We start from the raw sequence: 120,135 nt of genomic DNA, 5'->3' as shown, positions 1-120,135 counted from the left end.
ATGCGCCGCAGTTTAAGAGGAAACAGACAGACTTAGAAAGTGTTTACTGCCAAAAAGCATTGTTGCAACAATGGCAACAGCCATTAAAAAAAAAAAAATCGATCGACCAAAATAACTTTCCTTACACACTCTCTGCTGAGTGCAAACTGGGCAACATCTCTTCTCTCGTAGCAGTCAGCTCGTCCTGGCACGACGACGGGAGGGCTTAGTCAAAGTATTAATGGTTATAATTCATTTGGTTGTGACAGCTGAGCCCACTGTAAGCATCCTGGCTCAGCTGGTGCACATCAAAGTGGCCAAGCCATTAATAATGCTATTAGTAACACCGGAGAAAGTCAAATATTCCTAATAGCCTTCTCAGGATGCTTCCTGCTGGGCTATATTCAGACACCTGCGGGGAGAGTGGAGTGTGCTTGTTAAAGCCATTGCAGATAAGCCGTTTCAATAGAAAGTGTGTCCGTTGGCGTCGGCTGATGACAAAAATGTTTGTTTCTGAGGGCTTTGCGCATGAAAATAATATGTACTGTATTTGATGGTACAGGAGCGTCGTGAGGAACGCATAAAATAACGATTTTTTCCCACTGTGTGTGAATATGCCTTAAGTCATTGTTTTAAATTGGGTTTTATTCATTTAGAATACTGATCATTTATTCTTTGATATTCCAGCGATTGTGAAATGAATTGCGTCGTTTCTTCATTTGGGATTTTGGTAGATAAAAACCGTCTTCTAGAGATTTTTACACCCTCCAAATTCACCATTTACTTTGTGCAGGAAGAGGATTTATAAACATTTCACTTTGTGTGCTGCGCTCTTGAACAAAGTAAAGAGTTTGCTTCACGTGCCGGTGATTCAAAATGCTAAAAAGAAGAAACAGGAGCTGGAGACCCTCCACCCCCCAAGAAAAAAAAAGACTCAAAGTGCATTTAAAACTGAAATAGGCCACAATCTTGAAAAGTCAAAATCTTCACATAAATCTGATGTCACAATTGCAAACTAATGCAGGCCTCCTGGCCTTTTAACATATCAGAATTATCGAGCCTTCTATTGCCATCTCCTCTGCAACTAAACACAAGGCATGAAAAAACAAAAAACAGCCACTCCCTCAAAACTGCTTTTGCAAGCCGGCGCTCAGAGAAAGAATGCACAGTGTGATTTATGTCACAGCAGTACATAAAACTGACATCTGCACTTCCCTGCACCGCTGGGTTCCCATGAGGTTAGCAAGAGCCGCGTTGCAAAACTGAAGAAATTCTTCAGCTTTCTCACCGAGGGTTGGGAAAATGGATCCAGCTTGGTTTTGAGGAAAGCACAAAGACATTAGGGCGGTATTGGATGTCTGACTGTCAATACTCTGCGAGATAACGAATAAAACCGTTCACCGGTTTAGGTGAAGGGGCCATGTGAAGGTTGAGTTGAAAATGGACCGACTAATACAGAAGCATCAGCAAAAATGCTGACTGCAGGCTGATGCAGAGAGGCGCACACTAAAACTGCGAGTTTGAATTGAGATAAGGAACCCAGAGGGTGCAACGCAAATGAACGTGTAGCACGTCGTGCAGCCTCTCAGGTGAGCGAAAACGGATGTAAAGAAGGCTGGAGGGGGAGCAGATAAAAGCATGGCTTTACTCTGAGCTACTGCAAGGTCACCGTAGCGATGGGAAGAGGGGGAAGGGAACGAGCGAAGGGACGTGGAAGAGAGGAGGACCGGGGCGATGCGAGCCAGGAGCGCTGCGAGGCTGTAGAATGGTCGAGAAACAGAGGGAGGGAAGGAGAGCTGGAGGTGTGTAGAGCCCGGAAGCCCCAAGGGTGATTTATCGGCTCTGCTGGGAACTGTCGCAGTGAAAGTCGACGTATGTGACAGAAATCTGAGAAATAAGGGGGCTCGGAACGAAAACATAGCATAACGTCAGAGACAGAAAAGTAGCAGAGCTTGTGTAAGCTTGAATCGGGCGAGTGCGTCCTCGTCGTGTGCGCGTGTCTGTGTGTGTGAGAGGGTTAGGAAAACAGTGAAATCTGAGTTTACACATCAGGGGGAGAGAAGAAGAATCCCAGAGGTGGATATCTGCTAAGTTTCAAGCCAAACAGTCGACGCTGTAGGCGCACGGCTGCATGTTTGTAGAGAAACTGCGCTGTGCTGGGTAAAAACTCGCAAGCCGAGTCCAATCGGTTGGAGAATGTCTGTGAACAGTAATGTTCTTGTCTTGCCTCAGATTCTGGAATTGGATCTGTATCTGGACTTTAACTGGGACATTCGAACACAAGTCCCATTGTAGCTTTGTCTGTATGTTTTAGGGTCAAATCTTCACGCCAGTCTCAAATGTTTTGCAACCTCAAACAGTTCATTTTTTTGCAGAGAAGACATGTATTCAGCGCTTCATTGTTCGTTGAGGAAGAAATGAATCCCTACAGCATAATGGTGCCACCGCCATGTTTCACCATGGGGTGGGGATGTGCAATGGAATGCAAATGAGCTGCACTGTAGTACATCTCCAGGAAAACGCAACTTTAAGGTTGTCGAATCACAAAATGTTCCGTGACTTTGGGAGTTTTATCCACACTTTGTTTTTGTTTTTTGAATGTAGGTAACGAGAGAGGGGGAAGACATGCTGTAAAGGTCATCAGGTCAGGACTCAAACCTGTGACCAGGACTGAAGCCTCCGTACATAGGTTGTGTTTTACCCCTGCACCACCGCAGCAACTCTATCCTCACTTGTTGTTGTTATGTTGCTTCTGTTACAACCTTAGATCAGGAAGATTATTTTTGAGGCTCCTTTTGTCCTGGGTTGTGGGAAACCTCTAACCCACTGACAGGAAGCAAAGCTCCAACAAGTTCATTTAGCAATCCGGAAGGTCTCGAGGTCTGAGGTGTTCCTTTAACTCTGGCTGTTAAAGCCAGAGTGATTCTTCCTGGTGAATCACTGGGAAGAAGCAGTCCGACTTCTGAGGTTGAGGCTTGACCGTAGGAAGGTCCACAAAGTATCGGTCAGTGAGGTGAACTGAATCCATGAGTGGTCTTACTGATGGAGGGAGGACAGGTGAGACTTTGGAAGTTGTCAGAACAACCAGAGTTTATTATAATACGCAAAAGTAGATTCAGTCAACTTTTGCGTATTACTTGTCTTTTTGATCAGCTTAGTTGGAGTATCGTCACATAACTTTGCACTCTGCACATTTTTACATTAACTGAACTTGCGTTAACTCTATAAAGTGAAGCCCACACTATATCAGTGTGAGCTTCATGAGCTTCTTGTGTTTTGAACGTTTGAATTGTGCAGTGGTTGCCCTGCGACTCTCCCCGTAGCTGGGGTGAATCTAAATGAGAGCGAAATGGGGCGTCCACCAAACACAAAGCGGACAGAGAGGAAGAAGAAAAGGAGGAAGGTGAGAAAGAGGAGCAACAGCTGCTTTTTGTTCTCATGTTTCTCAGTGGGGGATGTGGAGGTTAGCTTGTCTTCCTCCTCTCCATCTCTCTCACTCTTTGTAGCCTTTCAAACATGCTAGACCATTGTTGATTTACAGCTATCACGTCCTACAGCCTTGTTCTCAGTTTCAGCGACATTATGCTTCTTATTTTAACATCCCCTCCGCAGCCCTTTGCGTCTCAGCGCGCTCACTTTCTTTCATCGCTCCATCTTTTTTTCTCCCTGCGGGGCGATTGGAGAATGATCCGACTGTATCTGTGGATTAGGTGTGACCCTGGAGGTGTTTCTTCTCAGAGTTAATCTGCTCGGTACAGAGAAATCTGATGATACACTGTGACCCAATCATACGTACAAGTGTCTTTAACGCCGAATGAGCATCGTGTTGTCGTTTCAAAATTCTCTGCTCTAAGCGACATCGCTTCTCACAGGAACTGCTCAGATGGAACGTCAGGCTGTTTTCACAGCTGATAGTCTGGTAGACTCAGTTCGACAGAATGGACACATTTGTTACATTTTCACCAGGTGTGGTTCACTTTCACGTTGCACTGTGTCAAATTACAATAAGTAAGTGCTTCGAAAAACCTGTTTCACCCCCTCACCTGTGGTGGCGCTGCACCAAGAGCTGCTGAAGGAAACAATGACACCAAGCACAGCTTCCTTCTCCATTAAACGTAACCGAAAATTTTTATTTTAGCAGGATTGTAGGATTTCTCTTTAGTCGTTGACAAAAGACTACGAACAATTTCAAACCATCCAAATAAAATTCAATAAATAAATAAAATTTCTCCCGCAAGCGCTGGACACAAATGTTTGTTTCGGAGCGGTCTGCGGTCCGCGTGGCGCTCGAACCGCACCAGAGTTCACTTCAGTTGAACTGAGACCTAGGTTTTTAGTTGGACCAGAGTTATGGACCAGAGAAACTGGTCACTCAACTGGTGCACAAATTACATCATCGAAGTTTTGGCCACATATTAACGCCGACATTGAGGAACACGCCACCACCTTGGCTAGAACCGAACCAAACACTAACCGGCTGGAGTGAGACTTGAGAATGGAGAAGGAGCTTTTGCGTGCTAGAATGGCCCAAACTCAACTATGAATCTGTCTCAAGATTTGCAAACTGAAGTTTACAGAAACTTTCCATCTGCTTAGAAATACAGGAAAACATTTCAAACTCTAGAAGTGCAAAACTGGTAAAGAAACTTACACCTGTCCCTACAGATTAAGGTGATTCTTCATGGTATTGATTCATGGGCTTTATTTAAAAAAAAAAAAGATAGATAGATTGAAAATCATGTATCTTGTTCTTTTCACTTCACAATTAGGTACTGCTCTGTGCTGACCCGTATCACAAAGTCCCAATAAAATATCTCAAGTCTTGTGGCTGTAATGTGACAAAACTCAAAAAGGCTCAAGAGCTCCAGACAACTTAGTCCCACAGCCGTGGATTGTGTCCACACACAGTTGGCAGCGGCCTCGTGCAGCATGTGGTTCTTTTTCACCTACTTGTGCAACAGAACAGTGTTGCAGTCTAATATTAATTTGATACATATCCACTAAAAATAAACACAGCAGCACCGAGTCGCAGTGAGCGGCAGAGCGTCTCTGTCCATACGGTGGAAGCTTGCCTCCTCGTTTTGTAACATCTTTAGGCCCAGCGCCGCTTTCCAAGTTCCAGCGCATTAATATTCATCTGGATAGCTTTAATCTCTCGAAAGTGGGTTATTGGCAAGTGGTATATGTTTCTCCTCTATCCTCTCTGCCTCATTCCCCTGATTAACTCTGCTCCTGTGTCTCAGTGTGATTATAAAAAGGGGCGGGGGGAGAAAAAAAAGTGCATATTCATGTGAAAGATGGGAAGGGAGGCGTGCGTGTGTGTGTGTGTGTGTGTGTGTGTTGGGGGGAGAGAGTTGTATAAGAGATTTAAAGTGGGTGACAGCAAACAAGGGAGACAGAATAAAAGAGACAGCTCTGACGTCACGGGCGCTTTAACTAGGTCAGGCATGAAGTTGTGATGTCACTTACTCCGGAGCCATCCCACTGGGCCAATCATCTGCAGGGACACTCCTCCCTTTTGTTTCCCCCCCAGCCTCTGCACTGGTTTCCAACAGCTGCCTAGAATCAGACATACAGATGCACACACACATCTACACCGTCCTGCGGCTGTAAACATGGATACAGCCGGGGCTTCTGGGAGAACAGGAGAGGGGCTGATCCACAACGAAAGTTAAAAATGACACCAGTATCTCATCTGCGGATGCTTATAGAGAGCGTGGGGGGAAAAGATTCGATGCTATTCTCTCCTGCTTATCATGTATTTATTCATTTAAAACAGAGCGTCTGCTTTGCTTTCTGGTGATTATTAAACATTTCTATACATCTGCTGGGCTGTTCAGAGAGAATACAGCAGTTCGCCAACTCACAGCTCCACAATGTCTTTGCCCCAAACAAAGTTGTGAATGCTTAATGCCTAACTCAAATTCCTGCTTCTTCCCTGTAAAGTTTGCAAATTAGCTCAGAGTTTTTTGGGGGGGGTTTAGGTGGTAGAAAATTGTTCTACTTTTAGGACCAGGTTTAAAGCTGGTCTTTTTAACACTGTATTGCCTGAATTTATATCCAGTTTTACAATAACAAAAAATATGTAGTGTTTTTGCTGTCAATCAGATGTTTTAAAAATGGGCATTATAACCGACCAAGATCAGGTCACGATTTAGTGTCCCCAAACACAGGAAATTTGTCTCAGCAATGATTAATCAGAAAGTACTAAAGTACAGTTTGCAGAACAAGCAAAGTGCAAATGTAAGCAGATTTTTGACCAGACTTGAGTGAAAACGGGAAGAATCGATTTCTCAACAGTGGCCTAATGTGACCTTCACAATTTCTAGACCTCAACACCATCTGTGAATGAAAACTTTTCCAATTTTTTTCTGTTTTGTGACATAATGTTCCTAAGTACATTTGAACTCTATAGGATTTATGAAAACCGTGTCCAATCGGAACAACGTTCAGCAAGCCTTTATGAGTTTGACTGAGAAAAATCTGCAATTCCTTTTTTTTTTTTCAAGGTCTTCATTCTTCTTCCCTTCGCGCTCCTCCATCTCGTACATTTCAGCTCGCTAAGCCTCTTCACCGTCTCAGACGGCACCAAAGAGGACGTCTGCGGCGCGCACAGGGAGCTATTTCTGATGTTCTTTTGACTCCAAGCATCAAACAAATCCACTCTGCCTTCATCAGGACGCAGTGGTGAGGCATTCAAGCCTCCATTTGTGTGGAAGAGAGTGGCTGCGTCGCAGGGAAGGAGCGATTTCAACAGAGCTGCAAGCGGAAACCGACTCGCCTGTGTGTAGACTTCATTTGACGGGGACGTAAAGGGAATAAAAATACAAAAAACACGTGGGTTTGATGCCTTTAAGATCTTTTTTTAATGACCTGCCGAAGTATCTCACGGTAACAAAGAGGGAAATGAAACCCTGATACTGTCAATCTAATTATCACTACATGCAAATATCAGCTGAGCTGTTTCCTTTCTGTGCAAAAAGCTGTGCATGCTCTCACCTTATGTGTTGGCAGATCAAATTAGCCAGAAATTAGCAATTGCATGAAGTGCAACAAACACCGCAGTCCATTGTGTCAAGTTCACATCGTCTCAAAGGTGATTTGGAGTCCCAGATTTAGAACCAGAGGTGATTTTGACACTCCAGCCAAATCAAATAAATCCCCCTTCAAAATCTTTTTTTTTTTTTTGAATTCGAAACAATATGTAGCTACAAAAAAAAAAAGGTTCAGACCCCCAAATTTCCGAAGCAATGTGGATGACGATAGAGTAAGACAGAGAGGTACAGTATTCTGTTGAAAAAATAAAAATCAAAGTGAAGCGCATCCATAAAAAAGTCAAGTCCCAAGGTTTACTACAAATTATCAAAGGATGCTATGCAAACATACTATTAAGGTCAGCAGACTAGTAAAAGACACGGTTGCTCCAGACTGCTAAGATGGGGAACATAGAGGCATACTGAGTGTTTTATGGCAAGTTTCCAACTTATATGAAAGGCAACATTTATGACAGGTTAATTGTGAGTAATAACTGAAAGATGCACAATTTATTGTAATTTTGTGAACATCCAATCTACCCATCCATCTTCTATGTCTACCCTGAACAAGATGCCGACGTTTCGTCTTGTCATGGTGCTGGCAATGATCGATGCTAGCATCCTTGCTGAATTATAAATATCTCATGTTTGCATCCGTTGTTGCCATGATCTTTAAGGTTGTCGCATCACAAAATGTGCGTGAACAAGCTTATTCACTTGGGATTAAAATTTTATGTGTTATTTAATGAAATTGCGAAACTGTGGTTTTCAACATTATCAGAATGTAGACAAAGATTTGCACACATTTTTAATGGAAATGCAGCAATTGACAGACATCTTTATTTCCATTGAATGGTAATCTTTTATAGAAAAAAAAATTATATATATATATATATATATATATATATATATATATTTGCTAAAAATTGTCCCTCCTGTTGTTCAGCCCAAGTTTAATAAGCTAGTTAGCTAGTTTATTAGTCAGGCTAGCTGATTGGATAGCTAGTCTTCATTCAGCTGTTTAATAGACATGTCATCCTTTGGTAATTGTGGCTTTTTTTTCTGTTATGCTTTACGGGGTACCAGAAAAGCGCAGATACTGTTCCATCTGGAACCTTTGGATGTAAAAAAAGAAAAATGCTAGTAAATGTGTTAAAACTTTTAACCCGTTGAAATTAATGTTACTAATTAATCAAAATGAACATGTTAAAGCTCCAGCCTTAGTGGTAACAATGTTTGATTGCATAAAGGCAGTTCAATACTGGTTGTGAACCAGTAGTTAGCTTGTATAGCTTAGCTAGCTTGTATGGCTAACTGTAGCGTATTCGGTAATGTGCATATTTTCCTTTGAAATAGCTGAACAATAACAACAGCTTACCTTACTGTAATAATAATGATGGGGTTTGTTGATTTTCACACCTCGTTTTTCATGACCAGAAGTGTTTAAAGGTAGCCACATTTGTTCACCCTGTAAGAAGGTCAAATTGTTGTAGCATTTCTTCAGCGAGTCGGCCACCAAAGTGCAACATCAGGTTGGAGAGGGCCAATGCTGCTTTTGTGTCTCCCCCTAAAAAAAAACTACCTTTCTTCATTGGCCTTTCTCTGGCATCTAATTTAAAGAAGTTTACACCATAACAAGGCAGTTTTTAACTTTACTTTGGTGTTAGAAAATGGCCAATGCCTAATCATAGTGCATGAAGCTAAAAACAAACATTTTCCTAACACAGCAGAGGCCATGTTTCAAATCACTCTTGAAATAGTCAGTTGTGTTACATTACGGTGCCAGTACACAGTGTCTGTGCTATTTGCTCTCTTAAGCCATTTATCACAAATTACAGTAATACTCACAGGTCTGGCAATCATCCATTACTTTCAACTTCTTTCTTGTTGCCATAGATCCTTTTCCTGTCGGTTTTGTTGCTGCTGTGTTTTGTTCACTTAAGTTTGAATTACCCTCAAGTGTAGTATGTCTATCTACCGGCCGAAAAAGAGACCAGATGGTGTGATTAACATTCTAGGGCAGGGGTGGGCACTCCTGGTCCTCGAGGGCCGGTGTCCTGCAACTCTTAGATGTCTCCCTGGTCCAACACACCTGAATCCAACAGCTGAATCTCCTCCTAAGTGCAGTCAAGTTCTCCAGAGTCCTGTTAACGACCTCATTATTTGACTCAGGTGTGTTGAAGTAGAGATGCATCTAAAAGTTGCAGGACACCGGCCCTCGAGGACCAGGAGTGCCCACCCCTGTTCTAGGGTAATAAGACACGGCGGTGAGAAAAGAAAAGGGCCCCTCATGTGCATACAACCGTCCAATCTGAAAATAACCATTTCACAAGACAGAGCGCAGAACAGAACGACATGTCCATCAAAGGAATTTGTCCCGACTGTTCACGAAGGAACGAGCTGATAATTTACAAGAGTCGGCTCTTCTTTTTCTGATATAATCCTGAGGCAGGTGTGGCTCTGCATGATGTGATTCAGCATAACTCTTACATTTTTACATGGTCGTCTTTTTTTTTATTATTTTGTGATGCTGGCTTCTATACCCTGACAGTTCTAAGTATGTCCCAGTTTTGAGTAAATGTGAAAAAAAAAAAAAAACACATCAACAGCGTCATTCGCCAAATGCAAATATTCTCTGGCAATGACTGAGAATAACATCTTACTAACAGATCCACAGTGCTTTGCACATGAAGGTGTGGCCTCAGTTGGTAATTAAATTTGAAGGCTGTTAATTGCTCCGGATAACTGGGTTGCATGTAGGTAAAAGGTCAAAGGGAGTCACTGAAGCTAAATCAAAGAGTGACCTTCTAAAATAACTCGATTAAAGGGAGAACACACCCACCACAGGTCTGTGGGAAACTATTTGCCTCCTCACACATTTTGTTTTTGATTCATTGTCAAAAAAGCAACCTAGTTCAATACAAAAAAAATTTATTTCTAACAATGCCGTTCAATTTTAGGGGAATACATTGTCGAAACCGACCTGCCCGTATGAATAAGTAATTGTGCCCTAAGCCTAATAACTGGTTGCGTCGCTCTTTGCAGTAATGAATACTCCTGAGCGTATCCAATAATTTTGGTTGAACCTTGTGGAAGACATTTGTGCCACTTTCCTTACTATAATTTGTTTCATTTTGCAACACTGGAGGAGTATGAACTGTCACAATCCACAAGAGTTTGTTTTATTTGTCACATATGGTGTTCCGTACTCAATTCAATCTTAAGTTTCAATATGCCACAAGTTAATATTTGTTGTTTTCTCACTATTTTCCCCTCATTTCTCCTTTTCCTTCTCAATAATCCTTCCACAGCTGCAGTTCATTCATTTAATTTGGTAAACCAATGTTTCCATAATCACCTCCTCAGCGGCAGCTAACGTCTGTCCGATTAGGGTACGCCTTGTCAGATCCTCCCGTAGTCATTCTTTCCTCATTTGCGGTCTGGACCTTTATTTTTCTTTTTAATAAATGACTACAGAAAGAAGAAACAGATCAAATGTGTTTTGTCTTTTCATTAAGTGGCACAATTGAGACATGGAAAGAGAGCAAAATTGGGGATGACTCATGTCTCACAGTAACAAGGCATACGGTACTTGCAGACAGTTTAATTCAAACACTACGCATCTGAGCGATCAAAGGCCACTGCGTTGCAGATTATTCATTTATATTTCTTTCTCACAGACATCAAAGCGTTATCGGTAATGAAACTTGTCTGGAATCTGAAAAGAACCATGAGACACCGTTGAAGTTCGGATGATGAAGGTGACCGTCTCCCTCGAGCCAAACAGGAGTCAAACACAGGATCAGCATCCAGTCAGTTTAAAAGTAAGGGATCTTGTGGGCAAAAAGTGTGAAAATGGATATTTTAGAAAGTTGAATTTACATTCAAATGCTGGAAGGAATAACGCAAAGACAAACAGTCCTACCAGTGTTGTTTGTTGCACAGACAGAATAGGCAACGTAATGACTCCTTGCCATGTACACAGTAATGCTTCGCAGGTCTGCCTGGTCTTTCAAGTAAGCGTGTTGCCTTTGATGTGCTCTCAGTTTGAACCGTGTGTGTGAACTGGTTCGTGGGAGTGGAAGTCACAGTGCTCCGTTATGCTACTCTGTAAGAAAAATGTCAGGAAACAAACAAAACAAAACAAAAGAAATCCTGATAGAAAATCACCAGGATGTTTTCTGTTAATTGTAAGGACGTTTCCGTCAACTGTAACGCGCATTTTTTTATCGTGATTTAACAGTTTATCATGTTTAATTTATTCACATTTCTGTTAATCCAAAGCTGGACTTATTTGTGTTTTTGAAGATGTTTTATTATTATTTTTTTTGACATGATAACAATAGAGCAAAATCTTTCTCCAATCTGTAGACAGCTGAGCTTTTGTTGAAACGGAACAGGTGATGAATTCTTTTCCCCTGTACTGGAGTTGTTCATTTGGTGAAAAACTTGGACTTAGCTAAGGTTGCCCTTGGTTCACTTATGCTAAAATCTCATTTAACAGCATGCTGAGTTATAACACGCAGACTGGTATTTGATTGGCACAGTGGGCGAGCTTGATTATAATAGAAAGGTGGGCAGAGGCAGCCGTCTACCAAAAAGACAAACTGCTTTGCTAAGTTTAAAACGGACCCCGTTGTTACACAGACCTTTATAGATATTCTTGTTGAATATCTATAAAGATATAGATAGTCTTTACAGATATTCACAATGTGTGCGAATGCTTCTCTGCTTGCAGAGCTAATTTAGCACCGAGATGCAACGTCCAGCTCACTTTTCCATGTCGCTCAGCAGCCCAAAACAAGCAGCAGAAACCAAACAAGACTATTTTCACACCGATTGTTCTCCATTACTCATTCGTTTCATTATCCATAAAACTCTGTATTACGGTAAATTAAGAAGCCATAATTCATTGTGGTTTATGAGTAATGGATCTTGCTGCATCAGAGTGGTTGCATCCATAGTAAGCCTGGATTTGAAATTGAAATTTCAGGGTGATCAGATCAAACATCGGTCAAGACAAGATGGAAGTGAAGTCTGAAATATTACATTTTACTTATAGGGATCTCAGCCTGTCGGAAAGTGAAATAACCCTTTAAGGTTTTCAGACACGGGACTGGAAATGGAAGTCAAGAGATTCAAACGTTAAGGCTAGGAGGCTGGACTAAACAATTTGACAACAACAATAAGTAAGGCTTTGATTGAACTAATCCAGGTATCTTTGCAGGTCTGGTATTTCTTGGTGTTCAGTCAGGATCTCAAACTCAAACATGGCCGACCTGGAAAAACTGCTTACAGCTTATATACCGGATTTTCAACTGAATCCGCTGCACACTTAGTACAGTACGCTGTGTTTTGTGAACGTGTTGTGACACCCTTGAGTTAGCTTGCATTGCTAAGAGAAATTAGCTTAGTGATTTTCCAAAAAGGCCACGTTTTCCTATTTTTTTATTTGAAAAAAAATGATTACCTCAATAATTCAGCTTTTCCAATACATGTCACAACTTTTGTAGAGTAAGATAACACCTGCCTTGCACTGGAACTAAAGGGCCATTTTTTATGAACATCTTCTATTTGTAATTCAGTTTTCTCAGATTCACTCGAGCCAACAAAAGCATAAGAACCTACGCGTCCATCAAAACACACCGGACAATCGGACATCACCTACACATTTTAATATCGTGTTTTTGTTTTTTTTTATCTCTTCATCTCATTGAATTCTTCTGAAAAATCAATGGGTGCCAATAAGGAATGTCTGCAGACACCATTGAGTCGATGAGTGCAGTAAAACAACACTCCTCTGTTGTAGGACTATCCGTGGCTGCATGGATGCTGTGCCAGTCTGCGGGCGGTTCTTTACGTCCGTACACCATTTTAAGAGTTTAATCGTTCAGAAAGCAACCTGTTGGAAACAAACAAACAAAACTAAAGCTGTCAGCTAAACCGAGACTGGAGCATCACCGACACCTTCTACGTGTGTTTATGTAAGAAAAGCAGAGCAGGGCAGTCTCAAAAACAAACATGTTTTGCTTAGTGAATGAAAAAAATACCACACGCTTGACGGTGCACTGAAATAATTTGCAGTCACTAACACAAATTTGTGCCAAATCAGCTTCTTTAAACAGAGACACTCAATGCTTTCTCTGAAAGAACTTAATTATATCAACAGTCGCACATCAATATACACCAGTAAGCTTGTTTTGGGTACCGTTTCACCTCTTGTCACCATCACGCAGATGTTAACAGTGGAGAGTCTTACGTCACCCGGAAGCTCCTTAATCCACCCGGGCCGACCCAGCTGTGAGGCCAAGATAAGCAGTGACCACTGATATGTGATTGCACAAATTACAGCAGCCGTGCAGATCACCGCCTTGCTCTCACCAACGAAGCCCAGGCAAACAAAAAGAGCTGCTTTTTCCTTCACGTTCACCACCAAAACTCCTTCCCCTCCTTGCCTCTGAAACAGAGACGTGAAGTTTGAACATGTGACAACAGAAAATGCTGTATGGGCTGAATTCACGGCAGCACGTTTAAACGTGTTGCTGTGCCGTTAGTGTGTTTCTGGTGGAATATTTGGAGCGCCACAGTTTGACAGCAAGCACAGGCTTGAGGATCATTATGTAAGGCGGCTGCGGGGAGATTTAAAACGACCACAAAAATATTGGCTTGGCAGAAGCAACACGTCAGGGTTTCTACTCCAAGCTGGCCCGAAATAGTTAAAAAAAAAAAAGATTTTTATAGAATGATAAAACACAGAGTAAGGAATTCCATAAGAAGATCTTCTATTCACACAATCAGCACTGTTTGCCATCAGTCCTCACGGGACTGTTACATCATGTTTTCCTGTTCTCCAGCCGTAGCTGGCGAACACTTGTAGGAAACAACGTGGTCAGCTAATGGCAAGACAAATATGATTCTAAGCGTGTCGCTTTGGGGCGGAGAAAACTGTGACCCTGCTTACATAACCCTCAGAACCAATGAGTGATGCTCTGTTTTTCAGCAGCTCTGCTCCTGGATCCGGTCCGCGGCCAAACGCAGCCAGCGCAGGCAAGGCTCGGCCGGGGATTACACGTGTCGTGTTTATGTTTCCCGTCTTCCTCCTGCGTGAAAGAACTTCACTGTGGGGTTTTATACGGAAAACAGATTCAGCCTGGCGGTGTTCGCTGCGTCGCGGTTACATAACTAAAGGTTTCATGAGCAGCTGAAGGTGTGAGATCAGAATACACATTCAGGGCCAACTGCTTCTGATTGCCACTCCGCTTTTTACGTGGATTCTTGTGGTGTTGTTGTTTTGCTTGCCTTTCCATCTGCACTTTTAAGATTAACTTTCTTGAAAGTCAAACCGTGGACCGGGTCAACACAGGACCAATGATGACTTGCCTTTTTTTAACAAATATTCTCTCCCTGTTCAAATAATTCATTTTTTTATTCAAATTGGAATCTAAAGGAAGACCAGATTCATAGTGTAACCTTTTCACAAATTTTCCATTTTTACTGAACCTTTAGGGAGAAAAACTTATTGTCACCAGTGTTATTAATCATCGGTCCTTAAAAACCGAAGAGGAAAACGGGCCACCGATGGAAACCAGCTTGCTGACAGAGATAATCAGAGGCTCTGGCCCAGCAGAGATCATGTCAGACCAATCAGGTTGGCTCCGTCCCGAGGGGCCCCCGTATGCTCACCATATATCGTAAACATAGAGCCTGAAGGGAACGTGGAGCTTTTCTTATCTAATTCGGTTGAATCTTCTTACGGTCGACACCCACAAAATGATTTCAATATATGGACAATGGCACACTAAATATACACTGCTTTACTATTAACTCTGTAAATACATAAAACTCGAATCGAAAATGTTTAGCCACCTCTGATGAATCTACGCAGGTAAAAACATTTTAGTGGGAAAATATTGAAAAACGATAATGCTATTTGTTAGGAGAAAAAATATGAAGTTAAAAATTAAGACAAGGCACGGTATCAGTGAGGTCCGACTCATCTAGACCCAGTTTTACTGGACAAACAGAGCGACGTTCTGGCACATTCTAGTAAAGACGCCCAGCATAATATTCCACACAGCATCAAAGTTGATAAAACAAAAACCAATGCATTTTATCACAAGCGATGCAGCGGATTTGGAATCTAAGAGACCATAATAGTTTTTTTTTTGTTTGTTTTTTTTTTAAAGCTGGGACGAAAATATCCACAGTACTGTGACCGTGTCCTCGCTCTCTATTTCAATGTGAGCTTCAGTTGCCAAAAGTTCATGCCAAAATTGATCTGATGGCTGGAAACTGGCTGCGCAGCATGCTGTCGCACAAAAACGCAGACACTCAGGAACAGGTATTTCAACTCTGCCGACTTAAAAACACCTTGGACTTACTACCCGACTTTTAAAAAGCTCTGCAAATATGTTCATGGATGTGAAACCGGACCTTGATCTTTATGTCACGTTTCGGTTGCGTGTTTTGCTTAGGCTGTCAAACTTGAGCATGTTGGCTGTGTTTTTAAATGTTCGCCACTTGTGGGCCAATTTTAGGAAAGCAAAGTGGTTCATTTTAAATTGTTTTAGAACCTCTTTAAACGCCTTACCAGAATTTCAAGCTGCTGGTCTTTTTTTTTTTTTTTTTTCTGTCTAGGCTTCAGATTGCTCTTCCAGTTCCCCTCACTCTCACTGACAGGTCCAAATCAAACTAAATTATTTAGGGGCAAAATGGGCAAACCTTGCTCAAAATATTGAGTAATTATGTTCTGTGGGATTTTAGTCATGTTAAATTGGAATAAATGTGGGGGTGTTGTAATTTATTCCTCACCAGATATTACGTTTTTCATTTAAAAATTACAACAAAAAAAACTGATAAGGTAATCAGTCTTACCTGGAGCCCAATTGTTCAAGTTGATTTTAAATATCCACATGCCCAAATGTTATAAAAGCTTTTTTTTTTACTGTTGTATATTAACAAAGCTTATAAAATGTATATTCACAGAATCAAAGTCATGATAATATGACCGATAAATAAACTTCAGTACAGTTTCGTGTCGTTTTGCGGATTAGTACGTACTTATCTCATATTCTTAATGTTTTGATGGGGACATCTGTGGTGATATTGACACTATAGGGCGGCAGAAACGCAGCCGCTCGCGACACGTTACAGAGAAAGTGGGCTCGAAGTCGCGGCTGCCGTTTTGTCGGGCTCCTCCAAGTGCGGCCATTTTCCCCTCATCCTCCCCGAATCTTCAGCTCCAGGTGCGTTTGTTTACCTGCCTGCTCGGTCCCAGGCGGGAACGCTCGCGCGCTGGGGGGGCTCTGCTCCGCGAGCGCCACAAGGACGGGCTGTACCACCGCAGCGATGAAGAGGAGGGGGGGGGGGGGGGGAGTCAGCGAGTGAAACCAGGCTTTTTCTGGCGATATTAGCTAAACAGTAACTCTAGCCCCCGGGCGCAAACCGTAATACAAACAAAATAAGATTTCTAATGTTTCTAAAGAAGAATAATAAACTTAAAGGGGTTTTAGTCGTCAGCTGTTCCGTTTGTAAGTTTCTTTCTCCCCCCCCCGTTTTCAAACTCCGAGGCTCCATCTTGCCTTTTGATTGACCGCAACATATAGTTTTTTTTTTCTGGGTGCTGAATTTTTCCCCCTGCTGGAAAGAAATAAGGCAACAGTGGAAGGCTGGGAAAGAAAAAGGCACGGCGGAAAATAAAAAAAAAAAAAAAAAAAAAGCGGTGGAAGAGAAAGTATCATAACAGGAGCTTCGCGGAAAAAAGTGGAGGGGACAGGTTGGAAAAAGAGCAAGAAGAAACTGAGCAAGTGGGGAAGGAGACTTGCCATATAATTTTCTTTTTTGGAGTCCGTTCATTTTATTGACAGCGAGCTTCACGTTAAAAAGGTACGTCTCTGCTTATTTTTCTCTTACGCGCGCACCACATTATTGTGAAAGCCTCCGTTTGTTTCGTCGTTGCTCTTGTATTAAACTCTGTTGCAACAGTGAATAATTTAAACGTCGTCTGCTTAGCTGGAACGTGTTCAACTCGAACCGCTGCAAGTTTTTGGTGTCTGCTCGCACAATAAATTGTGTTTTTAATTAACGCGAGAGCTCGTGGCGGAGCGTGTTATTGATGCGCACATGTGGCACAGCCAGCGGGCTCTTTGTTGCTCCAGCCTCTTGCTACAGTAAGTGGCCGCGGCATGGCAGGATATAGGCCCATATTGACATTTTCATACCGCACGAACTTATGTGATATATGGAGCGCCCCCCTTGCCCCCTCCTCTGCTCTCCTTCCTCCATTTCTTTACTGCCTTTCAGCCGCATCCATGCTTGTCTTTGTGCAGTAAAACAGTCCACTCCACAGGGCTGCAGCTCGAGGCTGTTTTCATGCTCCGGTGCTTTTTATTTACGCGACTGCGAGGTTTTTTTTTTGTTTGTTTTTTTTTTTCTCCTCTAATTCTTTTCCTCCCAATGCGAAGTGCTGGGAGGGAGCTGCCACATTACCAAAAAATGTGTCAATGTCAAATGGAGGTGTGTCCCCTGAGTGTGGCTTTAGTGGCCCCCGTGTTGGCTCGGATATAAGCGCGAGAGAGACGACTGACATGAAATGTCACAATAAAGGTCCATTTTCACGAGGAAACCCGCGGGTAGCTTTTATATGTAGCCTCTTCTTGGGTGCTGTTTTGATTCGGTTTGTCGCGCTACCTAGAGGCGCACACGTTCACTCACACGGAAGCTCGCGCGCAGCTCCTGTGAGTCATACCGCATTTGGACGCTCGCGCTGCTTGAGCGAAGTGAGTGGAGAGCCCCTGCGTGCTGACAGCGTGCACGCGCACACTCAAATAGCCTCTTCGAAAGTAGGAATTGTGTTTCTCATTTGTTTTTAATTTAAATGCTCAAAGTTGTTGGTTTTTTTCTTGTTTTTTTTTTAAATGCGGGCGCACGAGGACACAGGAAACGCACCTGTACCTGCACGCGCTATGACAGAACTGATGAATGGGCGACGATGCAAACACAGCCACGTTCAGGAGAAAATGCCCCGGATTTTTTCTTGCTGGGGCGTGGTGTTTATTCAGCACCTAAATCTCCATGTTTATAACAAACATCAAAATGAATGACTACAGCAGGAAGTTCATTTCTAAAAATCAAATACAAATGAGACGATTTAAAGGGTTAGTTAGCAAATTTTCAAATAGGTAATTCCTGTTTCACTTCTTGCCCTGTACCACTTTTTTTTTTTTTACAAATCTCATTTTTGAGCTGTAGCCTCCTCTCTACATTTTGCCATTCAGGCTGGGAAGTTAGAGAATCCCAACTGAACGCAGCATTGCTTTTGATAAGGTCTGACCTTTGCCTGCAAATGCACTCACAAATGTCATTTTCAAAAGGCTTTTTAGTTTGATGTGTTCCAATCAGGCGTGGAAACTAGCACCTGCTACGGTGCGGCTGAATTCACAAAGTGGCTAGTAAATTTGATCAACCCCCAAGCTGAAGTGGTGGGTGTGCAATTTGAATATTTCGAGAGTATGTAACAATAACTATAACTGATGGACAATTGTGGCTAAATAATAATACATTTTATTTTTGTAGTGCTTTCCTAAAAACTCTAAATACATTATAGGAACCAAACAAAAATCACACTAATTCGTGTTAAAGTTAAGACTATTTGCTTGGAACTAGAAGCAACCATATGGCTGTAAGTTAGAGTCTAGCTCCCTCCTTATGTTGATGTGCCTTTGGGCAATGCACTTAATACCAAGTTTCCTACTGATTGGTGTTTGAATGTGTGGATTTTTGTTAGTGTGGCTGAATGAATATAGGAGATACATGGTGTAAAAAGCTTTGGGTGGTTGATCATATACAGCATCATATACTTTCAGTTCATTTACCATCTTTGGCACCAATGGGCCTCAGTAGACTCTACTGCATGCCAACATTTCTCAACAAGATCCAATGGATTAATATCTCGTTAGTTGGTCAGAGGTGTGTATTTCAAAAACTGTACAATTTCATAATAAGCACACCAAGATGAAAAAAAGTAAATTTCCAATACAGGCTTTCGCAAATATACAACATCTTTAAAATTCTTGCAAATCACTCAAACATTATTGCTTCTATATATATTGATCAACTGGGTCACTTGATGTAAGAGAGGCAATAAAGATTTAAATGAGATGGGGGGAAAATAGTAGTAATCAATGCCAGCCACACAAAGAAAATGTTTGTTAACTAATGATGATTTTGCTGATTTGGCAACTTTTAACAGTCTGACGTGGATTCTGATGCAGTTTTATTAAGTCTGACTCTGTTTCCCTAAGGACTGAAACTACAATTGAGGTTAGCATTACAAAATCAGACAGAGACACTGCTAAAGCTACCAGGGGTTTAACATTGAATATATGAGCCAGAATATGACTGGAGAGACGATGGCTGCTAATGTGGATGCTGAGGCTGAAGTTGAAGTTGTACTCCTGGTTGTAGTTTTGTATTTAACTACAGCTAGTAGTTGTAGTTAAATAGCCGTTTAAGTATAGGTATTCTACTTATACGGCCTGAAATGGATAAGTAACATGCCAGTGTAGTCACACTGTTACACAAAATAATACACAAATCCAATGTATTTTGCATTTAGCATTAGTGCCTAAGCCGAGTGGAGAGCTTTATTCTGTGACTAGACAGAATAAAAAACAATTAGAAATGTTTTTCTTGTTTACTTGCTATAACTGGTTTTCAGTTTTATCATTTGTTTTGTATCAGTACCACCCCTTGGATCAATGCTGGGGACTAACTGGTTCAATTAGACCCACTGCCAATGTTTGCTGTTCATTCTTGGCAGGTGTGGTGAATGGTGCAGTGGTTTCGCAAATCCCTTGAAAATAAACTCCTCATCACAAACCACTACCACAAGATTGTGTTGCCAAATTATCCAGTAATTTATCCAGTACTCTCACATACAACTCAGATTTCTTGCTGTCATCTTACAGAACACAAGCAAACTCCACTCAATAACAAATGTGCATAAAAACGTAAGCAGTTGCATTTAGGGATGGAAGATAAAAACCGAATTTTGATTCATTGACATGAACGATCACAAACATATGAACTGGATTACATGTAAGTTATGGTTAACGCATAGATTACATACACATCACATTTGCATCAAATCAAATGGATGAGTGTGACGCTATGAAAATATTTGAAACACAGCCATGAGAAGCTGTTATTTGGCTCCACTCAGACCACAACAGTGCCACAACAGTGCCACAACAAACCAGAAGAACATTGGACTGGTGATGATGAAGTGCTGCCTAACTCGGAGAATTCAAAGCTAATTACAGAGTTCATTGCAACGGTTGCCACGAAGGGTTATTGGAAAGCAATGGGAAGTTGTTTTGTTTTTGCTCTATGGAGAGTTCTTTGGACGTACCATACCACCTCAAAGATATTTCACTGAATCTGCTACAACAACACCAAAACAAAGTGATGGGATCACAAGCAGGTTTGCTGGCTCTAACTTTTGATGCAGAGCCCGGTTTTAATCAGCATGTCATTGTGATTTACCGGTACTTTGACACAAGGGCTTGGCTCTTGTCCAAGTCATCATTGCAACATTTTCAACATGACTGGAATTCTAAATAGTTGGTTTTTTTAATGTAGGTTTTCATTTTTAACCCTACAAGCTATCTTATCATGTTCCCTATCTCTATGTGCTTCAGTTAACATCATATTGTGATTCAACTTCTCTTGTGCTTGTGAGCTGATTGCATTAGTGGAAAGACATGACTGTACACTTCAAAGCATTTCTGCTCTTCTAATCTGCTACAAAGCATGGTTTATTTATTTAGGTCACGGTAACAAATGGTTCTGCAATGCTTCCTTTGTGTTCGTACGATTATTGAACAGATGCTGGGCTGTAGAAGAGGCACTTCCTCACCATTAAGGGTATTTCATTTTGAAAAACGATGACATTGATAGATGTCACAATGACTCTCCAGACTGGAGGATTACTAATTAGTTTCAACATTTCATCGATAGACCCAACAGTAACAACCAACCTTGGTGGCACCATGATGCTGGTTATCAACTCATAAAATTCATCAAGGTTTTCAAAATATGTATTTGTTCTTGTAAAATATGAACAATGAATGGCTTTTGATAAACGTCTTACATAAACACGCACCTTAAGAATCACTCAGGTCATTAATAATGAGCTGTTCAGTAGTTGCAAGATTTAATCCAGGCTTTGAAAATATAAATCATATTTCAGAAGCCAGTCAGGTGAAATGTTTAGACAAGTTCCAGTTACGTTCCGCCGCATCTATTATAAACATACATAAATATATAAGTGAAAGCTAGCTCAGTCTGAAACCAGGGTTAGCGCTGATTAAAATACTCTGCCACATGTGAATTACATCTGTAAATGTCAGAGTTGTAATAATATGTTCAGTTCAGAATAGGAGAAAAAACTATTTTCCTCTTGAAAACAAATCAAGCTCTTTATTTTATTTTTTTGGGGAAAAAAACTAAATAATTCTCCTTTTTTTGTTTTCAAAATAGCATGAAGGTTTCCGAAATAAAGGTTTATGTTTTAATAATCTGATATCAGTATAAAAAACCCAGTCTCATGATTTAACTGTATATTTAATGTTTTTTAAAATACATAAACCAAGTTTAGTTTAACTCTTTTGACATAAATTTACAACATAATTTCAAAGCAGTTGTACATCACAAATGGTCCCAAATCAACTAAGATTCCTCTAATGCCAAAACAGCCCCAACTAAAACTGGCTTATATGTGATTATTCTTTGTATCCTTTCAAATATTTTGATTCAAAGATACTTTGTTTATTCCAAGTAAAGTAATAACCCTTGTATCTCACATCATCCCATATTATCAGAGTCGTTATGAATGGTGATGCTGTGGGCAGGAATGGAATCTGGCAAGCTTGATTTGACTGTGGATTTTTCAGCACTGATGTGGGTTGTGAGAAAAGAAGCAATCTTATTTTAAAAAATGTTTGACAGTTCTAGTTGAGAACATGAATGATTTATAAGTTGGCTATTTCAGTTACAATGAGAAAACTTGCATTTTCAAAAACAGTACCAATTCCCCATATGTTTAAATAACATACGAGACGATCCTGTGAAGTGAAACGTTGACCAATCGCCCGCCATCAGACCAAGGATGCTGGCGACCAGTGTTTCACTTTCAATGAGCTTTCAATGAGCAATATTAACACTGTTGACGTGCGTATCTCGCTGTTGATTTCCCACTTTTCTTCTTGAGCCGAGTCATACACATCTGTCGGAGCCAAAAATAAACTCCTGAGCTGAAACACTTGCCCTTTGCTCTGATGCAGCGTCTCTTGAGTGTGTGCGGTCCGGGTCCATCAGTCATCCAAGGAGATAAAACTCGCTGACATCATTGCCGGGTGATAGGGAGGTGGCACGCATTTATGAACCCGCTGAGAAGGCCGTGAAGTGATCAGACAGCAGACAAAAACTGAAACATTTTGTCGGGTGCTAAAAGACGGTGACTGTATTTGTTAACCCCAATCAGCCATGTTCTATCGTCGCCACACTATTGAACTCAGTGGCGGCTATTGAACAAACCTGACCTCGTTATTGATTGTTGTGACATCACTGGACTTTCCCAATGTCCATTTTGCACTCAGATGGCAACCGTTCCACTCAGAGCAGACGGCAAATATTCCAAATAAATATTTATTTTGTTTGGCAAAGAACAAACGTACTTCCTCAGGTAGTCCTGAAAACCAGGGCAAATACAGACCGACACCTTGTCTGTTGACTCGACCAATATTAACATTTACTCACACAGTGTTTGCTGATCCGTCAGTGTTGTCTCCAGGGAAGCTTGATCTGTTAGGTGAGTAATGGCTCTACAGAAGCATAAGGCTGACAGTTCTGACACTGAATACTAAAGTGAGTTATACTGGGAAATTTATATGTAAAAGAAAAAAACAAAAAAAAAAAAACCATTGACAGTTTCATTTTGAATCAGAGATACTGATTCAGAGATTTTGTGTTGAGTTTCCAAGCTCTGCTTTTGTAACGTTCTAACAGGTTAAATATTTTTTACATTGTTTTCCAGTATAACTGTACAGGTGGAGAAAAGTTTGGAAATGTCACAATCCTGCAGGTTTGTGTTTTCATTTGTCTTTTGATCATTTCTTGGTGTATTTTTGTTAGTTCTTTCCATATTCAGTTGTCATTTTTGACATAAGGATTTTGCAGTACTCGTTCATTCCTTTGTGTTTAGGTCCTTATTTATTTTTGTAGTCCGTCCTTTGTGTATTTAAGGAGATGACATGAAAACCTCAGAAGACACTGACCGCAACTTCCTTCCTCACGACATGTAAACAAAAATGGAGTGGCCTCGGATTTTAGCGGTTGCATGATTTCTAGTTTGTCTTTGGTAAAAGACCACAAACCATTTCTCCCGCTAGCTCTAGATGCAAGTGTTTGTTTTGGTTGTATTTGCCCACAATGCCCTGCGCTACAGTCCGTTTCCTGCGTGTGAAGAGGTCTCCAGTTCGCTTGCTTTGAATATACTGTATGCATTCAAAACTTTGTGTTAATTAGTCTCCCTCCCTCACTTTCTCCCAGCCACAGCTGCAACTGATTGTGTCTGATTAGCCCATCTGGTTCTTCATTTCCCACCCCTTCCTCAGTACATAAGCTCACCGGTTTTCTTTGTTCATTGTTGGATTCTTCTGTTACATTCTGTCTTTCAGTTTTATCGGTTCCTTGCCTTCTTCCCTTTGGAGCCTTTTTGCCTCTGGCCCTGCCTGCATTTGGATCCAACTACAAACCAAACCATGACAGGAAATAAACTACCATGTCTCAAAGACCTGGAGTTTTAACAGGGGTGTACTCTTTTATTAGCCACAATATGTCAGGGATTAGCAGGGTTGGCAGAGTTAGCATTTTCAGCTGTAAACATCTGTGTACTGGCTGGGTAGCCTGCAGCTAACATCAGCTGAGGTCTTACCCTCTGCTTACATTGGAACCTGACTGGATAACCGATGTGATGTAGTAAAAATCATGAACTTTTTAGTTTTCTGCCTTCAGTAACAACTTCCACTCTGAAGATAGTTGTTGATAGAGCAACCTGGTAGCACTTAAGTAAGGTACACATCATTAAATCAATTCCCAGGTAACCTAATAGTGTAACTCTAAATTTAAACTGTTAGCAACAATGTGTTTAGCTAACCACGAGTGTTAAATTGAGTGTCACTGAAAAACTGACCAGTTTGGTCAATCAGCTGAGATTCTGTTTATGAAACTTCAGTCACTGTGAGCGCTATTAAAGGGTAGATAAATGTGTGGAGCTACGTTGAGGCGGTCCAGTAAACAGCTTTAATTGGATCCGTGTTGCTTCAGAGGTGGATTAAGTTCCCAGAATAAGAGCAGAGTCGATGTTGCTATCGTCTTGTCCGCCTTGAAATAGTGCTGGCCTTTCTGTGGAGGCGGTGACGACACCGATTCCATTTCCGCTGGACTGTGCAGAATGCCAGCTGTTGCATACGCGCCGCTGTTGTGATAACGTTCCGTGTTGTTGGGACGCCGGGCTCTGATTGAAAGGGGCAAGCACAAGTGGTCTGTGGAATTTCCTCGACAGACTCTTGAGTTTTGCTTTCATTTTCTCCAAAACCACTGAAGGCTCAGGAGTTTCTTCCCTTTTTGCTGGAAGTCTGAACAAAATCTGAACAAAGTGAGGATCAGTTCTGTTTCAATCAACAATAATAAAGTTGTCGTAGGTATCTTTAAAGATTTTAATCACAGCTGAACCATTGTGTATGCATTGTTTTCCACTGTTTGTCTTGAATGAATGTTTCCCTCTTTTACTAGACATTATTTGATATAGGCAGCGTTGTGAGACTTATTTGACTCATGTATAATTTATGGTACAGAGAGCCTTACTGTTCAATATTGTTTAACTGGTTGCAGGTTTTTCAGTCATTCTTTTTACTGAGTAGCTGCTGTATTGTGCCTACAAGTATGTTGCATGTTTACATTAATTAAGTGAATTTATTACCAGATCATTTTTAATTTTTGCCAGATCACATAGTATCATTTATAACTAACGCGAAAAATAAACAGGCAATCGACAAAGATCGGTGATTGGCAGAGATCGGCCTCCTGGGTGATCGGTATCAGAATCGGCAGCAATAAACCTGATCAGAACATCCCTACTAAAACCGATCATTTATGAAAACTTTGACCAATGTGAACATTTGACCAAACTCCATATTTGTGTTTGAGTGGGTAGGAAGATAAACTGAGATATAGGATCTCGCATATAAAAAGTCTGTGACAAGAAAATGCACCAATATATCCGCATACTTTCTTTGACATGATTCCCAATCGACATCAACTTGTGTTTCAGCTGAAACAAGTTGGGGGGGGAGGGAAGTAATTTCAGCTGAAAAGGAAAAGCTGTCTTAAAAATGCTCAACTTTGTGTGACCAGAGTTGGAGTCAAGTGCCAAAAAAAATTTAATCATCCTTAGCTCTATCCAAATAAATTATTACTGTATTTCAGATTGGATTTAGAGATACCAACATTTGTGGACATGTTGTAAACATGAAGTCGAACCGTTCCCGTCTCTCTTATTCACATGTCCCAGTTAAATCCTGTGCAGCCTGTGAAATTGCAGCTCCTACTAATAAAGACTGTTTAGTTTTATACTTCTGGCTCTTGGCTCAGAGTTAAACACAGGCGCTGCTCTGTTGATACAAGCACTCTGCACATTTTGGTGAAACCTGGCCGGCACCGCACGAGGAAGCGTCAAAAATGAAAATCAAAACATTTCCAGTTGTGCTCACACACTTTGATTTCAAGTAGCGCAATTAACAAACAAAAGGGGATAAAGAAAGTAGGGCTGAAACAATTAATCATGATTAATTAGTTATTGAAATAATTGTCAGCTAATGTAGCATCGATTACTCATTAACAGGAACTTCCAGTGAAAGATTATTTGCTGAAAGAACAACACACTCAGAGCAGTAATTCAGCCAAAACTGTACAAAACATTCCAATTAATCTACAAATGATCAAGCATACACTGAAGGAATGCTATGTTATTGGATTTCGGGCAATAGAGCGTTCCTATTTATAAAAAGAATTGAATTACTTACATCTTTTAATGCATATCTTAATAATTTATAAAAATGATTGAAATAAAAATTCTGCAGAATGGCAATTTCTTCTGATCGATTAATCATCTAAAGAATTGATTACTCAACTAGTCATGAGTTACAACCCTAAAAGAAAGTTGAACTTAAAAAGTTTTTGCAGTAAATCCAGTCTCACAGCACTGAAAAATGTGTAATTTAATACACCTTTAAGCTAGAAATACTTTGTGGAACCACATGAATTCATCCTCTGGTGAAAAATTAAATACACAGGGGGATTTAAAAGTGCTTCAACACTCCGCCTGTGCTACCAAACATCCTTACAGCCAATTACTCCGATAAGGCTCCTCATATTTCACTTGTACGGGCGGCTTCTGGAATACGAGCCCGGTTGTATTTTTACAGTCCGCACGGCGAAGAGGAGTACATTAGCTGATGACTGAAATGGCTTGGAAGGACGCTCGCTGCGTGGGAGTTCCAGATCAGTCTAGTCTGAATAAATTCTGGCCATGTGACTAGCACACAATATTCTCCTCAGGTTTTCTTTCTCTACCAGCCAATGGTAGTGTCTAGGATGTACCAGCTTGAGTAAGAATATGGATTTTTGTTATTTATATCCAGTGTAGGTGTAAGTGTGCGCAAGAGGCTCAGCAACTGGGTCAGTGTGTATGGATTTAAAGCTGAGTGTAGGTGTATAAGATTGCAGAGGTCTTTATATGTATCTGTGTGTGTGTGTGTGTGTGTGTGTGTGGGCGTGGGTTTGTTGGGGGACACATCAGTCCACTGGCTGATGGCCTAAGGCCAGATACAGATAGGCCGGGCAGCACAAAGCTCCGTCTGTTCCTACTAGTCCAAACGGCCCTTCACAACATCCTATTTATAGGCAAACGTTCAGATCCAACTCCATTCATACTTCTCAGGTTGGATCCAAGCGTCTTCTGGCGTTCCTCTCCCTCTAGGTTTTTGACGTTGTGTGTCCGAGTGCATGTCCAGTCTGTCAGAGCTGACGGTATGCCATGTGTGTGTTACACAACTAGGAGTGTTTCTCAATAAATCTTCAGGCTGATGGGAGAGAGGCGGGTTGGCCCAAAGACCAATCAGAGCAAATCAACACATGCAATATCCATATGAGGAGGGTTCATACCCAGCTGATTGTGTACATGTACATAACAAATCTCCTAGCAACAATGCATGAGCGCACTTATTGTATAACTGTTGGCCACTGATGGCCGGGTGTACAGTAATAAAAAAGATGGCTTTTAGAAACAGGCTGCTGTGGTGATGATGGAGTTCTGCTTGATGTTAGGTGCATCACTCTGTAAAAACATCAAGTGGTCATAAAGTTCTCCAGGCTTCCTGAAAGGTTTCCGTTGGACTTTGGCTACCTTTAACAAGGCCTATCCGGGTTTGAAATTCTGCCTTTATAATATCCTACAATATAACAACTCTTGGGAATACGGCCGTGTTTTCACTGTATTTACACAAGAAGTTTAGCTTACCACAAAAAAACAAGAGTTATGTCCAATCTTTGTGACAGCTAGTCTAACCCCCTTTGACTGAAATGGCCTTAGTGAGACGCCCTTACTTTCCCTAACATTGAACTGTGATGTTAGAGAGGTTTCTGAACAACCTGTTTTACGTTATCCCCTCTCCCCTCTATCTCTGACTGAGTCTTAGACTGCATTCACACCAGCCCTGTTTATTCCACTTCAGTCAAACTGTAGTTTGTTTGCCTAGAAAGTCCGGTTCAATTGGGGAGATGTTGATATCTGATGCAGACCAAAACAGTGAACTCTGGTCCGCCTAAAAACTGAGGTCTCTGTTCAGTTGACGTGAACTCTGGTACGGGTCGAATGCATATGTGGATTTCTAGCAGACCAGAGATGCAGGAAGAGGATAATACCCAGGGCATTCTGGGTAAATACAACCAAAACACAATAATTTGTGGTCTTTGGTCAAAGACAAATGAGAAATCTTACAACAGTTAAAATTTGATGCTACTTAATTTCTGTTTACATTCTGTGAAGAAGAAGGTTTCAGTCGGCGTCTTCTTCAGAGGTTTTTGTTTCGGTTCCTGCAGCGGCTCTTGGTGCAGCGCCACCAACGGCGAGTGTGGGAACAACTTTTTCAAAGGTTCGGTTCGTTTCACACAGTGCAGTGTGGAAGCGAACCGCAACGGCTGAAAATGTAACAAATGTTGCAATTTTGGCCCCCAATTGTACCGAGTCTACCGAACTATCAGCCGTGAAAACACAAGTACAATAAAGTACACACAAAATCTTCCTGCTGAATAAAACGCATGGATAAAACAAATTCTAAAAAGGTGGGAAAGCAGAGATAACTGTAGATGCTGATGGCTTTAGCCGAGCTGATAGAAAAGCCAAACAGTTTTAGGATGCACTCTGCTCTGTGTCCAGTTGTATTGCAAAGAGTGGGAAGCAGAAAAACTGTGGATAAATCATTACTCTGAATGTTTCAGCTCTAATCAGGATGAGTGTAACTCAGAACAATATCTAAAGCACATTAATGTCATTTGCTGCTTCCTCTGTTAGATCACTACCATCCAGCTGTCACCATAACTATGGAAAAAAAGAAATGATTATAGATTAGAATAGCTTGAATAACATTCTAGTTTCTTTTATAGATAACTTTAATCAGAGCAGGTCGGCTCCTGCTCCTCATTACTTCTCATTACACCAGAAGAGGAGATTTGTAAATCACTTACTTATAGAGGAAATGACACATTTTTTATGTAAAGAAATGAAACACCATTTCTCACATAGTTATGCTATTTATGTTAAGATATTTAACAGAAAGACAAACAAATCTATAGAGGGAATACCATGAAAAAATGAGAGGACAATAATCTGGTTGCTTTCAATGGAAACTCCTGTAACTCAACTTTGAAAAGTGACGTCAAAACAAACAGAAACCATCTGTAACTTTATTCTGCTATTAGGGACACCAAAGTTTCTCATGCAGGTGCAGTGGAGACTGGAACGAGGACTGAGCCACAACTTTTGCCAACATTGACCATAAATTTGTGCAGACTGGAATTGGGAAAATAAATGTGCTCATTGGAAATACACCAATTTTGAAAAGAACTCAGGTTTTTCAATCAAAAGTTATTGCACTAAGAGGAAGTGGTTTTTTGGCCATCTTGAAATTGGTGTGTTTCTCAAAGCAGCAATGGAAACACTTTTTCCCATCACGAGTCGATGATGACGCTTATCGCCTGAAACAACGTATTCACGTGTGAATTTTAATTGTGTTTTTCATTTAATGGAAACGCCGCGATGAGAAGTTGTGGTTTTTCAACATTAGCGGTATAACGACAAACTTTTGTGCACCCTTTTAATGGAAACGCAGCAGCAGTCTGATTTAAGCATTGATTGTATTCGAGCAGTTATATTTTTATATAATCAGTATATCCAGACATTGACTATAGCTGTTTTATATTCCTTTACTTTTTGTAAAACATGCCAACCAAATCTCCAGTAAGTGCTATACTTTCAACTTTAAGCTTTAGAATGTCATAAAATCAAATTAAAAATAGTTGACTAAATAAAAGCAAAAGTAACTGAACTGTTGTTTTTATTCATTAGTGGTTAATCATAACTGTAATTTAGTATGTATCAAATGAGGCATTGTGAAAACAAAGTGTGTTGTCACAACGAGACAGTGTATTTATCTCATTGTATCCACACTTGGACAACCAGGTTATTGCACTTGGTGTGTTTTCTTTGTTTCCCCTCCTAACAGATTTACCTTGCTTTCTGTTCAGTGGTACAGAATATCTCACACTTCAGTTGGAAAAGATTATAAATTATTCTTATTAAACATCAAAAATCTTGCTATTCTGAAAGGACTTTTGAAATCCACCGTATTTAATTTTCCCACTAAAAAATGTCATCCACTGGTTTCAGTTTCATACCCAGCATCATTGGATTTCCAGCTGCGTTCAGTGATGGCCACTGGATTTGGAGTAATGAAGTAACCGTCCTAATTATGTTTTCATGAAGCAGGACCTCACTTTCCTCTCACGCCGACATCGGCCACCGCGCCGACAGAGGATCTGTCAATGACGAATATCGGAACCGACTTGTGATGGCGCGTGACGCAGTCTCAAGTGCCCGTCTTTGGGGTGACTCATGTAACTCTCATCACGTGACTTGTGTGGTGGATGATGCACAGATGCCTTCAGGAATTTTGGCCGCGCTGTCACATTCGCTAAATATCATAGAAGAAGAGAACTTGAGAGGAGAGGTTTTGGCGTAAAAAGGGACAAAAGCATGTGGACATTCCTCGTCGTGTTGTCAGATTACATCCTTTTTTTTTTTTTGCCGACAAAAATACCAGGAACGCCACATGATAATGTTGCTTCTTGGTTTCTTTTTTTAAACCTAAATGAAACTGTACCGACTGGAACAACACTGTCCTGCGCTGGTGCAGATGGAAGCAGATGTTTGCAGTTTGCTTCCAAACAGGAAAAAAAGAAAATCTTGTAAAAAGCCTTCTCAGCCAATCAGAAGATGTGAAACATTCATGGTATTTCTTGTGGTTCTGGACGCAGATGATTGAAGTCGGAAGAAAGAGCAGAAGAGAATGTTTTGATCTCTACATTCACGTGGCCCGTCATTGCAATTGAACGTTTCTGGACACGCACTTGCTTTGTTATACTTTAAATGTGTAAATCATTCATTCCTTGTGGGCAGCCTGATGTTGTCAGATTTCATGATGTTTCTCTTCGTGTCTTCTTGAGATTTACTGAGCATGAAAAAAATTCTGTCGGGCTTTAATGTTTCTTTGAATTAAAATAATTGCAATGACTTTTCTTGGCACTTCTAGTGCTTTGCAACATTTTATATAATGATGTAGCCCTGCAATGGTTGTTTACTCAGAAGAGCAGCAGTGAGTTTGTTAACGCTCCACAGAAGGGCAGAAAAAAACCTCAGAGGGCAAATGAATGCCATAGCAGATGTTTAGACCTGTCACGATCATACATTTTGTCCAACAAGAAATTGTCCCAGAAATTATCATGATAAACAATAACATTTTCAAGTAACTTATTGATAATGGCATAATAATGCAAGTTTGCCCTCTCTCAGACCAATAACGCGTTGCTAAATAGGAAAGACGAGTATGGAACCCTGTCAAGAACTCGGATGGAAAGTCAGTGTTACGGTTTTCGGAACGCAGCTACAGGAAGAAAGACTTTTACAAATCTGCTTTCATGCAGCTCTTCTTAAGCTTCATCTTCTTTAGCTCCGTGTCAGAGTAAAATATATGAAATGTAGATTTTAGAAACGAGATTCTACCTCTAAGATCTGCCTTTATAGGATTTAGGAGTTTTTTTAGAATGAGTGTCTGACGAGAAGCTGCTGTATGTTGGGCTGTGGCAGAAAATCAGAGAGCCAGGCTGTTTATCTCTTTCATCTCCCAGCCAATGGCCTCACAATATCAAATTACCCTGGTTGGAAGGTCAATTAGTGGAAGCGTGTCTCTCCGTGTCTGTGTCCATGATCATGTGCTCGTCTATTGGGCTCATGACCCAGATTGAGAAGATCGATTCAGCTGTCCAAATCCCATTTTCTTTCTTGTTTTATTTTTTTAGCATCAGTGGAAAAAGCACATTCCAATCTGAGCAAGATGAGCCATCTCGTCATTTGCACCGCCGCAGCATCACTCGGGGGATTCACTGCTTCGGCTCATGCTTCGCTTTGATGAATGTTCTCGGCGACATTACGGAACGAGCCAACCGAAAACCTGGCAGTCGAGAGAGATTGTGAGTTTCATGGATGAACGGAGTCAAAGCAAGGAGCACATGCTCATCATCATCCGTGCTCCTGTTCAGCGGAGGAGACTTCTCGGAAGTTAATACTGCGGCTGCCGGTTGTTAAATGAACCCGAAGCGCTGACAGGTTCTTGTCACTCTGTCGGATTGTTTCTTTAGATTCTTAAGAGACAAAAACCAATTAGGGTCAGTCACAAGCTTTAACATTAAACATGGATGTACAATGTGTGTTTGGAAGGTATGTCAAGGTTATGATTGTAGGTCATCTGAAAGAAAAACTGGCAAATGAGGCTGAATATCTGCAGTTCACAACTTCAAACTAAATGTAATGATCTTATGACAGTTTATATTGTTATTGTCTGAATTGGCCATTCTTATGTTTACACCACCGCTTCAAGGCACCAAAGTATTCCTGAATTACCTTTAAAAAAGCCAAGCTTTTATGCTAACATAAGTGTTGTATAGGGATCCGATTGTTTGCGTGAGTTATTTTAGGGAAAGTGATACAATCCAGTTTGTATTCTGATCCAATTTGTATTTTGATCCAATTTTACCTCAGATGCTTGTTAGAGTATCACTGGACAAGCAGCATCATGACGACAAAGGAAGACAGCAGACAGGCCTTCTTGGAGAAGTTTAGGCCTTAAAGCAAAACAAAACATAAGAAAAAAAGACACCTGAATTGCCATACAAGTCAAGCATCATCAAAGAGCAACATGGCGATCTGTAGTGCTCTACAGCTCAGTTAGCAGAGTCTGAAGGCAACTATTAGTTGCACAATCTTGAATTCATGTAAAAATGGCAGGGAAGGTCAAAGATTTCCACAAGGCCTCAAGGGAACCCAGCAAACATGTGTAGGAAGGTCCTCTGGTCAAACAAGATACATGCTTTGGGCTACACATGAATTAGGGATGCACAATATATAACAAATATACTGTCGTCGCAATGTTAGTAGGCGCAATATTAATTTCATGATGAAGGAGGAGAAAATAGTTCAGGAAATGTGTCCTTCCCTTGTGGCACTGTATGAAAACTAAGCATTGTGCATTGGCCGCCCATAATTGATTAGATTAGGGTAATTTTGATAAACGACTCGAGGAGCCACTGATGAAACCCGATGATTCGCCGACGACTTCCCATCGACCCCGTTGAGGATCAAGTGACTCATGATCTGCTTTTGGACTTCTGTCAGAAGAGAGAGAGAGACAGACAGAGATTCTGCTCAGAGGTGAGGTCCTGATGGAGGAAATGAAAAACAACCTGATAAAGAAAAGAGAAGCGGTGTGGAGCCACTGAGTGATGGATCTCAGAGAATATTTAGGAGAGAAAACTCGGAGGACAACTCTGGGTCTCCATGGAGGCTGCTGTCATGTCTTCTCTCGACACATTTGTCGCCCATTTTTCACGTCTCGCGCTTTTCTCTGCCCAGCCAACTGCTCGCAAGAGATTGTGCGATTGTGTCGGAAGTGAGCAGAAAATGCCATAGTGCTACAGTGCCAGTGGGATTCATCTAGCGAAGCATTATCTTGATAAAAACAGCAAAGCCACGCAGGGACACAAAACTAAAAGTCCCTCTTAAATCAGTGTTTGTCGGCTGTAATCCTTCGCACAGGTTTGGCATTTAGATCAAACGTCACAGTCGTTTTCAGCCGCATGAATCTTTATTGTCATTGTGGCATTTACCTCTCCACATACCCAGCGGTGCATTAGCGAGCGCACAGTTGAAAAGCAGGACTCTTTTTTTTTTTTTTTCCTTCCTTCTGTTTGCCTTCCATCTACATTTGACTGTGCTGAATAGTAGAAGAAAAAAAAGAAGAAAGAAAGCATGACCTCAGCAGATAATCTGTGTGCGCGGCTACACGTCTCGCGGTGCCCGGCGCACATCTAAAACTGACACAGTGGTGGCCAGATGTGACAGCACTGAGGCCCAGCAGACTAACGGGATTCGCTTCAGGAGAGAGGGCAGATAAAGTCCTCAAAGTGGCTGTGTACTCAACACCTGGGGCTCTCCACTGTGACTGTGTGTGTAGGTGTGTGTGTGTGTGTGTGTTTGTGTCAGCACCGGGGTAAATCCGTAGTGCGCATTCCACTTTTGATAGGAAATCCTCTGAGGTATTACTGTGGATTGGCTATGGAGTGCCAAAAACATTTAATCCATGATATTTTTATTACATTGACAGTATTATGTCTAAATGCCACCCTTCCACTACATCAAACTCCTAAAATAATTTGCCAAAATCTCCTTATAAAATCTTGTTTGGCTCTGAGTTGCAGTTCTCATAACAAAATAAAACTGCTTTTTTGTTGTTTTTTTTCAAAACTGGAGTGTTTCTATTAAGCAAATGTATTTTTGTAATTCCAATTTACATTGAAACACATATGCAGAAAGGGAGCAAACAGCCCATGAAAAGAAGGTGCCAAAAATGTGGCACCTTCTATGTGGTTGATTAATTAGCACATGGTCTAACTATTTTTTAAGAAAGTAAATTTCCTAAACACAAAAGCATGGAATAGGGAATATACGGGCAGTACAAAAAGTACTAAAACTATACCATAACTCAAAGTCACGACTGCTGTCAACTTTAGAAACCAATAAAGTATTTAAGGCTGGTTTAGCCTGGCACAGTGAATACTCTTAAAACAACCGTCCATGTAAAATGTCAAGGACTTTGAAGAAGGTCCAAAAGCTTAAAGGACATGAACTATTAAGCTGCCTTCTTCTTTTGACCCTCAAAGGTTTTGCTACTCATCATCTTCAGTCTTAAACCTTCAAAGTAATGGCTCCACTTGTTGAAACAGCCGTGCTTGTCTCCCAAAATGCCACAGGTTCAACGTTTCGACATTTCAGCCTTCAGCTAGACTTTCTCTACATTGGTGACTTTACTGCGTAATTCTGACTTCAGACAACTTTACATCTGGTTGGGTTTGCTAACTGTATTTGAGGTCTAAAGGAGGCTTTTAACTTAGAGCTGGAGGCAGGGAAGGACCTAGTAAATGAGTCAATTCTGCATGTCTTAATGATTGCCCTTTTTTTGTTTTCACATGTTGTTGGGTGTGGAATAATAACAGACAGAAAGAAGGACAGTGAAAACAGATGGGAACTGAGAGTGACAAATAAAAAGTCAGGAGCGGAAAGAGCCGGGAACAATTTCAGAGGTGTGAGAAGCTCTAAGAAGGCGATTGAAATACCAAAGGAGCTGGAGGAATGACAAACTTATCTTGTCAAAGCGGCTGGCTCTGTCACATATTGGACTGTCAATGAAAGAAAGGGTTTTATTTAGTTGAAGTTGATAAAACTTTACAAAAGCCAAGAAGATGTGTGGAGTAAGATGTTCTGTTTAGTACAGCTGACTTCTCTTGGCAGAAATGCAAAAGGTCTTTAAGCTCCAACTTTTTTGTGCCCGGCGGCAAATTGCTGCGTTTTCATCATACTCTTACAGACATTACACAGACACTGCCCTTGGCTCACCTTCTCCAAAGAAAAGTCCACTTAGATCGGATTTTATGAGGTTTTCCACATATCTTCATTTCCCACATGTGACACATGTAACGGGTCACTGCAAACTGGTTTTAACACAGATAAGTGTTATACCTGTCCTGGGAGCAAGCCTTGAAAGAATGAATTGTTGTCACAGTATGCTGAGATGTCGGATTCAAATGCAACAGGAAGCAGCCATGTGGTGGACATGGTCAGATGTGCTGCGTGACTTTTATTTAAGCAATTATTTCATTCCCTAATTTGGAAACAATGGCGTGTGAGGCCAAAGGGCAGGTGCAACTGGTGGCAGTTCAACTATACGCCTACCTTAACCCATTTTTACTGTCACTGGTGCATAAAAAAACCATTTTCAAATAAACAACCGACTTAGCTGGGTGGTGAGGGGGAAGTAAAGCCTGGTGGCCCGCCATGGTTTGCAATACAGACCCTGAAATAAAACTCCTTGTATTGTATCGTAGAAACACAATGCAAAAAATTGTGTTCTACTGCGGTAGTTTTTTAAAAAAATGGTGTTGTAATGATTGGATTGTTTCTAGTAAAATTCAAATTCACTGCAGCAGCCGGAAGCCCAGTCCAGGGTTTGGCTGTGTGGTGACATTGCCCTGGAGGACAGGCACATGGAGTCAGCGTGACACAGCAGTGGAGATCAGGGCGAGCAGGGTGCAGCCTGACAGTGGGGATTGACAAAAACAGCTTGTGACAAGTTGGATTGTCACAAGCTAACGCAATGGAACAAACTAACATCTCTGGATTATGGATTATGAATGTGCGCAACACTAATTTGGAGGAATTATCGTCCGCAGCCCGACAGCTGATGGCCCCAACAACTGTTTCCTGACAGCTGAAACGTGGAAGTGCGGTCCAACAGGAAGTGAGACCGGCCTCTTTGTTTCAGCCAGCTACACGTTCTCCTCCTCGTATGTCGGCGTCCCTCTCCTCAGGCCACCTACAGAAATCCCAGTTTCTTTCCGTTCCTTTCTCCACGGTGACTGACGGTGCAGTTTAGCAGTTATTACACGCTCGGAAACACACGGACTCAGAGAGGCGGCCGAGATAAAGAATGATGGATGATAGAGGGAGTAAGCCTGATTACGTGTTACAACATCAGAAACTGTGTAGGGAAAGTGAGTGTTTGTGGAAGAGTGGAGAGGCAGAGTTACATGAGTCCCGTATCAGTTGTCTTGTCACGCCGTTCTCTGCTGCCTTTTCACAACGGTGATAACACACCTTGAACTGTTTGTAATGGAAAACTAGCACTGCATATCGAGTTCTGATCTCCAGTTTTGTAAAGCTCTGAACTGCAGAAACACATTTTAGCCAACTGAACTGTGAGCTGTCTTTTCTTTTAAAATAACTTTACACATTTCTATTCTTTCTGACTTCATTTAATCATCCAATACAAAAAACTTCTACCTTTGAGTGTGTTTTCTGAAGTAACACCCTCCTCACCATTACCTTAATAACCAACAAAGGATATCCACTAAACCATTCAAAGACAGATTTGCGGGTGGGATTCGAATTATTGCCTTGGTGTAACCTACCCTTTAGCTTAAAGCCTCCCATATCTTTGGATGCACTTCATTCCACCCAGTTCCGCCAAGGCATATGCAAAGCAGACACGTCCGTCCGCGTACTGAGTGTCACACAGAAAACTGCTCAGTGGGGAACAGTGTTTATTTCTAACGGTCTTGTATGTGACACCGAGCTGATAAGGTTGAGAGTCGGTGCAAGTAGTTGCAAAAACGTGGAGGGGTGCAGTAACTGGTGGAGAGAAAAAACGGGGGCTAGGCGCACAACTAGCTCATCAAACTTGCTGGTATCAGTTGGAGTTGTGGGAACTGAACTTATTTCAGAGAATTCTCGTCTCTCCAGCAAAACACAGCAAACATTGTTGTATGCTGTGATTTGCTTGAAATTCAGATTTTCCCAACTTGGAAAACTGACTTCTCGCCAACCGGGCCTCAATCCAACATGGCCGCCTCGCAAAAAAATGGAACGACAGCCCAGAGTAATAACTTTTTATATGCAAATCTGTCAATTTGTATCTCGTTGTCAAATTGATCAAATGTCACTACAGTTTTTAAGTGGCTAAAATGCTGAGCGACATTATCGGCTTGTAACGCAGATAGTAGATGACCTAGTCATGCTGTTGAGGGAAGAAATTACCACTTGGGTGAATCATAGCTGCTCTGACACCAGGACAAATCTGCAGAGCTCTTTATAAGCTGTTCGGCAGAACAAAGTTAAACTCTCTCCTGCCTGTTTTAATCCTCCCTTCATACTCTGTTAATTTTTTGTGTTTTATCTCCTTCTATTTTGATAGACTGTCCCATTCTTCAACCTGTTGTGCTGTTTAGTAAATCTGCTCCTCTGCTGCTGTTTCTGTAAATAGCAACCTTCCTGCGGGACAAAGGATTAACTATAGACTGTGCAGCTAGAGATCGGTTTATTTTGTAATTGGTATCTAATGACAAATTTTATTTTAATCAGATAAAGTCATTACGATGAGTAGATTAAGCATGACCGTACATTAGATCAGCCTTCGACTGGGATGACCAGACAGCTGGTCGCCATGGAAAATGAGTCGATTTGTTAATTCTCTTTGTAGAAAAAAAAAAACCTTCAGGAATTGAATTGCATTTAAGTGTTAAGATTGTTGTGACTTTTTAAAGATGGCATTCATGCAGCAGAGAGGCAGAGCTTGGGCTATGCAGTCTGATTTCAAATGTTTATGTGGGAGTGAACATAGCTGAGAGAATATCATAAAGAACATGTGACATTGAATAGATCTGCCATGCTCGGCCATCTACATGATGAAGAGAGTGGTAATAAAATTGATCTTTGTCTGTTGTTTCAAATCTGTTTTCCTGGTTTCCTTGCTTATTAATAGCTCCTATTATGTGTCAGTCCTACATTTTAGAGTAACAGCATGAAAGGGAAAGGCATTACAAAGACTTTCCCACTCGACGGCATTGACTCTAAGAAAACAAGTGACCAAGTAAATGCACAGAAAGACGAGGTTAAGGAATGTAAGGAGGGAACAGGAGAGCTACATGGAGAACAATGGAAGCAGTGAGTGTTTGGTGGTGTGTGCTGGCCTTCTTTGGTGACTAATCATTTCCGCTTGAGACCCAGTTTTTCCCCAAGGGGGGAAAGCTGTTCATTTCGTGCGTGATGCTCGTACGCACGCATCACACAAACTAACTGGCCTTCTTCATCCGCCTGATGTAATGCCAGACCTGCAGACAGAATGCAGTCATCGCTTTCTGAAAGCAGGACATGCAGTTAGTGTACTATAAACAGCAGTGCTTCTTCAATAATGCTGCGTTCTAAATCAATTTGAATATTTACTTCAGGCAATAACAACGATAGCTAAGCAATAGCTAAAATAGCAACAGCTATTAAATTGTATGTAGGATTAAATAACCTTGTGTTGCTTTCTTTTCATGGAATGCAGAAGACTGTGCAGCTACTTCTGACTTTTTTTTAGCAAACAACATATTTTATTTGTTCTGTCTTTAACATTACCTACGGTTCATTATGCCGTCATCTTATCAGTAATAGTCAGGCAAGTGTAATGTGAAAGATTAATATTTAGATAAACATTATTAACCTCTTTTGAAAAGACTCTTGGGTGGAGGAGAAGTGCTAAACTGGAAGCTAATGCTAAATGTTGCTTTACTGCTGAAAAACTTATTTAATTAGTGTTAATTTTGACATCTTGTCTTCAGCTTATCACTAATCATCAGGCAACTATGATATCAGAATTTCTGATGAACTTTGGACTATTTTGGTGCCAAATTTTTCCATGTCTTATAACAAGTTTCAGGCTTTGGAGAAGTGCTACATTAGAAGCTAATACTTGGTCTGGCTTCAGTTTTGGAGAACATTGTTGACTGTGTTTAGTGTAAAAATACAGTGGAATATGGGAGGTTTTAGTAACTATAAGCAAATGGAATACCTGTGTATTAGCTAAACTTTTGCACCATTTGCCAGTGATCAGAGAACAGTTACTTATTAGTTGCTTATTAAGAGTTTATCTTCCCATCACGTCGAAACGGTTCAACTGTTGAAGTGTGTACAAAATCCAAAAAACCTGGCTCTTAACAATGCCTTCAGGTTAGCTTAGCTCATGGCTGCTCTCACAGTAGCGCTCAGTATCACGCTGTGGCTGTGAAGGTGCTTTTCTCCTCCCTGCCAGAGGCTCTGGTTTCTCACCATCAACCGTCCTCTCAGGCTGCTGTCACTTCTTCAGCACAGGTTGCTGCATATTAGAGTAAATCCCAGTCACACATGTACTTTAGCCATCTGTTATGTATGTACCGTTATTTTGATGTGTCCATCTTCTCTGCAAGGCCCTCCCAATGGTTCCTTTTGCTCTGCGTTTTCTCCCCCACAATCCCTCCCTGCACATCTCTGCCGGCACTAATTACTAATTAACTTTGAAAAGGCCCCACAGACCATTTTAAGTCCCACGAGGACAACAGCTACATGCAGTATTTAATCACTTCCTGTGTACGTGCAGGCCACAATCTGTGTTTGTGTGCATCGAGATGCCTCAAAATGTAAGCCACAGAGTGTGTGATTTCAAAAGGAGGTATGAAATGTTTTTGTTATTCTTTTCCACCTTCAGGGGGAGCCACCATGACATCAGAAATGCAGGAAATTGCCATCACAGAGGACAAGCCTTTACTCACGGGTCAGGCTGATGCTGCCAAGGTTAGACATTCTGCATCTGACATTAAATATCATATACACTGCACAGGAAAATGCATATCTGTAACCATCACACTAAGTCCAAACCGAGCCAGGCTCAAATCAGAAGCATTTTGACTCCAGGCAGAACTTGGGTGTGTGTGTGTGTGTGTCCCAGCATCAGTGTTTGCACTCTTCAGTCTGAGCAAATCCTTCATCAGACGACTTGTCTTCCAAGCACATATGTGAAAAGTCTTGGCGCCCGCAGCATAAGCGGGTGTTTGTGTGTGAGCAGAGCTGCAGCGCTGGCTCCTATCTGCTGGGTTGACGTCAAACGACGAGGGAGCGAGAGCAGATCCTGCTCTCGCTCTGCAGGGCAACATCTGCATGGCAACATCAGGTGACTTGATGGTGACACCTGGTGGCCAACACGAGTATAGCATAAATGCATTAAATCGTAAAAAGTTTTTGCTTTTTCTTTTTTACATTTTGAGAGAATAGATGCACTCAAAAACTCGAGCAGGCAAATATTTGAATACTGCATTTAAACTAAAACAGTGTGATGACACAGACGATACAGAAGAAACCAAACAAGAATAGTGGTTCTACTTACTGCAGAATCCTGTTTAAGGTGATGAACTTGTTTGAGTTTAGGCGCAGTCTTCAATCATTTGCTACCTCTGTTGTTTCTGTTTCTTCGTTTTGCTCAGCTTACAACCTGGTTTGGATCCAGCAGCAGAAACTGTGAATATTTGTAGCATTTTTCCTGCGTCTTAAAATATTAATTAGGACTGTGCTACCACTAACATATAAAGGAGAGAAAATGTTACATAAATAGAAATCCACAACAATGTAAGCAATCTTAAAAGGACTTGATTATGAAAATATTTTGACTTCTGTAAGGTTGTTAAATGTGTTATTATTTTCAATTTGAGTTTTTTGTAAGAAGAGCAGCAAGGAAATTCTTTTTCTTGACTCCCTACCATGAGCGGCCGTTTATCATTTATATTAGAAGAGGAGGCGACGTCACACTGTGTGTATGAGAGAGAGCAGTATCTGTACAACATGGATTCATTCTTTTAAAATGAGGACAAAATGATCAGATTGACATTTTAAATGCATCACAAATTAGCAGTTAATACAATCAGCGTTAGCAAGAAAACTCCATCCTGCCTTCCTGTTATCTGCTGAAAGTCTTGCTCTCTCTCTTTTCCTCGCAGCCTGAATGAAACACAGACACGTCTCAGTATGTCGTGGAAAATACAGTTTTCTTTCAAACTGCTTAATTTTTTAAAAATGCCACCGATAGCTAAAATGTAATCGTCTTCAATCAGCAGCAGTATCCAGAACAAAGAGTGGTGTTGCTACAGCAAACTCACAGAACTTAGGTAATATGCATTCAGTATAAAAATAATAAAACTCACATCAGCACCTCCACTTCCAACCTGTTTTTACCAATAATTAAACATCTAGAAGTTTCTATTTATGTTTGTTACAACTAATAAATAAATAAATAAATTGTCTTTTCTTCCATATAGGATGTTGCTGAACTGGCTGCAAGGATACTCCTAGATCAAGGACAGGTAAGACCGTCACAAATGCATAAATCAGTTCAGTCGGGTTGAAAATAATTCTAACCCATGTTTAAAAGCAGATATCTTGAGAAATTACCTTTCATAACAAAGCAACACTTATAAAATATTGAAAACAAAGTGATAATTGAAGTGTGACCTTCAGACAGTTTCTTGATTAGAGTAATTGAGGTTGAGAGAAAAACACACCAGAGAATAAAACCTGCAAATTAACAGTAAAAATGACATGTTTGCCAATAAAACACTGGTTATTCTCAAAGCTATTTGCTGAGCTTCCTTGAAATAAACAACATCGGTGTCGGTTGGTGTTTTATGTTTAAATGATAATTTTATTGTTAATTAGACTCCATATAACTGGATCAGAATCTGACCATATTTGACTGGATTATGTCAAAATGAATTAAACTGATTTGACCTTTCTGGTTCTATACATATAAAGTTACAGTCTTTAATGCTAGGCTAAAGCTAGCATGTTTACTGTTTTTTTTTTTTGCTACGACTTAATAGTTGAAAAATTCTGTTTCTTAGGTATTTCAGTGCAGTTCCGGTTAATCGCGTGAAGACAAAACCGCTGTTGTACCTTGACGCTTTGCTTTGACCGTCATCAATTTGAATGACTAATGTTTCAGCTGCTCTCATCGTCACCGTCATCTGTCTGAACGCATCAAGCAAAGTAAATTACATGACTGTGTGAAATGAAATCGAACTGTCTTACGAAGAAAATAAAAAGCCCGATAAATAAATAGAGGATAGCCACGCTGGTGTGTTCTGTTCAGGAGGAATCCAGTAATATGTTATTTGTTAGACATGAGGTTCAGAAACATTATTGGCTTGACCCGGAGTTTGTGTTTATTCAACACTAAAATGACTCCAGCATGGTGGATAATTGCTGTGCATGCACTGTTACATTCACGCAGTAATGTTAGAGACTGAATTCAATTAAATGTGAATACTTTGATTGGCCGGGGTTAGTTCTGCTTCAGCACTGTAAAGCAGAAACAGAGTGGAGTGTGTGGCGTTGAGGCTGTTTGGATTAAAATGCAAAGAAAGGTTCTGCTTTATTTTGGGAAATGGGACTCACTGAAGCAGGCAAAGATTAAATACTCAGCAAAGAAGTTTCTTTTTTCCCCTCTCTGTCCAGTTACGGTGTGTACAGAAGTAAACCTTTGTAGCTGCCCTTTCAAAAGTTAATTTCATGCGTCGATATGTTGTGTTATACATGGCAAAAAGCAAAACAAGGCGATGTTTCTGTGGGATCATCAACACATTCAAGTAAAAATGTATTACATTGACAAAACACAAATAGAAACATAAAACATGAAAAATACTTTTTGTTTTAACTGCATTTCAACATTTTTACAGTCTGTGTAGAAAACTGGTCTTTCTATCTCACTGTTTTGTTTGTATTTTGATTGTTTTCCTGTTTGTATACTTCAGTTCAAGTTTTACCATTTTCTCTTCAGTCCACTACATTCATTTTTGTTTGAAAAGTCTTATTATATCAGTACCAGGCTGTCCTTAAAAAGTCTTAAAATTGACTTAAATTTGTGTGCTTTAAGACATCCTAAAATGCCTTTAGGCATTCTAAGAAATGAAGTTTGTACATTTCTTTGGCGATATACAGGTCTTAAATTCCATTCGTAGCAGTCTTAAAAAGTCTTATATTTGAAACCCTGAGTTCATTTCTTTGAATTTACTTTCTTTGTTTTACTCGTGCATTTTATTTTTCTCTTTGCATTTGAGTTTTGTTTCTTCGGTCTGCCTGTTTTGCTGTCTCCACCACCTGTTGTTCATCAGTAATCAGATACTTGAGACAAAATTTCACCTTCAAGCTTGAATAGGAGCCTAAACAACATCTGCTTAACATATTGACTCAGGGGGTTAAATACAAATGTACACTACACTTTTACAGACGTTTTTTTGTAAAAGTAAATTGACCACTCTGTAGCATTTTCCTTCCAAACGTTAGCTGGGTTTCCGTTACAAATGTGTACAAAACTTTGTCGACATTCCACTAATGTGGGAAAAACACAATTTTGTAACCATGGTGTTTCTATTAAATACGAAACACAATTAAAACCACACGGGAAAAAGTTTGTTCACGCAGCAAGTCGTTTCAACACATGATCCTCCAACTACTTCCTGTCTTCTTCTTCAGGCAACATCCGGCTGTCGGTCATGTGACGCAAAAATTGGTTTGAGAAACAAACACTTATATGACAAAAAACCCACTTCATTCTAACAGCAAAAGTTTTTCTCAAAATCAAGAGTGTTTTTTTTGTTTTTGTTTTTTTCAAAATTGGCGTGTTTCTATAAAGCAAATTTATTTTCAAAATGTCAAACTGCTCAAATGTATGATCAGTGGAAATGCAGCTCTCTGTGCTGGCCTACAACACCGAACTCCAAAGAAAAACGGTGGAGTTGTGGCTGTGATATGACTAAAAAAAAAATCTGAAGTGGAATAGACGCCTCACAGGTGATGATTAAGAATGTTAACATCCAAGACTTAATGCCACCACCTGTCTCTGCTCAGGAGCACAGCGTTGAGACCCCGCACGGCATCCTACGCGTGACCCTCCACGGGACGCGGACCACCCGCCGGCCCGCCATCCTGACCTGCCATGACGTGGGTCTGGACAGTGAGTAGAGCTCTCTCTCTCTCTCTATGCCTCGGCATCTTCGTTTCTCCTCCTCATCCTCCCGTTGCTCTCTTTCTCCGGCAGGTAAGAGCTGCTTCTCTCCTCTGTTTAAATTCGACGAGATGCAGGAGATCGTCAAGAACTTCACCCTGATTCACATCGACGCTCCGGGCCAAGAGGAGGGGGCCTCTGCCTACCCTCCGGGGTACGCTGATCTCCGTTTCCTAACACAACCGTTCGTTTTCTCAAAGTGTGAATAATCTTCTGTGCAGGCTTCAAAGTAATCCCCTCTAAAAATACTCAATGTTCCCATCTCTCACATCTCCCCGCTCCCATATCCGGTTGCTAAATGCGGTTTTGTCAGAGGCTAAAACAAAAATCCTGATGGCCTCGTTCCATTTCTTTTTGCTGTTGTAGCTACCAGTACCCCTCCATGGAGACCGTCGCCGAGATGATCCCTGCTGTGCTGCAGTTTTTCAAGTAAATACTATATTTGACTTGACTCACATATATATATATATGATGTGCTCCCACACAAAACGTCTTTAAATTAAGCTCTTTTTTTTTTGTTAATTCTCTCCGTCTGTCAGCTTCCGTACCGTCATTGGAGTGGGGGTGGGAGCGGGAGCGTACATCCTCTCCAAGTTCACAGTGAGTAGCTTCTATTGTTAGAGCTGTCATTTTTACCATCTGTGTCCTTTGCATAATCTAAAGTAGCTGTCAGAATCTGACACTGTTCTAGCAGTCAGGCAGATGAAGAACATGGTGCAGTCCCGTTGAAAGAGTGCAAATTAAGGAGTTCTGCTTAAAATAGATATTTTTTGAGTGGCAGCTATCAATAAAGCGGGGAGCAGTGTTACAGTTTTAAGCTGTCTTAGACTTTTTCAATTGTGTTTTTGCACCAAATTTAGGGAAAATACTGTAGAGACTGTGTACCTGGTACTTTTAGAGAGAGATGCACCGATATGACAATTTGGTCCGATATCGATATCCAATATTAATCTTCTGCTATGCTGAAAAACTGATATTTATTAAAAATACAAATATATATTTCCTACTGTTTCAAGGTTGTGTAAAAGCAACATCATGGGTTGTTCATATCAGCTCAGTTTTACGTATCAAACCGATACCAACATCTTAAAAAACAGCAAACATCAGCCGATGCCAATGTTGATCCAGATATATTGTTCATCCCCAGGTAAGGTAAGTATTAGGCATGCACGATATATAAACATCAACATCTATATAAACCAACGTCAGTCATTGTTTAATGTGTATGTATACGGCTGAAAAGTAAAACTGATCAAACTAATATATTTTTAAAAATGACAAACATCGGCCAATACTAGTGCAGATGCTGATATATATTGTTCAGCCCTTAGTAAGATAAATATTAAGGATGAAAGATATATTGGCAATAACATTGGTATTGGCCAATGTGAGTCACTTTTTTAACATATCGGTATTGGTCCAAACAGTAAAACCCATCGGGCCGATACCAATATATTAAAAAAGGCAAAAATCAGCCGATATTGATGTTGAAGCCGATACATTGTTCATCGCAATAGTTTATAAATATTAGAGATGTACAATGTGTCAGTGCTAATCTCAATATTAGCCATTGCTTTTTAGCACACCGATATTGGTTCAAAAAGTAAAAATGAGCCGAAATTAACATCTGGCATTTATTTCCACCTTGTTGTTGACTGGGCATGTGTTTCTGGAAGGGGTCAGCCATTTTGTATTTGTTTGGTCATGTAACACAACAAAAAATTAACACATAGGAATGAAGCGCAGGATTGTGGGGAGTTCACCTAAACTGAAGAATCAATGTCTATAGTTGGTTAAGATCGGTTATCGGACCAAATTTTCATATCGGTTCATCTTTAATAAATATTAGTAAAACCTCTAAGCAGAAAATCAAACGAAAATGACAATAATTATTCCTGCACCTTTATTGCTTTGCAGATATGTTCATTCCCTTTGAACCCACCTTTACACATTTGTCTTGTCACAAAGATAAACTTAAACGGATTTAAATTTTTGCCACATAAAGCATTTTGCATTGTGGGCCAAACAAGTTGAATTTTGAAACGTGAGAAAGTGTGAAAAAGTTCAAAGGGTACAAACTCATTTACAGACAGAATAAACAACACAGCAGTCTTTCAAATACACATCCAGCAAAAATAGATGTGTATTTGAAGGGCTGGGAAAATTTGATTTGAGAGAACAGAGTAAATATTACAACCATGAATTATTATTATTATCATTTTCCATCTCGGATAGAGTAAAGTCGAATGTACCAACAAAGAAAAGGAGTCAAACATGAAGCTACCTTGACCGCAGGCGGTCTGCTCGATTCTAAAGTCGAAGTTTTATTTGCTTTAAACTTGATTTCTGTCTGCAGCTCACTAACCCAGATTCAGTAGAGGGCCTGGTTCTGGTTAACATCGACACTAACGCTAAAGGATGGATGGACTGGGCCGCTCACAAGGTTTGTCGGCTGACCGTCTGACTTCTTGTCTTCCTGCTGACAGAAACTTGAGATTGTAACAAAGTTTGACCAGGGCTGTTATTCAGTTAAAGGATATAAAATTAGATGAGACGGTGTTATAGATTATGTTTCGGATATGAGGATTAGCTTAATCGATGTGTCCTCTTTGTCTCCTCTCTAGCTCAGTTCTGTGACTTCCTCCCTCACAGAGCAGATCCTATGTCACCTTTTCAGTCAGGTACGGCAAAACCTCTGGAAGAAAACACCTCAATTTACATCTTTTTCGTGTTCTATTTTTAAAAAAAGCTATCCTTTTTGTAGGAGGAACTTTCAGCAAACACAGACTTGGTGCAGTCTCACAGAGAGCGGATCTCCAAAGCTCCTAATCTGGCCAACATTGAGCTCTTCTGGAAGACGTACAACAGGTAAAACCGTCCTGCAGGGGGCAGCATACGCACCGGAACCCAACCGCGACTAACCCCGTCTTTCTCTCCGCCACAGCCGCAGAGATCTGAACCTGGACCGCAACTATACCTTCAAGTAACTGCACCTCTTCTGTCTTGAAAAAATAAAAATCTCCTAAACAGTTAAATGCAGCCCATCTGAGTTTGAAATGTGTCTTTGTCAGGTGTCCAGTGATGTTAGTAGTTGGGGATCAAGCTCCGTACGAAGATGCCGCTGTAAGTTCAAGGTCTTGTAACTTTGATAATCCTGTAAAGAACGTTGATTTTTTTTTCTCATGTTATTCTTCCTGTGTCCACCAGGTGGAGTGCAACAGCAAGCTGGACCCCACATCAACTTCCTTCCTGAAGGTGAAACATCAGCTTGTCTTTGCTTTAGCGTCTCGTCTTTGATTCTGTTGTGACTCTTGTCTCTCCCACAGATGGCCGACGCAGGCGGCCTCCCTCAGCTCACTCAGGTAACAGGAGCAGCTGAACGTTTTAGAAACGTCACAAACTGCATTTCAAATGCATGAGAAAGCGACCTAGTTGTTAAAATAAAAGTTGCATTTGTTTAAAAAAAGAGGAAACGTAAAAACCCTTCTGAAATGTTTCTGATTTTGCTTAACTGATTGATTTTATTGTTGTTTTTTTCTGTGTCTGCAGCCTGCTAAACTCACCGAGGCTTTCAAATATTTCATCCAAGGAATGGGTTATAGTAAGTTCACTTTTCTGAAAATTCATCTAACATTCCTCAGCTAAACATGATTCTTGATTATGGGTTCTTCCTGTTTGTACGTTTCTTGGTAAGGAAATATATATATATATATATACATAATATCAGTAAATATTGTTTATTGTTCACAACAGCAATACAATATCAGTATCCGCCCACATTTTCATATCTGTGCATCACTAAATGTTACATGAAATTCACAGTATTTCTAATAGGAATGCACAATATATTGGCCCCAACATTGGTATCTGCTGATACTAGTTTTATTTATATATATATATATATCATGTTAGTCCGATAACAAAACTGGGCCAATATTAACAACCAATATTTATCATGATCTTGTTGTCATTTGTTTCTGGAAGGAGTGGGGAGAAGGCTGGTAATGTGGCATTTGATTGGTCATGTGATGTAGTGCAGGAATGCAGGGAGTATTAATTGAAGTAGGGAAGAAGTGGTGCCGTCAGCGGTGTGGCAGTTTTTATTCCAAGGTGTCAAAAGGACACTGAAATACATGTACAATATATGCAGCATCAGTTATCTGCTGTAGCAGCAACATTAATATCAGATATCGGCCCAAATTATCACATCGATTCATCCCTAATTACTTGCATGTTTTTAGAATGCTTTGAAAAAGGCTGCGGCTCTTCTTTAGGACACCGGTCACATTAAGAAAAGTGATTTGTATCATCATTCTGAACGCAGTGACTGCACTTAATCATATTTCTAAATTTATTGTTGTTTAAGGATGCTCTCATTGGACAAACAGTGGAGGAAATAGTAAAACCAACTACAGTTTTCCAGGGTTTTAAACGTCATTGATTGGAATTTAATAGGAAAATGATGAATCAAAATTCTTATAAGAAATTTATCACGATACATGATAAACGATACGATAAATGCCCACGCCTATGCTTACATTAGGGATTTAAGATTCAAGCCCATACAATCTGATACTCGCTTTTTGGCTGATATCGAACCGATTTCCTGGACTAAAAATGAACGCCATAGTTATGGGAATGTTCTGCAGTGGGTTGTTTTCTTCACATTTACCGCCTTCTGAACATAAATAAACACAATCTTTCTCCCCAGTGGCTTCCTCTTGCATGACCCGCCTGTCCCGCTCCCGCACCACCTCGCTCTCCTCCTCCTACTCCATGGACGGGTCCCGCTCTCGCTCGCGCACCCTGTCCCAGGGCTCGCAGGGGGGCCAGATGCCGCCCAGCCCCTCCCAAACCATGGAGGTCTCCTGCTGAAGAAGACTCCGCCCCCCTTCCACCACCTCACGACGGCAAGAGCGGAGAGCGACAAAGGAAAGAAGGGAAAGAGGCGACGCGTGAGCGCAAAGAAAACGAGACGAACGAACGGCTTCCTCGATCGGTCAAAACACGACTCCCACCATCCCCTCCCCCCAAAAGCAGACAGAGAGAGAGAAAGAGAGAGAGAGAGAGGGCCTGTCCTCCATGTTGGTCCAGCACAGATGCAGTCTTTCAGCTAGAATAGATTAAAAGGAACCAGGAAGGAGCTGCAGAACAGGAAGCAGTTCTCTCTCCCTCTGTCAGCCTGTAGACCCCTTTAACCTAGATCCAGAGTGTGGCATGTAGAAGCTGCACTCATCACTTTAACCCGTAGAAACACGTCAGGAAGCAGAACTGATGATGATGATGATGATGATGCTGAAGCTAATGATGATGTAATAGGAAAAAAACTGCAACACTTTTCTCTTTATTACATGATTTTAATATAATATAGAATAAAAAAAAACATACTATAGCAGAGATACTTACTACAATGTGTGTGTCCACAACTTTTACTGCTAGTTTCTAATGTGTTTTTTTTTTTTTTTTCTGATTTGTAACCCGTCTCAACTAATGGCTGAAGCAGTCAGCAAGAGCCATTCTAGCGACTACATGTGCGTCTCAAAAGAAAAAAAAAAAGGTTAACATAATTAAAAACTTGATTTATTTCGGTTTTGTTCAAAAACTGAAACTCGCGTATTATATGTATTCAGTTTCAGTGATGTATTTCAAGCCCTTAATTCTGTTGGTGTTGATGTTTGTGGCTTACAGTTGATGAAAACACAAAATTCTATTTCTTAGAAAATAAAAGCTTTACACAAGACCAATGAAATAAAGATTTTTTTTAAATATAGATGAATATTAGCTCAGTGTTCTGTATGTACTGTTATACAAAATGAGCTTTTCTTTAAAATCCTCTCACTGCTTCACACATTTCTTTCTTTCCACACAACGTTCCATCAATTTGCATAGACACTACACTTTATTATTATTATTTTTTTAAGAATTACCTCTTTATGGATATCTCTGCGAAAACCTGGGCAGCTATCTTGTCAGCAACTGTCCACATGATTGGGTCTTTTTTCATCATATGGGTAAAATCCAACAATTCTGTATTCAAAATTGATTTTTATTGATCTTGTGTTCAAGTTTTCTGAGGAACATAATTTTGGGGTTTTCATTGGCTGTAGGCCTTAATCAACAGAAATAAAGATTTGAAATATATTACTATGTATGTAATGGAGTCTGTATGTTTAGTTTCAGTTTTTGAATTGAATAACAGAAATAAATTAACTTTTTAATGGTTTAAAGATTTTTTTTTTTGTTGAGATAAACATGTTTTTCCCTCCTTGGTGTTGCCAGGTTTTTTGTTTTTTTTTTGTCTTCCACTCGTCCCGTCCTCAACGTTTTACTTTTATCTTTTTTTTTATTTTTTTATTGGGTGTAAAGAGGTTGAAAGTTGTAATTTTTTTTTTCTTATTTATTCTCCCGAATCTGCATGCCTGGTCTCACCCCACGTGAATACTGACTGGATATTTTTCTTTCATATTCTGCTAATAACGTGTGTTTGTTTGTTTGTGTCGTTTTGAGTTTTGGAGCGACAGTCTGAAGGACCGGGCGGGTTGTTGTCTGCTTCAGCGAAAGCTTTGCTGTCGTGAACTCGAGTCGCACATTTCTAAACTAGTGCTTCCAACCTTTCTGGCCGCGCGTCGAACCACCCGTGACGTCTGCCGAGGCCAGAAGGGACCACTGTGTTCACCGTGTGGGTTGTGGATCTTGTTTCTCTCTCTCGCGCTCTTTTTTTTCCTTTCTTACCCTCCGTTCCAGTTTTATTCGGGAACTGGAGAATTACGAATTCCCAGTAGGAAAACTCAACCGGGCCGCCCTCCGTAAACCCCACGGGGAAACTGGAAGCAAGTCCGTCACGACTTGTAAGGTGGACTCAATATGGCGGCTCCTCCAATCAACAATGGAAACGTTCATTTTTAGGAAACGCACAGGTAAGACTGCGCCACCGCTTAGAGGTGCGTGTGCGACTCTAAACTGAGTGGTGAACAAATTAAAAGTGGCGTTTGATTGTAGAGCGTAAAACTTAAATTGATGTTTGTAGCTAATGCAAACCATGTTTACGGGCGTCGCCATCTTGAAATTCCAACTTCCTAACTCGAACGCCGTTAGCTCGGGTCTGACGTCAAAACCCAACACCAGTTTCAACTTCGCAGGTAACCTGAACGCAGCATTACATTGCCTGTACGTGGATACCTCGACACGGCTTACTTGAGGCGGGATAAAAATCCCACTCCTCAGTAATAGAAGCAGCTTTTATTGAAGTCGGGCAGTTGCTTGTGTGTTTGCTTGTCGCGCGGAAGCAGATGGGAAGTGTTAGCTTCCGGTTTGCAGATTTAACTTAGCTTAGTAGGAGGACGAAAATGGAAAACAGGAGGATGCTTTTTTTCTTTTTTTTTTTTTTTTAAATGAAAAAAAAAAAACCCTCAGTGAAACAGCCCCCCACTGCCAAAACAAGCGAAATAAAAACCGCCTGAACCTTGAATTGTCCTGTTACAGCCAGGAAGTGACAGCGAACTGCCAAATTTCAGCGCCTCGTTTATCTGGTGACTCGGATCTCCCTCTAAACGTTAATATTTCAACACAAAGCTGTTCACTGCCCCGTGACATGTTGCCAACAGCCTGACTATATTTCTAAAAAAAAAAAAAAAAAAAAACCTATATGTGGATGCAGCCATGAACGTTTTCACATTTTTAAACCGTAAGATTTCAATGAGTCGGGTGGAGACGGCCTGTTTCGTGTTTGTGTGATCCGGTTCTACTTATCCAAAAGCTTTTTTAAAAAGGAGGCCGAGCCGTGATCGGGGGAAGTCCATGGAAAGCTTTAAGATGGAGGTTATAATGGCAGGAAAAAATGTAACATGGATTCAGGGTGGTGTTGGTTTTGAGGCAGGTTCCGATTTCAGTCAGACACGGAGGAAAAAGTCCAGCGGTACTTCTGTCTTTCTAAAGAGTTGAGCAGGGATGTGTGATTGTAAATGCTTGTCCATGTTGTCTTCTGTCTGACTCTTAATTTTTATTTCAACCTGTTTTTTTCCTCTTCTACATCTCTTTTCTTTATATCTGTGTGAAGTGTTAGTTTGTTGTCCCAACGTGCTCACAAGTTAGTTAACCGTGTGCTAGTTCTTGTGTAACTTTTTTAGCATTAGCGCTTATAAGGGAGAGTAATATAATTAACAATTAAAAGATCGAAAGTAAAAAACAAAACATAAACTGACATTTACTTGTGTGACTCATTTCCCTGTGTAATACGATGAACATCCTTAAAAAGCAAACTTAAATATCAATAAAAGCTTAAAGAGGAACAACTTGTCCACTGTCTTTATTTTTCATGTTAACATTATGCAATTTCTTATTTGTACATTTCTCCTTGTATGTTCAAAAAGTTGAATAAAACAGCTGAATACAAACTGAAAACACATTGAAATATAAAATTGTAAAATTCAGCTTGATTTAAAGCGGAACTCACAATGTACTCAAGGGGGATCTGTCACAGAAATCAGGTAAAATATGTTACACCATTTAATTTGATAAGAAAATAAATATCCAACCACTCAATATGAAATTTGTAGATTTTTTTTTAGCAACAATGATTTATTAAAAAAAAAAAAATCACAATACTAAGAAATAATAATAGTTATTCTGATCAATAGATCAGCAACCAAAAATCCTTCCAAAAATAATTATAGGTTAGATTTCAATCACTCTGTTTATATCAGCAAAAAAAAAAACTAAATAATTAAATGTCCAAAATTTCCTGTTCTTTTTTTTTAAAGAGAATAATGTCCGCAAAGGAGTTCCACATCCTCAAAAGACAAAACAAATCCTGGAAGTATCTCTCTGTTTTAATCCAAAGTGAAAAATTCAAAATGTCAACGTCCCCCCCCCAAAAAGATAAGAAAAAAGAGTGGTACCACCAAGAACCCCCAAAAAGACAAGTAAAGTCCTGATCTCACCGGGAGCGTCTTGCTTCCCGTCCTCTCGCACAGGGTACAAGCTCCGATCCGGTTTCTAAATGCACGATTTGCGGCGCTGTGGCGAACTTTGATTGCTGTTTTATCTCTTTTCTTAGATTTTTTTTTTTAACTTGTCTTAAACGTCCAATCAAGTCAAATCTCCCGCTGCACAGATCTGACGGTGTGCGTCTTCCTCTCCGGTTCCGCCGCTGCGCGCCGACGCACATCGCCCCATTTTAATTCACTAATTTCAACCACACCCAAAACCAGCATGATGCTGCCCGAAATCAGTTTTAAACAGTGGAGATTCGGAATAATTGTAACAATGAAATAACAGCAACTGTTCCACAAAACAGTTTGATACATTTACTCTTTAATTTATTCAGACAAAAGCAACAAAAACAGTGGTTATGTTACAAAATCATATTTTTTACAAGCTTTTAGAACATGGCTGGAGATTTTTGAGAACCTTCCCAAGACAATCATTATGTCTAAAACACTTGAAAATCTTAGGGGTTTTTGCAAACCCTAAGATTTTCTTCTGCACCCTCAAGATGAACTGAAACAATCGTGCATCACCAAGTAATTTCTTCGTTTTCCTTACATTACCAAGCAGCTAAAGGAAAAATGCCCCTACTGTGTTTAACTGACATTCAATTCAAATTTACTTAATTTTGTTAAAGTTAATGCTCATGGGGAAATATTAGGCTTTGTTCAACTGCAAATTAACTTCAGTTCTGCATTTGTCTACCAGGTGGCAGCATGTTTCTCATTTCTGGGGCTGAAAATTATGTTAAAAACAAAAAAACCTGCTTCATTTTGAAAATGTGGCCTCTAAAACAGACTTTTTCCTCACTTTATTTGGAGTTTCACATGCATTTTTTTTTTTTAAATGAATCAGCACATTTATAGAAGATGAAATCACAAAAAACTAAATTACTGATTGCTGGTCATGTCTCTTAAAAGGGACATATAGGCAAAATACACTGCTTTTAGCCCTCAATTTTATTTACTTTGAATGTCTAGGAGTGCAAAAAATAACATTTATTCTCTCACATTGTTGTGCAGATATCTTTCTATTTTTGGGGGGTATATTTTTCAGTCTTCATTTTTCTCTGTTGCCTATAATGTTTTCTTGTCTATTACGTCACAGCATTTGCTGTGAGTGTTTAACAATAACCTATATGAGTATTGTAAAAACATCAGTTAGGGAAATTATTCTTTCTTTTTTTGTTAGTTTTTTACACATTATATACAATGTGTGGTTATGTTACAACATATATACAATATATATACATTGTATATACAGTATATATACAATGTATATACATTGCATATACATTATATGTGAGATGTGAGATCATTTTAATCTCACATTTAAAATTATTTAAATGTGAGATTAAATAATTTCACATTTAGATTCTTGGTTAACATCTGTGGTTAGCTATTTACAGATTCACTGTTATTTAACTCAATCAAACGCCTTACGCAATTTTGAACAGATCCTTGAAAAAAAGCCAGAGGACAATAACTCTAAGGTATAAATATGACTCAGCCCCATAGATTGTACACTCTTGATTTCCATAAAGATGTCAAAGATGGGATTACTGATAAACTGCTGTTTCTTCAGAGGGTCACTGGAATGAATTTCCTCTGATACCATCATGTAGAGCATCACAGTCAGAATGTGCTCTGGGGGAGCCAAGAAATACACTAGATTCTCTTCTACTTTAAGAAAACCATCCATCCTTCTTACCATTTTTATCTTTTCTACAGCTTGATGAATATTGGCTTTTAAGGACATGAGAACAGTTGCTCTGGCTTTTAGGTGCAAATCAAACCTGGTGATGTGACTGCTCCTAACGTTCACGATTTCTTGTCTGCCATATTTATGTGTGACCTTAAGTTGTTCACAGTAGTGGTCAAGAGATTTAAGTGCATTTTGCAAATCCTCCAGAGCCTGGCTGAGGCATGCAGGATCCTGGTTCCTGTTCTGACTGGTTAAAGATGCAAAAGCACGATTGTAATAGGCTACCGTTGCCCAACAGGGGTCCTGGTTTATGGCTTTAGTGAACATGCTGACACTCTCAGAAAGCTTTTTCTTTTCTTTTAGCTCACTGGCATAAGCAGTGTAGTAGTGGAGGTTTGATAAAGGAGATTCTTTCTGATTGAGTTTTTGCATTGCTTTTTCTAGGTCTTCTTTTAGGCTTTTTTTCAGTTCAGTGATGGGCTGTTCCATGTTAAGTTTTGTAAGAAGCCACATTCCCCAAAACTCATTGAGTGCAGACACATCTGATTCAGATGGCTTGTTGCCGTTGCTTTTGTAGAGCAGATCCAATGTTTCTAGGTACTGCCCAAAGAGTTCTTCCTTTTTCTTTATTTCTGGAAGATGGCACTCCACGTAGTTTGACAGTTCTTCAGCCACTGATGCATCTCTGATCTCTTTAACAATCATCATATCTGTGTTGGAGTTTTCAGCCAAAACATGGTTCAGCAGTGAGGAAATAACTTGACTTTCCTCCCAGGAGTGGCTTCTCTGATAATGCCTCAACTGCAGAAGAAACAGCTTTTGACAAGATGAAGAGAGAATGTTTTCAATAAAAGACAGAATGTTTGTTGTTAAAATAAGTAATTGTAGGGGCTTTGTGAGATGGCTGGAACTGATAATCAACTGAGCTGATCCTGGAGATCCTTGTCTCCCTGCTCGGCCAAAGGCTTGAGCCTCCACACGAGCATTTTTAGGCAGGAAAGTTTGGACAACAAATAGACCCCCAGCATCTTTTACTGATTCAGAAACCTGAAGGTCTGTTCCACGACCAGCAAGGTTTGTAGCTATGATGACGTCTCCTGCACCCAACTCCTTGGCAAAGATTGCACTGTTGTCCCTGTTGTTGTTTATGTAAAGCATTTTATTTTTGACTTTCTCTTTTAATGCTTGATCAATAGTATTTGCTAGTTTGATAGTCTCACAGACGACCAGTACAGCTCTTTGACCAACATGGGTTGTAGACTGACTTTGTTCAACAACAACTTCACAGATTTTCTCGATCCATCTTCTTTCATCCTTCATGATAACTCCTTGAACCTCAAACAGCTTCCTGCGCTTGTATGAAGGGATTTTGCAAGTGTTGATACCCTCATATATTTTCCTCATGCTCTCAATCTCTGCTTGTTGCCCAAGTGTTCCAGACAGTCCATAAATCTGACTTTTGTACTTTTGAAGCAAACCAACGTTGGACATGTAGTTGGTGATGATGGTCATATCACTCAACTTAAGCACATGTTCCATTTCCAGAAACTGCTGTAGACCATCACTCCATTTCATGAAGTTTTCCACAACCCCTGTACAGCTGTAGTCCACAGGTACAACTCCATGACTTTCTAAGATATATTCATGATCTTTTTCCATGCTTTGTGCTTGGAATGCATTTTCAATCCAGACCTTTAGTTTAGATTCTACAAGATCTGAAAGGAAACCTGGGATGTAGCAGCTTCCTTCAGACTTGTTCAGCTCACATGGAGTGAAATGCAGAAAACGCCTTACTTCCTTTTCTGTAGCTCTCACTACACTGTTTTTATCAAGATACATGTATTGACAGAAGCCACCATTCAAAAGCAGAGACACTCGTCTCTGACCACTTTCTCTTGGTGGTCTTCTATTTAGCTCTTCTACGGATCCGTCTTTGTTGATGCTGTGCAAAGCAAACTGGCATGATGGGAATCTGATCTCCACTGCCCTAAAGAACTCAACCAGCTTATCGGCTGGAACATTTGCAGTTTTCTCATTTAAAAGACTTGGTTTCCTCTGTATCTCCTCTACTCTGCCTTTGGCCAGTACACCTGTCTCCTCGGCTATTTGAAGAACAGTCAACTCATTCAATCCTTCCTGCTTGATCTGTTCTAATACAACTTGGTGAAAGGGGTATTTTTGTTCAACAATGTGACCTGACCCTACCTTGCTGTACTGGTTAGCAGTGGCCCATATTAATGCCAGGAGAGGGTTGAGATGCTGCAAAGCAGGCATGTCACTGCTCAGGTAGACAACATGATGGCCTTTGTCCAACATCAAGGAATCCACCTCATCCACAATTGCACACTGGAATGTCCTCTGGCCAAATATGTCTTTCCTATGAAAATGATGCCGCAGCCAGTCTCCTGCAAATTCATCAACCGTACCATAAACAATCTGGCTCTCATAGCACTTTTTTGAGTCTTCGTCTTGCTTGTTGATGTTGCAGTCCACGCTGATCTTTAAAACATCATAGAATTTCTTCCATTCTCTCATGTCTCTCTCTGCTAGAACAGATGAACTCGACATGATGTCGACTTTCTCTCCTCTCAGAGCTCGATAGGCTGCAAACATGGCCACAATGCAGGACTTCCCCTCTCCAGTGCCAACCTGAATGAGGCGTCCCGTCTTGGAAAGAACCATGAGACACCAACTCACCATCTGGGTCAGCCGTGGTCTGAAGTGAGTTTTTTCTGCAACTTTACAAAGAATCAGCAAGACTTTTCTCAGGCCAGTCAGCTGCGATCCTGAAATGGTTGAATTAAGATCTGCTTGAACTGATGAGACAATATCTCTGATCTCGGCCAACAGCTCATTATTAACTTGGTTAAAGTCTCCATCTCGGATTTCTTTAATGATCTCATCCAAGGTTTTGTCTTCATCATCTCCCAAACAGGCCTTGAGCGCTTCATTGGTCATTGCCGTGTCTCTGACCAACTCTAGAAGGCTTCTTCCTGAATTAGATCTCCAGGTGGGTGTGATGTAATTAACTTCAATGTAGTGCAACATTTGGAGCAACCATGTGAGGAGATGTGATCTGTCATTTCTACACACCGACTCAAATCTCTGCAGAAGGGCATTGAGCAATTCACTGACGTCTTCAGGTCTCCATTTAATACTCCTGACCAGTCCTTGCAGCAGCTTGACGAGACTCTTTTCATTTTCATTTGGAGAAAATAGATGAGGAGCAAGAAAATAATTTTCAACTTGGCTAATCTCTCTGAGATCTGGGTTCATATCCTCCATGCTGCTCAAATCTGGCTAAAACAGAAGAAGGTAAATTGCTTAGGGCAAGGGTTGGGTTAGTGTTTTATAGAAACATTTTTAACAGGTAAGTGTGCAACTGCATTTAACATTAACAATTTGCTAGAGCTCTACAAAAAAGCTTTGAGGTATATTTGTACAGAGCTGCAATGCATCTGGAAAGTATTTACCATGCTTTTTTTCCCCCCACATTTTTTGTTACAACTTTATTCCAAGTTATGTTAAATTTAATCTCTTTCTTCAACGATGTTCAGTTTGTTTGTTGTTGTTTTTTTTTTTTTTTTTTTTCAAATTTAAGACTCATAAATAAAATCACATTTCTGTAAGTATTCACAGCCTTTGACAAGAGGCTAAAAAAATTTGGCTGTTTTCAATGATCACTCTTAACTGTACACCTTAGCTAAAACTAAACCTTAGGTAAAACTGAATTTACCTAAGGTCCACTTGATGGTCAATCAAAACAAAATAACTCCGGACTACAAGTGGTCCAGTGACCGCAGTGTGTGAAAGACTGCTCTATACCGGAGCAGCACATAGTCACAAAACATCTCCACTTTCATCTTTCCTTTTCTCTTTTTCCAGATAGCGCTTTGATGAAACACGTCAATGCTCTCAGTCACTGGAGCATAAAAGATGGAAGGTAGAATGAGCGAGAGTGACGCGTAGAAGGAAAAGAAGAAAGCTTTGGAAACGGACCAACTAAATGTGCAAAAATTGGCAACTTTTTCACAAAAATAAGCTTGTGGTTAGTAACATCAACTGAGGATGATGAAACGTGTGAGGCAAACTATGTTTAATCAGATCGATGAATCCTGTGGCATTACGGTGTATTACATTACGGTGCATCATTTAAATGTCTTTTGACACGTGACACTCCATAATTGCCTTAAAGTCAGGAAATCTGGTAATATTTAAGAAAAATACACTGAATTGCAACAGCACGCCATTGTGGACATGTAAGATTATAATTACATAATTTTAATAATGATGGGTCATTCTCTAAAGTGGGAGCTGAGACATGAAACTGAAAATGAATCCCACTCCTGCTCTGTCTACGTTTATCCCAATTCCCTTAAAACCTTTCCCCAAACTTTCTCCCTGTCTTTTCTTCTTTCTTTTCCGTTCCTGTGATAATTTCATTTAAAATAAACCCAAAACAATTTCTAATAAAGTTTTATACATATATATGCTCCACTTGTGAAAGTAAATCTGGCCTCACCTTGATGGATGACAACTCAGAGCCCCACACTACTTGACAGGACATGTTAAAAGAAAAAAAAAAGACTTGAGGTTGTAATTGCTGCCAAAGGTGGATCAACAAAGGTTGTGAAAACTAAATGTTATTTTTTAGTTTTCTGTTTTTAATACATTTGGAAAAAAATCTCAAAAACTTTCTTCCACGTTGTCAGAATTTATGTGCAATTTTGAGGAAAGAGATTCATTAAATACAATTTAGAACAAGGCTGTAATGATAAGATGTGAAAAAAGTGAAGCGGTGTGAACACTTTCCGGATGAATTGTATTTTTTAATAATGCTAGATTACAAAATTCATATTAAGAAAAAAGGACTCACCTGGTACAGAGATGAGAATCCGAGCAGCTGCTGGCTCTCTCTATAATCTCTGTGATCATACCTGTCTCTTTTATTAAGTTTGGTTTTCTTTCACTTTTACCTGTCCACCTGGGCACCTCCCTCAGGGAGTTCCCAGCTTTTTACTTCATGTCACTATAACCAAATTATGCTCTGCTGAACATAAATCAGCATTTGTATGTAATGACTGTACTTCACTAAATCTTGTATTCTCTGTACACATAAATGATTACAGATCACAGAGTTAGCAAAAACATTTTCATGCTATGACTGCTATTTCTACTTTAATCATGGTTGAATAAAGTTTGGAAAATTATATTTAAAGCAGAAATATTAATTTATCCTTCACTGACAAATGCACCCAGACATTTCAGTTTTTACACACACCTGCACGCATAGCTCACTCTGACCAGGTCTGGAGGCCTTTATCATAAATAAAATTAGTAAATGTTCAATGGTCTAAAAGTTATCATCTGTTCTTAGTGAAAAAAAATGACCTGGTTAAATATGCACAAAATTAAGACCTTATTACAATTCTTGCACACTTAACTACCATTCTCCCTCAACCTTCAGATATACAGTACAGACCGAAAGTTTGGACACACCTTTTAATTCAATGAGTTTCCTTTATTTTCATGACTATTGACATTGTAGATTCACACTGAAGGCATCAAAACTATGAATAACATGTGGAAATATGCACTAAACAAAAAAGTGTAAAACAACTGAAAATAGCCCTTATATTCTAGTTTCTTCAAAGTAGCAACCTTTTGCTGTGATTACTGCTTTGCACACACTCTGCATTTTCTTGATGAGCTTCAAGAGGTCGTCACCTGAAATGGTTTTCACTTCATAGGTCAACCTGCCCTGTCAGGTTAATAAGTGGGATTTCTTGCCTTATAAATAGTCATGAAAATAAAGAAAACCCATTGAATTAGAAGGTGTGTCCAAACTTTTGGTCTGTACTGTACTTTCTATTCAGAGTTGCAGAATATCCCATTGGCGTCTGTTTGGCAAACATCCTCACCACGTCCTGGCAAACCCGTTCTTCTGGAAATAAAACTGCTACACAAAAAGAATCTAATGTGACTTTCTTTTTTTTTTTTTCCTCTTTCACTTTTATTTACAGTTGGACATTTTCCAGAAGTGCAAAGTCAATTTATCAGAAGATGAAGATAAAGTTTATCCACTGTAGCCAAATAAGTGTAACATAACTCCAGTTTACTCAAGTAGAACAATAAAAAACAAGCCATATATCTATTTTTTCCCCGATACATAAAAAGTATTTGGTGAAAAGGCTACATTAGTACTGAATTACTGTTTCCAGAATAGAAATAAAATCACACTTCTCACTCATAATCCCCATCATGCATCAGAGATCTGATTGTTTCTTATGTTCCTAACAGAGCATTTTACTCTGCAGGTTTTACTGCTGATTCCTAGAATTTCTGAAAGTAGAATGGGAGGCTGGTTGTTAGTTATCCCAACTTTAGTCTGTGAGGCAGAAACCCTGTCTACTTTTAAGACTAGGTTTAAAACTTTCCTTTTTTAAAAACCTTATAGTTAGACTGACTTTGATTCTCCTGTAGTTATGTAAGTTACTTAGGTTACTGGAAGACAAGCCGTCCACTTCTCTTTGATCAGCTGCATTTTCTTCCTTCTCTCCAATTATGCATTATTTCTCAGTTATTTTGACTGATAGCTTTAAGTTATCTCTGCTTTTTTCCCTTGTTTCATAAAAACTGCATCAGGGTAGTTCTTTCTTCGAGGGGGGCATCAGCTGAGCTAATGCTGCTAACAGCTAAACGTTCTTTTTCTCTTGATGAATTGTCTGAATCTGAATTTTCCCTCAGTGGGATAATAGAGTATTTTTGTTCTAAATGACCTTGGACACAGAATGTATGTTTATGTGTTTTCCAGTATTTAACTTATAATTCTTTTGTGTTTTAATTTTGTCAGCATTATAAAATTCATTTTACTCATAATCTTAAGGCAGCTTTTGACCTTTAGCCTCTAAATTAAAGGAGCTAAAATTCATTACAGGGTAGAAATTCCTTTACTGCCTGTTTGGCAAACATTGTCACCATGTCGTGCCAAGGGCGTTATTCCAGCGCAGCGGTCAGACGGCGTGACATGGTTTTTCTTTCATTTTCTCAACATTCATACAGTTTCTAAGCAGTGAAGTGTCGGGATGTGAGATGATTTCGACAGTAAATATGCTCACTGAACATGTTACTGCAAATGTGACATGCAGATCTTTTTAGTTTAAAAGTATAACTTATTCAAAAGATCCTTTGAGCATCATTTTACTTCTCTCTGAAATGGGCAAACAGTGTCCGGCCTTCCCCCTCCCCTCATGAATTCATCTTTTTTAAATTATTATTAGTCATTTTATTCAGATAGTTTTCGGTTGGCTTGGTGATGTCAAGTTGAAGTCCGCTCCAAAGACAACAATTGCACAATTATTCCAGTATTTGTTATTTGAAAGCGTACATTGTAGCATATGGTGGATTTATTTTTAAAAATTAAAATAAGTGGGTGGGGCCAACAGAGTTATGATAGCTGATTAGTTTGCGGGTAACTTGCTGTGAAATAATCACATGAAATAAAGCAGTATTGAATATTGAAGTTCTATATTACCTTAACGTTAATAAATGTGAATTTTATTAGACATTTACAAAATTGTGTATTAGATATATTATTGACAGATTTGCACAAGTATTGATCAATATGCATCCAGCTTGTGTGGCATTCAGATATCAAAGTGGAACAATGTTGACTTTCCTTTAAAACGCTGCAAAAAATGAACTTTTTAATATCAAATCAGCTTCAAACTAAAAATCTAAGAGAATTTCAGTTCTAGCTTGATCATTTTTAATTTTTCTACAAAATAATTATGTAACATTTATTGCATCTTCTCAAATTTCACATAGTGAACCAAAAGACTGACAGCCAAGCAGAAGGAGATGCAAACTATTCTCAGTTACATATTAAGCCACACAGAAAAAGTAAAAAAGCATATTACAACAACGGTCTACTGTCTATCCTTTATGTTTTTACATTCACAGTGCTGCTGAAATTTAGTCTGTTGATGAAGTACATTTTCAAGTCAGCTTTCTTTAATTCAATATTTATTTAATACCTTGAACATACTGTATATTTCAATATATTTATATTTTATATTATCGATATATTTGAAGCCAAGTGTTTGGAGGGACAGTCAGAAAACTGAGGGCAGAGCCGTAGTGACAAAATAACACATGTTCATAACTCCAAATCAGCTGATTATTGTCCTCACATAACCTTCAGATTTGCTTTTGGTTTTACTTTGGTAAGTCTGCTTTACATAATGGTTACAGACAGAAAATCCCCGGTGCGGCTTGTTTGGCAAATGTCTTCAACATGCTCTGGCAGGCTTGTTATTTTTGCAGGTATGCAAGGAAGTGGAATCATGTGAAACCAGTTAATAACGTCAATGGAAACTGTTTTATTTGAGCTCACCAACGACCTTTGACCCCGGATTTTGAGGTCATTATGACGCATCATTGGCTTAATCAGTGCATCATTTTCTTTAATTCTCTTGTATTTTTTTTAGATAGCTTTCTATCCAGCAGACAAAAAAACAACAACATATGTTTGCATCATCTGAATTTGTTGGTACAAATTCCTCCTTTATTCTGTTTCACTATGGGTAGGATATTCTGTCAGACATGGACATAAATAAATGTGTTTATTTTTAGTTCTGTAATATTTACAGAACAGATGTTAACAAAGTACATTTAAACACCACAACATAAATTATAGACAATCCAAACACTAAGCAGAACCATTTTTTAATAAACATTTTATTTTGATATGCTATTTATGTCTGCACTTTTTATTTCTCAGCAGAAAGTCCTTTTTTTAATCATTTCACAGATATTTTCATGCTTACATGTGGGTTTCCTCACAGTTTTCTCTAATTTATATAAAATTAAAATCTTTATAGTACTGCCTCAATTGAGAGTTTTCTCTCAGCATAATTTCTTTTAATTTAGACCGTCTGTGCATGTGAAATTTAAAACTCAGTGTTTTATTGTGTATGTGTTGTGCATGTGCACAACACATACACAATAAGGAAATCCATCAAGTTACGACGGAACACATACAAGACACTTTGTCATGACTCTTTGTGTCTTTGTCACATATAATAAAGTTTCACATGGTAACATAAAATATCATGTCAGTGTGATTGTTACGTTATATATCAAAACTGGACTTAAAATTATAAAAATTGAAAATGTTCAACTTTTTTCAGAAATGTAGGCAGTGAGATGTAAAAGAAAAATGTATCATTTTTTTCTAAAACAAAAGTTAGAGAAGGATTCCTCTGTAGCCATGTAAACTGCTTTACAGCAATTCATTATGAAAAAAAAAACAGTCATAATATGCAAAGTTAATAAGTTTCCATCCATTTTCATAGAATCCAAACAAGTAGTCAGAAAAACATCTATTTTTCAATGCTGGACAATTGTTGTTATGGGCAGAATATTTCCACCCCTTACCAAAAGTCATTGACCTGCTCATGGAAACAACACAAAGGCACGAAACAAATGCATCTCCATCTCCTTAGGCCCCTTTTTTAATCACTTGTCAACAACCCTAAACCTTTTTTTGTGCATAATTTAAACTAATATGTGGATATTGTATCTTGTCACAAATATACTGTGTTCAGTTTCTTCACTCTCACAAAGTCAACCTAATCAGTGAAAGGCCCGAGCTATCTTTGAAAAGAAGGTAGCCAAAGAAGACGGTATCTCTAAGACATAGACGTGAGTAAGTCCCATAGATTCAAGACTCATGACTTCATTGAAAATATCTAAGGAGGGGTGATTGGCGAGTTGGTGCCTCAACAGAGGGTTTCTGGAATAAATCGCCCTGGCTGATTCCAACAAGATTACTGGCATGGGAAGAAGATGCTCCAGAGAAACCAGGAAGTAGACAGGGGTCTTCTTCACTCTAACAGACCCGCTCGTGTTGCTGGCCCGGTCTATCTTCTGCATTGCTTCGTAAATATTTGTTTTGAAGGACACCAGAACTGTGTGTCTGGCCATGATGTGTTTGTCGAATCTGGTTGTCAAGTTGCCAGCGGGGTTTGTGGTTTGCTGTGTGACGTATCTGTAAGTGACATCCAGCTGGTCAGTGTGGAGCTTCACAGACATGAGAGCTTTTTGCAAATCTTCCAGAGCCTGACTGAGACACTCAGGGTCCTGGCTCCTGTTGTGTTGGGTTAAAGACGCAGAAGCACGATTGTAAAATGCAACTGCTGCCCAACAGGGGTCCTGGTTTATGACTTTAGTATACATGTCAATACTCTCTGAAAGCCTTCCCATTTTTTCGAGCTCACTACCTTTGGCAGTGTAGTAGTGGACGTTGGATGAGGGAGACTCTCTCTGCCTTAGTTTTTGTAAGGCTGTACTAAGGTCTGCACTCAGGATGGTTTTCAATCTAACAGCAGAGTCTTCCTCAGAAAACTTTGTAAGGAGCCACATTCCCCAAAACTCATTGAGTGCGGAAACATCTGATTCAGTCGGTTTGTTGTTGTTGCTCTTGTGGAGCAGATCCAGTGTGTCCAGGTACTGACCGAAGAGCTCTTCTTTCTTCTTTATGTTTGGTAGATCAGACTCCACATAGCTAGACAGTTGTTCAGCCATTAATGCATCTCTGATCTCTTTAACCATCATCAAATCAGAGTTGGTGTTTTCATTCAAAATACGATGCAGCAGCGAGGACATTTCTTGACTTTCTCCCCTGGTGTTGCTCCTCTGATATTGCCGCAAGTGCATAAGAAACAACTGCAGAAAAGTTGCAGACGCATCTGCAATATTTTCCATGAAGGACAAAAGGTTACGTGTTAGAATTAGCAATTGCAGAGGCTCTGACAGATGAGTGAAGCAGACAACCATCTGAGCAGACCCTGGTGATCCTTGTCTAGCTGTATGTCCAATGTCCTGAGCCTCCACACGGGAATTATCAGGCAGAAAAGTTTGCACAACGAACAAACCCCCAGCTGACTTTACAGAGTCAGAAACCTGAAGGTCCGTTCCACAAGCAGCCAGATTTGTTGCTATGATGACGTCTCCTGCACCCAACTTCTTTTTAAAGACAACACTGTTGTCCTTGTCGTTTTTGATGTAAAGCATTGTGCTTGAGACTCTACCACTAAAAATTTGGTACAGAAACTTTGCTAGCTTGATGGACTCACAAGTCACTAGCACAGCTCTTGGAGACCTGTATGGTGTAGGCTTGATTTGATCAAGCACAACTTCACAGATTTTCTCGATCCATCTTCTTTCATCCTTCATGATAACTCCCTGAACCTCAAACAGCTTCCTGCGCTTGTATGAAGGGATTTGGCAAGTTTTGATGCCCTGAAATGTTTTCCTCATGCTCTCAATCGCTGCTTGTTCTCCAAGAGTCCCAGACAGCCCATAAATCTGACTTTTGTACTTTTGAAGCAAACCAACGTTGGACATGTAGTTGGTGATGATGGTCATATCACTCAACTTCGTCTGGTGTTTCATCTCAAGGAACTGCTGTAGACCATCACACCATTTCAAGCTGTTTCCAATCACATCTGTGCAGCTGTAGTCCTCAGGTACAATTACATCACCTTCAAAGATATATTCTTGATCTCTTTCCATGGTTTGTGCATGGAATGCATTTTCAATCCAGATCTTTAGTTTAGATTCTACAAGATCTGAAAGGAAACCTGGGATGTAGCAGCTTCCTTCAGACTTGTTCAGTTCACGTGGTGTGAAATGCAGAAAACACCTTACTTCCTTTTCTGTAGCTCTCACTACACTGTCTGTATCAGGATACATGTATTGACAGAAGCCACCATTCAAAAGCAGAGACACTCGTCTCTGACCTCTTCCTCCTGACGACCTGTTCAGATCTTTTACGGATCCATCTGTATTGAGGTTGTGTAGAACAAACTGACATGATGGGAATCTGGTCTCCACTGCCCTAAAGAACTCGACCAGCTTATTGGCTGCAACATTTGCAGTTGTTGCAATTTTCTCATCTAAAAGACTTGGTTTCCTCTGTATTTCCGTAACTATGCCATTGGCCAGTACACCTGTCTCCTCGGCTATTTGAAGAACAGTCAACTCATCCAATCCTTCCTGCTTGATCTGTTCTAATACAACTTGATGAAAGGGATATTTTCGCCCAACAATGTGACCTGACCCTACCTTGCTGTACTGGTTAGCAGTGGCCCATATTAATGCCAGGAGAGGGTTGAGATGCTGAAGAGCAGGCATGTCACTGCTCAGGTAGAGAACATCATGACCTTTGTCCAACATCAAGGAATCCACCTCATCCACAATTGCACACTGGAATGTCCTCTGGCCAAATATGTCCTTCCTAAGAACATGATGTTTCAGCCAGTCTCTAGTGAACTGCTCTGCGGTACCATAAACAATCTGGCTCTCATAGCACTTTTTTGAGTCTTCGTCTTGCTTGTTGATGTTGCAGTCCACGCTGATCTTTAAAACATCATAGAATTTCTTCCATTCTCTCATGTCTCTCTCTGCTAGAACAGATGAACTCGACATGATGTCGACTTTCTCTCCTCTCAGAGCTCGATAGGCTGCAAACATGGCCACAATGCAGGACTTCCCCTCTCCAGTGCCAACCTGAATGAGGCGCCCCGTTTTGGCTGGAGCCATGAGACACCAGCTCACCATCTGGGTCAGCCGTGGTCTGAAGTTAGTTTTTTCTGCTGCCTGGCAAAGAGTCAGCAAGACTTTTCTCAGGCCAGTCAGCTGCGATCCTGAACTGCGGGACCTAAGAGCAGATTGAACTGATGAGACAATATCTCTGATCTCGGCCAACAGCTCATTATTAACTTGGTTCAACTCTCCATCTCGGATTTCTTTAATGATCTCATCCAAGGTTTTGTCTTCATCATCTCCCAAACAGGCCTTGAGCGCTTCATTGGTCACTGCCGTGTCTCTGACCAACTCCAGAAGGCTTCTTCCTGAATTAGATCTCCAGGTGGGTGTGATGTAGTTAACTTGAATCCAGTGCAACATTTGGAGCAACCATGTGAGGAGATGCGATCTGTCATTTCTACACACCGACTCAAATCTCTGCAGAAGGGCTTCAAACAGTTCACTGACGTCTTCAGGTCTCCATTTAATACTCCTGACCAGTCCTTGCAGCAGCTTGACGAGACTCTTTTCATTTTCATTTGGAGAGAATAAACGGGGAGCAAGGAAGGAAGTTACAACTCGGTGAATCACTCTGGGATCCATTTCTTTGCTCAAGTCTGGCTAAAACAGAAGAGAGTAAATAGCTTAGAGAGTGTTTTATAGAAACATTTTTAACAGAGAAACATATAACAGCATTTGACAACATCTAACAATTTGCTATGGCTGCAACGAAACACCATGCCAAACATTCATAATATTTAGCTAAGTAAAAGCTGTGGATCATATTTACACAAAGCAGTTTTCAGCAGTGCTGGATTACAAAGTTAATTTTAAGAGCAGTGGACTCACCTGGTACAAAAACGGTAAATCAAGCAGCAGATGTGTCACCCTGTGATCATATTTGTCTTTTTAACTTGGTCGCTGCTTCAACGTTGCTGTCTTTACATTGGCACCAACCCCCAGGGGGCCTCTGGCTGTTTACTTCATCTAACGAAGCATTGGCATGTAATGACAGAACTGCTCTGACGTCCACATGCTGCAAACCCTGCATGTAGAAATGATTATAGCTCATGTTAGTAAAACATGTCTTATGGCTCTGTGCTGTAACTGAGACACTATTTCTACTTCAGTGACGATGACTTGAAGTTTGGAAAAATATAATTAAAGCATAAACATATTTTTTCTTTTCCCTTTTACTCTGACACTCAGAAACTAGTAGAATCAAGACCTTATTAACATTCTGACTCACCTGATTACCAGAGTCGTACGTTTATTTCCAACTGAGTTGCCGACGCTTCCTCCTGCTGCGAGAAGTCACTCTTATCCTTTTAAAACTTTTGTGTTGGTTTCACTTTTGCTTTGTAGACCCTGCGCCGCCCAGAGGGAATTTCCAGGTTTTAGCTCCACTTACTCTAAACAAAGTGACTTATTGTACATGCAGACGGCACAATTTCTGTGATCAGTCGTTGTGACATTATCTGGTGATGATTGGTACCTGTGTGCTGTTTTCCACAGCACTGTAGAGATTTGCGGCACTTCATAAAAACGTATACTTACACATTTATACATCAAGGGGTGGCTTTGCAATTAGACTGCTGCACGTTATTGTGATTTCCCAGTTCAAGAACCGGAGGTCCGACTTTCAAGTTTTAGAAGCTGCTGGCTTCAAATGGTCAATCGTTTTGTGATGGTGGCAAAGCGTGATTTCCAGCACAGTTTCCAAGTTTCTGTCAGAAGGTTGGAGGTCCGAATGAGTCGATCACACACCAACAGAGAGCTTACCTCATACTCAAGTAACAGCAAATGGATGCAACACCTTGAGTGGCAGATGGCAACACATAAACTTTCAGTCCATGGATGGATGGACCTGTTTTGTTTTTTCTTTTCTAATTACACAGGTTTAATGTGACGCCATGTGGAAAAAAGTAACGAAATTGTTTATTATGGTCCTATTTTTACTTCACAAACCCAGTCGTTTTCATCGGCCCGTGTGCACACCTGTACACACACTCCTTTAAGTAGTTTCTAAATGTTGACCAGTCACTTTTATTTCATGTAAGATTTTCACTCCTCAGTGCAGCAGAATTTAGTTTGGACAATTTCAAGTCAGCTCAACTTTAATAAAAGTTTTTTTTTTTTTTTTTTAATCCAAAAGTTTCTATTTTTATTTTCTAAATGTTACGAATAAAATTAGTCAAAATGTAAACAATTGAAATACCTTGAACGTGTATATTTGAAGCCGAGTGTTTGGAGAGACGGTTCAAAAAGTGACCTCAGATGACTTTTCTTGTTTTGGTTAAAGTCAGGCTGTGCTGACAAGTTAAAACATATTCATAACTCCAGCTGAGCTGACTATTGGCCTCACTTAACCCTAAAGCATGCTTTCAGTTTTGCTTGTTACGACCGGTTCTCCAGCCATGCACAGAAAAACCCAGGTGCGTTTTGTTTGGCCAAGTGTCTTCGACATGTGCTAGCAAGCTTGTTATTTTGGAGATAGCTAAAATGAAATACTCTGCCAAACAATCGTGCTTGATTTCTTCTGTTTCACTGTTGTTGGGACTTTTTGTTTACCGTTGAGCTAAAACTACAGGCTTTCCTCTAACGCAATCAGAGCATCTGCAATCTTAAAATGACCCACAACGGGGTCAAATTAGACGAACCACAAGCCGGGAATACAGTTTTGTCTTTGACAACTGACCACCAGCCTGACTGGAACAGGAACAGCCAGAGCAGAAGCTGCTTGACGAAAGAAACGACGTCCTCAGCCGGGATCAAAACTGCCCCAGTCACATGAGCGGCCAAATGTAACAATCACCGAGGGAAGTGGAACTAAAATCTAAATGTTCAATTTCACCTAATGTTTATTTCACTTTGGATTTTGCCAAAGCACACAAAGAGCATATAGTTCTCTTTCTCTTCTGTGAAAGTCGTCCGATGGAAGGAATCGCGGTGAACCGGCAGCTGGGTCGACGCCCGTGTGCTCAGATCCAAAACTCCCTAAAATTACAGAAGAATTGAATGTTGGTTCTGACAGAAAGGTGTTAGGTTACATGCTGTTTTACGGTTTTTGTGGTTTCTTATTTATGAGTCCGCACAGTTTCAGACCAGTTTGGGTCCCAATGTCGGCCACTACCTAAAAAACCCAACAAAGGGCAGGTGAACATCAGAACCGGGCCGTGGCGCAATGCAATAAGGTGACGTGGTGTAGAAATTTTAATTCTCTTCAACATCATCTGGATGGAGGTAAATCTGTGTTTCTTACCACAAGAAAACACTTTACAGCAAGACGTGAAGAAGGCAAACAGACGGAAACAGTCGTATGATTTAACCAAAGTTCTACTGGGACGCTTTGGGTCACCAGGTGCTGCCTGCCTGAACACCAAACTTCGTTATGCCTGATCAGTGAATCTTCAGAGCACTAACTTTAAACCTAGCTTGTGTAAGCAAAGGTCAAATTATGTTCTTAATTGTTTAAAGTGAATGAAATGAAATGAAATGAAACTTTATTTCGAACATGATAGAAGTATAAAATCATGCACACGAACAAGGAATGCAAAAGACACACAGTTTCGTACCACAGTCATCTTAACATGCTCGAAAGGGAGTAGGAAGAAGTGAGAAACTTATGAACTCCTACCCCATAAACTCATACAATATTTTCAGATGGGCCCTCATTAATAAATCCAATCAAAAATAAAAATAAACAGGATAATTAATTTTCCATTTTACCTGGGTTTACATATGTCTAAATATACACTCATGTGCGTTGGCCTCAATTTACATAAACACATTAGTGCCAACTCTCACCCACATTTTGTGAAAATGACCTCTTTAGATTTCCTTTTAAATTTTAAGCCATTTACAACTTAATTTTAAACACATTAAACACAAAATGTAATGAGTTGTTAATGACGTTAAGCATTTTTAAGATGATTTCATACATTTTCAAAACAAGAGACTGAAACCAGAGCCACCACGATCAACAGGGCACAGCCTCAGCCTGCAGCCAGGATCCAGTCTGTCGTCTTTCATTGGTGGGAACCAGGATAGATGAATCATCAAACATGTGAAACAACAATGACTCGTCAATTGCAGCACCATGCTGTGCCTGTGCGACTCCGAACGTAGACTTCCTGGAATTTACGTTGTTCTTCTTCTGTTTTTTTGTTGTTTTTTTTTTCCACATGACATAAAGTCACCAGATGATGCTCGGCAAACATCTCGGCATATCCTGGCAAATCAGTTTCTCCCCAGACAGGAATAAGTGGTTTTAACATGGGGTTTAGTTCTGCTTTCTTGACGGTTCGCTTACTTGATGAGCCCAAAGCAGAAAATTGCTTGTTGCTTTTCTCAAGAGCCCCTTATTTCAAAATTAGGATTGCAGAATACATAATCACCTCTGTGTCACTGTGAACAGTCAGAGTCGGCCCAAGGCGTCAGCAAGCAGTGACTCAATTCTTTGACTTTGTGAAGAAACAAAACCGGTGATGGTTACAAAAAACGTCTCCATCTACAGCAGTTAAAGCACTGAAAATGAACACAGTGCCACCATGTGGACATTATCAGTATCTCTATTTTTGCACAATTGGAAATGTTGATTAGTTTGTCCTGGAGTCGTTGACTCAGCGGTTTGTTTGTCCAAGTACCATATGAGGCATTGGGCTGCCAGTAGTGGTTCTTCCAGCCAATATTTCTCTTAATTGTTAGCAAGAAAAATTAATAACTGTGGTGATTAACACCAATAGCTAAAACGGTGCTTTTGTTCAAACAAATTAATCTTTGCTGTAAGTAGGAACTGCTGGGGGAAAATAAAGAAGTTGAGAAAATTTCAACAACTTCCATAATCTTAAAACACCACGTTTTGTTTTGTTTTTCCAACAATTAAAACCACTGTGTGTGTATGTATAATGACAACATTATTAATAACAATCAGTCAACAGCAGGAAACCATCATAACATTCATCTATATGACATCTTAAAAAAACAGGACAACTAGACAACTGTATATTACATGAAATATTTCTTTTTGCAATAAAGGTCAGACTATGTTATTAATTTTAATTGATCAAGCAGACGAATTATGTTTGCTTATATGGTGTAACAGTGAAAATAAATATTAAATTTTACTGTGGCCATTATAAGGTTTTCTATGCGAAGGCAGACATACTGGATATTCAGGTCAAAGTTGGTGAAAATCTTTTTTTGTTTTACACTCCAAACTCCTGTGAACTTTGCTGGAATGTTGTTTCCCATCGTTCCTGCTGTATCATTGTTTGATAAGAAAAAAAAAAAGTCAAGAAGGTGGTGTTTGGAAAACGTGACACTCACTGAGGCGGTGCATGTTATATAAAAAAAAATCTCCTGCATCATTGTTACTTAGCGCAATTTCATGAGAACTAAAACAATTCAAGCCATGACATCGTCTGTCAGGATAACACACCCGGACCACTCCACCCGGTTCGGCGGGGACAGGACGACCGGTCTGTCCGCTTCGAGGCGACTGCGCTTCGGATGAAACCGCAGCGGACTTCCGTCAGCCGGCAGCGGCGTTGAAACCGGAAACAACCCAGATCTGTATTTCAAAATAATGTGCTATCTGTGCGGATGCATTTTTAACTTTTTTATTACCTGTAGTGATGCAAATGTTGTGGCGTTGGGGGTAAAAAAAATAGTTATTTGGGTCTTAACATAAAAAGTAATATATTTAATTTCACTAAATACTTTTCATGTAGTGCATGTGGCTTCATTGACAGATTTGTGGCCTCACTTGTAAGTGAAAGAGCTGCCTTTAACTTATTTGTAATTACCTTTAACTTAACAAATGCTTTTGCATTTATGGGTTTTGCTGAGCCAGACAACAGGAGGGACCCAAATATAGAATAATAATAATATTATTATTTTATTTTACTTTTTTTTATATAAGTGCATGTTTTGTAGACACTATTTATATAAATCTCATCAGCTTATAACAGGTTAGTTGTAATAATATTTTTGGATTTTTATGAACTCAACAATACTGAAGTATCTAATAATTATAAAGTTATAGTACTTTTTTTTTCTTACAACATGTATCCAGCTAGGAGTTGTACAACCTCCCATGTATTAATACCTGTTCATGTATAGGCCTGAATATTACCATTCTGTAAGCAGCAATATTAATTGTTTTTCTTCTATGGATAGAGCACATAAACCGACTCCATCCAGAAAAGGCACCTAAAAAAGTATCTATTATCATTTTAATGTGTTTCAGTTATGAGAAACCATACACATAGTTTGGAGTCAAATTCAACCACAAAATATTTGGGACTTCACATTGAACCTTACATCAACAAAGCTAATTTGTGTAAGCCAAATATCTTCTCAACATTGCCTCTTGTTTCATAATTCATGAATGTAATAAATTGTGATCTGCGGTAAAAGTTCACGTTTTATTCCGTCGTGCTTTTCAGCAAAACAAACATAGTTTACAGTTAGTGAATATATTGCTGGCTCCTCGCTCCTTCCTGTTGAAACGAAACAGCATTTTTTTTTAGGCAGAGGAAATTCGAGAAGAATCTTATTTTGAAACATCTAACAACCGGAAGTTTATTTGCTTCGTACATCCACCTTCCAGCAGGCGTTTCCAGCAGAGAGGTAATTACAAACCAAAGCGGTGCGGACCTCTGGAAGGCAGTGATGAGTTTTATTACGAGAGAATAAAATATTCTGTTCTGGGATCAAACATATTGTGTTAAAAATAAGTTCAGGAAGGACGTAAGGGGAGAAACGGCTGTGGTAAGTTTATTATTATTATTTTTTAAATAAAATACCTTTTGGAAAAAGAGAAAAAACAGGCAGCGTTACTAGTAAGCTGATTCATATTTGTGAAAAGTTTAGTTTTTTTTTAATCAAAACAGGCATTGTCACTCACGTTTAATTTGTAATTGTTGTGCTTTTTTTGTTTTATTTTTTACACACAAAAAAAAAATCAAAAAAGGAAAATGGAGTTTAAGTGGTTGAACCTGGAGGAGCAGCACCACTAACTTCACTCGGGAGGCGACCTGTAAGTCTTTTAAATTGGTTTTCTGCTACAAATATGTTTTTGTGTGTGTGTGTGTGTGTGTGTGTGTGTGTGTGTGTGTGTGTGTGTGTGTGTGTGTGTGTGTGTAAAATGTTTGTTGGTTCCAAAGTATGACATCAAGTAATTCCACCGTTTTCTAAAATATTGTATTTTACTTGTATCATATTTTGGAAAATATGATACAAGTAAAACATTAATTTTCAGACGGGCAGTGCTGATTTTTTTTTTTTCCACTGGTAGCATTCTAAGTATCACTGTCTGTATCATCTCTCCTAACAAACAAACTGTACTGCCAAACCCAGACTGTCATGGTAACTGTGAATTCCTGCTGCATTGTTTCCTCTTCTAATCTCTGACATCAGCAATGAAAGCAAGTTCGTGTGTAAAAATAGGTGTATTGAATATTAAAGTTTCTGAATTTGCAACGTTATGACTGCACATATGAACAGATGTAGGGCTGTTGTAAACGAATATTTTATTAATCGAGTAATCTATCGATTATTCTTATGATTAATCGAGTAATCGGATTAAAAAAAAATAAAGTAAAGCATTGGTAAATCTAACATAACAGCAATATAAATATCGCATATCAACATCAGTCCAATTTTCCACATTTGAGCTTCCCTAACAATACATTTTCTGTAGTTTAGAAAATTAACCTGTAACAATAATAGCTCACTTTCTTAGTTAACCTGAAGAAAAGTTGTACAAAAATCTTAAATTATGTTCAATTTAATAATAAAGAGATAGTCTCACAAATACACTCATAAAAATGTCTACACTCCAGCTTTTGGTTTGTGTATTCATCTTCAGTTAATTTAATAGATGAACTCTCACCTTGCTCAGACATTTATACCTTTTGTGTTCATGTCAGCCACAGGATTTGACACCTTTGTTTGTCACACACAGAAACTCATCTACCAGCTACGTGCCGCCACAACGCACTCTGCCACACATTTGTTGAGACCGAGATGATATGAAATACATTTTCCCGTTTGTCCGTAAAGCCACATTTATGTTAATCTTGTTCATAGCCGCTCACCTGTATAGCGCTCTTCCCCGCTGTTCGCTCTGAACCGGCCACCACTCAGCAGCTCCGGGAGGAGAAAAGGCTGCCGTACTCCAGGCATTGCGCCAGTCATTTTAAGGATGCTTATTGGTAAAAACGTATAAAAACGACAAAGACCCAGACATTATCATGAATCAATAAAATCCTCCCGGGCCAGAACTTGAAAACTGGACGTTATGTTGCTAACACTTAGCTTTCGTCAACAACTCAGGCGGAAGTGAGAGCTCTGCGCGATGCTAGTTATAACCCGGCCGGAACACGGTGTATTAAATAATAAAATATAACTGAACGAAGCTTCGAGGCAGATAAATTTTCCTCGAGGAATTTTAATAATCGAGGCACTCGAATCACTCGAGGAATCATTTTAGCCCTAAACAGATGTTGTAGAGTATTATATTTTTGGTTCGTGGTTGGATAATTACATGTTTCTTTGCAGTTTGGAATTCAAGTCTTTTCCAGGTTTGAATAAGTAGGTTGTAAAACGATATTTGCATTTCCAAACTTTCTCTATCCCATTGTCTAAATTTTCATCCATTCATCCGTATATCCATCCATCAGGGTGGTGCCATCCAAATGATTGTTCCTTCTATAAATTCTTCGTCCATCCGTTCATTACCCCTTCATTCTTCCATTAGTTCATTCTTTCAGTTGTCCGTCCTTCCGCCTAGCCATCCATTCTTCCCTTCCTTCCTTTCCTTCGTGACAGACTGAATTTACAGACTCGGCATTGCAGAAATATCACCAGTCAATTCACTGTGAAATTTTGTTGATTTATACCTGTAAACATGCTAAAGACGACAACAGCAATTCTGTGTAAGATGCTTGAGTGCAGTCTTCTGTTTACAAAAGTTTGGGTATTGCGACAGACTGGCGACCTGTCCAGAGTGACCCCGCCTCTCGCCCGGAACGTTATCTGGAGATAGACACCAGCACCTCTCCTGACCCAACTAGGGACAAAGGTGTTAGAAAATGGGTGGATGGATGGATGGATGGATGGGTGGATGGGTATTTGCATATGACAGTTTCAGTTCTGCAGTCTAGTTTTTCAGGTTCTTGTTGATCATTTTGTTTTTAGCATTGTTTCTGTTCTGTTTTAGAGCGTGCCAAATCACAAGCCGGTCGAACTACGTTTGGAAACGAACATTTATATACCTGGTGACGCTTGTGAAATATCATCAGCAAAAGTTTAAATTAGTAACTTAAAAATCCTACAATCAGATTTACTATTGTTTATATATATATATATATATATATATATATATATATATATATATATATATATATATATATATATATATATATGTATTCTGTCCTCCTCTTCATTGTTTGTAGGTGCTGAAACTTGGAGAAACTGGCAGTGTATCAAATACTTATTTTCTCCTCTTTGTCGAGATTTATGTTTGCAAGTTGAATCCTAAAAGGAACCAATTTTTGCATCTTCACCATAGTTTAAAATGTCTGATTAAATCATGAAGGAAGCTAAATGTATGCATCATCAGTGAAGCAATGGTTTGTCTCTGCAGAGTGTTGCGACTCTACAAAATATGCTGAAAATGGCTTCTCATGATCCCCCTCATCGTCACTACAATGTAAGTGGTTGCACAAATACACAATCAAAATTGGAATTACTTCCAAATTACTTTGTTGACTTTTTTCCCCTTAGAGTAGAAACTTACAAACTGAAAGATATTTGAGCTTCTTTAGATTTAAACAACCATTAGCAGCAACGTTCTCTCTTTCTTTAATTATAAACCAAGGAGATGAATGTCTCCAGGGAGACCAGAATCAGTCTCCATTATTTTGGAAATGGTGGACATGTTAGTCTTGCATGGTAGGTTTGTGCTCAGAAGGCGTGAAAACCTGAGAGCTGCATTTTAACATTTTTAGGTCAAAGGTTAAATGTTATCATGAATTACAAAACCTTTACAAGGAGGGAAGTTTAAAATGACCCGAGGAGTTCGACCTGCTTGTCTTGGGTTTTGAAAAGCGACACCTGAATGCATTTTTGGAACGATTTTCTTTGGACAAACCAGGCTGAAGTGTTGATGTTTGGCTATAATGCACAGAAACTGGAGTGTGGTGGTGGAGAGCTGATGATTCTTTTAAAACCAGCATGGCATTGGTTCCTGTAATGGTCTAAATTGATGATCCATGATGCAAAAGCAGGACTCATAGTTTTTGTCATTTTTTCAGAATGGAGTCCAAGAAGACTTTCCGTCAAGGCTTCAGGTTTGTTTTGGAATGACTGTTTCTCGTAGCTGTGTAGCTTTAACTGTATTTTATTTATTTATTTAATATTGAATTCTTGTTACGTCATATAGAACGGAGACTCTGCAGATTTGATCAGAGCAAACCCTTTTTATGCACATTACAAGGTATGTATGTTACGGATCTCTGCCTATTGACAACATTGACTTTTACTGAACACATCCCAAACGTAGTTATGTTCTGCTGCTAGGAATCGACCAGCAGCACTGATGGAACAGAGGCTTCAATACAACCAGACAATTTCATCTCTGTACCCACTATGAAATTCATAAGCTCACCTCAGGAACTTGGTTATGAAATCAAGACCACGGAAAACAAAGATCTTAATGTGCCTCAGCGGTACGACCCTAAAGACGAGCTCTTCAGTCCGTCCTCTCTGAGGCTCAACACCACCGCCAATGGGGATTTTCATGATTTGGTTCAAACACAAAAGTTCTCTAAACGCAGACAGAGAAATGGCTCAGACGTTGTCACGGATGATGTGGATGCTTTGTTTGGCTCACCTAACAAAGCCGAGGCACCAAACCCATTTTGTAAAACTTCGGCCTCAGAAGCAGATTTGTTTTCCAGGAACAGTGAGGAACTCTTCCATCCAGACAATACCCCCAGCACCGACAATGACAATTCTTTTAAGAAAGGATTTGACGTATTTTCACCGCCTACAAATCCTGTGGATCCATTCCCACGTCCGCTCCCAAGGAATTTATTCAATGTCCCCAGTTTGGATGATCCTTTCGGTCCAACTCCCTCCAAGACAATGTCCTCTACACCTTTAACCAATCGCCCATCTGAGATGAAGTTAGACACGCCGGTCTCAACAGGTTTAGCAAAGAAAACTCCACCAAAAGTTCCTCCAGTTGTTCCACGAAAGCCTGCAACCAAACCAAAAGATTTTTTGACGACGCCTCAGGGAAGCAAAGAGGAATTTCTTGAGCCGACCTCCTTCAGCCAGGCCAGCAGTCTGTCCTCCTCGCCCAGCTTTTCTCCAGCTGATGTGACTCACGTATGTTACTCTTATTTCAAACAGCAAGACTAAACACTTTAAGGCTACTTTAAAGTCATTTCATACGTCATACAGGTGCAAACTTTCAAACGGCCACCAAGACCCCTTCCTCGAACTCGACGCCCCAAAGCAGAGAAGCCACCAAAACCAGAGAGGCCTCCACCCCCAGTATACTCTGTAAGCCTCAAAAACACAGATGATTTTCTGATGTTTTGTGTTGAACTCCATCAATGAGGAGACTTGTGACTGTATAAACTCCTTCTCTCCTCTAAACTCTTAGACTAAAGTGGAACCAGAAGTACCTGAACCACACACTGCTGAGCCAGAACCGCCAAAACCGCCGCCTAAACCAGTCCTCAAACCAGTCCTCAAACCTCTTCCTAAACCAGTCCTTCCTCACAAACCAAAGAAAATGGTATGAAGTCTGATTTGTAATGTGGTGTTCAAATGGGTCATCTCTATTGTTACACAGACATAGAATCTGTATTTTCTGTTTTTATATAGAGAAAGAAATGCAAAACTAAAATTCAAGAGAAAACCAGCAATCTACATCTCTGCATATAACTTATGACTAACGTCTGCCTAACTCTGGGACTGTTTTTTTCTCATAGTGAATGCAGTTTTTACTGTATATTGTAACTTATATCATAAACCAATGGCAGATTTGTGAATCATGTCTGGGCAACAGGAATGTTGCCATGCGAAGTTATTTTCTGCTTCTTATTGATATTTAATTTGAGTGCTCATCTCATTATTTTTTTTTTACACCAGATAGAAAGTTGCTCAACATGGATGTTTTATATATTTGTTTTGCAGGAGAGCAAACCATTGGAACCTGAGAACTTTGTCGTGTTTGAGGACGTCCTCCTTATCGGACAGGTGAGTTTCACCTAGAAAAATGTTCCCAACTGCAAAGCTGAAAGTTTCACTTTGTTAAATGTTGTACAGATTTTGGTCAGAATGAAAGATACGATGCTTCTTCTAGATTGGAAAACTGTAATGTCATGTTTTGGAGTCAGAGGTCAGTAGGGTGACGGTACAACGGAAAAAGCGACAAATGTTACATGCCAGATTTATTTTAAGTGCACTAGAAGTGTATAATAACATTCAAAATTTGCAAGAAATTCCCCACCTTGAAACGAGCAGTGTCCAAAATACCAAAGAGCAAACTAAAAGTTTGATCAAGTCTAAAGCAGAACACTGCAAAAACTAGTTATGTACCATTTAGTACATAACTAAATGGTACCTGAAGTTGAAAATGCTGAATATTTAAAAAGTTAACCTGTCTTTTGAGATTAATCCACATGCACAACAGTGTTAGTCAATGTTAATTAATACCTGGTTTCTGTATACATTGCTCTGATTCATACAAGAACATTTTTATTTCCATCTTTGTTGCTACTGGTAGCCAGTTTTTTTGTGCTAAGGGCTAAAAGTCTGAACTATGTGCATGATAAATTAAAACTTGAATGTTTTACAGGCACACTCAAATGTGTTTTTTAATCGCTCTCCTGTATTGTAATGCAATGAAAACCTCTTTTGACATTTAAAAAAAAGCATCATAACTTTTGTGGCCTTATCAGTTTCGGGTGGTTTGACATCCTACCATGTCGGTCACAGAATACACCACTACATTCATACACAGGCTGTATGAATGAGATCATAGAGCTTTTTCACAAGTGTCCTACCAGGAAAAAAAAAAATCTGATGCCAATGAAGAAATAAATCACTTATCCAGAAATATGTGCTGATCTGTTTTATGAAGTTGAAGCAAAATGCAAACATTTATTCCCTCTACGAATCAGGAACGCTGTGTGGAGGATTGGCCTGAGGACAGTCCTGAGCTGGATCCAGACTTTAAGCCAGTAAGAAAACAAATCTAAATGTTCTTCTTTATTTATCTTTTACAACAGATTCCAATTTAAGTCCTTGAAACTTTGAATTTGAATGTGTTTTTCTGTCTGACTTCTCAAAGTCGGGAACATTTAAGCTACGAAGAGAGTCGCTGAAGGTCAGTCAGTCAGTTCAGTTTCGTCTGTTAAACTTTGCCGATTTTTAAAACCGTAGAAAATCAGCTGCAGACTGCTGCCTGTTTTTAGGTCAAGATGGAGTCAGACGGAGGAAGCAGCGAAGACCCCGACGGTACCTTTGGCCACGTTAAGGTAGAACCTTTGCTCCTTCTTCCTTGTTCTCCTGCTCCAGCTGCAGCTTCAGCTAAACTCTGAACGTTTTCCAGAAAAGGGACAGGAAACTGCGAATGTCGCTGCTGTCCAGAAGAAGCTCAAAGGTAAATCTGATCTGCTAAAGGAATATTTTCTTGTTTTGCCTTGTTTTATTAAAATGGTAACAACTTTGACAATGTAGGACAAGTACTCAGATGATGCCATGGGGGAAAAGAGCAACACGCTGCCCAGTCGACGAAAATCCCCCAAGGTAGAGATCATCACATGTTGTAACACCAGCCGTTGTTGTTTTATGCTAGCTGGTCTTTATGAAGGTTATTTGGCTTCTGTTTTGCAGGACTTTGGTTCCAGTGACCATATTTCCACAGGAGATGATGAAGATCCTTATAGTTTGGACTATAAAGTATGTTCTGTTTGCCAACAGTATAAAATCTGCCTATAAATCTGGTTGACGAATTTATTTTATGATATACTTAATGCCTCTAGAAAAAATCTACAAAGACCAAAGTCAATCGCCTGTTTCGGAGAGCCTCCATTGGTTCCTCTGCGTACGATGACGAGCTTTCACTGCAACATTCAAAGGTAGGCTAAAGGAGCTTGTAGGAGATTTTCTAAGAGATTTCACTCCAGCTTTCCTTACAATTCTTCTGTGAAAGCAAAGTGATGCTTGAATGTGTCAGGGAGTTTTTAAATCCTCTCCAACAGGACGGTGACCAGAAGAAAAGCAGCAAGAGGAGAAACACCACTGTACGTCGACAGTCGGCGGTAAGCAACCTCCATTCTTCAAGTTAAATGTGGAAAAACAGCAGGTCAGGTTTTCAGCTCAACATGGAGTCATATTTAAGTCTGTTGCTGCTTAAACTTGAACTATTTCTCAGGACTCGGTGTTGGACGGAGAAGATTATGAGGATGGGGAGAAAGGTGGCCATCGGCAGGTTGTTAGATTTTTCCCTCGTTACTCAGAAACACATTTCTGCTCACGTGAAAACAGAACCTGCTCTGCCTTTTCTTCTAAACCTAAGTTGTTTTCCTCCAGAGGAGGAATAGCAAGGTGAAAGTCAAGTTTGTGCCACAAAGAGGATTTGCCATATCATTAGAGAAGGTAGGAAACGTCTGCTACACCCTGATACTCTGATTGCATCACTTCTCAATTTAAAACATTAAAAACAAAATGCAAAAATCCCACCTCATTTCAACTTCTTTGTTTTCTACAGTCACACAATGAACCAAAAGGAGCTCATGGCTACACGTCTCGCAAGGGCTCAAAGGTATGACAGGGACTTGTGGCTGGTCAACTGTTTGTGATTGCCATGTTTGTGGAATGAGGATGTCTGAACGGTGCCACATGTTTGGGATGTTTTCACCCTCGCAGGACAAATCTGTTGAAGAGTCTGGAGCGCATGGCTACACACCTCGTGACAAGCTCCAGGTAGCGATCTATTTCAGTTTCAACAACAACAACAGCCTGTGTCTGATGTGACTGTAGATAGGATGCTGACCTGAGATAGCATAGTTTGATATTTTTTGTCAGTTTTCCACAGTTTACGGTTCTTGCGATGCTTTGCAAAAGTATTCACGCACCGTGCGTTACTTCACATCCCTTCTTAAGACTTTCGCCAACTTTAGTTTAGTGAATAATTATATTCAGGCCCCCTGACTGCCTTCAGAAGTCAGCTGATTGGTCAATAGAGTTCAACTGTTTAAAGCTGTTCTGCAGCAGCTTTCAGGTTTGTTGGGGAACATTAGCGAGCAGCATAATTGCAGACCAAGCAACACCTCTTGTTTTAAAGAGGAGTTGAAACAAATATCATCTTATCTGAGCTCATGGAAGAGGGTCAAGGAAGCGCCATAAGAAGTTCCATCTACAGTTTACCTGAAGCCGTGTAGGGAACGACATGAACTCTGGGCAGAAGAGACTAAAATTAATATTTTCCACCTACGTTCTGTGTGGTGGGAAAATATATCTGTCACCATCGCGGGTTCCTGATGACGTTGAGCGATGAAGAAAAACAGCATGTAGACCCCCAGTGTAAGCCACCAATCCCAACAATTGTGGGCAAACCTTTACAATAGTCCTGGCAAAAGCTCTGGAACATGTGACTTGTGGCGAAGATATCTCAAACACCTTTTTGTGTGTGAGATTACGATTTCGAATGTCAGAATCACCAATAACCACATTATCAGATGTTGCCGCTTATAGTAGCTTTGCAAATAATTTTCCAGCCTTATTACTCTGCGTAGTATATTATTCTAATTTCTCTACGCTGTCCGTTTTATTTTTTGTTCAGGATGATGATTTTGAAGGCCTCGAGGAGGTGGAAGCCCTCAGCCGTCGCTCAGCTAAGGTAATAAATCTTTACCAACTAAATAACATCCAGTGTTTTCACTGATAAACTACATAATCAAACTTTTAATGTGAAAATCAGGCTGCCTTCACGGACGACGAACAGCAAACGTCTCATCGTTACTCACCGAGTCTGCAGGGGGACGACGACGTTGAATTGAGCAAAGAACGCAAACATGTAACTTTCTGCCTTTTTTTAAAAAAAAAATGAAACTACAAACTGCATAAAACTGATCACAATAAGCTTATATCAGCAGCTGTTCTTTGTTTTGTTTTTTTAAGTCTTTGGGAAATACAACTTAATGCGCATTGATTATTATTATTGCTTTAACTGAAACGCTTATCTCCTTAGTAGTTATTAGTATTTCTTCACTATAAAGTACAAAAACAAAATCGTCTTCTTGTTTCTGGCAGAAAAAGTCCAAACATAAGATTCATCTGCCACACAAATCTAAGGCATCGCATGGACTGAATGAGGTAGGCGGAGTCAAATCCCTGTAAGTGTTTAATGGTTAACGTGCTTCTTATATTGAATTTATTACTGGTGTTTATTGTCAGAAGGGCTCCACTGATGATGAAATGACAGAAAAAGACATGAAGTCTCACGAAGAGGAGTATGATGAAGATCCAGATGAGATTGAAATGCTCAAACTGGTATTCTTTGTTCTTTATTTAGACTCCAGTGTTTTTTTTTGTTTGTTTAGTTTTTTTTCATGAGAAAACACCTTTGACGCACTTATTTTCTTCCCAATAGAAAAAGCCAGTTAAGCCTAAAGTTCCCAAAAAACACAAGCACAAGGTGAGTCTGTTTGCTCTGACCACAGCAGAGGAATCGTTGATGGACGTGTGCAACATTCTCAGACTGAATCTTCTCTCATCAGAGCAAAAAGGCCAAGAACCAATCAGAAGCCCCGTCTGATGAGCACCTGTCTGAGGCTGCCCAGGTACGTCTGCAACTTTTCAACTGTTAAAGTGCTGATGGGGAAAAACGATCTGATACTGATTCCTCAGTGACAGCTTTTCAAATTGTCTCATCAGAGCCAGAACGGAGTTTGAAATGGCTTGGAGGGCCAAGTTATTAGTGGGGTATGTTTAAGATTCTCAGTCGGATGCAATGTCTCAACTTCAACGGATTTCAAATCTTTTGTAGCCTCTGACAAAGCTCCGTTTTTTCTTTCATTCGGAATAAACACCTGCTTCCTAGGTTCGCTGTTTGCTGTAACGATCCTGTACTTGGATCGTTACAATTCTAGTTCTTGTCTTTCTGTCTTCATTGGCTCCTCCAGAAAGAGAGCAGATTTGTGGCGAGCACAGCAAGTCGTTTCCTGTCAACAGATTGAGTTGTGGTTTTCTGCAGTTCCTCCAAAAGTTACAATCGGACCTTTTGTCTGCTTCTCATATCCCGTTAGATACGGCCGTGTCTCTGTGTCTGAAATGGTTCCATATTCCCTCTATTTTCTATTTATTGGTTGGTTTTTAAAAGCCAGTTGGTTGTGTACAGTTTCAAGCAAATGCTATGCTTTTCAGATCTTATTTTATTTGAAATAAAATGTAATAAAGCATGAACCATTTTCCCTCCACATCACAATTGAGCTTTGCTTTGGGTTGGTCTACAGAAGGGGGTCTGCAACCACTTTGCAACTTTTTGCCATTACTCCAACTAAAGACATTTACAGCTACAAACAAAATGTTTAATATCTACTATAGGAACTTTGTGGTCTATTTATTTATTTTAAACATAATTTTATTTCTGTGTTTTAGGGTTTAAATGAAAGACAAATATAAAAACCTTTACTAAAAGAGGATCAGGATGTTTTCTTCTATATGGGATGTTGATGTTTCTAAAGAATTATGTAAACAGAGAAAAAAAGTACTTGGTTTCCAGTGAAATAATGAGAAGTATATATCATTGATACTTGTCATTCAGTTTTTTTTAAAGTCTGAAATTTAATGCAGGATTTATTCCATGCAAAAAATCTCTATTTTTAATATCTACATTTAAACAAGGTAAATAAAAAATGCCTAAAATCTCTATTTTTAATATCTACTTTTAAATATAAATTTTACAAAATGGCTAAAATCTCTATTTTTCATATCTACACTTAAAAACAAGAAATTAACATGTCGAAAATCTACATTTTTAAAAAGTTGCTGCTTCTGCACCATCTTCAGCCAATTCAAAAGCCATTGTTGAAGCTCCAGCTCAGACTCCTGTTGTACAGGAGTATACTGTATGTATAACATGCTGTACTTCATGTTATACAGCATGAAGTACATTGACATTTATTGTGGAAAATGCCTGTGTGGGGAAAAAAATCCCAGTGCTTTTGCAACACTGTACTCTAATCTTTACTTACGAACTCCTTCTCTAACGTTCACCGTCATGTGATGGCTGTGCATTAACAGTTCAGATAATCTCCACCTGCCAACTATCAGATTTTAAAACGTTCTACCAACTCTATAAACGATTTGCTTTGAGTGGGAATCTTGACTCTTGTCAGTCAGGCAGAAGAACAATATGAAGACTTCCTATATATTTCATTTGAAATGCATTTAAAGTGAAAGTTACCAGAAACTGGGGGGGGGGGAATGAATACAGTACAGTGGTTACATGAGCAAGCTTTTAGCCACAATGCAGATCTGATTGATTAAACCCTCATGATAGCAAACTATAGTCTCAAATCCTCTCATGCTGTTGTTTTGGTCTGTTTGATTTCTTTTCTCAATTGGACCTTGACACATCCTGGTAGCATGTTAGCGGACTGGTTCAGCAGCATACCATCTTCACTGAAACGCCTACTGCTGTGTATAAAGGCCTGCAGTGCCGCCTTAAGTTACTTAAAATGGTGACGCATGCTGCAAACACTTGCTGATTAACTCATCTTCTTCCCTCACTCAGGCGGCATGGCAGGCTGCTCGGATGGACGAACAGGTTGCAGCCGGCGAAGAGGAGGATGAGGAGGAAGACGGGGTCAGTTTCTTTGGCTCTTACAAAAATTCTGGATGCTTTTATTTACGGACTCTCTGTTTTTATAGGAACAGAATTATTTCATGTAAAGTCATATGTAGGCTTGATAACAAACTTTGCTGGACGATAAATTGCCCCAGAGGTTTGTTACGATAAACAAAGATATTGTTGTTTTTGAGGCAATTTTCAAGATGTCAGTAATGGCACAATAAGGCAAGAACACATTCTCATAGATCAATAAACTTTAAATCCTAATGAACATTTAACGCTGGATGACTAACGCATTTTAAATCTCTAAAATATATAAACCAAACCACAGAAACGACAAATAAGATAAAGGATGACGTCTTGGTAAACCGAATTGTCCTTCCGAAACAGAGCTATCTGAGACAAAAGCACCAGACAGAAAACCTTCATCACAAAGTTTTTGGTAGAAACGGAGAGAAAAGAGAAAAATGATAAATCATTGAAAATGAGTTCATTTTAATTTGTGATTGATTTATTGCGACAGGCCTAGTTGTGTGACAAACTATTTTCCCACTACAGGTTTCTCCTGTTTTTAGGAGATGAAGATAACTTGTGTAAATATAATAAGCATTTGATTTCATTTAGTGAAAAAACTAAAAAAAAAATATCCAAGCTGACCTGTATCTGTGTGATAAGCCAGTCACTCCCTAAGGTAAATTCTAAATTAACTGTAGTAGCCACATTTTTTGTGAAATGTTCCTAAATTTCAAAAGCAACATGCAATATTCTATATAAAATAATTCAGAAACAGATCATCAAGTTTCCCGTTTTGGCCGGGAAACAACCATATTTACCCCCCGTGTCCCAGCATACTCCCCTCTAAGTATTTTCCTGTAAATTTCCCATATTAGATTCATTATGCAACACAGAAGAAATGTATACGCTCCTCTGAAGAAAAGTCAGACATATATTTGACTACGTTTTGTATCTTCGTCTTTAGGACACGGACAGTTTATTGGAGTGGTGGTACACGGTAGAAAGTAAGTCAACATCCAAACCGATTTTAAAATCAAGTGAACTGATGATGGATGGTGCTGGATTTGTATTTCAGAATGGGACGAAGTGGCATCGGATGAAGAGGATGCAGCCGTCAAAGAGGATGAGTCAAAGTGCGATCATTTGTTTTTACCAGCAGTAATTCTTGGTCAACTCACTGGTTACTATGGGATACTATGCAATGTGTTTTGATTTTATACTTGTGTAGCACCAGTAAACACAACAGCCGCGGGTTATCAAAAGTCGCATGCACTCCAAATGATTCTAGTTATCAATGCAGTCAAGTTCAGTTTATTATTCGAATTCGATGATGAGTAATTGGGTAAAAGGATCAATTTACAAGAAGGTTATAGGTTTGAGTACCACAGAAGCAAAGAAAGAAGAAACTACTAAGAACTGGCTCTTCTAAAATCTTCCTTTGATTGCAGGTCATTCACCATCTTGGCAGAGAAGGTCGAACGCGGCCTGCGTCTCTTCAACAAGGTGTTCACCGAACAAGCCGAGGTCCTGTGGGAGTCCATCATCTCGCTCCACGCTCTTGCCGACGACATCAACGAGTTCCATCACAAAGCCAAGATCGCTGGGATCAGCGGGGGCACCACCACCGCGGTGGGCACTGTGGCGGCCATCACTGGCCTGGCCTTGGCTCCCGTGACCTTCGGAGCGTCCCTCGTAATCACGGCCGTGGGCGTGGGGGTGGCAACGGCCGGGGGGATCACCTCCGCCTCTGCGGCCATCTCCGATAACGTCAACAACAAGAACGACCGCAAAAAGGTAATGCGGGTTTCTGATGCAGCGAGACATGATGGCAGCTGCAGAGGCCGCACGTCTTGACCACTCTGCTCCTTTCTCTTCTGTGTGAAATCACTAATTTAACGTTCTCTGTCCGTAAATAGATCGAGGGTCTGCTGCAGGAGTACGAAGAGCGAATGCTGGAGATCTCGAACATCCTCCACTTCGTCAACCAGGGCTTGCGCAGGCTGCGCGGCCACCCTTTCCTCAGGTCCGGCACGCAGCACTATTCCCAGGACTGGGAAGTCCGCAGGGCGGTCCAGATGATCAGCATTGTGGATTCGCCTGTGATGCGAGCGACAGAGATAACCGACGACGTTGTGGGCTCCCTGCGAGGACTCTTCAAAGGAATGGACAAGTACTTCGTAAACGAAACCAGAGAGCTGAAGAAAGGCTGCAAGAAGGAGATTGTGGCCGTAATAAGACAAGTGGCAAACGTGCTGAATGACTGCATCGTGGAGCTGAACGCCATCAGAGAGAATCTGCAGGATGCTACTGGACAGATGTGAACAACCTTCATGATCACGCTGAGCACGGCTCACCACTGACATCTCCTGGCTGAAACCAAGAACTGCTCTTCCATATTGCATCATTGGTGGAAAATATTCCACCTCTGTGAAACTCCTGAAGATATTTTTGGCATTGTGGCTGAGAAATGACTTTTTTCCAGCTTTTTTAACTCCAGATGAATTTTGTACTTGAAAAGTAAAACACAGATCAGTTTCTTTATTCATTCACCCTTTTGTTCAGCTTGAGCAGCACCAAAGTTTTTTCCTATATAAATGTGACAGGAGGTTTACTTTGTTAGAATTGAGTCAGTTTGGAAATAGTTGATTTACTATACCTTGAAATAGTTTATCAAAGACTTTGACAAAGTCTGTAACCCTCTTCATTATATTGACATAATATGAAGCAATAAGGTTCGAATATGTTTAACAGTTAATCTAGTGAACCGAAGTGATGATTGTCAGATTTTGGCAGAATGTTCTGCAGGTTAAAGACCCGTCTACTGTAAATGAGACTTTTAAACTTTTACGTTGTAAAAAAGAATCTTGCTTTCATAATCTGGTGTCTATAGACACATTTATTCTTATAACTTAAATCCGTTTGTTCGAAATATATCTTATGTTTTTAAACGAGGGAGTTAGTTTGGTTCATTCAGAAGCTTGAACACATTTTAATGCTTTTTATTTTTCCTTAAAGAGCTGTCTTGAATGAATGCAAAGCATGTTGTATGACAAACTGAAGTTTTTCTGCTTGATTAAAGGCGCATTATCATTTTTATCAACCATATTGAATCATATAGCAGCTATTTTACCTGTGGCCACATTTAATTATTGTCATACTTAACATTTTGACTTATCCAACTTTGATAGGTCACTGACTTAGCAATGCTGGGGCATTTGTTCATTTATTTGCATTTTAACATGAAATGAATGTAACTGTATAGGTTTTACATTGTTCTGTTTTACTATATTCAATATGTACTGGTTAACCCAAGAATAAAATGTAAAAATGACCTATTGACACATTTTCACCTGGAGGCAAAGAATGCTGTGTTTATTTTTTATTCAGTAGAGAAATATTAATCTCCAACTGAATATTAGATGTAGCTTATAGTTTGTTCAAAGTACCATTATAACATTATATACAAAAGTGTAAACTTGACATAATTTCCAAAAACTCACCAACATTGTGGTTTTATGGTGACTGATTACTGCCAGTACATCTTCCAGTTTTAATTTTTTTAACACCGTCTGCGAAATTCAATTGGTGGAATGATTGCTCGTGTGAAGAAAAAAGATTCGAGTGGATTATCTAAAAAAAAAAAAAAGTAAGTAATCTTGTAGTGTCACGCCTATGTGTAGTCTTCTTGAACATTTTTACGTTTCACGATAAAACCACAAACTTCATTCTAGTTGGTTGGGATTAAATTCAGGTGCGTAATTCTGAAATGAACGAGCAATTAAAGGGTCAAAACTCTGAAACTTGAAATCCTGAGATGTGTGCGTGCCTTCAAACTCCTTTAAAACCCAGAGCAACATTTAGAAATCACTTCCAATCTGTATGCAATGTTGAGAATAATTCTATGTTTTTCCTTCTGTCTCTTTTAGCTAGCTGCAAAGCTAAAACTAAAGGAAATGACAGGAAACGCCCTCAAAGCTACAGTTAAAGGCCCTCTTCAGGGCGTAGCTTAGACAGAGGCTAATAAAGGACGTTACCAAGTGTTGCTTGTCACCATTTTGTCCTGCTAACTCCTAAAGGTAGCATGAGAAATGGACCGGCTGTATTTCGGTATTAATAAATGGAATTCATGAATTCGACTCACTGACTCTTCTTCATCTCTCAGCTGATTGGTGGACACGTGTGAAGGAAGCATAACGGCATATGGATACATCGTCCCCATGTTGAGAGTTGGTAGTGGCAGCATCATGCTCTGGGGGCTGTCTCTATTTCTTCCAGCAGCAAATTAAAGTTGGTCACAGTTGATGGAAAGATGGCTGAAAAAACAAACAAACAAACAAAACAAAAACAGGACAATCCTGCAAGAAAACATGTTTGAAGCTACAAAAGATTTAGGGCCAGCATGGAGTGGGAAATTACCTTAAACATAACACCAGGGGTAAAAAAAAAAAAAAAAAGAAAAAAAAGAGGAATGGTTTTAGAACATTTTTTTACTTATTTGTAAAGAACAATAAGCAAAAACCCTCCGGTCTCTAGACGTGCAAAGGCTGCAGCTGTGATTGGAGTAAAAGGTAACGCAGCAATACTGGCCAACCAAACAAACACCACCTTCCATATTTCTGACTTTTTAATCCAAACCCTTTGCCCTTTCCGTGGCACTTCACAACTACGCAGCGCGCGACGATGTGCCGCGCGGTTGTGCAACATTCCTGACAAACGACAAAAAAAAAAAAAGAGAAACCCACGCGGTGGACGATAAGCCACGCCCCCTCCAGCTGATTCCGCCAGCTCTCCACAGCTGAGTGGGCGTGGCGACCCGCTCACAGTCAGCCCATTGTTTACCGTCATGCAGCTAAAACTTGACGTTGCACTTTCTTCAGTCTGTAATGTGACTCCTGTTTGGGTTCACCTCACTTTTTTTTTATTTATTTTTTTTATTTTTGGGCCAAACCGGTTTGTCTCCTTCATTTGCTCGACGACAAGGGAAAAGGAAGTGAAGGGCTGAGAGGCCAAGTTCAACAACTGGTTCGTGTTGTTTTGCTGTGAGCCGACTTTTATTGGCTTTTCGTCTGACTGCGCGGCTGCGATTGGCTCTTTTCGCTCAGTTTCGTGTCCGTGTCGCCCCGCATTCCGTTGGATATGATGTAAAGGTCGCCACGAAAGCAGGTTGCGGATTATTTTATTTAAAAAAAAAAAAAAAGGTGAAGTTGTGTACAGTTTAAGGAGCTGTTTCCTTTTTGTTTTCGTGAGCAGAAAGTTCCAACGTGACATTATCAGTCCGCCTCTTCGTCACGCCCTTCACGAAACTTTCACGGGCGATTTCTGGTTCTGGTTTCAACTGTAACAAGTCTGAGTGCTTTTAAACACAGGAGCACGACGGCGGAAGGACAAACTCTGGGTTTGCTTTTGCTGATTGGCTTGTGAGCTCATCGTGCTTTGCTCACAGCTTTAGGTAGGCAGAAAAATTAGGCAAACATGCTGCTGAAGTATTGAGTAACCTCTGCTTTAATATTTTAAAAATGTTATCAGACAAAAAGGTCAAGCTTAATATGCAAATTCTGATATTTTAAACCCTATAATGGGGGAAAAAAACAGTCGGTGAATGGCAAAATAATTATTTTTAAGCACAAGAAACGCTCTTCTAAATCAATTTCCTTTAAACACAATACCCATATCTTCATTTTAGGTGTCTGTACCTGCTGTATTTTTCCATAACCTGCTTGCTCTTGATTCAGTGAAGTAATCAGAAAGTAACCAGAAAGTTTACTTTCTTCAAATAAGACCAGCAATAATTCCTACTAACAATACTCAAGTAAGAGTAAAATGTTCAGTGCAGTAAATTTACCCCTAAAAGCAAAAATATCCCCCTAAAATGTTCAAGTAAATGTAACTGGTTGCTACTCACCTCTGCTTCCAGCACCATGAACATGTTCAGAAGAGACAAAGGGTCACCTGTCCAGACTCCTGTGGTTCCGCCAAGACCCACTAAAGAGGTGAGGAGATGCAGGACGATAACTTATGTGCATGAAACAATCAGGCGTAACATTATGACTACTACGTAACGCTGCCAGGAAGGATCATGAAAGATGTGGCATCCGACCTCAACTAGCAGATCCCTTTAAGCTTTGTAAGCTGATGTTGCATGATCAACAAATCCCTTCTGGTTTTTTTTTGTTTACTTTAAATTTTATGTTGTGTTCTTTAAAATCATTCATGTGCCATTCTACATTTATTCTCAGATTTGTGATTCTTTCCATAAACGGTATAATTGTTTGGCAGCATCTGGGTTTCTTAGCCTAACTTTCCTTATCTTGTCATACTGTTTCTATTGGCTTGCTTACATCCCATAGTGCAACCTGGCACTTTGTGTTCCCTAGCAACACACATGAACCCCACCACCCACGTGTCCTAAAGCAAAACGTGGGTCATCAGATCAGGCTACTTTCATCTGTTGCCCATTGTTGGCACCGTTAGAGAGGAGACGAAGGTTTAGCCTGACTTGTCTGCAACAAACTGTAAAGCATTGTGTATTCTGACACCTTTCTATTAAACCCAGGGTTAACTTCTCACCACAGTAACTTCCAGACCAGGCTAAACAGGCTGTTTATGCATTACTAGGAGCTGGACAACCCCGTCAGACACAGCCACCTAACGCAGGATCCTGAATCAAATGCAGCCCTAGAGGTAAATGTTCAAACTTGAATGTAAAGACAATGTCAGTGAACTTACAGTCCTTATTTCTTCTGAACACAAATGATCTTGACCCAAAGGCAAAGGTCAGATATCACTTGTCTATTGGCCTCTAACTGAGAGTCGGTCAGCTCTGTTGGCTTTAATTCATGGAGGTTTTGTTGTGTTTGCGTTGGGAGCAGCAGAAGACGGGAGTGATGGGGGTTGTGCAGAAGGTCAATCCCTTCAAGTCGACGTCAAAGGTAGAAAAACAAAGGTTTCATTTAATGAGTAACCAATAGCTCCTTGGCTTGCATAACTTTGACGTGTTTCTTCTACTTAGGCGACCTCTTCGTCTTCGAATGTCAGCCAAACTTCTTCCTCTGAATCGTTAGAACAGGCAACAAACCCCACACAGGTAAGTGGTGATGGTTTTGTTTGTGTCGCCCGACATGCACGAGGATCTATGTTGAGAAGGCGGGCTACTGACTCAATCAGGTGGCTTTCAATTCAAATCAGCATCGGAAAACTGGAGTTCTTATTGTTGTGTCACCAGTAAGACTCTTCTGACTGAACCTTTTTAGAGCTCGGTGATATAAGAAACTAAATAAGTATTGCACTAAACTGTCTAGGTAACTTTTGGAAGAATGTCTCTTGACTCCGACTTAGTGTCTCTTGGGAAGGAATAACACTGTCATAAGACTGGTATAAAGATGCAACACAAAATAGATGACAAAATGCTAAACCTGTAAAATAAAATACTGACTTGTGATTTAGTGAAATGGCATGGATGCCATTTTTAATTTACAAATAGGAAAGCCTGGTAGATGGGTGGATTCTGGAAAATATTGAACTTGTACTTTAACACACTGTCAGCTCTTTATTTATGTTATTCATTTATTTTCACTATATTTTCATGTAACAAAGTGGATATGTCATTTGACTAGTTGAGGTGTCATTTTGCATATTTTCTTAAAGAAACTGAGTGGACAACATGAACTTAAACTATAATAAACAATATTTTGAGGGGTTTATTGTAATAATAATGTATAACATTACAAACAATAACTGCTTTGCAATGCAAATGAACTATCATTCCCGTCTCTCAGCCTTTGGTTATTCCTTGATGCCAAGATTTGATTGGTTGCACAGTCCTGGTGGATGACCCATTCACCTCTTTCTTTTTTTTTTTTCAAAACAATCCATTTTCATGTAAAACACAATGACACACACAGTCTATCCTGCAAGGTCTTGGTTTTTGAAAAATGTGTATTTAAATTACATGTTTATCAAAAAACAATGGCAAGTCAGATTGCGATTTGCTTCATAATTTTAAGACTTTAAGGTCTCCTAGTTTAAAATGTATTTGACCTTTCTAAATAGGCTCCGCCTGTCCTCAGTTTTCTAGTGGAGAACAAAAATGTGTCCTCCAGAGGTTAAGTGTTATACAGCAGACCTTGTTGGGCCAGTTCAGAACAGCTTTGTGTGTAAAGTTACATGGTGGATGGGGAAATGCCCGTGTCCCTTCTGTTTCAGAACCCTGGGATGTTAAAAGGAGTCGTGCAGAGAGTGAACCCGTTCAAGTCCACCTCCACCTCCCAGGTAACGACAGTCCTGTCGTTCTGATCTGTGCCAGACAGTAAAGTTTCCACTGAGCTTGCTCTCTCATACAGGTGCCTAAAGCTCCGTCCTCAGACTCACTGGGACAAGAAAGGAGCCCAGACTCGTCTCAGGTAGGGAAGTTGCTGAAACGTAACCCAGAGTCCTTTGTTTCAGGTCTTCGTTCCTTTTCCCATATCCTATTTAGAACCGCACCCATTTCTAACTCTGGCTGGGAGCTGTAGCTCTTCTTTTGTTCCTTTTGAACAGCTTTTTTTTTTTCTTTCAAGTGAGATGTTGTGCCCCATTTGTTCCTCCTGCATATTCAGCAGTGAGATGTTTGGGAGCGTACCTTTCCTTAAACAGTCCGGTCCAACTAAGCCTGAAGGTCCAACTCAAAAAACATATAGTTCACCCTTCTTATAAAACCAAATGTCAATGTTAGTTTTTAATAATGTTTTGTTAAAAATAGTGCTTTTGTTTGATAAAATTCACTGTTGGAACCAAACAACTTCCTCCTTCTTTGTATTTGAGTGGGAGATGTGAGTCTACAGAGTGGAGTTCACCGTGCAAAGTACAATTATTTATGATTTTAATCAGTGTTTTTAATGTAGATTTCTTCATGGGTGGTATTTTTGTGTGGGGCAATGAGAAACCTTCTGAACCGAAATGAGAACAATTCACACGTTTCCTGATCATTTGTCACTGGAATTGTGCATGGATCAGAGTTATAAAGAGGAGCAGGATCTAATATGTGAATTATGCTCATGGAAAACTCATGAAATCCTCTGTATGATGTGCATAGTGTCACTGTTGAAATGGCCCAAACAAAAAGTTTTTAACAAACTTGCTAAAAACTTTGTTTTATAGCAAGTTTTCCTACACTGAGGTCTAGTACAATGCCTGTCCACCCTGTGCTTCAACTCTTCCGGGAAGGTTTACGGTTGAGTTTCATTAGTTTCCTGACTCTTTCTTTCAGAATCAGAATCAGATATGTCATCCACTGCTGCTGGATGAGAAAGACTGCCTTGCATTATCTGCTCTAATTCACCTGGATAGATGTTCTATTGGATTGAGGTCTGGGCTGTATAGGGGCCAGTCAGGTTCTTCCACATCAGACTCACTCATCCATGTCTTCGTGAACATGGCGCTGTGCGCTGGCTTCCAGTCGTGTAGGAACAGAGTCTCTAGCCTCAAGCTGTTCTGAGAAAAGGAATCGTTTAGACACAGTTTTTACTGTGTGTCTCCTACATGTTTGGCACCGCAAAGGTGCTGCTGTCGAAGGAGGTCAACATTAATCTTCTTGGGCTACATGCAAAATGGTGTGTGTGTGTGTGTGTTGAAAAACCAAACTAGTAATGCACATCGCCCCATTTTGCAGGGTAATCGGTGTTCACCTTGTTTACCCTGTAAACGAAGTGGAAGCATCCGGCTGTGGAGATGCATTTGTTAAACAAGCAGGCAGGCTGTTCGGATTAAAATCTGTTAGAGATCTAAAAAAAAAAAAACTTGACTAGGGACGAGGTCCACTTTCTAGGATGACCATAAACAGCCACAGCAGATAACTTCCACCCCTCCACTCTGTGACTGAGAAAACCATAGATAATTTGTGTTTTGTGCTTGTAAAGTTGAAAAATGTAGAAAGATTCAAGAGATATAAACAGTTCCACAAGTCATCGTTAAAGGCCAAAATAAAAAAGTGATTGCCTTTGGAGTTGGCGAATAAGTCTTACCGTGATCACGCTGCCTGACTGGTGGTTTCACTGAAATTTGCAACTTCCAGTTATTCAATTTCTTGGAATTCATTTGAGGTAACTGATAAATAAAATTAGATGTAAAGGCTGTTGGGCGACTAATTCTGTCAAAGGTTGCATGCCTCCGCCTTAATTATTGGAAAATCAAAGCAGCTGACTGAGAGATTTCGATGTTGCCTACACAAAGTGCTGATTGTGTCGAGCTAATAAAAGATCTCCAACAGACGCTGCTTTCTTCATTATGAGATTACTTGAAGATGTTGACTAGTTTAACTTTGGCTGCTCTGTGTTTGTGTTGCAGAGTTCTGGTGTGTTCAAAGGAGCCATACAGAAAGTAAATCCCTTGAAGTCTTCAGCACAGGTATTGACTAGTTCAGCTTTACATCCTGGAAAGATGTTCATGTTTCTACTCTTTCTAGATACACTTTTACCTCGTCTGCTAACTTCTAAATTTAAGTCGCCTATCATTTTGTCACTAACTGTTTTGTTTTCCCCTCCTCTTTATCACAAACCAACAGCCCATTAATATAGGTGCTCCTCAGGGCTGTGTTGTAAGATCCTGTTCCATTTACTTCATTTTCTTTATGGGTAACTCTTGAGAATCAGGATGTTTGTAGCAAACGCATAGTACCTTTGTGTTCACTTTGTCTTATTTTGAAATGTTCCTGTTGACGACCTGTGCTTCTGTTTAGAACCGAGTTTCTAGGTTTTAGCCTTAACGTTTTGACTTGTATTAGAACGGTTTTATTCTACCAGGCTGTTCGCTAGAGTCTACTAAGGTAGGGGATGTCGGTGTGCATCTGTGAGGTGCATTGGCAACCTCTCAGATGAAGTGAAATCTAAACTGGCTCATATGATTGATTTAGCCATGGAATATAAATCATATATTTAGGGATATCTCTCTTCAGGTGAACTGAAAGTAGGAATTCTTACTAAATTTCTTCCAGCCACTTATTTTGTGATTTATGGCGTCCGAAACTCCTACCTGAGCTGTAGACCTCTCTAGTTGGTTAGAGTGGATTGTATTTAGTGGAAGCACAGTAAAGGGGGCTGAACACTAATGTTTGTCATTTTTTTGTGAAACCATGTATCCCATTCCTACGATTTCACTTCTGCGCAGTGCTTTGTGCTGACCTATCGCCTAAACCCAGTAAAATCCGTTGAACGGCGTCTTTTCCACATCACAAATGTGGACAAAGTTTAATGGTGTCAACACTTTTGCAAGCATAACAACAAATGTCCCATGTTGATTGAAACCAGGATTTCTGTGGGGCATTTGCACTGAAGTACCTAATTTCTTCTCTCATTTGTGTTTAAAGCAGCTCAAAACCGATGCTCAAGGTGATCCTGCAAACACACAGCAGCCTGACAAAGACCTTCAAGACAAACGGGTCAGCTGCATTCTCTCCCGCCTTTTCCAGACAACCTGTTTGTGCCGAGGTTTGATTCTAATCTGGTTCTAATGCTTCATCACTTAGAATCCGGGGGTGATGTCGAGCATGATTCAGAAAGTCAACCCATTCAAATCCTCCCAGCCAAAGGTATTTTTTTAAAAAGTCCTGATATGTAATGTCTGGCTGTTTAGGAGATCTTGAGGGACATTTGGAGACTTGTTTACACACAACTTCTCCTCATGCTCTCTTTGCTTTTTTCTGGCTTTCATCTTCAGGATGCTCGGTCTCTATACAGTGACTCCTCCTCGTTGGGCTCTGAAAGCCTAACGGACAACAGCAATGTACCAGAGAAGCAGGTTGGTGCAAAGAACTACGATTTATTTAGATCTGCACATGCTCCTAATGACAAATATCTGCTAACTCAGGGAAACACCTTTAAGTACTGCAGTTGTTTTTAAATGGGAGACACTCTGAACACAGTTTACTCTTTCAAACACAAAACCTGGTGCCTGAACACAAAATTCCTGCCTTGAATACACAAATTTCCTGACATAAAACTGATGCAAAGTGGCTCAACTAGAGGCTCAGACAAAACTCTAAAATGGCCGACGCACAACTGTTATCTAAGAGGAAAACTCATTGGGAGAAAACTTCTGCTCTGATTTTCATAAAGTGTTACACTAATAGTGTAATACTTATCATTACCACAAGATGGCGCCCAATGTAGTGATTTCAAAGTACAGTTTCTTGAAAATGGCTGGATGTATTTACAGGTAATATAATTGAAAATTTCAGTCATTCAACTTTGAATGTGGACCTCATAATTTAGACATTAAGTGTTTGTTTCTGTTATTCTTGATTATTTTTGGCTTATGGTTAATGAAAACCCAAAATTCAGATTTTTAGGAAATTTCAATATTACAGAAGACTAATAATAAAAAAAAGCTAAAATAATAAAAGGAAGATGTTCTGTTTAACCTACACAGTCGTGTATAAGACTGTGGCTTACAGGGGTAAGCCACAAAAAATTGTTTAAAAAAAATAAAAATAATTAAGGTTCTTGAATGAAAAGTTGAGTGGAAGTAAAAAGTGTTTAACTGCACGTAGGTATCCAGAACATTGGCTACTACTGGAAATTTGCTATGCATTTCTCATATCTATTAACCCGCTTTACACATTTTTTTTAGTTAAATATGTTATCATTATGATTTAATTATTGGTTGAGCCTGATTGGTGCCCTAAAACCAAAAGTTTGTGTCCTTGCTGCAGTGTTTCAAGTGAAAGGATTTTTTTATTGTTTTTATATAATATTCAAATTTTCTAAGATATTGTAATTGTTGTTTGATTAGATTTAAGCCATAATCATAAAAGTATAGGAATAAACACCTAAAGTGTAATGACACTATATAAGTTTAATTTATTTGAATTTTGTTATCCAGAATATTCCATCATAACATTATGCGACTAAACTAATAAAATGGGTTTTGACTTTGCATTATCAGTGTCATTCTTGGCATAACCACTAAGTGGCGCCAAAGGACGTGATTTTAAAACTTGGGAGGAGTACTATTTCTTTTATTCAGTGTCTTTTTATGTTTTTAATTGTAGAATCCCGGGATGTTTAAAGGGATGATGCAGAAAGTAAACCCCTTCAAGTCACACACACAGGTAAAGATGCAAAGAACGTCACGTCAAAAGAACCCGTTTTCACAAGCTGTAAACCTCTGACGTTTCTAACCTTATTTAACTTTTCACTGACCTGTTGATCCAGGTGACAGGTGACGCTTGTGAGACTGACTCATCTGTTCCTTCTAATATGACTGAGGTAAATAAAGCAGAGAACGCACCAAATGACATTTAGCTTAGTATGTGAGCTTTTTTTGTTATGACCTCATAGAGCTCTTTAAGTTTTATTTGTGTGTCACTGTTGGAAAGGTATTCTAAATCCACGTACGGTACACCTCAAAGAATTTGTCTGTCGTCAAAGTTCAGTATTTTTACTGTCGCTTACTAGCTAGAAAGTGAAACTGATGTATAAAATTATTAAACATGGTGGACAATTTCAAGCCTTTTATTTTTTATATAAGTTTGATGACTATGGTGCGAAATTAATGAAAATCCGGAATTAATAATCAAATTTCAGTTCCTCGGAACATTTTCAGTAAAAAAAAGTTTTAAACAGAAATATCAAGCCTCTAAAAAGGTGATTTTTGTGCACTTAATATGTGGTTAGGGCTCCGTTTGCATAAATTACGTCATCAATGTGGCGTTGCATTAAGGCAATCAGCCTGTGGCGATGCTGAGATGGAATAGAGGCCAAAGTGGCTTTGACAGGTCATCTGCATTTTCGGTCTGGTGTTTCTCATCTTCCTCTTGATAACAGTTTGTAAATTCTCTGAGGGCCAATTCAGAACAGCTATTGGTTCTGCTTTTGACACCTTTGGCAGTCTGGACGGGTGCCAATTCCTGCTGGACAGCTAAGGTTTTTCAGCACAAGGAAACACTAAGGGCTTTAAAGCTTCCTGGTAGACAGCTGTGTAAACAGTGAACTTCGGAAAACCCAGTGTACCAAGACCTGCAGATACCACGGTACCCCAAACCATCACTGACTGTGGAAACTTCCCATTGGACCTCAGGCAAAGTGGATTGTCCATAGCTCTCCACTCTTCCTCACAGCTTTGTGATAATGGTTACCAAACAAAATAGAAACTTTAAGTTCATCTGAATACATAACTTTGCACGATTGAGCAACATCCCGTTCTTTTTCTCCTCAGCCCAGGTAAGACACCTGATGCGGTGACTCCGCCCTCAGCCCACTCCTTCTGAAGTTGCCCCAGATTCTGGATTACTAATGCTCGTTCACATTTCTGACCATATGTCTCACTTCCATTCAACGCTCAGTGAATATGTTTGGATCTGGCAGATTGAATACCCCCCTCTTTTGCAATGTCTTTTTGTGGCTTACCTTCCTTATGGAAGGTGTCTATGACCGTCTTCAGGACATCTGTCCAGTGAGCAGTCTTTCCGTTTATTGTGTACGCTATAATATGACCATAACATTGACGCATTCACTGCACAAACACAAAATCTTTACGGTGTTTTTGGTCTAGTTTCTAGTGCAAATATCTTAGTACACTTGAAATAAGACAAAACTAACTTGCAAGTAACTTTTCAGCAAGATATAGGAACTTGTTTTACATCAGTGATTGCTTAGTATTGATGGTAAAAGTACTAACTATATTTGAAATAATCTGCCAGTGGAACTAGTACTTTTTCATCAACATGAAGAATTGCTCACTGAAGAATTGCTCACTTAAGAAAAGCTACTATATCCTACTGAAAAGTCATTTGCTAGTTAATTTTGTCTCATTTTGAGTATACTGTACCAAGATATTTGCACTAGAAACTAGATCATTAATTCTTGGTAAGACTTTACTTTTTGGTGGTTTTAAAATTGTCTTTGAAATTGGCTATTATGAGACACCAAATTTTGGATTTCCATCATCATGTAAGCCATAATAAAGGCTTTAGATATTTCACTCAATATATATTGAATCCAGATATAATGAGTTTTGCTTTCTGAAAGGAGAGAGCTGTCCTTTTTGAGCTGTACCTGTATACCAAAAAATGCCTTGCATTTACTACATTAGTATCACGTCCATCAATATTGTGTGTAGTTTGTTCTGTTTAACTAACAGAGCTGATGTTGACTCAGTATTTCACTGTGACTCATCAGGTTGAGCGAGCTACGCTCAGTGAGAACTCCAGCAGCTCTGAAAGTCTGGACGACAGCGCTATAGAGAGACATGTAAGTTATGATGTACACGAGCCACTTGTGGTGGGTGACTTGTCATCCGTTGTAGATTCAGATGTAAAAATAGAAGGCTGATGTCTCACTACAACAATGCTAAGCACGTGACTAGGTAAAAATCACATGGTGTTGTTGTTAACTTACTGGAAGCAATGTTATTTGATAGTGGTGTTTGTTTTTTACACCACTATCCTGCCGGTGGGCGGGTTTTTACCTCTCCTTGTTCTGCCACCTTGTTGTGGTGGAGGGGTTTGAGTGCCCCAATGATCCCAGGAGCTATGCTGTCTGGGGCTTTATGCCCCTGGTAGGGTCACCCAAGGCAGACAGGTCCTAGGTGAGGGACCAGACAAAGCACACCCCAAAGACCCCTTATGATGGACAAGAACTTTGGACTTGGTGTTCCCTCACCTGGACGCAGGTCACAGGAGCCTCACTCTGGAGCCAGGCCTGGAGGGGGGGACACGATGGCGAGCGCCTGGTGGCTGGGCTCAGCCAAAATGATCCTAACATACAAATTCATCCTAGTTACAAACTAATCCATTGCCCTCTGCAGACCATTTGGTACACAGACGCCACGCCTGAGGTGGGAAACCAGCCAACAGAGAGGACTAAGGTTGGTCACCATAAACATTACCCAATCTTTATGAAAACCCCAGTTTTTGTAGTGGTGGTGTTTGTTTTTTCCTACCATGTGGTTCTCTTTAGATTATCTGGAAAAACATCTTAACACTGGGAAAAATAATAATAATAATAATAATAATAGGATATTTTTCATGATATTTCAAGAAAAACACAACAGTGGGGACTGTTTTGGATTTTGTCAAGTTGAATCATCACTGCCATTGTTACACACTGAATGCACCACAGCATAACAGGACATAGTTGTGAGAGTAACATTTGAATGTGTCTTTGTCTTTCAGACTTTCATTATCAAAAGAATTCTTCCGAAATCATTTTTTGGGTCTGGATCCAAGGTAAAGTTGACGTGCATAAATTTCTGGCATTACTTTCCTGACGGGTCAAAATAGACATCTAGCCGCCTGGCAACATTTCAGAAACTTTAAAACAAACAAAAATCAACACTGAAAATATTTTCTTGCTAGGGTTGACATAACACAATGTATTAGAGGTGGCTCTTGTGCTGAAATTCTTGTGCTGTGCATGGCTAAAGCATTGCTAGGCTAGGCGAAAGATTTTTCTCCAAATGAACGAAGCCGCTGTTTACCTTTTCCTCCCAGTCATTACATTCTTCACCTTACACAAGTAAACATTTTGAACACATCAGCTGTTCAAAATGTCTTCTGTTTTCAAGCACAGCTTCTCCTGAAGAAACTCCAAAACAAATGTTCACCGTGACGCCACCAATGCGCTTTAATGAGGAGAAAGGATGTGCGTCACGTCCACGTTACAAATAGCCTGTAACAATCACACACTGAGGAGTGTAACAGCAGGTTGACTGCAACCTTTTCTCTCCTTGATCCCTCCACAAAATATAGACCAAGTGAAAAAGGCATCTATATCCCGCCTTTAAGTTATTTTTGGAAAGAAGCTTTTGAGTCTTCTTCCGTCAGTGGTGCTGTTGTTATGGTAACCTCTTAATATATAGGTATGGAAAAAAGTCCTAATTAGTGATGAACTAAAATCTAACTAATTAACTAATTAAGACATAAAATAAGCCACTTCCAGGCACCAGTCAATTTGACTGTTCATTCTTTTTTTTTTTTCTGATTATCCAGTATCTTTATCCTGCAACACATTCATGTTTTTATTCTCTACAGGAATCTGCAGATCCATCATCAGCTGCTCAGGCGCAGCCTCAGGTTTGTAGTGTAGAATGTGAAAGTTGTAAAAAGGAAATGTTGCAGATGTTGATCTACCATACCACCTTGAACTAGTCGCATAGTGTTCGCACGTTTTTTTAATTTTTTTTTTATTACTTTTTTAAAAGTGATTTCATCCAGTAGACTAAAATCAAACACCATGTCAAACAAATCCAAAGCAGCGGCTAGAAAGTGAATATTTTAGCAGCACTTGCCATTACTTTCACTTTGTAAAATTATTGCCTTTTCTTGTAGATTTGGGAATTAGTTGGGGAGTTTTAATTTATTTTTTTAATAAGTTTCTTGTCAACTCACACCCAGCTTAAAGGGCTACTTCCTGGCAACTGGCTGCAATTACATACCTCACCCTGCCACTTGCCAAGTTAGCTAAACACGGTGGAAAAACAACAAACTATTGTCTTCACTAAATTGTTAGTTACTTTGTATGAGCTGCGGCAATTGCAGCACAGTTTCAGAATATTTTATGATTCCGAATAGGAAAATAGAAAAACTGTGAAGTCAGGGTGATTTTAAGATCATTGTGTTCCTGGTGTGTTGCTGCATTTCCTGTTGGCAAGTGGATGTCACTCACATACTTTGACACATGATGGTCATCACGTGAAAGGTTGTTTTTGTTTTCCACTCAAGGAGAGCTGAGCTTAAACCTTTTTGGGTTTTTTTTTTTTTTTTTTAAATTTGCACACTTGAAATGAGACAAAACTAACATACAAGTTACTTTTCAGCCAGATGGGAGTTTTTTGTTTTTTTTAAGTGAATCATTCCTTAGTATTGAAACAGAAGTACTAGTTCCACTGGCAAATGATTTCATATTTCCCATGTTATAAGTGGGGAAACAAATCTTCCAGTGGAACTAGTAGTTTTTCTTTAAGAAATTATTTATTTGAAACAAGCAGTTGTATCTTCCTGAAAAGTTTCTTGGAGAGTTAGACTCAGAGTTAGAAGTAGAGTTAGAAAAAAGACAAAACCAAGAGATTTGCACTAGAAACTAGACCAAAAACACTTGGTAAGATTTTATTTTTGCAGTGCGCAATATTCTGGGTTTCCTTTAAATATAAACTTTTTAAACTACTTTGAGTTGTGAAGCTTACTGTACCGTTTGATAACTGTGATCAATTGGAATATATGTGATTGAATTCAAATGATATTTTTTTTGTAAATTGCCTCTAGACAACAATTGTTGTGAATTGGCGCTATATGAACAAACAGAAGGGAACTGAATTGCATTCTAAATGCATAAATACGGAGAAATCGTTCTTGAATAAAGACTCACCAAGATCAGGTCAGGACAGGAAGGTAGATCCATACATTCACATTTAGGTTGCTGTTAGCAGGATGAACCCTGCAATCATCTTATGAGAGCCGACATAGAAAACACAACATGAGTTCATTGAAGAGACAATTTTACCAGGATGTATAACTTCTGAATTGGACATTTGAATCTTTTCGATGCCGTCTGTCATTTGGTCTTTTTTTTTTTTTTAAAAGTTAACTCTGAAATACGTTATCTTCACTGTAGGAGGACGTTGAAGTTCAAACACTACAGCTGGCCGAAGTACCAGTACCTGGTGAAGGAACACAACTGGACCCTCTGGACGTACGCCTGTTTCTTTTGAGCTCCGAATCATGAATTATATTTGAGTAGCCAGTCGCATCCTGAAAAGCAATTTAATAAAAAAAATGAATTTGCAGGATGAGGAAGGCCTTCTTTCATGGTGGAAAACTGCTGAAGGTAACTTCGCTCTCAGTAGTTTTTGTTCAGTGCAGCTGAAACTTCATAAAGATAACTTTTTTTTTTGTCTCTCCCTTCACCCTTCTCTGACTCCAAGGATGGAATGAGTGGAATGAAGCGAACCAGAATGATGACGCTGAAGAGTATGTAAAACAAAGCTTGTTGGGTTTTGTTGTTTAGGGTTTAAGATGAAGAGCGAGAAATTGCTCATTTTAGATGGTACTTGTTGTTTGAACTGCCATTTAAATTCTCTCATTTTATGGTTTCTTCTATAGCTGTCTCTATTGCTTTATTTTTCTAATCATCTCCATTGATGATCATACATTTCAAAACAGGCATCTGTTTATATGGAGAGTCCCAATCCAAAGTGTGTGTGTGTGTGTGTGTGTGTGTGTGTGTGTGTGTGTGTGTGTGTGTGTGTGTGTGTGTGTGTGTGTGTGTGTGTGTGTGTCAGAACTGAATTTAGAACCTTGCTTGGAACATAATGAAACTTAATTTCATTTGATTTATTTGAAAGGGGACAGTTTAATCCAACACATAACAATTCATGAGCTATGAAATGCCAGTTAGCCAAAAAGGCTATTTGTAGTCCCATGACCAGGAAGTAAAAAAAAAAAAAAAAACAAAGAAAGAAAATACAAGAATGAGTAAGACGCTGATACTAGATGAGATTAGACTTAAAAGGAAAAAACCTAACCCTCTACAAAGGCAAGGAAACATAACTTAAGACAATACGATACAAAAAACATCATGTTGACCAGTGAGAAACACTTTATAGTGATTGATCGTCACTATAAAAAAGGAAAACCACTAAAAACTTTGAAGTATTACATTATTTAGATTAAACAAATCCACTTGTTCCCTGACAACCGAAACACTATTTGTGTACGGTTCTCTCCACGGAACGCTGCGGCGAAGCTGTTTGTTGGCATTCCATGAGCACATCCCTAATTTCAACCTTACAAAACTTAACCAGTAGTCATAATATGCATATTTGTAATTGCCATTTCTTTCCCTTTTTCTCGTTCCGTTAATTAGCGTGGTGGAACAAGCCGCCGATCGAGTCTTCATGGCCGCGCGTCTTTTCGTTCGCCTCTTCAACCAGCGCGGCGCCTCCCTCCAGCAGCGCATCCTGGAGCTCCTCTCCTTGGCCGACTTGGCGGACGACTTCCACAAGAAGACGGTGACGGCCAGCGTGGGCGGCGGGGTGGCCAGCGTCGCCGGGTCGATCACCACCATCACCGGGCTCATTCTGGCGCCCTTCACGGCGGGTACGTCGCTCATCGTCACAGCGGTGGGCATCGGCATCGCCACGGCGGGCGGCGTCACGTCTGCCTCGGCCAACATCACGGACACGTTGCATTCAAAGACCGACCGCAAGAAGGTGGAGAAGATGATCCAAGATTACCAGGATGAAATTAAGGACATCAAGGACTGCTTGGAGTTCTTACAGGTCAGAACGTGCACACAGTCCAGACGCTGAAGTGCATTAGTTTGACGGCGTATTGGGGCCATCGTGGATTAAAAAAAAAAGAAAAAAAAAAGTACATTTCCACCAAAAAATCCCTCATATTTTCTAGAAAAAAACTCAGAACATTTCTAAAAGTTGAAAATGTTTGACTTTTTCATTTAAGAAAATTTTTAAAAGTCAAAGATTTTCAACTTTTGAGAGTCAGACATTTCCAAGCCTTTTCTAGAATTTCTTTTTTTTTTTTTTTTGGACAGAAATTTACAAATTTTTTCCTCTTAGTTTTAAAAGTTGAACATTTTCAACTTTTGAAAAATGTTCTTAATTTAAAAAGTTGATCACTTTCAACTTGTGTTCTGAGTTTGTTTGTTTTTTTTTCTAGACAATTTGAGATCTCGACGTTTTAGGGGGTTTTTTGTGCCAGAAATGTACTTTATTTTGATTCACAGTTGCCCAAGTACGCCGGTGTACGTTGCTTTTTCCTTTTTGTGTGATGATTTCTGAGTGTCAGCTGTTTAAAAAGCAAATCTTTTCAGGAAGGCATGGCGACGCTCGAGGAGTGGAACTTCGAGAAGTACGCCGAGAGCATCTCAAAGAAGCACCTGAACCAGAACGTCAAACACGTAATGAAGGAAGGCGGTCGGGCTGGGAAGGCTTTAGTCATCAACACGGAGAACCTGATCAGCACCGTCCAGGTTCTGAGCGTCGCCGGCGGCGCTGCTAAAGCTGCGCAGGTGATGAGCGTCACCACGGGGGTCATGTCGGGCCTCTTCCTGGCCCTGGACGTGTTCTTCCTGGCGAAGGATTCCATGGAGCTGAGAAAGGGCGCCAAGACGGAGTTCGCCGCCAAGATCCGAGAGGTGTGTAAGCACCTGCAGCACGGGTTGCTGGAGCTGAACCGAATCAAAGAGGAGCTGCAAAAAACTATGGATGGGATAGAGGTGGAGGTTGAAGAGGAGGAGGACATGTTGAAGTCTGACCTGAAGAAGCTTATTGAACTTGAAGATTGAGGGATGGTGGCCGCGTGTTTAAAATGAAGCATCCCGGCTTTAACAAGACAGACAAACTCAAATGGGGCAATAGCTTTGGTATTTTTTTTTTTTTTCCAATCGTTACTGAACAGAGTAATGTTACTTTTTCTAAAATATTTCACTAGATTCTTTTAAGTATACTTGACTAAAATGTTTTATTGTAATTACTCTAAATGTGTGCCTTTTTCTCTTTTAATAAAAGTGGTTTATTCACATTTTATATGTTTGGTTAATGACATAACTTGTGGAAGGCCGTAACCAGGCAGCAGAGACACGCGGAGACCGGTTTGGATCAGAGAATGTTCCGGTAAACGCTGCATGAACGCCGCGTGCTCGCGCCACAATGCCGGCATGAAGGCCTGAAAAAATGTGGAAGGGCCGTCCTTATGGCTGCGGGGGGAAAAAAATAATTCTGTCAGGAACCAAACCTTAACAGATGTCAACATGAACGGTAAACTGGAAACAATGGAACAAAGGAAGTTCAAATGCAGCCTATAATTACAGTCATTGAGGTGTTTTGTATCACAGCCAAAGAAAAGGAATGTTTTTAGCTGCAAAAATGCTGAAAAACAGAGTTGGTGCCCTCATGCCAATATCCAGGTGACACTTATCACTCAAAATGTCATAAAACTGATATTTTTAAAAGGAAACCTTCACCCTAACTTAAGTCCAGACGGAAGAGGAATTGTACACCTAACATCTCCACCAAGTGTGGCTGACTGACCTGGTTGAATAACTTCACTGTAACAGAGCTGACTTTTCTGGTTGGTGGAAAAGGAGGCTACAACTCGTCAAGTTCAAATGGAAAAGTTTAAAATTTGACAACACATCTTGTCCCACTGAGTCTGGCAGAAAGAGGGAAAGAGTTTGGTACTTTTGTTGATTCTGCACTGTGAGAATTCAAACTTATGAAACATAATTGCACGCTGACGTACAAAAAAAAGACAACCCACGGCCTCGATAAACAAAATACAGGAAGTTTCTTTTGTTGTTTTTTGGATAGCTTCCTTCTCACCAAACAGGATTCATGTATTTCCTGTAAAAGCCACTTTGGGGAATTCATTTTCTCATTCCTGTCTGCAGGTTATGTCATTCAAGTATTCACACCTCAAATCATCCTTTCCGATCTCGGTGCTTACTGGTAATACCTGCAGTTCAGCTTTTGACCTTAAAAAAACAAAATCTAATCTTCAGTGGTGGCTGACTGAAACCTTGTGGTTGTGTTGCGGTTAAACCAAATGTAATAAACCAGAACTAAATCTAGTCTTTTATTATGGAAATAGTTTTTTCCATATTCCTTTATTTAACCAGATTAAAACCCCGTAGAGATCAAGATCTAATTTGCAATGACTGGACTGAAAATCTGCCTTTCAGTTTAACAGAAGATACATTTATATATATTTATATAAATTATATATATAAAGTAATTTATAGTAAAAAGGAAGTTCCAGTTCCAGAAAAACGTATTTGCTACTTTGTCGGTCATGTGGGTGCGAGTAATGAAAGAATCTGCACTGACCTGTTCAAGGTGTTCACATGGAAAAGTGGACAGTTCTCTATACAAATGGCCTTTGATGTCTTAACTAAGCAATATGAACCTCTAAACAAACTTGTTTATATAGTTTCAAATTGGTTTTAATTCATTCAAATCTACCTTGTGTGTTAGGCGCATTTTACCTCCTTTGCAAATTTCATTGTCTTTCAAAGGCGAGTGCCCTGCAATTTAAATTACATTAAACGTGCGTCATCACCGGCAGTCGTCACTACAGTAGGAGCTGCATAAAATACTGAAAAGTCCTCTTTTAATTTCACATTTTTTATTAGAAACATCATAAGAGAACTTGTTAAAATGAGCCGAATACAGCTGCTAAAGAGTGAAGCATTTATTTTAGCTGCAGTGTCATCACGGCAAAAATACAAAAAGTATTTTTGGCCTACTTTCTAGTACAAATATCTTGGTACACTTGAAATAAGACACAACAAACTTGTATAACTTGCTACAAGGTTACTTGTAAGTTGTTTTTTTTTAACTAAATAAGTCCTTAATATGTCTTTAAAGAAGTACTAGTTCCACTGGCAGATTATTTCTCTGTTTCCATGTTATAAGTGAAAATAATCTGCCTGTGAAACTAGTTCTTTTTCATCAGTATCAATGAATTATTGACTAATAACAAGCTCCTCTATCTTGCTGAAAAGTTAATTGCAAGTTAAGTCTGGTCTTATTACAACTGTACTAAGATATTTTCACTATAAACTGGACCAAAAACACTTGGTCAAATTTTACAATTTAAGCAGTGCTCGGTGAAAACTAAATATGCTTTTTTTTTTAAAGAAATAAAATAAAATTGCTCAGATTGCAGTAAGCTGATGAGAGTAAACTGTGGCCGATCAGAATGAAATTTAAAATATAAACACTAGAAGATCTTGGGAGTCTAAAACATAAACGTCTCTGAAAAATTAGGCCCTGAAATCTTTAAAAGTTCTTCTATTTGAAATGAAAACAGCGACGGCTTACTGTAGATTTCTAAAATGGCTTCAAACAAACGGAAACATTTGGCTCTTTTTTTACACAGTTACAAGCACAGGGGTAAGATTTCTCTATACCTCAGTCACCTTGTCAACATGTTTCCTAAAATATCTCGGGGGGGGAAAAACTAATGTGAGCTGATTTGTCTCAACAGCTCAACAACTGGGCCTCAACAACAGGACAGCGACCCAAGTCACTGCAACAGATACTTTTTTTTTTTTTTTTAATGTGTGAAGAATGAAGTCAAAGTTTCGGAATTACCCAAACAATATAAACATCACTCTAATCGAAGTGCCAGTGCCCTTGAGACAGATGAGAACTGATGAAACAAACATGAAGAGGCACCGGGCCAAGAAATGCTCCCCGTTGACGTGTGAGACGGGAGACGTGACGAAGAACGAGATACGTCTGCTAAAGCAGGTCGGACCACTAACTGATGCGCATAGTTTCTTGCCAGCTGCCGACTGATTTTTTGTTTGTGTGTGCTGAACTGAATAGTTACTTTCCATTTGCCAAATGGTAAACACCCTGGGTAAAGGAACAGGGTTGTGTTTCTTGTCCACAGCTCTGTCAGAGTACGACCGACAACGCAGAGCCTCAGCTCTAAACTGAGCGAGGTTGTTCGCTCCGACTTTTGTGACGACAAAACCGTGGAGTGATTCTGATGAGTACAATCACAAGTAATCAAACGAAGGCAACACGTTGTTCTTTATAATTACTAGCCTGTATCAAACAATAGGCCATTTAAAGAAATAAACACTGCTTTTTAAAAAAGGAAGCATAGTGTCAAATCTGATGCGTATGTAAAAGTTCCAGAAAAAAATCTTAACTGGTTTCTTTTGCGTTTCAGTTTTTAATACCAGAATGGCTTTTTTTTTTTTTTTTAAGTTTTGAAAGTGCAAAGTCAGGCTTCTTTGTTTTAACTGTTTTTTAGAAATAAAAGAATAAACTCAGAGAGTGACAAAAAGTTAGCAAAAATCACATTGCAGTATACTTATTTCAATGTAATAAATAGGGAAAAATTACATCCCTTAAACAGGGGTAACCTAAACAAAGGTTTTTTAAAACCACAAAAGCTACAGTTGAATCCAGAAGTTTAAATACCCCTTAAGATATGAAGGGGCGACCAGGAGTGAGGATGACGGGGAAACTGAGGAAGGGACAGACAAGAGGACAGAGAGGAAGGAGGAAGGTAAAGACAATGAAGATAAAGATAAAGATACGAGACAAGCAGACAATGCTTCTGTTGCATGTGTCTCTTATGTGTCATCGGTAACAGACACAAGCTGGATCAGTAAGCTGTCAACCAGATCCAAAATTCATTGTCAAACAGTGTTTGAACCAAGTACGCTCTGGCCTTTCAAAGGCTGTGGTACCAGAAATTCCCATGGCTCCATGACGGTCTTGGTGTTGAGGGCGTGAGTGTTTTTTTTTTCTCCAAAGCCTTTCATTATCAGACATCACCTCTAGCCACGAATGCAGATGCAGCATTCTTTGGAATAAAGTACACAAACAATTTCCCGTGTGCGAGAGGCCTGTTAGTCATGATAAGACTGTCATGACAACACATTTATGAAGATCGGTCAGTACGGGTTCAGAAATGCGCGTAGGAATCAGCAAGGAGATGTCTTTTGAATCATACGCAGATGTTTTCCAGGCAGGGTTTGCCTTTCAGGGCCCACAGAAGTGGTGAGGGAATTATTGAGCCAGATCTGAATTACATGCCCTGAGACTTCTGTGTGCTTTTGAAAAAAAAAAGGGGAGTTGGAGATTCTCAAAATGTCCCTCCAGAGAAGCATACATGCCTTCGATGGAGCGCTTTCAGCTGCTGCCTGTCAGCTGCAAAACAAGAAGCGCAGGGACTTTTCAGGATCCTTACTCAAAGGCAACAAAGTTGCGTACCACTCCTATTGCCTCTCCTAGTATCTGTATCCCGTCTGTACCCCGCAGGTACTGCACCTGCACATATAAGTGTCCTCTCCTCACTACGACAGGACTAAATTCTTCAAAGTCTTGGATGCTCATTACATGTAGTTTCAGGAGATTCAAGCAAAAAGGAATGGAAATGTTAAGACATCTGGAACAAGTGGTCAGTACCCAGAATTCAGCCCAGACATCCTCAAAGTTCAGCTTGCATTTAGAGCAAAGCACAGCTTTCAGACTGGCGCTAACATTGTTGCTGTTCAAAGAGTTGCCCGAGTCCTTCTAGTCATACCTGCATCATCATCAGAACCTCAAAGACAAACGACATCCGTCACACTTCTGAAAAGCTTGATACACCGCTGGGTTTGACTGAAGTCGTACTGTTTTAAAGATAATTACCCCTCACACTAACCCTACGTATGTAAATGTCTGAATATAAGGAAAGGTACAAAAAAAAAAGTTCTCTCTAACTTTTCGGGCATTTATCAAGTAGAAATAATTTTGGTAAGTATAACTGAGCAAAATCAAAAGAAGTTTGTTGTGATTCAACTGCAGAGTGAGAAACAGAAGTGGATGTGTCGTTTTATTTGGTGTACGTAAATATCTGCTTCCAACTGAACATAACCCTTCGAAAGAAACTAGCGCATCTTCCGATAATAAGAGGAAATCAACACATTTCTTTATTGAAATGTTTACAAAAAGAAAATGCTGAAAAGAAACTGGTAAGAATAAAAAAAAACATCAACTCATCAATGTCATGTAAAGCAAGAGGATTCGATAGAGAACATACTGTTAGGTTCAGTTTACTGAAGAGGGAGTTTTCAGTCATACATGTTTAATGAATACACAAAATCCAGTTTTTAAGTGTTTGACCTATCGACTGCCTGACAGTCAAGGGAAAAGTGTGCAGGTTTTCTGCTGACTGATTTGCCACATCCCTTTTTTTCCCCCCCTCTGCTGTTATGATGCAGCCAAACAGACAACCCGGATCTCACGAAGTCATCTATGTACTTTTTCTATCTTAGTCAAACTGTGCTGTATGACAAGGGTGTCAACATTCTCACAGCACATGACCGAGACATATGCAAAGTGAACACATTGAAGAATTTCAGGAATGCCACAAACCGATGTTGAAATAAAGGCAACCTGTCGGTGAGACACTTAGTTGCTATTCGGCAGGTCTGCCCAGTTTCAATAATGTTGCTTAGTTTTATGCGCTCACAGTATTTTGATATTGCTTTGACAACGTGGTGTGCACGGATGGGGTGGAGAAATCAAAACAGTCTTAATCTGCAAACAGTCTGATGGAATGACCTGCAAAAAGCAAAATTACATAAATAAGTTGGAGACTGACTATGAGAAACTAGAAGTTGTTTTAGGTTTGCTATTTCATATTTGTTTAAGATGATATTCAGACCAGCCTTGGGCAAATAATCTCATGTTTCATGTTAGTGATAAAGGTAGAATTACAATGCTTGGTTGGGAAAAAAAAAAAACTTAGCAATGCTTTAAGGCAGGGGTGTCAAACTCATTTTCGTTTCGGGCCACATCAAGATCACAAACATCCTCAAAAGGCCAGTGAGGGCAGAATGTATTGATGAAGCTACACATTAACAAACTGTTCAGATATTGATAGGTAGCTGTCTATGCGTTCAATGAGTTTTCTCATTTAAACTAAATAATGCTGAACACATTTTCCCCTTGATGTAATGTGGCAGCATACAGATAAAAAGTGCTTTCAGGTAAATGATAAAATAATACTTAAGCACAACACTGTTATGTTTAAAGTTAAATATGTTTGTCCTTATAGAGGCTAGAGTCGTGTTTGTCAATCTATTTTGGGCCAGCGCCGTCCTGTCCATCATCAAAGAAGATGTAGGCTACTTATTTTATGATTAATATTACTATCATTATTGTTGCTGTCTTGAGTCGTATTGTTGTTTATTGTTCTTGGGTGCTGCTCCTTTCGAACTTTTGCCATTTTATACATTTTTCATTTCTTTGTCTTTTCGTATCTGACTTTCTGAGTGAAAGTAAGGAGCTGTTACTACAAGATGTTTATTAACAGTGACTTTCTCCCTTTAGTATGTAAATATTGGTTTATAAGATAAAATTATAAACCAATAGCTAACCACAAAGTTAGCTAAAATGCACATGTGTTTTCAGCACCTAAAAAACACATGTGCTATCACTACCATGTTGTCTAACATTGATTTACTCCATTCATTATATTAAGTTTAGCTTTAATACCAAAAGCAGCTAACGTGCTAATCTTAGCTTTATTGCTGCCATTAGTATGTGGGCTATCACTAGCATATTGACTAATATTTACTTATTCCATTCAGTATGCAAACCTTAGTATATGAATCAAACTTGGCTAAAATGCCACAGTTAGCTGAAATGCTATCAGTAGCTTGTGAATCTCTACTAGCATGTTGACTAACACTGACTTACTTTATAATGTTTTACATTTGCTCATAGGAAGAAATGTTAAAATTAGTAGTTTTCCAGAAGTAGCCTACTGGAAGGTGTGTTACACCAGTAAATATCTGTTATCCAGGTAATTTCTCACACTTAATCAGTAGAACATCCAGAACATCAAAACCACAATCGGAGAAAATATTATGCAATTTTATAAACTTCATTAAAAAAATAATATAAATAATTTTAATAATTATTTATCTGATGAAAGATATACTGGTGTGTTTTAAATACATACAAATACATATATATAGGTAATTTTTTTTATCAGAGTAAAAGGGCTGGAAGTTGGCAAGAAGTAGCGAAATGTGGATACTGACTGGCAAGCTGCTCCTCAGTCTTTGTTATGTTTCTTCTGAATGTTCTTTATTTAGATTTTTTAAAATGATTTATTGCTTTTTTAAATCATTAAATTCCATTAGAAACAGTGAAAGCTGAACTTATTTTTAGTGTTGGTGGGAACAGAGCGTTTACAAGCAGTTGGCTGGTCAAGCATTTCTCAACCCCGTGCCTTCAGGGCACAGGGTTGTGCCTCTGTGGCTAACATGCCTAATGAATGAACTCACAAGCATGCCACCTGATTATGGAAAAGCATTGCAACTATCTGTCAACATACACAAAGCATTTTGAAGCAGAAAAACATGTAAAACATGTTCCTCAAGGACCATCGGAAAACACCAGTTTCACACTGCTATTAGAAAACATACCACTCGTAAGAAAAGAAAGTTTCCCCAGAACAGACTGTCTGCCTTTTTTTCTAAATGTTTCTCGTAAAAGTTTTAACAGGCCTGATTCCTCTTCGCAAATTTGTAACACACCACTGTTACGCTCAAGTATTGACTGCATGTGAACTTTAATGCAGCTCATGATGTGGTGGCAGAGAAAACAATGTGTGCTGTACTCCAGTTTCCCTCCACAGCACACAGGTTAGGTTAGGTTAAATCAGTGCTTCTCAAATAGTGTGTGTGGGGGGGGGGGGGGGGGGGGGGGGGGGGGGGCTCCATCAAGGTGGGCGCGTTTGACCTCAGGGAACATGCTTTTTTGTTTTTATTTTTTTTACTGTCCTAGAATAAAGTGCAATTGCACCTCCACTACATTAGGGGGCAGTGGCGCTCTCATTGGCAGAGTGTGCGCAGGGAGCATTCACTCGGTGGTGTAGGGGTTTGCGCGCTTTGCACATAGTATGAGTATGAAGTGTAGACATGAAGTGTAGCAAACCCTCAAGTGACACCATGGAAAAATATTTAACAGGGATGAGAAGACAGGCGAAGAGAGACGGAGATAAAGAGACAAACGAAAGTCTCCCAAAAGCTAAGACGAGGAAATATGACGAAGCGTATGTAGCGCTTGGCTTCACTGTGACTACGGTGGGAGACGAGGAAAGACCGGTGTGCTTACTGTGTCTCAAAATGTTGGCAGCGGACAGCATGAAGCCAAATAAATTAAGGCGTCACTTAAAGACATTACACCCCAACCACGCTGATAAGCCGCTTGAGTTTTCTCAGCGAAAACGTGCCGAATATTGCCAACAATCATCCCGCTTTGTGACTGCTACTTCAGTAAACCAGCGAGCGTTGTTGGCATCATATAAGGTGGCGTACCAAATTGCTCAGTGCAAAAAAACCCCACACCATAGCAGAGGAGCTGATACCGCCTGCAGCATTAGACGTGGTCTCTGTCATGCTGGATGTGCTGCAAAAATAAAAACTATCCCTCTGTCCAATGACACTGTTGCTAGACGTATAAATGACATTGCTGATGATCTTAAAGAACAGCTGGTAGATAAACTCAAAGGCAAACAATTTGTTGAAGCAACTGACAGCAACAAAGACTGTTTGTTTATTGCTTATGTACGTCCTGACTGAGAATGGGCTAAAGTGGGAGAACTGCATTGCTGTTTGCAGTGATGGTGCACAGACCATGGCAGGGATGAGAAAAGGACTTCGGACTCTCATCACGAAGGCCTCACCTAATGCTGAGTGGACACACTGTGTTATACACAGAGAAGCACTGGCATCAAGGCACCTTTCCTCTGAATGAAGTGAGGTTATGACTGACATTGTAGGTGTAGTCAATTTAATAAAGACCAGACCACTAAAAACAAGAGTCTTCTCTGCTGTCTGTGAGGAGATGGGAGCTGAACATCAAGCTGTGCTGTTTCACAGTGAGGCAAGGTGGCTGTCACGAGGAAAAGTGTTGTCCCGAGTTTTTGAGCTCAGAGAGGAGATAAGAATGTTTTTGGAGCAGGAGCACAAGTATGAAGTTGCAAGAAAGTTTAGTGATGAGAACTTTCTGATGAAACTGGCCTACCTGAGTGACATATTTGGAAAGCTCAACGAACTAAATCTACAGCTTCAAGGGAAAGATCAACACCTCCCTCAGGTCACAGACAAGATCAGCTCTTTCACTCGAAAGCTCGCAATGTGGGGCAGGCGACTTGATGAAGGAAATACTGAGTCATTTGAGAACCTGCAGGAATTTGTTGACACTACTGACTATGATGCCACCTCAGTGATTCCATATTTTAAGCAGCACATTTCATCACTGATGGGATTCTTTACAAAGTACTTCCCTGAAAACAGTTCCCAGTATGACTGGGTGAGAGATCCTTTTAATGCACCAGCTCCAACTGGTTTTAGCTCTGTAGAGGAGGAGCAGTTCATAGACATCACATCTGACTCCATATTGAGACTAAGTTTCACATCCCAGACACTGAGTGAATTCTGGCTGAATGTGGAGAAGCAATATCCACTCTTAGTGCGAGTCTGGCTTCTGTGCTGTTGCTGCTCTGAAAAGCAAATCCAGGTCCCGGCTACACATTGAGCAGGAGCTGAGAGTTGCTGTGTCCTGCTTCAAACCCGCTTCGAAACGCTGTGCATTGCAAAACGTGCTCATTGTAGCCATTAATCCAGACATCATCTTTGATTTAAAAAAATCAGCACAAATTATTTTATATATTTTTGTTTTGCAGGTTAAAGTTTTTTTTTAAAATATTGTGCTCCTGAGTTAATGTTGGTGATCGGTTTGAATGCATTATTATTTATTGATTTCATGTCCTTTTATTTTTCAGTATCATGTGGTTTGACATGGTCAGTCAAAAAATGTTAATAGTTTAATTAAGGATTTCATTTTATTTTTGAATTTCAGATGCACTTTAAATCTTTTCTGCTACAGTTAATAAAGCTGTTCTTTGTTGTAGGTTGGTCCATATTTCTTTCTTTTTTTATTCTCTCTGTGATGGACCGAGTTAAAAACAGGAGGAGCCACGGGACATATTAGAAAAATAGGGTTTTTTATTTTAACCCAAAGATTATAAATAACAAAAGATAAACTGAGCTCATAAATGAGGTCAAAGAAACAAAACTGAACTCAGGCAAAACATGTAAACAAACTGGCTGCACAAACAAACATAACTGACCTAACAAAGAAATGACACACAGGGGTTTATATACTGGCTGATCAGTCCAATTAAGACACAATAGGGGTAAATAAACAGAATACAATTACAAATAACACAAAAACAAATAACAGTACAGCTAAGTTTGGCTAAACTAAAGGCCCAAAACTGAAAATCAAAAATATTAAAATATAATATGAGATGTTTTCTTCTTCCTGGGGGGGGCATGACAGAAAATAATTGAGAAGCACTGGGTTAAATGATGATTCTAGATCGAGTTTAAGAATGAGTGCGAGCAATCCAGCTGAAAAAAAAACAGGTGTACATGAAACTTCTCATAACTCGTTCTCCAGTGCGAGCATGAGTGTGGTCTCAATGGGATGAGTTCAAATCAGCTGTGGGAAATAGGATAAACTGAAATCTTACAGAATTGACAAAACTGTACTAGTTGACAATACTCTTAAATGCCTCAAATTTTACCAAAAATGTACAACATTTCTGGTAATAAAGCTTAGCTAGCTTAAGAATGCTTATTTGGAGTAGAAAATGTTGGCGTTAGCGTGATCAAAGTTTTTCGTAAACGTTCATTACGAGAAAACAGAAGAAGAAATCAAATGAAGAAATAAAAGTACAAAGCTAAAATTAGCATCATTTGAAATAACTGGATGCCATAGTTTGTGGAAAACTGGAAAGACTTAAAGGGCAGAGTATGAGTCTGGTCTATGCGAGAGTGGAAAGGCTGAGAAACACAGATGTTCTGTCGACTATGACAATCAGTCAGCACCAATATTTGTATTAACAAACATAAATATTTTTTAGAAAAGAAAGTTATTTCCTTAAACTCTTTTGCAACTGTCCTCTCCAACTGACGTGTGCAACAAGGCCCTGCTTTTGAGCTGGGTTATAAAAGTTGTTTACTTCCGAAGCCTAACGTGGTACAAAGTATGAAAACACTTAAGGTAGGTTTTGCTGCCACACCAGCCTTGATGGGCAGCTGAAGCGACGACACCCTGGCATTGCCGGTGAGCAGACGGTAAATACAGAGCATTTGTAGGAGGAAGTATGTGCGGTGTGGTGGAGTCAGACATCCTGTCAGTCCGCTCTGTTTCCGCCTGAATAAGTGTCAATGGAAATATTTACATGTGTTTCGTTGCTTAAGTGCTCGGCTGCAAGTGAATGCCAAGAAGAAATTGTCATTTTATTTAATATTCTTTTAATCACGATTGAGAGATAAAGCAACATCGGCAGAAGGAGGAATGTTTAAAGCAATCACACAGTCGCAGCAAAAAAATCAGCTTTTGAGAAAAAAAAAAAATCTAAGAAATATCATAAATTAGTATTTTGTGGAAAACCGCATGTGACTTAAGTTTTAAAGCCCTGAAGCACCCATGTATGAAGGCTTAAGTAAAAAAGTTGTCTTCGTGCATTTCGGCACCGTAAGCTGGCAGAACAATACTGCCGAGCGGAAAGCTCTAGTCGTGAACATGCATGCTGTGTGTGGATCAGTTAAACCTGATCCTTTTGACTAGTTTCCTCTCATGGCTTAGCCACATAATAATGTGATTATTTTTCTCATTGTGGAATGAAAAGTTTTTTCTTTTTGTTGTAACATAAGAAGAACAACAGCAAGAAAAGAAGAAAGTAAACCTGTCAAATCTTCCTTCGCTACTCTAAGCCCTTTCTAAAATTACTGCAAGCCTACCAGTGTTACCACACTAGCAAAGAGAGACGTACCAATCCGAACGATGCAAATGTACTTGAGTCCATCAAAACCACAACCTCAAGGTTCTGCATTGCTCAGTCTTGCTGAAAACCTTATTAGAGAGTATTTTTGCACAGTCACGCCTCGCCCAGGTTCCTGGCTATATTCACGGCCACAAGATTAAGGAATAGGCCATAATGGAGATGCTC

The 120,135-nt window shown here is 39.7% G+C and overlaps 5 protein-coding genes across 15 annotated transcripts; 3 read left to right on the top strand and 2 right to left on the bottom strand.

Annotated features, from left to right (window-relative positions):
- The first annotated feature begins 14,001 nt into the window (after positions 1-14,001).
- ndrg2 (NDRG family member 2) lies at positions 14,002-52,713 on the top strand. 3 transcript variants are annotated; one of them, XM_005813169.2, is made up of 16 exons: positions 16,384-16,898; positions 40,082-40,167; positions 41,682-41,726; positions 44,269-44,374; positions 44,459-44,579; positions 44,792-44,854; positions 44,965-45,025; positions 46,782-46,868; positions 47,050-47,106; positions 47,190-47,293; positions 47,370-47,408; positions 47,497-47,548; positions 47,633-47,680; positions 47,752-47,787; positions 47,975-48,026; positions 49,137-52,713. In XM_005813169.2, exons 2-16 carry the CDS (start codon positions 40,093-40,095, stop codon positions 49,298-49,300), a joined length of 1,110 nt encoding a protein of 369 aa, XP_005813226.1. In that variant the 5' UTR covers positions 16,384-16,898; positions 40,082-40,092; the 3' UTR covers positions 49,301-52,713. The 3 variants fall into 3 exon arrangements, with proteins under 3 accessions (XP_023201916.1, XP_023201915.1, XP_005813226.1); XM_023346148.1 differs by lacking the exon at positions 16,384-16,898 and adding an exon at positions 14,002-14,060 and having other exon boundaries at positions 47,497-47,680; XM_023346147.1 differs by having other exon boundaries at positions 16,383-16,898; positions 47,497-47,680.
- A 393-nt stretch (positions 52,714-53,106) lies between these two features.
- Positions 53,107-60,042, bottom strand: LOC111610864 (protein translocase subunit SecA-like). Its single transcript, XM_023345898.1, has 2 exons — positions 59,991-60,042; positions 53,107-58,414 (listed from the first exon to the last, which is right to left on the bottom strand). Exon 2 carries the CDS (start codon positions 58,397-58,399, stop codon positions 54,836-54,838), a length of 3,564 nt encoding a protein of 1,187 aa, XP_023201666.1. The 5' UTR covers positions 58,400-58,414; positions 59,991-60,042; the 3' UTR covers positions 53,107-54,835.
- A 3,625-nt stretch (positions 60,043-63,667) lies between these two features.
- LOC111610845 (protein translocase subunit SecA-like) lies at positions 63,668-69,223 on the bottom strand. 2 transcript variants are annotated; one of them, XM_023345834.1, is made up of 3 exons: positions 68,955-69,223; positions 68,555-68,750; positions 63,668-68,326 (listed from the first exon to the last, which is right to left on the bottom strand). In XM_023345834.1, the coding sequence occupies exon 3, from the start codon at positions 68,306-68,308 to the stop codon at positions 64,751-64,753; it is 3,558 nt and encodes a 1,185-aa protein (XP_023201602.1). In that variant the 5' UTR covers positions 68,309-68,326; positions 68,555-68,750; positions 68,955-69,223; the 3' UTR covers positions 63,668-64,750. The 2 variants fall into 2 exon arrangements, with proteins under 2 accessions (XP_023201602.1, XP_023201603.1); XM_023345835.1 differs by having other exon boundaries at positions 63,668-68,322.
- A 4,477-nt stretch (positions 69,224-73,700) lies between these two features.
- Positions 73,701-89,934, top strand: LOC111611240 (protein piccolo-like). Of its 2 annotated transcripts, none has more exons than XM_023347130.1 (32): positions 73,701-74,479; positions 74,682-74,747; positions 77,358-77,423; positions 78,028-78,063; positions 78,156-78,209; positions 78,293-79,105; positions 79,181-79,282; positions 79,386-79,520; positions 79,922-79,984; positions 80,911-80,970; positions 81,081-81,116; positions 81,205-81,267; positions 81,342-81,392; positions 81,470-81,538; positions 81,626-81,691; positions 81,775-81,870; positions 81,994-82,053; positions 82,167-82,223; positions 82,325-82,390; positions 82,503-82,556; positions 82,661-82,717; positions 83,577-83,633; positions 83,715-83,810; positions 84,047-84,109; positions 84,194-84,286; positions 84,387-84,431; positions 84,514-84,576; positions 86,532-86,603; positions 87,568-87,607; positions 87,679-87,736; positions 88,052-88,397; positions 88,520-89,934. In XM_023347130.1, exons 3-32 carry the CDS (start codon positions 77,379-77,381, stop codon positions 88,922-88,924), a joined length of 3,321 nt encoding a protein of 1,106 aa, XP_023202898.1. In that variant the 5' UTR covers positions 73,701-74,479; positions 74,682-74,747; positions 77,358-77,378; the 3' UTR covers positions 88,925-89,934. The 2 variants fall into 2 exon arrangements, with proteins under 2 accessions (XP_023202898.1, XP_023202897.1); XM_023347129.1 differs by having other exon boundaries at positions 73,702-74,479; positions 84,191-84,286.
- Positions 89,935-91,415: 1,481 nt separating this feature from the next.
- Positions 91,416-108,112, top strand: LOC102232062. 7 transcript variants are annotated; one of them, XM_023346516.1, is made up of 23 exons: positions 91,656-91,766; positions 91,854-92,052; positions 92,518-92,593; positions 93,219-93,284; positions 93,473-93,532; positions 93,613-93,687; positions 94,806-94,871; positions 94,943-95,002; positions 96,924-96,983; positions 97,942-98,013; positions 98,101-98,163; positions 98,292-98,372; positions 99,625-99,684; positions 99,788-99,841; positions 101,753-101,824; positions 102,381-102,440; positions 102,748-102,801; positions 103,606-103,647; positions 105,185-105,262; positions 105,358-105,397; positions 105,495-105,540; positions 106,436-106,850; positions 107,402-108,112. In XM_023346516.1, the coding sequence occupies exons 3-23, from the start codon at positions 92,522-92,524 to the stop codon at positions 107,873-107,875; spliced, it is 2,070 nt and encodes a 689-aa protein (XP_023202284.1). In that variant the 5' UTR covers positions 91,656-91,766; positions 91,854-92,052; positions 92,518-92,521; the 3' UTR covers positions 107,876-108,112. The 7 variants fall into 7 exon arrangements, with proteins under 7 accessions (XP_023202286.1, XP_023202281.1, XP_023202283.1 ...); XM_023346518.1 differs by lacking the exons at positions 91,656-91,766; positions 91,854-92,052 and adding an exon at positions 91,416-91,625 and having other exon boundaries at positions 97,945-98,013; XM_023346513.1 differs by lacking the exons at positions 91,656-91,766; positions 91,854-92,052 and adding an exon at positions 91,416-91,625.
- Positions 108,113-120,135: the final 12,023 nt, after the last annotated feature.

Source organism: Xiphophorus maculatus, chromosome 14 (assembly GCF_002775205.1).
Source record: "Xiphophorus maculatus strain JP 163 A chromosome 14, X_maculatus-5.0-male, whole genome shotgun sequence".
NCBI lineage: Eukaryota > Metazoa > Chordata > Actinopteri > Cyprinodontiformes > Poeciliidae > Xiphophorus > Xiphophorus maculatus.
The sequence above is the reverse complement of the archived record's forward strand: the minus strand, read 5'-3'. Positions and strand labels throughout refer to the sequence as shown.

Coding starts and splice junctions, on each gene's coding strand:
- LOC111610864 (XM_023345898.1), bottom strand. CDS start 58,399: ATGGAGGATATGAACCCAGATCTCAGAGAGATTAGCCAAGTTGAAAAT.
- ndrg2 (XM_023346148.1), top strand. CDS start 40,093: ATGACATCAGAAATGCAGGAAATTGCCATCACAGAGGACAAGCCTTTA. Junction 44,855..44,964: donor GCTGTGCTGCAGTTTTTCAA/GTAAATACTATA, acceptor TCCGTCTGTCAG/CTTCCGTACCGTCATTGGAG. Junction 47,294..47,369: donor TTCTGGAAGACGTACAACAG/GTAAAACCGTCC, acceptor TCTCCGCCACAG/CCGCAGAGATCTGAACCTGG.
- LOC102232062 (XM_023346513.1), top strand. CDS start 92,522: ATGAACATGTTCAGAAGAGACAAAGGGTCACCTGTCCAGACTCCTGTG. Junction 92,594..93,218: donor CGCCAAGACCCACTAAAGAG/GTGAGGAGATGC, acceptor ATGCATTACTAG/GAGCTGGACAACCCCGTCAG. Junction 103,648..105,184: donor CTGCTCAGGCGCAGCCTCAG/GTTTGTAGTGTA, acceptor TCTTCACTGTAG/GAGGACGTTGAAGTTCAAAC.
- LOC111610845 (XM_023345834.1), bottom strand. CDS start 68,308: ATGGATCCCAGAGTGATTCACCGAGTTGTAACTTCCTTCCTTGCTCCC.
- LOC111611240 (XM_023347129.1), top strand. CDS start 77,379: ATGCTGAAAATGGCTTCTCATGATCCCCCTCATCGTCACTACAAT. Junction 81,268..81,341: donor GTACCTTTGGCCACGTTAAG/GTAGAACCTTTG, acceptor AACGTTTTCCAG/AAAAGGGACAGGAAACTGCG. Junction 82,391..82,502: donor TTGCCATATCATTAGAGAAG/GTAGGAAACGTC, acceptor TGTTTTCTACAG/TCACACAATGAACCAAAAGG.